Source organism: Anser brachyrhynchus, assembly GCF_964034855.1.
Source record: "Anser brachyrhynchus genome assembly, chromosome: 5".
Lineage (NCBI taxonomy): Eukaryota > Metazoa > Chordata > Aves > Anseriformes > Anatidae > Anser > Anser brachyrhynchus.
The window spans coordinates 57,731,254-57,851,859 of NC_137699.1; the positions used below are offsets into that span (position 1 = coordinate 57,731,254).

At 43.3% G+C, this 120,606-nt stretch overlaps 1 protein-coding gene and 1 long non-coding RNA gene across 4 annotated transcripts; both read right to left on the minus strand.

The window, feature by feature from the left end:
• Positions 1 to 17,471: 17,471 nt before the first annotated feature.
• JAG2 (jagged canonical Notch ligand 2) lies at positions 17,472 to 85,865 on the minus strand. Of its 3 annotated transcripts, none has more exons than XM_080593027.1 (26): positions 85,497 to 85,865; positions 84,994 to 85,317; positions 61,286 to 61,337; positions 54,516 to 54,770; positions 53,344 to 53,404; positions 42,832 to 42,962; positions 42,329 to 42,448; positions 39,954 to 40,067; positions 39,285 to 39,398; positions 38,616 to 38,729; positions 38,075 to 38,121; positions 37,622 to 37,795; positions 35,142 to 35,292; positions 34,699 to 34,863; positions 34,098 to 34,211; positions 32,658 to 32,771; positions 32,163 to 32,276; positions 31,543 to 31,659; positions 30,559 to 30,586; positions 29,472 to 29,557; positions 26,579 to 26,692; positions 26,272 to 26,387; positions 24,319 to 24,564; positions 23,754 to 23,885; positions 22,614 to 22,770; positions 17,472 to 19,749 (listed from the first exon to the last, which is right to left on the minus strand). In XM_080593027.1, the coding sequence occupies exons 1-26, from the start codon at positions 85,821 to 85,823 to the stop codon at positions 19,277 to 19,279; spliced, it is 3,960 nt and encodes a 1,319-aa protein (XP_080449153.1). In that variant the 5' UTR covers positions 85,824 to 85,865; the 3' UTR covers positions 17,472 to 19,276. The 3 variants fall into 3 exon arrangements, with proteins under 3 accessions (XP_080449153.1, XP_080449152.1, XP_080449154.1); XM_080593026.1 differs by having other exon boundaries at positions 61,283 to 61,337; positions 85,497 to 85,862; XM_080593028.1 differs by lacking the exon at positions 38,616 to 38,729 and having other exon boundaries at positions 61,283 to 61,337.
• Positions 85,866 to 96,400: 10,535 nt separating this feature from the next.
• LOC308195507 lies at positions 96,401 to 98,149 on the minus strand. Its single transcript, XR_013951563.1, has 3 exons — positions 97,764 to 98,149; positions 97,423 to 97,516; positions 96,401 to 97,094 (listed from the first exon to the last, which is right to left on the minus strand). It is a non-coding gene; the product is annotated as an uncharacterized lncRNA (long non-coding RNA).
• Between the last annotated feature and the right edge of the window lie 22,457 nt (positions 98,150 to 120,606).

Here is a 120,606-nt window from a genome sequence, read left to right on the forward strand (position 1 = left end):
AGCAGAAATATTTCCTTGTGAAAATTAGGCCCTCCAGCCAAGTGAGAATGTGTAAAAGTTGGGGAAGAAACTGTTGTCTGTCATCATTAGAGATAATAATTAGCACAGGATGTCCTGATGAGGGCCCTCTGTGGTCAAGTAAGCATGCCTGCAAGGCTTAGCTACAGACCCTTCCTTTCAGAGAGCACCCAATTACACCTAGAGACCCACTGCACCTTCAGTCGTGGCATGGCCTCCTTGCTGCTCTTCTGGCACCGGAGCTGCCTGCCTGAGCAGCGGTGGGGATCAGGAGACGAGGGAGCAGATTCCTTAGGGAAACAGAAATCGGTACCAGTGCCTGAGTGTATCGTTAATGGGTTTTATTTCCACGCACCTCTCATCTCCTGGGTCTGAGATGGCCAAATGACACGTCATTTTCTTTCCTGCTGAGCTGCAGCACTGATGTCCAACCGTTGCAGCTCAGGTGCAAATGCCCGAGGTGCTCACCAGAGAAGTTTCTCTCCAGGTGAGGCACTCTCTCCGCCTTGTGGGTTTGAAACTAGCCTGAAGAAGTTACAGCAAAGCCTCCCGGTGATCCCCTTTATTTTAAGCAAATTAACTCTTAATTGGAAAAAAAAAAAAGTGCTATTTTTTTCCGATGAACTCTCTGATTTGCACTAGAGTTCTAGCCAGTGGTACGTATTGAAATGTCTCTGAGGAGATGCTGGGGTGGCACTGAGAAGCTGTTGGAGAAGCAAACTGGCTCTCTCAATGCAAATGAACCCTCAGAGATAGCTGGGAAGTCCTTTCTTGTGGCCATTGCTACATACCATAGTCGAACAGGCCGTTATTTGCCCCTTTGTGCTGACTGTACAAGCTGCATCCACGCCCCAGGGTGATGTTATGCCCTTTGTCCAGGCTGCAGGTTAGTCACTAAAAATTAAATGAGCACAGAATCACTGAGCTTGCAAAAACAAGAGGTTCAGCTGCTGGCCAGGGACATCAGGTGAGGGGGCTGCAGGAATCCCTCCTGCTGTGGTGGCCCTGGGCATCCATGGTGGAATGGGGACGAGCTGGTGGAGCAGAGGACATCCCCCTTGCCAGAAGCATCCACTCCCCTGTAGCATCCAACTGCAAATTGCAGCTGGGCAAAGAGACGCTCTTCCTCTGTGCCCTTTTTGTCATATTTCCAGCACTGGTTCACGTCCTGCTCCCTTTTCACTCCACCTTTACACTCCCCTCTGCCCATCCCTCCAAGCTTGATGCAGTCAGGATTCTCTGCCCCACCAGGGCAGATTTTCTGGCGAAATCTCCCAGCCCAAGTCCCTGAGCCAGCCCCTGGCAGGGAACAAGGGTGCACAGGGATGTTTATTTCCCCGGGGCAGCCTTGCTTGCTGCTCTGGTTTGCTCCTGCTTGTCCGTGCGTTCCCGCCAGGGATAACAGTATTGTCTCAAGGAGCGGCAGGCATAGGTACGGGATCAGGAAACTTGTTTGGTCATGCCATGATCGCAGCAGGAGCTCTCTTATCTGCCCTTATCGCACAGTGCTGCAGCACAGCTTCCCTACCGTGGCCCTACACAAGACCCCACCAGCGCGGGGCCAGAGGCTCAGGTGCAGCTGCGCTACCCTGGCCGCTCTCTCTGCAGTGCTGCCAGCCACAGGAGGCTTCCTCAAGGCCCCCAAAAAAGTGTGGAGGGAGGGGAGAGAGCGCAAAGAGAAACCTGCCCATCGGTGCATTTGTTCTGACTTTCTCCCTGGTTGACCCCAGCCGGGGCCAGCGTCTCCCTCTCCAGCAGCATTGGTGCAAATGCTGCACCCAACCATGTCGCAAACCCCAGTAAAAGGGATTTTGGCTACCCATGAGCCTGTAAAGGGAGCATGGAGAACAGCCTATTTTAGGCAATGGCATCCAGGAGAAGCTAGTTAGCCCTAGACTTAATTGAATTAATTGCTGTGCAAGACAGAAGCATGCTGGGTTGGTTAATGCACGCCCTGCTCGGTGGTCACTCACCTACCGGTGGTCCTGGATGGCCGGGGCTCGGATGCAGCTCCTGCTCCAGAGGGGTGTCTTCAATACGAGGGAGCTGTGAAAATGCATGCACTGTGATGTGCCCCGTGCCACCCCGCTGTCCAAGTCTGTTAAGTGTTAAAAAAAAATATTTGGAGAGCCCAAAAATACAGCAGTCACAGACCTTGGAAAGCTTTGGGCCAGGTCCCATTCTGGGCATGCAGACCCTGGGCTGTTGCTGCCACAGCACCAGTGCTCTCTTCCTCACTTTTTTGTCCTGGGGGCTGCTCTGGCCAACAGCATTTTTATCAGCTCTCCCAAATCCAAGAACAAACAGAGCTTTTCCATCATACGGAGACTGCTGTGATTTATTGCAGAATAACGTACTGACAGGGGTGGAGGAATGGGATGGTGTGGGGGGGTCACCGTGTGTTGGGACAAGAGGCGTCAGCGCAGAGCCAGGGCATCGACATGGCACAGATGCAAGGTGTAAGCTTCAGCACTGCAGGCTGTTGACTTTAGGGAATTATTTGTGCTGTAGGATTTAACCCTGTGCAATCAAAATATTGCAGAGAAAGGGGCAAAGACAATCATGGAAAGGCAAGCACTGCTTGCTTGGTTTTCCCCAGTGCAGGGCAAGGAGCTTTATTAGCCAAGCAGCATCTCACAGGCTTCACCCGCATGCAGGGCAGCACCAGCACCTACAGACACTTCTTGTATATGATTTCATAATAAATCACAACAGATCTCACCCCGATGGAAACACTCTGTTTGTTCTTGGATTTAGGGGGGAGGCACGCCAGAGGCTGGAGGGGCTGGGACAGAATGTGTTTGCACATTCCCTGCCCGTGTGGGATTGAACCCCTGTCAGCCCGGTGATGGATGCACTGCTGAGCCAGTGTATCTGATCACCACAATCATTAACCAAATTGTTCAAGGGTCAGGGGTCGGGGGGCCAAACACCGCTTCTGCTCCCAGTTTTACAAGGTCCCTTTGTCGCATTGTGCACGAGCGTAAGCCCGGGGCCCACAGAGCCTGGCCAGCACGACCACGCCACTGGGGGACGTGGCGAGCAAATGACAAGAACAAGGGTGGGGAAAGAAAAGGAAAACAAAACACAGACGTGGACATTTTTCCCATGCAGATGTCTCAACGTGTTAAAAAAATAATCAGCTGCATGCTGGGATGCTCGTGGTCATCTTGAAGGGCAAACCACAGCAGAAAGAAAAGGATGTGCCCATCTCCTGGCTCTCACCGAGGCTCTTCTGCTTGCCATGCTGCTGAACCATGTTTGATGCATCACTGATGCATCTAAGAGGGGATTTAGGGACTTAAAATTTTCCTGGGGGCATCAACACATGCTTAGTGGACTGCGATCCCTGAGGAGGTATCAGGCTGCTAAAAAGAGGGAAGGAGAAATCAGCTCACTTTGGGTCAGATGGGAGGGATCAGGCTGCAACTGCAGCAGGAGGTTTGGATGGGGAGCAAAAGCTCCGGGATGAAGTTCCCAAGCAGAGATGTGCACTGCCCAGCGGCTTTGGGAAAGGCAATGGAGGAAATACAGGGGGAAAACGTGTGATATGAAGTACGTTTGCTTCAGTGACCGAAAATATTTCTGGTCATTCTTCAGTGTCACAAGAAGACATTTTTGACATAGCTTATTTAGACAGCTGCTTGCAAATATTCAGGTTGAGTCCTTTCCTGTCAGAAAAGGAACGTGAAAAAGAAAAAGAAAGTGCTGTTGTTTCAAAAAAATTGAGACTTTCTGTGGGAACATATAGCTTTCAGCCAAAAGTCACTTTGCAAGAGGCTACACTGGCGCTCTCCTGCCAAGGGCAAGATATTCTTTTGGCCTTTTCTAAGAGCCTGTATGACATTTTCGTTTTTTTCCAAAACAACTTGTCATTAATTTTTAATGCATATTCTATTACAAAGAGCACTGCAGTTTAGAAGACACCGAGACTAGAATGAGGAGCATTGATTTTACTGATGAAAAATGTTCTTCTGACTTCTAACATCCCAAGTGTTCCTTTGGAAAGAGATTTCAATTTTTTTTATTTTTTTTTCTTTTCAGTTTGGAACCAGTATCTCAAACTCAGAGAAGTTTCAAAATCACATAAATTCCCCCCAAACGAAATTCTCATCCCATGCAGCTTTACTCATTTCCCCTGCAGATCTGAGTAATGAACGAGGGAGGAGGCTCTCTGCAGAGGGGACAGCAGCCCGGGAGCCGTGCAGGCCCTGCATGAAGAGCAGATCAGATTAGAGGGGACCCAAATTCCTGGGCTGTGGAGCACTTGCTGAACAGGTTCTTTCAACCTGCATGACCAAAATTTGAGGGCTGTGGACACAGTGGTCTCTCTCCACGCCCGTCTACAGCCCCAAATGTGAGCCCAGACCCTAGGAGCAAGCCTGGGGGCACCCAAGCAGGTGCTCTCAGAAGGTCTCATTGACTCTCCAGCAGGTATCTCAGCTGGACACAGGCAGAAGGAAGAAGATTTACTAAAGAATGGCCTCATGCAGTACATTTTTTTGTAAGTTTTCCATCTTCTCAGGTGAGATCCTGCACGAAGAACCCTTTGGGTTGGTTTACTCGATGGAGGATTTACAGCTGGAGGGTGTCCCAGTCCCATTGCAGATGTGTGGGCTCCAGACACTCTGCACCTGACTCCCCATTTGGGAAAACACCTTGAGGTCACTTGGGAAATTTGGCTTCTCAGGGTTTCCAAACGGTAGCTGACTCAGAAGTCTGCAGAAGCTGCTGCCATAAACTCGGTTTGCAAGACGACCGTACACATCATCTCCGACACAAGAGCTGATTAATGCCATCTAGGCCATTGCTGGAGTGTTTGCTGAATCACTGTGCTCCTCTGCCTGAGATGGCCCTCTTTTATTATTTATCAGTCATAAGGAAGACAAGTGTCTCGTGTTTGCAAGCCATGGGCTGCACTGTGGTATTCAATTAGCATTGCAGGAGACGGCTGCATCACTTGGTCTCCTGCCCAGACCAAAAGCAACAAGTACCAAGTATTCCTTTTCTGAGGACTGAATGATTTATAGCAGGGTAGCAGAAAGGTGGGAGTAGTCCTGTGGTATGTGAGGGCTTCACATTTTGAAGGGGAATTGAGTTGAGAACCAAACAGACCCCATGCTGGGGCTCCTTTTAGTGATATTATTGTGTAGAAAGGTGGATGAAACAGTAAATTGCTCATCTCTGGACTCAGCCAGCTGTGGGCAAATGATTCTTAAATTGTCATCTGAGATGCACCACTGCACAGAGGGCAAGAAAACACTTACTTCCAGCAGAGCTAATAATTCCCAGCAAGGAATTTTTGTCTGGTGAACTTGAGCGAGGTCTTCATGAGTGGCTTGTGAATTCCTTGAAATTATTGATGGCTTGGGTTTTTCTCTGCAGGTTGTGGGTGGGGAGGTTTTTTTTGGGGGTGGATTCTGCTCATGGTAGGAACTTCAGATGAATTTTGATGGGAAATGCAAAGAAGTGGCATATGTTTCTGCCAATGTGAGATTCTGGTCCTGCTTTGCCCTGGGAGGGAAGGAGGATGGTGACCATCTGCGTTGCATGCTGCATGGAGAGGGAAGGGCGCAAACGAGGCTCTCTTTGGGTGCTGAGCTAAAGAAAGTGCTGTGGAAAGGAAACCCCTTTCTCCAGTGAGCTGCTCTGGCAAAGTCCTACCTCCTGAGCTTCTTCACTCCAGATTCAGCCCTTGGGGACAGTTCCGGAGCAGTTGTTTTGCTGTGGTTTGGGCCCTCCTAGTCAGCAAAGCACTGCAAAAAGCTCATTTTCAGCCATAGCTCTCCCCTGTGCTCGCAGCTGGGCATGGGCTCAAGGGCACTGCTGAGTGAGGGCGGGTTGAGCACTTCCGCACATGCTTTGGGGCCTAAAAAACAAGCCTGTCATGAATTGTTCAGATTTCAGATGGTGCCCCATTCTTCCATGTGGGCTTTGTGGGTGTTTTTCTCCTTTTCCTTTTTAAGGGCATTTAAAAAGCCACTGTGCTAATGACTGGAGCCTGCATTTGAGTCGGTGTGCTCCTCCAGCACATGGCACACCCCATGTCCCCGACTGCTCCTCGTAGTGCTACCACCAGCCGTGTCCCAGCTGGCCAGGGATGCAGGTCAGGAGGAATGCCAGCCCCCATCCCCATGGTGGACCAGGCCCTGAGCTCTTTCTCTGCCCCCATGCTGTGTTTTCATCACCTTTATCAAGATGTGCCATCTCTGAACACAATTTGGATATTTTGTCAGGCTTCACATCAATAGGAGGCTGTTTTTCCATCTTCTAAACGTTTTCTGATGTTGAGTACTGGGGATATACGCTACCCAGCATGGATATAAGAGACACAGCAGCAATACAAGGAGAGGGAGGAGGGGTCACCTCAGAGGCAGTTTGTTAAGAAGCTGAGTCTCTTTAATTTCAGTAAGGAGGATTGAGAGATAACTTGATTATGCCATACACATTAGTGCTAATAGGATCTTTAACATTATCAAAGGCATAAGAGGTCCAAGACTTAGGGTCAAGCCTATTTGAACCAGAAGGAAAGCACAAACCTGAGGAATGGTGGCAACCAGTTATCGTGGCAAAGAGACGCAGGTACTCCATCTCCTCGTCTGCCAAGCAATTTGAGCCCTAGTGAAACAACCTCTGGAACTCAAGTTATTGAGCTGAGTGATCAAATATCTGGGCTAATCCAGATTTAGCAATTCCTTCTGGCCATTAAAGTTATGACCCTCCTGGTTCTCACAGTCTGCCGGTGGGAAAGGGCTGAATTTGGTAAACTCGGACAAGAATGCGGTGTGCTATATTTATACAAATCAGCACAGCGTTCGCCTTGTAGGGAGCAGCCCTGTCCTGCGGGGCAGCAGTCACTCATCGAAGGGCAGCAGCAGGTCTGAGTTGGGCTGGAAGCCATCCACAGCCATCCCAGGGCAGCACCCACATTGCTGTGACCAGCTCTAATGATGGTCTGCTTCATCCTACATTAACGTAAAAGTGGCTTTCTGAACATCCAGAGACTTGTGAGCTTTATCAGCCAACCACTATAATAAAAATAAATAAATAAATAAATAAATAAAAGAGGTTAAAATGTTATGAGAAATGTCAGCTTCGTAACTCCCCAAACTTTCCTTCCAGAGTTTGGTTAGTGCAGGAGAGAGCACAATTTCCAGCTTTTGCCTTGGAGACAGTTCCACAGAAACCCCTGCCACCAGCCCTCTGTTCCCTCATGCAGTGCTGTCGGGGAAGCAGAACCCCAAAGCTGACTTGGGCACTTGTTTCTTGCAGGGCTTGTGGTCTTAACCAGGACTCCTATGAAAGGATTTTGAGCACGGACCCTTAGGTGGGGAGCAGCATGAAGCCCATCAGGAACAGCCAGAGCAGCAGCATCACTATGGCAATGGAGATAAGGAGCAACCCTCACGCCACAGCTGATGAGTGAAATGTTTTCTGGCCCTTTCAATACCTTGAAGTGTTTTCCTTCTTGACTCAAATTAGAAGTAGCACAACTTAAAAACAATTAATGTCCCCTTGGAGAAACAACAACAAAAAAAGAACCACAGTGATTTTTCCTTCTATTTTTAAGCCTTGCTTCACCACAATGGCTCCAATATTTCACTCCTGACTCAAAGGCGAAGGCAGAGTGAGCAGGATATGCTGTAGGGTATCTCTCTTGCCACACCATTCGTGTTATTCCTCAGTTCCTCTCTGCCGGGTTGATCTTGGCAGCAGATCACAGCGCTGGTGCAGCACAATGTAAACTGCAGCCATTGTTGCTCCGTCCCGCGCTCCTCATCGCTGCGACAACATTTCCCCAAACGCCTCCTGGTGAATTGTTGCCGTGCCCCGTCCCGTTTCCCACCCCCCCAAACCCATTAGGCTGTCGCAGCTCAGCTATTCATCGAGCCCCCCTCGGAGGCACCGCAATTCGGCGGTTTCCCTTTGTGGGCCGACGTTTGGCAGGGCTTTGACAAATAGCCTCGGCGACAGCGGTGAGTGACCGTGCTGCAGGGCCACCCGAATGCTTCGTGTCTCGTGCACCAAGCGGGCAGAAAAGGCTGGTGGGGAAACAGGGAGTGACCAAAATGGCTTCAAGCTGCCTTGTGCCCTCCTGTCACACCGCGAGGGCCTGGCGGCAGGCCCGGCCGAGGCACCCAGGGAGGTGATCTCCATACATATAATGTATGTACGCGTGTGTGGGCTCACTCCTTCGACAACACAGAGCCAAAGGATGTGCCAGCCGTGCTGAACCTGAGCTAAGCCACCTGGCTTCCTGTGTGTGGCTGCCGCCATGGATCAGCAGAAGGATACCCCAGCAGGCCCCGGCACACTGAGCCAGCCCTGTCCCCACAGAAGTCCCCTGGCCATGCTCAGCCAGGCCGGGCCCTGGTGGCGGTGGAGGACGCTGCCCAAGATGGGCTGGGAGCGGTGATAAAAGTGACGTCCGTGGGAGTTCGCCGCTGACTTCAGTGAAAGGGGATCAAGCCTTCTGTCACTTGGCAACCCGCTTTATCGATGTGAACTTGTATCTCTCTCTGGTGCTGTTTTTCCAAGGGCTATTCATGGTTCAAAGCTGTAGACAATGCCGCTCCTTTCTTCACTCACCGCCACCTAGTTATCTCTGGCAGAGTGTGACTCTGGAGAGAGGCAATTTGAGAGAGGAAATACACTGGTGATGGAAATAGTACGGAAGATACAGCAAGGACTTGACTTTCTTGTTTATATCTTACTTGAGATTATGTTTCCTGACTGCATCCCCAAATTCATTTGAATTGTTCTAAAAATTATGAAAGGCACAACAACAAAAAATTACACACATTGCAGAAAATCATGAATGATGCTGGTGACTTCCAAGGTGTGGAAGTAGGAAAGGGGGTCAGCGTTTGGCCCTTGGCTAAAGTATGGAATACAGGGAAAGTCCAGGAATATGGGAGAAAGAGACACCTACGTGGGAAAACTTCTATCAGCATCCCAGCTCATAGCCATTGGAAAAACCATTTTCATCTCTGCAAACTCTGAATGTCATAAAAATGCAGTGGATGGACGGACAAATATTAACATGGGAAATACTACAGATAAGATTGTGGTACGATGCACTTAGTAAGGAGAAGTGCAGGTGTGGGTGTGCTCCTCCTCCCTGGAAGTCTGCTGGGTCAGTTCACCTTTATGGCAAGGAAGTTTGGTCATCCTGGGCTTACCTGGAGTTTCCTAAATTCATGCTGGAAATTGGCTAAGAAGTTCCCAACAATTCCATCCATGGAAAAGTGAAATGAAACAAGTGCACACAAACACGTGACTTTTTTAATGGAAAGGGCTTTGCAATCCCAGGAAAACTTCTCTTGAAAGGCTGAATTTATCCTTCCATACATAAATCTGATTGTCCAATTGACCCAATTTTCTGAAAAGTGTGCACAAAGAGATCAAGTAGTATGCTTGTAATGAATAAGAAAAAAGACTGCCAAGAAAAAAAAAAGAATAGAAATAAAACAACAGGAAAGTTGTAAAAACAATAAACTTGGGAAAAAAACAAATGAAACAAATGAGATTTTCCCCCAGTTGGCTGACCTGCAACTGTTCAGGACACTGACCACAAAGTGGCACTGGGATGCCAGCTTCTCCCCTCTGCAGGTCTGGGTCTGCCTGCACGGCAGAGATAGCACCTCTGAAGAGACCCGGGCTGCCAGAATACCCAAACTGAAACTTTCTATCAACTTCAATACACCCCAGCTTGATCGCAAAGCATTTTCCTGTGTGATTTATGAGAAATAAACAGCTGCAGTTTAAATAAACGCTTGCAGGCCTCTGGCTATCCTAGCAGAAAAAAAAAAAAAAAAAAAGAAACCTCACAGCAAATATTAGCAACAGATTTTTAACAGGTGGGGGGAATTATCCTATGTATCTCAGAAAAAAACAAAGCAGGCACTCCTAAATCACCAGCACTAACTTAAACACAAACTTTTAAATACAGTGTGTGAGCAGCAAATGGTTTCTAATTGATGAAAGCTTGTAAACAAGCAGCAGCTTTCATCTGCAGCATCATGCACAGTACGCACTCTGTGCTGGGGGCTGGACCCTGCTGCCAAAGCCCAGGCCTGGGAATGGAGACATCTCCTTAACGAATCTCAGGGCAGAAGCATCCTGGAGCAAGGAAGAAAAGCAAACACGGATGCACACTTTGGAGGGTCTGAATGAGATATGGGAGCAGTGCCAAACCAAGGAGCCAGGCACGTGAGGACCCTGGGGTTTCCCACCAAGAGAACTAGAGCCATGTGGTCCAGAGGCAGCTTTGGAGCAGTCAACCTACAGGGAGAGAGTGGCTTTGTAAAACCATCTTCGAGAGACGTCATTTGCCCTGAAGCAAGAAAGCTGATGGCCCTTTCCAGCTCCTGCGTGTGGGCATCTCATCATCCTTGTCTCCCTTCATCTCCTGCTTCGGGAGAAGTCTTGCCTCAACATCCAGCCTCTATCGAGCACCGTGAAGAAGTATCTGAGGAGCAATCTGGGCAAGTGGGAGTAGCAGAAAGGAGGGAATGTGGCTGGAAACAAGCCTCTGAAAGATAGGCAGGGCCATGGTCAGGACAGAAAGGTCTGTTGCAGCAAAGCATGTAAAGTTACTGCTCAACTTGTGATGCAAGAGCAGAGGGGATAGAGCATGTCCGGAAATGTCTCAGTAGTGCAGATACAATCAGGGCTGAAACACACAGACCGTGCCAAGGAAGTAACCTTGAATGTCTGCTGGTATTTTCCTCTGGAAAGCAACAACAGGATATTACAGGGGGACAGAATTGTGGACATGCTTACCAGTGCTTACCTAGATTCACAAGTTACCTGCCCTGGAATGGAGCACAAGAGGCAGAAATGTTTATGCCCTGTTCCAGACCAGGGATCCTGAAGAGGTGGTGTCCCGTGGGGCTGTCACAGCTGGCTGGGCACCTGGACATCGGGATGGTGGCTCTCAGAGCATGAGCTCAGCGTTTGCACTGCTCCCCTTGCACCCGAGTCTGCGGTGGCTGAGCGTGAAGAGCATCTCCCTGCTCAAGAGAGTGGCTGCAGTGGCAGAGCTGTGCACACACTGAGCACCTGCCACTGGGGAAAAGCAGCCTGTCCTCATTCAGTTTTTATTTCCAGAAGTTTTCATTGCTCTCTGCTCCAATACGTAATTAATCACTCAGATAAGCTGAACCAAAAGCCAGGAAATCAAAGCAGCCCAAGTTTTGAAAACACTTTGCCCACAAACCCCCGTTTAGCACCATACCCTACAGCAGGAGAAACACAAACCCCAGCAGAATATAGCACCCGCAGCTCCCAACCCAAGTACCCAAATTTAGGCATGTAGATGGAGCAGCTTAGCTCTGAGGATTGCTGGGACCCATATAGACCACCAGAGAGTCAATGGGAGCAGCAGGTGCTTGGAAACACTGCAAATCAAAGCGCTCATTTAGGGGACTAAATATAGAGGAAAATTTAAACACCCGGGCTGGAAAATGTCGGCCATGTCGTCCCTCCGCTGCATTTCACCGCGGGACTCGCGCACGCAGGCTGCTCCCATGCGATGCCCCTAGAAGGTGCTGGGTCTCCGCTCCCACCACGGCTGCTCATTAGCAGGTTTTTATCCATGGTGACACAGTGCAAAGTAGGTTCTCCTCCCGGCTTTTCTAGAGGATATGGCTGCACTTGAGATAACCTCGCGGGTTTATCGGTACTGAAAGCGATGTCAGCGGGCTGTCAGAGCACCTCCCAGCCAAGCGTCCCTGGCGCCTCGGGGCTGCATGCAAACATTGTCCCTGTGCCACCGCGTTTGCAGCCAGGAACCCTGCAGCTGCCCTCTGGGGTGCAGGAAGACCAGGCCCTCACTGTTCAACTCGCCCAAACATTTATTTCCAGCAAGGCCTTATTCTGCCTCCCATCGAAACGCCACTCTGCCTCCCCGTTTGCTTTTTGGGAAGTGGGGATTTGATGGTGCTGCAGTGGCTGAGCTCTTCGTGTCCTACAGAGGGTTCAGCTCTTCCCCGGGGGTCTTTCAGCCAGGATATCACCTTGGCCAGAGCAAAGGCTGGCCGGCACATCTCCTGTGTAGTCTGGCTTGGTGTTTCTGCACCAAATGGTCCTTTCTCATGCCCCCTTATACCTCCTCCTAAGTAATGTACGGAGGATTTGGGACTGTAGCCCAGCCACGTAGACATATATCAATAAAGGGACCACCAAAGAGGGAAGAGCTAGATAAACCACACAGCAAAAGGAGAAATGGATGCAAACCGGACCTCAGTTTTCTAATCCATAGCGAGGTCAGTTCTGGGACTGCTTCTAACGAGGGCACAAAAGGATGGACGATCCCCCCTCACTACAACAGCTATCATATAATACTCAAAAAGATATATAGCATTGCGTTTCTGCCCAGGGCGGGGCATGGGGCGACAGCCACCCACCCCTTCTTCCTTCTCACCAAAATCGTGCATTTTGCATCTCCTACAACAGCAAACCACAAATGCAGTTGGTGCAGCACAGCGCCACGTGAATGGCGCCATTTTGGGCAGGCCTTGGTGAACGTGGGGCTGTGGACACCCCACTTTTGAGGAGTGCCTTATTGGCTGTTTAAACATTGAATGGATAAACCATTGCCATGCTGCCTTTCCAGCATGGAGATTTTCCTCTACATCTACTGTCTCGTTTTTGTGCTAATTCTACAAGTGCAAAGGACTGTAGTGACTGGCCTTGCACAAGTACTGCATCTTTGTTCAGCTGCTGGGGGCCTTTTTTGCTTTCCCACTCCATCACATGCAAGGAAGCTGGGGAAGGCTGTGTAGGTGCAAGAAGCAGAGTGAAGACAAGGAAATGCAGATTGCTTAGTAAGGGAAGTCAACAAATCGCTGAGCTCTGAAAACATCATCTGCGTTGCCAGTGGAGGCCAAAAAGTAAATAGCCCACTTGTGATTTTTAAGAAAAGATTTGCATAGAGTGGAGAACAGTGCTATCTGCTATGTCTGTTGCTGTTCAGTTTGGTCATCCCAACTCAAGTGGCAGAGCACAACTTAGAACAGCGCAGGGCTTTCACAGGACAGATGGTTGGAGATGTGGGACAGTGTCTCTTGGAGACCAAAAGGGTTGGGACTCTGAATCCCAAGAGGCAGGGAGAGATGGGTGTCTGCACTGTAAATCCCAAATGTTGTGGAGACTGTGGGGAAGGGAAAAACTGCTTTCTATATTCACAGCACCTTACTGGGGAACAAGTCCACAATAAGCAGAATTTGCTCCTAATTCACACTGCCATTGTGGAACTCACTGTTGCCACAGGATATTGTAGAGGCCTCAAGCATAGAAGGGATGAGATGATGCCATGGAGAAGAAATGACTATCAAACACCTCTGGCCCAGGAAGCTTCTAAACCACGTATTTCCAGAAGCTGGGTGGGTATGAGAAGGACTCACATTGTATTTGCTGCTTTTTTTTTTGCTTTCCCTAATCATCTTCTGCTGGCCACTGCAGGAAACGGGACACTAGACTAGGTGGACCTTTGATCTGAGCCTGTACAGCTGTTCATTGACTCTACTTCCACCCACAGATAGCGTTTTGTTAATTAGTAGGTGGGGTTACACCCATCGTTATACTTCCAGCCAGGTGGCCTAGCCTTCAAAGGGTCTTACGCATGCCGCTGCCACAGCAGTTTCCAAACCTGCTCCACAGCTCCCTGCTCAACCTTCTTTAATGCACAGCCTATCGGCACAGCAAATCTGCCGCAGGGAGAAGTCCCCTCCAACCCGAGACTCCTTCAGATGGGTGGGAGAACAGATAGGGTAGCAGCTGAGACAGATCTACAAGTTAACGAGTCTCTCCCCACCCAACAGAGCAAAAGGATTTGCATTTGGTTGGTTTTGTGGGTTTATTTTTTTTGACACAACGTTTGAAAGCAATATTTTCTCCTGGGAGCCCATAGCCAGAAAGCAGAGCGTGACTCCCTGGCTGTGGTCTTGCATCCTTACAGGATTGTCACATTTACACCAGTCACCCTCCTGCCTTGTCCAGCGCTGAAGGAAAGCTTAGTTTGGATTTCAGAAACGCTGATATTCTTTGCATCTATTTGCGGTTATAAAGAGCAATATACATGGAATATCATTAAGATGAACAAAAATATAAACCCTCCTAAACACTATTTAAGATTTCCATAACTTTTTTCCCCCACAAAGAAAATTTCAAAAGTTTTGTTGTTGTTGTTCAGATCACACTAGGGGAAAAAAAAAAAAACAGTTCCTCACTTGAATTTCTAGAGACCTGATCATTTTTCCCTCTGACTAATTGACATACATACTTCTTCCATAAAGATATTGCAAAGTATCTGTTGAGAAGGATGTGTTACACTCCGCATAGTTATAGGACCAGGTTGTTGGTATGAACCATGGGGACTTATTACTGGCTACAGGAGTCATCAAATAGCATTGTTCAGCCTTTGGAAAATTACACGCCCTGTGCAAAGCATGCTGATTCTCTGCAAATAACTTTGAATCCTTCCCCCTCACCCCCCGATTTTACTGAAAACTGCAAGTGAAAAACTTACCCATTGGACCATGAAGCTTAGCGATGCTTGTAGAAACAGACATCCTATTTAAGGATATTACTTATGTCATTTACAAGCATTTGACTGTAGGTAGATGCTTACAATCAAGTGTTTAGAGAGATTTTTTGCACTTAGTTTTAAGTCCCTGTCGTGATGAAAACAATCACTTGTAAATGTACATATATGTACAGAAATGCTGTGTGCATAAGAATGGGTGCTAGAAAAGGCATGAGCATGGAAAGTATTTAGCCTTAACTCATTCTGAAGAGAACCTTTTGTTCTTTTACTGTTTTACGTGTCTGTTCTTTATTCTAAGGCACGATAAATGAAACACAAGAGGCTATGTAGGAAGAGAGTGCTTTAAAGCACTAAACAGAATGAGTGCAAGATTCACAGAATTTTTCCAAACCAATATTCCTACCAGGAATGACCCCAATGCGAACTTTACCATTGGCTTTGCTATTTCTCCTTTCTCAACCACCATTCTCCTCCCTCATAATAAATCCAAAGATCACAGCTAGCATCCCCACATCAGGCAGCCTGGCTATCCAGGAGGGTTCACAGGTTACTGCCAAGCTACTACATGTCTGAGAACCCTTCTTCAGGCTCATCCTGTCTCTGCTGCATCCCAAGGACAATAGCCCATCAGCACCCAAAACCAATGAGACAGACTGCACCTGTAACCTCAGTGAACCAAACCCAATTCCTACACAAGTTAACTCCATACTACCCCTAGCCCCCTATCGCTAAACTACCTCACAACCGGCATTGCGACTAACACTCTCTGCAGCTTTCAAGGAAGCGACTAAAATGCCTTTCAGCTTCTAGGTTGTTCCTGAAAAGAGTATGGGGGAAGCACTGAGGTATTTTGCTATATAAGCTAACTTTCCATCCAAGCAGTTTGATCCCAAGAGGACTAATTACGTGGTCCAGCGGAGAACAAAAAATAGCCAAATGGATCAAACTCACCAAGTGTTTCAGATTAGTACCAGAGAGCATTGAAAAAGCAAAGTTAGCCTGGAAATACTCATTTATAAGCTGTTTAGAAAAATCTCAAAAGTGCCCATTTACAAATTTTCCTCATTACTTAGTTCTTGCAACAAATCTTTCAGGAGTAATGCAATGCTTAGCGCACCTGAGAATACCTGTACCAGCAGGAAGTTGAGATGCACAAGTTCAACACGTCATATAAAAAGTCAAAAAGAAACAAAGCTACAGAGTAAGGGTGTATAAAGCAGGGGGGGAAGGCATGCAATTAATGTAAGAGCCTCGCAAAAATAAAATCTGTAAAAAATCTTGGTAAACTTTCCAAGTCAGTTTACTTTTTGTTTATCCTCTTCATCATCTTATTTTATTCACTCCAGGCTACATAGCTTGTGCTGGTCACCACATGAGGGTAGCATGAAATAACTCTTGGTTTTTGGCAGGTAAACAAGCATTACTGATATTCATGCTGGTTTCACAAAGCCATATGAGAGCAAGGGTCAGGAACCTTCGTGAGGGCTGATACCATCCATCAGGGGACACATGGAGCCTTTGGTTAGAATGGTTGATGAGCCAACTGCAGGTACTGACATCAAACTGTCACCCAGTTACTTTATTTACCATTTCAATAATATACTAAAAAACAGAGCTAGCATCTTCAGGATCAGTGAGCCAGCTCGCTCCTGCACAACAGCAGCAGCCTTACTATACATATTTTGATCTATTATTTCTCCTTTTCCCTACGGCAGTAACACCCACTACATTTATCTGCATTCATGTAAAAACCTCCCGACAAGAAGCATTCTCTCAGCTATCTTAAGTACATGGTATCAAAGACTCCTCTCTGCAGGAGGTACTCACAAATACTGCAGCCTCAGTTAATCTTACAGATTGACGAGTTTCATCGCTCCCACTATTGCTAGGGAGCTAACAGCAGTCACTAGGTTTTTCCAAATTGATTTTAGAAAGTCATAGCTGAGAAAGTGTTGGTTCCTTGTCTCATCTTTGGATTTCCACAGCCCCCTGAGCCTTTCTTCAAGGACAGGAGACATATTTGAATATTTGGAGCTTGGAAATCAAAAGGTAATTCGAAAGGTAATGAAAGAATTTGGGTTTAAGAACTGACTTTGTAGCCAGGAACTTAAAAACAGCTCTCAGAACTCAGCTCTCAGAGCTTAGAAACAGCTCTCACTCATCAAGATAAAGACAAGCCAATGCCCTAAGGAAAACAAAATAGCTATGAGGACTGGGAATAAAAACTGTCTGCTAGGCTCTAGGATGCTGCTTCAGAGGTTGGTAGCTAATAGAAAAAGAAATATCAATATTTATATTCCATATCTCTTTATGTTCTTCCCAAAAGTTCACCTTTCATGTAGATTTCTGCTAAGAATCATTTAAGTCACCATAAGAAACAGGCATAGACCTACTTAATTAAAACTGGAGTATGACAAGACTAGAGCTTGAGTGGTTGCAGAATATAGAAAGGAGTTAGTTAAAAAAAAATCCGAATCACTTTGGCAAGAGTGCTTCAAGCTGTTTCATGCTTGACAGCCCTCTTATCACCCAAGGAAGCAAACTGATACCACTAGACAAGCCTCTGCTCAGCAGCTGGGAGGAGAGCCATTTCTAGAAAGGCACATGGGCAATAGCTGCCAGCAAAACCAGCAGCCGTACTTTGCAAGGGGCAGCACAGAGAGTCCCAGTTTAAGTAGTAAAGGTGTTTATGCCTCTAGACCACCTCCTACACAAAGGGCTACTTGTGTAGTAGTGGGCAAAGGACAACGCTGCCAAGTTGGCTCAGGAAATACCAACACGAACAAAGGCCACGAGCAAAGGTTAGAGGAAGTACCAGGTATTAAATCAGGACTTTCACTCCTCGTTCATTTTGCCTCATCAGATCAGAGCTTCAAGTAACCAAAGCAAACACAATGTGAAGTATCTTACACACAATGAGGGAATCATTTTATTAGATTATGGAAGACAGCAGCATTACAGTACAAAAAGATACAAGAGTAGCAGAAAAAAAGTGTTTTTGGTTTAAATACTTAGGATTATACTGGGGAACATGAGAAGGATAGTACCCTTTTCTAAACTAACTCCTAAACCAGGTTATCAAAATAAGTTTTGAATATTCAGCACAAGTAAAAAAGTTACAACAAACATCATTATAAAATGCTTTAATAAATAGTTTTTCTGAAAGTTTTTTTTAAGAACATGTCAAACAAAAATGTACTAAAACAGAAGATCCTGCAAAGCAAATCGTGTGTTCCTGTATAAAATAACTGATTTCAAAACATTCATGTTTACATTGTTCATGGGCCAGAGTTTACACTCTCAAACATCCGCTCCTCTCACTGGTAGGGTAACTAGGTGTATGTAGTGTTATGCTTCTTCAGTAATTAAAATAAATGTACAGCTTGCCCAGTTAATAGCAATAATAAAGCCTAAAAAAATGCACAAATAACCATTTCTAATGAGGTACTCCCACCTTCTTCTGAGCTTGCCAGCCTTTTTTTTTTTTCATTTAGAGCAAAAGATGAATAAAGCACAACAGAAACAAGATTGAGGAAAATATTGTTCCCTTCATTAGGCCTGTATTTAAACGCAAAAAAGTAATACCACATGTAATTAACATATTCACAAAAGAAAAAACAATGCCTCACTATGTTGGTACTGTACAGTAGATGCACCCGTTAGTGTTCTTGAGATGGGCTGAACATGGGGATAAACAAACATTTCTGGATCTATTTACATGTAAGTGGTTATGTTCCTATGTAAATACAAATGACCAACAGATTCCTAACATTGATTGTATTAACATCATTTTCTAATCTGGACATAATACCAAAAAAAATGTCTTATAAACTGCCATAAAACCTCCTTTTCTGCAACATAAATTAAAAGGAATGACATGTAAAAAAAGACCAAAATATTTAAGTTATTAAATCAAATATACAGAGTGATTCATTTAATATGTACATATTTACAAAAAAGCACTTTCACTATTAGAAAATAAACTGTGTCAGTTGGGGAACCTAGAGTTCTCACAATTTTACTATATTGATATGGCAGTCTTTGACAGTTGCTATAGAAAAAGTTTAATCTCAAGGCACTTGTCACATGCTTCAATACTGCAATTCTAAATGAATTCAACAGAAATAAAAAGGCCACTTTTAAACCACAGTTGAAAGATCTCTATAATTTTTTTTTGTTCCTATTACAAAGTGTGTAAGGCAAATTTGGAAAAAATCTTACAGAAGCTACTAACGTAACAAGTGCAGTGAGCTGCCATTAATAGAGATTCAAAGTCAAGAAAGCAGTTTAAAGTTCACAATTTCCTCAACCAGGAGGTTTTAAAGCCACCATTAAATTAGAGCAAGTAATAAAAAGAAATACATTCTGTAAACAGTGTACAGTCTTTTGTAATAAACTTTACACATATTGAAAATACAACCTCTCCTCTGCCACACAGCGAGTGTATTATAAGTAAACTTTACAAAAATAGCAACTATCAAAGATTACTCATTTTTTCATCTGACAGTCATTGAATAATTTATACAAGGCTAAAGAAACAAAATAAATTTTATTTATTATTATTTTTATTTATTTTTTTTTACGCAAAATAAAGAAACTATGAACATTTGACTCCAGATATTTTTAGTCCTTGATGCAAAGTGGAGATGTCAATTTTTCCCCTCCCCAGTAAGTGTAGGCGCAGTCTGCCTACATTCCAAATACAGATTAGTCTCTACTGCCTTCAAAGTTTGATGCATTCACATTTTTTACAGATCTGTTGTCCATTTTGCCTATTTGATGGGATTTCTTTACTGGACTGCTCTCTGATGTATCAGATGCCTTTGTTGGCAAAGGCTTTGCGAGTTTGTGAGAGAGGAATTTGTCCATTTCCTCATCTCTTTCCTCCTCTTCATCCTCCTCTTCCTCATACTCTACATACTCCTCTACTGCATCACAAGTTCTTTTTTGAGGAGATATGAAGTTTTTGCATTCATAACGAATGTCTTTGTTACTGTAAGATCTGTCTATAGGATTTCTTATGGGATTCAAAGGCGCCCACTGGTTATTGGCACCCTCTTCTCTGGGAGGACGACTTCTTTCTCTCTCTTTTCTTCTCTTCCGAGTCCACCACACACAGATGATTATACAAGTCAGCCATACAATGCTAAATACCGCACAAAGAATTGGAACCAAATAATCTAGAGGGCAAATAAAAAAAAAGTCTTGAGTTAATGGAACTAGTTGTACAGCACTGAGCAGCTGCAAGAGAAATATCCACACAACTCTAGGTTAGTCCTGGAAAGATTGTTTTTTAGAAGGAAGATGTCGTTGCTGCACAATGGTACATGTATGAATACACTAGTTTATCTAGAAAGGCTCTTTACAAAAAGAGTAAAGTTAGACTTTGCCCTGCTTAATGATGGGGAGAAAAAAACACTTCACATGAGATGTTTCTTTCCTGTCTAATGGACAAACTAGCTATACAAACAGCATCGTCTTTCTCAAGTACCCAAGCCAATTTGGCCCAGAAAACTTCAGTAATGATTCTGAAAAGAAAAAAATGTTTGTGTAGGAAGGAAGCAGACTGAAGAGTATTATCCCTCTGATTTGCTCCAGAAATTGCATTGACATTTGCATCAGGAATACACACTGTGTATCCTATCAGACAGAAGAGTGTCTTACCATCAAGTCCACCAGTATTTATGTATTACTTAGCTCTTACCTGAATGTTTTTACATATTACATATTTTAAAAAGAGTCAGGCACTTTTTACGATGGTCTACCAGTTTTACTTCAGAGTAAAATCCTTACTTTAATTTCTCCTGATAAATATGGTATACCAGAATGTTGTCATTAGATATGAGAGCATTCACTGCTCAATGAATAAGCAAAAGGAGTTGATGCAACTGCTTTTCTCCCGGTTCCCCTATTACAAATCCCATTAGTGTTGTCCAAGCCACACAGACGGATTATTCCTCCAGGAAACAATTTCCAAAGATCTACATCTGCTGGACATTTGTCTTTTTCAAGGGCTTTATTACTAGAACAGAATACCTTTTTTGCTAAGCAAAAATTCCTGCATTGTAAGTAGTAAGACATCAAGTGCTTTGCTTTTTGTAGAGACAGACAGGATGGCTCAACAACTCTGCAGACACACGCAGTCCAAACTACAAATTTCAACCTCTAATCCAAATGTAAATTGTCTGCAGTTTTGAGACAATTGCTTACAGAATAACCTGCAAGTTGCTGTACAAAAGCAGGTGACTGCTTCAATGCCATGGTCATTCATTCCAACTTTAAAATGTCTTCTGAACATATTCTAGTATGAAGGTGATGGTATGCAGGATCTGACATGCTCAAACATTTCCTTCTTGTAAAGGAAGATGAATAACCAGGAAAGTGGTTTGCCTCATGAGATTTAAAGTCATAGTTTAGCATGCTAGGGAAAGATTGTGCTCTTAGCAGTAACTGCTAGTCTCTCTCCATTTTCCATAAGCAGTCTAAACCATGAATGTGGTGGTGAGTGGGGGGAATAACTTAAGAAAAGGAGCTCTTCATATCAGCTTCAAGTAAAAAAAGATTCTTATGCAAAGAATAGCCTCCATAAGTTCAAAATGAAGATTTTATTTTTTTTTTTAAGCCAGAGGAAATCGATGAAGTATTTAAATAATCATCTCCATCTGGACACTCTAGCATCCCACAGAAATCAGTCTTAAAGACACGGTGCTTTGCACCAATGTTTTGTGGTAGGTTTACACCTGCCACACCTAATTAAAAGGTAAAAATAAAACAAACCAAAGACCATGAGAGAGCAGGCTATAGTTTACTTCTTCATGAGTCCAGTTAAAGAACTGGGGGCCACTGGTCAATACTGAGCATCCAGTGAAATGAGTCTAGAAACATCTTACAGCTAGTGCTTGAGAATAAAGTCAAAGACTTCCCACTTTCTCAGAGAATCTTTGGATTTCATTGATGCAGGAGTAAAAGTAATCCCATCCCTCTTTCCCCAGAATTTAACGCACAATCAGAACAGAGAAGCTGAAGTATGTCAGAATCACAGCTCAATTCTTTATCATCCTATGCCGTTTCTGTTCATGACAAGAACAAAGCTAGTAGCCTCCTTCAGAGGAGCTGAGGAAATAGTACATTTGCCAAGGCTTTAACAGATGAAAGGCATTCCCCTAAAGGGAAAACACAAAGGAAATGGAACCAGGCCATTTACTCATTGTTTTGACTATGGTTGGAAGATCTTCCAAAAGATTATGTTGGGGAGGTCTAAGAAAGTTGGGAGGGTCTCCAACATTTGTAATTTTTCCACTCTGAAGCCCTTTAGTGGAACTGCAGCCCACCAGGGGTCCTCCACAAAACCTTTTCCTGCCTCCCCCAGGCAGGAAAAGGACAAGGAACACAGGCACACAACACTTCAACCGTTCATTTTGACACATCTCTTAGACAGACAACACAGAGATACAGGTATCTCCAGTCACACCATACCCTCGTTAAGGGGAATGTACATTACAGTTTAAACCAGCTGTGCACTACTGAGAAACATGATGGAGAGCAAAGTTTTGTATTATCATTGTCAAGTACTGAAAGATCCTAGACATCTAACTCCTATTAAGCTAATACATAAGCACTTCAGAAAAGACTTGGTATCACACTATATCTACCCCTGTTCCCATGATGTTTTCAGTACCTCACATCTCCAGTTTCTATAGTGCAGCAGCACGAAGGTCTGAGATTTGGTTAAGGTTAATGTAATAAAGTCAGAAAGGATATGACAACAAGAACTCCTGAATCAGGTGAAAGGTATGCTTAGGATAAAAAATGGGGTTAGAAAGAGTGGCAATAGCAGGTAGGGACATAATCCATAACATGGTACCAAGTTTAACCTAGCACACAAGCACAGACTCTTGATCTTAAAGCCATTTTTCTCTTCAGTTAGCAATAGTAATTGAAGAAACAACCTGGTCTACCATTTTCCCACAGAGAAACAAGATACTGACAGCAGGGAATAGAAAATACTTGAACACACACAGGATGAGTGCATTGGGAACCTTACCTGATGATGAATTCCCAACAACTATGGTCTCTACTTTGACTTCAGTTACTGCCAACATAACAGTGCTGTTTTGCCGCTTGGTGATGGCATTTACTATTGTATTAGCAGCATTCTGTATGAGACTATTATCTTGTTCATCTCGATGTGGGACAAAAGACTAAAAGGCAGTGGAGGAAAGGTGAAAAAACAGAATTATTGCAGTCACCTAGGCAAAACATTGCAATTTTTAAATTCAACTCTCTTATTTGAGTTCTGTGGCTTGAGTTTACCTGACAGAAGTTAGAAACCTTCAAATATTCTGTAGCAACAGCATGGATGTCTTTATTTGAACTGCAGATGCAGTGTCAGGCTTGGCTGATAACATGCCCACTTGCTAATCTAGTATATCTCAAAATGCAGTTGACTTCCACGTCACTTACACCACTGAGCTAAACTTAGTTATAGTTTGAAGCACTTCAAGACGTGTGGATTATCTAGATAGAAGCCTGGACTAATAACAGTCTGCTCTATTTATACCATACAGTTTACTTCTTGCATCATGGCTCAGCATGTTCTTTACAATACTGGCAGAGACAGTCCAGCTTCTGCCTCGACAAACACTTTAATATGAAAATTCTTTATTTGGAAATTACACAACAGAGAAACATTGAGTGACTGAGCTATAAATGCCTCTAAAGCACTACTTTAGCTCAGTATGGCAACAATCACTCTCACCTACTTAACTTGCATCTTCTTCAACTTAACATTTACATGCTTATTGAACATCCTGAAGCAGCCATACTAGACGGCAAGTACCAATTTCTTTACACTGCAAAGATCAAATCCAACCACCTGCAACTATCTCCACACTGCAAAGGTCAAGAGCCCAAGATTTGATAGAGCAGGTAGGCACCTGTTCACTAATTTAGGCTGAATTAGTCCTCAGAATGACTTATCAGCAAATTGCAGTCACCTTCTGTCATTAATGAAGCTTGTAGTCCAGATATCTAGCAGTATAGGAAATTCCATGAGATCTGAAAATCATGGTACAGTCAGCCTAGGCCACAGATTGCAACATCTATATTGAAGTGAAACAACCTTAAGCAACCTCTTCTCCCCTGCTTGAACTAATGACAACATACATACACATCTCATACTTACAATAGCAACTTCCACTGCATTCTCTGTGGAGTATGACAGATCACATAATATTATCAAAGTTCTGTCCCTAGAAACAGTCCTAGTAGCTGGTAAATATCGTATTTCAGAACAGATATTTTCAGTTGTAGTGCCCTGTTAGAAGCAATGGAGATCGCATGACTTCAGTTCAAGTCAAAATTAGCACAAAAGTAAGTTTCACAGTTTTTGCAGTTACTGAGACCTGATGAAGGGGACAAATAAGGCAGGCAAGAAATGGCAGAAAAGTGAGGAACAGTTTTTCAATGAAGGCAAGAAGTTGAGCTTGTATGACTATCCTAGTACAGTCTAAGCCCATCTTGTACTGTAAGAAGTAAATCATTTCTTTGAAATTAAAAAAATATATATTCAGTAGAAACCCTAACTTTACCTTGCCCTTTAGGCAAAGCAAAATTTATAACAGAAGTCTAATAATAAAATTTGCAAGTTGATGACAGCAAGGAGTTGTGTTATAAATATTAATCTTCTATTCCCCAACATAGAAAAATCCCTACATATATTCACATACTTGATTAATAATTGTTCTCACCTGGGGGACTTTGTTTCCATTAAAAATTAAAGTAATCCTAGCACAGTCATTGTCCAAGTATCCAGAATTAGGCAGACACTTGATATTGGCAGGCAGAGGTTCAGAGGCACTGCATTCTCCCCAGTCAGTGCACGGTGGCTGAAAACATTTCATATACTTCTCCTGGCATTCTTGACCCATGGGACACTGGTTATTTGAATTATCCCAGTGTTTGTGTAACAGACAAGGTTTTTTCCCACACCACACCTAGAAATTCAGAACAAAAAAGTACTGTTACAGTTAATTGCTCTTATGCATCAAAAAAAGCTATTCGCTAAGATGGTCATGATCTACTACTGATTGCAAAAAGTACCTATTTCTATATTGCTAGTCTTAGTAGAAGATGGAGTCGCTCTTTCAGAAAGTGGACATTTTGTATTGACTAAAGAGTAAACTGAGCAAAGATTACCCAAGATACTGGTGACACTGAGGGGATTCCAGATTAATCCCACATAACTTCAAACTACACAGAAGTTCAGACTTCTTTAAGCTAGTCATCGAGGCTTTTTATATTCTAGAAATAAAAACCTCCAACAAGGTCTTGTTTCGCTTCAGTATTTATACTGAGATCTTTGCTACAGAACACTGAAGACATTAAGGAATGACAGATCATTAGAACCACTGACATTTCGACCACTCTTCCAAGAAAACAGTATGCCGGCACCCCCAAGTTACTGAGGGATAGTAAGCCTCCAAAACACCACTCCACTTCATGGTGTGCCTTCACAAAGTCTATAAAATGCTATACAGCTATTCCTTTATTAACGTATGGCTTTGTTAAAGCATCATTAACAGCAAGAAAATATTCATTCCACTACACATGAAGGAACCAAACAATATGAGTAAGTTGTAATCACTGCACCACTTCTGTTTGCCTCAAAGCTGTGTGCTGCCACCCTATACACATCCTTAGCCTCCCTCCACAACAGGAAGCATATTTCTGCAGTTGTAGTTACCATCACGTCCTGTTCCCTTTTGAAGGCATCTCAAACTTCAAACTCACAACACCATAAAGAGACTAAAAATAGTATTTTTAAATTATTAAGTGCAAGATATAGTTATTTCCTAGCCTACAGGGCATACCTACCTAATAAAGAAACATGAAGGCTGAACGGATCAGCAATATCCAGGCTTTTAAACTGATGCTTCCAATGAAACATTTGGGAGACTGCCAGGTGAGGCAGTGTCATGAGTACTATTAGCCCTCACCTCGAGCCACCCACCTAGCCTTACAACTTGTAAGCAGCACCGATCTTATTTTTCTCCAACTGTGATGTAAAGCTGCACAGGCACCACAAATCCACTAAGATATGCTATCACAGCATGGCAGAAAGGTCTGGAGCACATACACTAACGTGTTCTATCTGCATTTAGCCTAGTCATATTGCTTCTAAGTCACAACCACAAACATAGTCCATAATAAATATACAAAGATTAGAATTAGTCAATTCATAAGTCTACTAAATCTACTGAAGGACAACACAAAGGCAAAGATTGCCCGCTGAAGAAACTTTTTTTCCTCCACTTCCTTTACTCTGGAATTAAGGTTTCTCAGAATTAGGTCTAACACCATGTTTGCAAAGCTTTGGCAGAGATTTTTTTTCTAAAATCATTTCAAGGATCATTATTTCATTCCCATTCATATTTACTTTTCTGCAAAAAAAAAAAAAAAGAGTGCCTGTCTGCTTCTAGAGAGCTTGTTCTAGCAGGTAGCAGGTAGGACAATAGCTTATCATTATAAAGCCAATCCCGTAAGTGTTTTTACAGGAAGTCATTGCACACAAAAAAGGACAGTTTGTGGGTGTGCTGTGCAAGACTTTAGACAAAAAAGACTAATTTGTGCATGAAGACACACTAACTTGTGCATGAAGTACGTTCCAGCCAGAAGGATTTAAGAGAAGTCAAAATACCTACCTTGGTGCAGTCAATATGGCCATCCAAACAGTGACAGTTGTTGCATTCTTGATCCCACCTGCTGCCATGAGGAAATGTCATTCCTTTAAGCCAGCAAGGCTTTCCAATTCCAATCACTACAAAAAGAAACAGACACTTAACTCAGAGTTACTGAAGCTATACATATTTCAAACAAAAAACTTGCTGCTGTTCCTTATTCAGACTATTGCATATAAACTCTTTACCAACTACAATTGTAAATTGTACCCAATTTTTTTTTTGTGGGGGGGTGGGGGGGGGTAGAGGTTGATAGTAGATATAGAAATACCTTCTTGGCACCTAGGACCAACTCTTCCAGGGGGACAAGTGCATCGGTATCCATTGATTTCATCTATACAAGTGGCACCATATCCACAAGGGGAAGACTGGCATTCATCAATATCTAGAGAGAAAATAGGTAAAACTCAACAGCAAGAACATAAAGCATTGTAATTAAACATTTACTGAGATGTAATCTGACAATACCTGCTTTTCTAATATGCAAAAGAGTTTGGCTTCAGAATTAATCATCTTAATTGGAATTATTCTTATAGTTCCATCCTAACTGAAGCTCTGGTAACCAAAGCAGCAATCTTAGGCTGACTCATTTTACAGAGCAGAAGTGTTGGACAGCTGTAGGTGCTAATGTCTTCTCCACACTCAGCTAATGTCAGAACAGGATGTGGGACTGTAGTCCTAGTGTCTGCCATTTAGACTTCACAGAAAAGCACATGCTTTCAGGAAGTTATTGTAGTGCACGAACAATAAATTGGCTCAACAGTGTCCCCCCAAAAAATTAAAAAGGAGTTTCTTACAGCAGTACAATCTACCATGAAGAGGAAAAATAGCGTTTAGTTTGTTACAGACACGTTACAACTCTTCAGTAACTATGAAATAGCAAGTAGATTCATTTAGTACACACGTACTTAGCACAACAGCATCTCAAACAACCTTCAAAGATTCACAGGCTTAGTTACAGAAATCTAGTGAAAAAAGGCAGAATCAGAGTCATGCAGGTTGGAAAAGACCTCTAAGGTCATCTAGACCAACTTTTAATCTGGTACTGAAGTCCACTACATGCTGTTAAGTCCTAAGCCTACAGGTTTCTTGAAGATCTCCAGGGATAGTGACTCAACCATTTCCCTGGGCAGCTTGTTCCAACAATGCACAACCCTTTCAGTAAAGGAATTTCTCCTGATATCCAAACCAAACCTCCCCTGACACAACTTGAGGCCATTTCCCCTTGTCTCATCACTTGATGCTTGGGAGAAGAGCCCAACCCTCACCTTGCTATTGCCTCCTTTAAGGTAACTGTACAGCACAAGTAGCATCCCCCCCCTTCAGTCTCCTTTTCTCTAGGAGAAATAACCTCAGATCCCTCAGCCGCTTCTAAGACTTGTATCTCCTAAGATTTGCGAAACAAGAAGCACTGTCCAGATGCATAAAGTATTTGTTATTCTGGGTAAGTGAACAACACTAGTTTATGCAAAAGCCTACCAACAAAAGTAACAAACCAACCTGCCAACTTGCAAGCTACAGACAGCTGCTTTATTTTTGACCTTAACTGTTCTCTCCCAAGGCATATATCAAAGGTTTAATAGATTCATTTAGGTTGGAAAATACCCAACCATCAAGTCCAACCATCAACTAACACTACAAGTCCACCACTAAACCACATCTCTAGGCACCATGCCCACGTCTCAAGCATCTCCATGGAAGGTAACTTCACCACTTCCCTGGACAGCTTGTTCCAATGCCTAACCCCCTATTGAAAGCAAATGCCCACTCCAATCCCACAGAAAAACTATTTAAACACTAATTCTTAGCTGATACAGACTATCAGCTCATCTTCTGTGTTTACAGGACTAGAGTTAGAAAGCGATTGTAGCGTTAATAATGAGACTGTTACCTGTATAGGCAACAGAAAACAACAACAAATGAACATGAGCCAAAGAGCTTTTGGTTCTATTTTAGCTCCCTTCAGAACCATTCTATGGCAAAGTACCAGCGAAATTCAGAAATATCTAAACTACAGGGTTTGACTACTCCTTCCTCCCCTATTCAAGCTATGTTAAAAACTATCTAAACAGCTGTTAATTCTTACTGTTATCAGCATCCCATAACAGGTGTTTGTTAGAACTACTTCCTTTGTTTACAACATTCTAAACAAGGAAAAAATAGTCAGCAACCTGATTACAAATACACAGCATTTGTCTTTGACTACAAGTAGTCCTCTCTGCATTTCATGCCTGGAGAAGGACAGTTCAACATCCCTGAGTGTCTGCATGTAGATACACATACATAATTATCTGCCATCTCTGGTTCTACATCCAGAGATCACCAGCTCAAATCTACTGCCATAAGTGCTATGATCACCTTCTGACTAGAGGTGCAGCTCATTTACTACCCGCGAGAATAAGAATGGAACCTCTACCTAAAAGAACAATCTACTACTGGAGTGGCAGAACAAAGCCTAATATAGCCTCAAAGTCTGATCTACCCAAGGTAAAACTATGTAAAAATAAATATATTTAGATCAAAATAGTAGTATTCAGAAGTATTTAATTAAAAACACAAAGACACATACAGTCCTCCACAACATTTAAATGCAGTCTTCACGTCTTGTTTCCTCCTTTTTTTCAGCCTCTAGTAAAAATTGCCACGTAACAGGTTAATTTATAGCTTTGAAAGAGCCTTTATCATGTTTCTTGCAAAATGTTGTGCTCTACCACCTGTATTCACGTGCCAGCACTATGCTCCTCATATTTTGCTTTCATTTGAGATATCCCAGTGGATTTGTTTCTAATTTTTAGTTTCTAATGTTAAATGGTACACTTAATGTGTCATCTTTAATGATGAATTGCTTATCAAGAAAAACACTAAATCATAATAAACTCCTATAAAACCAACACTCCAGACCCTTCAGAAATGCCTGACAAAAAGCAGCAACTTTAAGTACAATTTAAGCCAAGTCACTTCAGTTGCATTTAATGAAATAAAGAAAGGGACAGGAACTGCCATTGTTTTCAAGGTGAGTACCAGTGCCTGACTGACCCAGTTGGCTTCTTCTTTATTTGGAATTCAGCTTACCTAATGCAAAAAGGATTTAAGGGTTCGTTCTGATTTGTGTGCTGGAATGGTACAACCTTTCAGGTCATTACTCATATAGCTACTTTACTTACTAATTCTGCAGTCAGGACCAGCAAATCCAGGTGCACATTCACATCGAAACCAATTCACACCATCAACACAGATACCTCCGTTATAACTGTAAAAAATAATAGGCATATCATTACACCAATTGTTCTCAGGCTACGTTCACAAGTCTAAAGATGAACAAAAAACACAGGTTCCTCACACTGCCTGTTCAAATACAAATTCCTATCATCTCTATTCATGGAACTTTCTCACTACTCAAAGAATTAAAGTCCCTCCTAATTCATAATACTAGTCTATACTTAAACTATTGTTTCAGTGGTCTCTAATTAAAGCTTTGTTAATTAAATCTGCTGCTGCTGTTCAGGAGAAGAACCTATTTCCGTCATTTGAAAAAGCATACTGTTAGATAAAACTGCTTCGTAAGTTACCTGTTAAACCAACAACATCTACAAAAGCATGCATGGGGAAGTATATCAACATATCTCAAGGACATAAAGCAGCCCTAAAAAGCTAATACAGAGAGCCAGAACTTCTACAATTTATTTGAAATACATTCAGTTGGGGTTATTGCAGAGGTTGACAACAGGGAAAGATAAGGTAGACGGTTTGCTTAATCCACATGTCAGTATTTTTCCTCTTAAGCTACAAACTTTTATGTTTAACACTAATATATCTATCTCCCCCCAAAATTACTATTTTAAAAACTCATTTATACAGAGTATTTGATCTGTTTTTGTATTTGTCTAAAACTATTTACTGTAAACTAACAAGTTTTGATTATTTTTCAATTCTTATTCTAAAACTCAGTTGTAGATACTTGAGATGTTATCAAGTCTGACTCATTTCACATTATAGTAAGTCACCAGTCAGTTCTGGCATGAGAACTGCACTCTGAAATACTTTGTTCATATATGAATCAACTCAAGATCATTCTGTGGTCTTTGCTGCTGTGAAGAAATAGATAAGGCACAACTGAAAACTGTTTTAAGACTTACAAAGGCTGGCTTCAATTATTTTAGGGCAGAATTGGTTCTAATCTAGAATAGAAATCCATATTACTGTGCTGTCTTATTTTCACAATAGGTATAGAACTGTAATTCTCATACTTACCATGGATGAGGGTTGCAGTCATTGGTATCTTTAAAAAAGAAAATAGACTAACATCAGACTAACATAACTCTTTTGACATTTATTTTCTAGCATACAAAATTATAATTTAAAAGACGAAAAGCAAAAAGTTTCCCTCTACACACACGCTTGCAAAAAAAGTTCAAATAGACCTAAGAGACTTAAGAAATACCTTACATTTTCTGAAAAAAAGTCAAAGTCTTACAATTTCTGTGTATTCTGATATATCAACAGCATGGACTGGTAAGTAGAATGATGGCAACGTAACAGGAATAAAACATGGTATTTGTTGCATTAGTAGTTCCTATAACTCAAACAGCCTCTAAAAGCTTTTTAGATGATTCCTATTACTTTAGCAATTCATACATATACATGCAACAGTCAGATTTCTTAAGCAAATCTTTCACATTATAAATAATTCTAAATTATTTGTTAGCATTTACACTGGTACTGTAACCTTTAAAACAGGTTATTAGGGCATACATCAGTACAACAGTAATCTCAGAGTAAACAAAGTACAAACACATCTCAGATGTGGACTTCCTTCTGTTATGCCTTGAAACAAAAAGGATGAGCTGCAAGCTTTGTTCCACCTAATTAATTCATTGTGTTGGCATATCAAAGTAATTAACAGCTATCCTCAAAGAAACTAGCCGTATATGATGGAATATGCACTATCATCTTACTTTCAACATACTTTTCATTATTAAACTTACAGAGCAAAACAATCCCCAGAGATACTTGTTCCCAAAGATTATTTTTCTCTAAGAGGCCGGATGTCACATTTTGGCAGAGTAGTGGCAAAAAGAAACATGACAAGTTCTTCATTCATTAGTCAAGCATATTTACCATGAATGATTCAGATATTTTTGGCAACTAAACACAATAAACTTGCTTTGTTTCAGTTAACAACTCTGTGCTAGACACTCCTAGTATCACAGAGCAACGAAGAAGAAAAAGCCTTACTCTGTGTGCATGTACGTCCTTCCCATCCTTCTTTGCAGATGCAAGAAAAGGAGTCTCCACTGCCAACACATGTTCCACCATTCATGCAAGGGTTTGGAATACAACTGCTGTTTTTAGCTTTGAAAACAGAAAAGGTATCTACTTAACACAACAATATATCCATCATCTGGATATATCAAGATCACCAACCTGAATAGCACTTAGGTCAGCATTACAAGACTTACAAGAAGGTCAAAAGATTCTAAGAGCAGCCATATGCACAGTAATCTCTCACCTACCTTCATGATCACAAATCAACTGCTTAACTGAATCAAGATAAATTATCTATTTTTTCCCCCCCATCTAAGGTAAGCATCCCTCAAACACTGCTAAATTCCTACTTCGGTAGTATCCCACATCAGCTGGGATACACAGCCTGCACAGGATGTGAACACTGATGGTTGCTTATGACTAGACATTTTTCTGGACGAGGGAAGAAACTACTCTGAACTTGGTCACGATCCAACTGGAAAGGCATTGACAGTCAACTAGAATATAGCTTTGCCCATTTACTAATGGATTAAGTATTATTTAATTTCTTCTCTGCTTCTGCCTTTGTCCACAGACAATTTAGAACTTACCAATGTTGCAAGTGCTTCCAATCCATTCTGGAGGACATGAACAGCGGAATGTATCTCCATCATCATAGCACGTTCCACCATTGCTACAAGTATTTGCATCACATTGGTACTCACCTACATGTTTACAATAAAAACAATTAAAAATAATTAAGTCCAGCCTAATGGAAGTTAGAAGGCCAGCTATTTTTTAATCACAAGCTTACTTTTTTTTTTAGAGGTACTTTATATTTAAATGCATCAGTACTGGAAACGCATAGTTCTACTTGCTGTATTAGAGTAAGCAAACCAAAAATAGTGGAATCTAAGGGCATCTCTTAAGACTATTCCACTATAGTTTGTGAAAGAGTAAGGTCTTTAAAAGTTCTATTTTGTTGCTGGGAAACTGGAAGAGGTAATGAAAATATGACTATTATTCCACTGAGATTGTTTTAAGTTTCAGGAACTCTAGTCTCATGCAAAGAAAGAAAACTGAAGATCAAAGTAAAGAACACTTACGTGAATGGCAAGTTTTGCCTTTCCAGTCATTCTTACATTCACAATAGAAGTCATTTACCAAATCAATGCATCGGCCACCGTTATGACATGGGTTAGGAGAACAGTCATTGAAATCTAGAAAGAGTTATTCAAATTAGCTGATCTAGCCTAGTCAGGGCCATGAGAAAGAACACAAAATGTTTCTTTATAAAGGAAATAAGCTGCATAGTATTTAGAAAAACAGCATTCCTAATTGTTAAGCAGTTATCTTTATATAAGCAAGGAAAATCTATTTTTAATAATAAACAACATGAATTACAAAACACTTTGATAACTTAAGACAAAAGTATCTTTCAGAAATCAGTAGTATGACTAAGCAGAGAGCCACCGCAGTTTCCTTTTTCCAGCAAATGTCTGTATTTTGAACTTTAGCGAACTTTCTACTATGCAACTCAGAAGTAGAAACCACAATATCCTGAAAAGAAGCCCTAGCTCAGGCCATCCACAAGACAATGCTCCCTTCTGTGTGTGTATATTTGTGTGTGTATATACACAAGTTTTAGAGATAGTGCTTTCTACTCAAGACAGAAGCTTCAATACTTAAAAACAATTATTCCAAAACAATCTTCATCTAAACCACACAAACTCTTGAAAATGATAGCTGTCAAAGGCTTCTCAGCCTTTATTTCACATCTGAATTGACGTACATCCTGTAATAAGCCTCAACGAATCCTTGTCCTCATGTTTTAGGAGGAACCTCATTCAGAGTAGATACCACATTTAGTAAAGAACCAGCTGCAGTTTCCTCTGAGTTAACCACCATGAACTTGATCTAGTACACTTCATTAACCAAAGCCCAAGAAGTCTCAGCCAAGGTAACAAGAGTAAAGGCCTGCTCCCACTTAGCCCAGAATACAAAACACTAAGTTGCTATAATATTCATCAAGTAAAAATTCAAACTTCGACAGTTCTTTTCATACCAAAGGACTAGAATGTTAAATTTGTGATTCCTCCAGTAAGGTGGAAGCGCATTATAACTTGCACAGGTTTAAAGCTAAAAAGCTTTCCAAGTTTGGAAACTGATGCATATTAATTGATTGGATAAAGGACAGACTTATGTACAGTAAGTACACTAAGAGGCAAATATACTCATAGCAATAAAAGGAATGAGTCTAACAGGTTCTCTATTCACTTTTGCTTCTCCTCAGGAGAAGCAAAGTTCTCCTCCCGAGGTACGTACTATGCCATAACCAAAGCATCAGATTATAGTTACATCAAAAGAACGGAATCTTTTGGAGCTGCTGCCATAGAATCTTGAAAATGCTTCAGCAAACAATGCTGAGTAGGTTGTCTGTTACCATAGAACTGAGAAACTACTGCAGCATTAACCATGTACTAAATATCACTAATCATTACAACAAAGCTGTGATATTAAACAGGGGAATGTGTAGCAGTACTCACTTGTGTCACACAACTCTCCTTCCCAGCCACTAGAGCAGAAACACCTAAATGAATCAACTTCATCGATGCACGTCCCACCATTCTTGCAAGGTTTCCCAAGACAATCATTGATATCTATGACAAAGAGTCAACAATTATTGCTCAAGATTGTCCTCATATACAAAAGTGAATTAGGTGAGTGATTTCTAGGTATCTAGGAAAAAAACTATTCTCCATTTTTACATACACAAGAACAGCTGCTCATAGCATCTGTTTCTGGTAAAAATTCCTAATGTGCTTTCTCTCATGTATCAAGACAAACCAGAGCGCTAAGTTCACCTGGCAAAAATAGCAAAATGTTCAATAAATACCTAGGTCATAGGTACAAACACATTTGCATTGAAATTGGACCAATATCAGTTTTCATTCACAGCAGAAAGCATGAACCACTGCAGAAGACAACTTTTACCAGAAGAAATTGAACTTGAAGCAGTACACTGGAAACAGTGCTCTGTGCAACTCTTAAAATCCTCATGTTTTACTTCATGTTGTAGAGCTTCAAAGCAGAAAAACTTTAAGGAGGTTTAGATGAAAAATTCTCTTAAAAGAAACTCCCACTTACTTTCATGACAGTATATTCCAGTAAAGCCTCTTTCACAGGCACAGGTAAAATTCCCTCCTGGCTGACTAATACACCGTCCATGAGGCCCACAAACATTAGATGAAATGAAACGGATTCCTTCTTGGGTAGTATTAGTGAAGACTTCTATTGTGCAGCTGTCTATTACTAAGAAAGAGAAGTAAACCATCAGATCATAAGAATCCATATCACTTTTTTTTTAAAAAAGGTTATCCAATGATTAAGACCAGTCAACTTTTAAAAACATAATTATGTTACTTCTCTACCCCTTTATAAGTAAGGACTGTTACAAGCACTTTCTTCTCACTCTATTTCATCAGGTCCAGGTACAATAAAAATGATTTTGTGTTATGCTATTCTCACAAATACTACTTTTTTCTGTATCACCAATACATTAAGACAGGTTTCTGGACAAGAGCAGGTACCTTTACAAGAATTGTTCTTGCAGTGGTCCTTGAGATGAGAACAATTCTTTCCATCATAGTCATCAGGGCAGGCACAATAATAATCTCCTCCCAGATCATAGCATTTAGCCCCATTCTGGCAAGGGTTAGGTTCACAGAAGTCAATATCCATCTGTAAGAGAGACCAGTTAGCAGCAGCTTCATTTCCCAGAAATAAGCAGCTTTATCTATGTTGCTAGAGACAGACGAAGCTAATTTATAAGGAACCTCAAGTTTTAACATTTATGGATTTTCTACACTGCATTCCATCCTGCAATACAGAGGGAAACTTCAGTGTTTGTTTTTTTTTTTAAACTTTAATGAATCCTATTACAAAGGGTTTCTGATTCTCCAATTAAAGATATTCCTTTGAAGGAGGCTGAATAAGCATATTCACAATAACTTAACACAGAATAAGACATTAAGAGATTGCAGTGTGACTACTCTAGATCATTATCCGTCATTTCTCTGCCCTTTACACCCACGTACTATGTGCTATAACTCAAGTTATATACCAGTGCACTTAACTTGGCTCTACAAGACTTAAAATGCACACAACCTTCTAAAAATGTATTCTCTAGAGCAATTCAATTCTCCTCCCACCTTAACTAACACGATTTGTTATTGAACCATGCAACTTTGAAGAAACCTCTGGAGATCATCTACTCCCACCTCCTGCTCAAAGAAACTCTCATTAGACTAAGTTGGCCAGGGCCTTACCCTTACAAATAATATCTATCATGCTGATTTGCATACAGAAATGCAAAGCGCATTCTGAACACTTCTGAGAATTTGCTTTTTGAATTTAACACTAAACCTAGCTTTCACAACATAACCTTTAACAGAAGCATCCTTTTAGGAAAAAAATTCTGCTTCTACATCTTAGATTGCCACAGAAGACCACCACTGGCCACACCCTGAATTAGCTTTTCAGGCTGCATTGATGATTTTGAGCCTATATTGTTATAGCAGTTTCTTTCCCCCAAACTGTTATTCTTACAGACTGTATTCCTGCCCTCAAGTCAGTCTTTTCCTCTTCACATCTCATGAGAAAGGAAAACTTTCTCAATCTTACAGAAGTCTAAACCAAGTCCAATAGCGTATTTGATCACTTTTTTTAAAACAACTCTGCAGTTGAAAAGAAAAAAATCAAGCCTAAATAAAACAGAAGGAACCCCAGTCGTCTAAGCATTAATTCAGCACAGCATGTACAATTCCAACTCCCATGGAAATTTTCAGCCAGCTATTTAGCACTCTAATATAAAACATTTAAAGCAGACTATAGAAAACAAGAGATCTGAGAATCCTTCTCAGACCTAACTATCATACTATCTTAACTATCATTTGTTTCCTTCCATTAATATAAATTTCCCCTTCCCAATGCAAGTCAGTGGCTGGTACTTTAGCATCTGGAATCAATGGTAGATATTTCCTGCAACACACATAGCAAGCAGCCAATTCTTCCTCTATTATTTGAGCAGATCTACTAAAACTTTAATTACATATTATGGTATGAACCAGCAAGGAGTAGAGATACACTTGAGATACAACCCTTACGTAGAAAATTAGCTATTTAGGTACTACATTAGGAGCTATTAGGTACTACACTAATTTTATTAAACTTGTCAGTATCTATAACCCTTTTTAATTTTCAATAAAAGGAAGACAATACAAATACTTTACAATAAACATTCTTCAGCATGTACCAGAAAACACTCCAATGTCCTCCATGAAAAATTCTGGAAGAAATCCAGCAAACTTCTAATACAATGCTTTGAGTAGATGCTGTCTTCCAACTGTAATGCTTAATTGGTTATTTAGGAAAGCCAGAATATACACACTTGGGCAATATAATTTTACATTGAGAAAAAAACTAGCATCCTCCCTAGGAAGAAGTAGATCTTCATTATCATTAAGTATTTTAATTAGGAGTTATCAACAGCACTTTAGTATTTAAGATCTGAATACTTAATCAGTAATACCACTACACCTTTCCACAACGATGTAGACCTGGAAGTTCTGAGAGCCAATACTTATGTATCTACCTGCCTGTGCCTATTCCTGCCAACAGTAATAGGATCACTTGAAAGGTGTATCAGTTATATGCTTCAGAGTTCGTAAGACAAAGGCCTAAAACATTTAGTGTAACAAGAGGACAGCTCCTGAAGATTTGAAAATTTCAAAAAGTCTTTCAAGGTTAAGGAATACTTACAGCTTTAAAACATTTAGGAGATTCAACACCTATATGCATCAATTTAAAGTTTATCAAGCTGCACCTTCAAGTTTCTTAGGTACTGTGATAGCAATGAACAACGGGCTTGCTTATTGAGAGTGTCAAGTATCACCTACATCACTCAGTAATGCCTTAGGCCTTGCATTACTCTAATTTAAACCTGGAGTTACATTTCTTTCAAGAATTCAATCCATGAAGACTACTGCAGTAGTGTCACCACTGGCCTCACCTCACAGAAGACTCCTGAGAAGCCCTGTGCACACAGGCAAGTGAACCCATTCACTAGGTCTTTGCAGCGGCCTCCATTTTGGCACGGACTGCTTTCACACTCATTTGTTTCTATCTCACAGTTTTTTCCTGTGAAACCACGAGGGCATAAGCAATGGTAACCATTCACTTCATCCTACAAGGAGGAGAAAAGAACAAAAGTGGGTAGACTTGTTTATCGATAAAACTTGCACAGAAGAATTCAAGTTGTTTCTATATTCTGAATTTGTGAACAGCAGTAGCACCACAAAACCATTTTGTTAAAATTTTGTCAGCAGAGTCCGCAAGTGAAACACTAAGCTTCTGACATATCTTACCTTTCAGCCTTGTTTAGCCCATCTATAGGTGAAACTACAGAATTCATAACTAGTCAGAACAAAATTTATTTTCAACATGGTATGTAATCAAGAGTTACCTTACAAGTCCCTCCATGTTGACATTGTCCATGACAGTCATTAATATCTAAGGATAAAATAAGCAAGGTATTAGAATTTATAAGACTAAGCCCTAAAATACAAGTCTAGAATAAAAAAGCAGAACAAATGATTTTCAAAAAAGATGTTTCAATGTAAAGCAAGGACGCTTGACATCTTAAGACAGTCTTATTTTAAAGAATTTAGAACTCTGTAATAGAAGTTAAATCAACTGGTATTAGCTAATTTCATATCTAAAGTTTCAGCTAAAAAGTATTCAAAAGTGAACATGATATTCAGAATCAGGGGTGAGTAGTCTTGCTCTAGGAAGACAATTAGAGTTACATAAATTCAGTTTCATTTAAAAAACACCTATTACATTTCTAAATCTAATGGTACTTTCAATTTACTTCACTAGAAGTTAAGAAAATCCTGACAACTATTTTTCTCTTGTATAAGTATCTATACTACCATTGATTATTAGGCCTCTTTTAAGAGAATAAAACATCCTACATACAACATAAATACTAAAGAAATACTAACTGATATGACAATTTACTCCTGTCCATCCTGGAATGCAGTCACAGTAATATCCACCAATGAGATTTTTGCAAGAGTAAGCATTAACACAGGGTTTTCCCTCACACTCATTAGCATCTGTGAAAGAAGATAAAAGAAAGAAGAGAATAAAGAACAAACCCAGAAACAGATTACCGCAGCACCAAGCAGTTTCCATGCAATCCAAGCATCAGAAGCTCATCTTAAATACACTGGTAGGGCACTAAAGCTATTTACATACCCTAGGTTTTTTATGCACACTCATCTATAATAGCACATGCATGTTATCTTACTTTTCCCTTTGCCAAAACTCAAAAAGGTAATAAGTTAGTCAGGGCAAATCCCATCCTTGCCTCCATAAGCTGACAGTCACTTTCTGCCACCATTAAGTAGGAGCTACCATCACCAATGCTGTATTTTGAGACAGAGGAGTTATTGGGCACTCTAGAAGAGCTATTATAAACAAGCTTAATCTGGGATTTTTATAGTTACAGGTTCACTTGAAATTTTTTTTTTTTTAAGACCTAAAGAGGATCTAAGATATCAATAACAGCACACATCTTCAGTGCCTACTTCAATAACAATCATATCAAATAGAGCTGCTCATTATTTAATACTCTTCAGTGGCCTTCACTACAGAAGGTAGTTACTTACCTAGCTGACATGTTGCTCCAATCCACTGTTGTGGACATATACACTCAAATGCATTAACACCGTCAATACAGGTCCCTCCTTGAGCACAAGGGTTAGATGCGCATTCATCAATATCTGTGAAGTCAGAGCATGCCTTCCATTACATGGTTTAAAATTTGGCTTAACTTGGGTTTAAGTTATTTTGCAAAGGGAATGGGGATGGTGTACAAAAGCTTGGGAAGAGACTAACAGCTCTGACCTAATTTTTTACTTGGAAGATTCTCATCTTCTTAAAGTAAGATGAGAAAAGTCTATGTCCATGTTTATATATTGTAAAATGAACCCATTTTATTTTGCTTTAGTCTAGCTAAATAATTAGAAATTGTCCTAGAACCTTTGGCAACAGAGCGTTTCTTCATATGCATCTAAAAAAATTTAGAAGTAGGTAATATGATCTGGCAATACTTTTGATAACTTGCACTTCTAAACTGCATCAAATACATATTGATTTTCATACTGCAGGTCACACAGTACCTTTAATCTTTTCAGAGTCTCCCAATGCACAGCTGTTAAACGCCAGGGAAGGCAAAAGGCTACTGCCAAATTCCATACCCGCGGAGCACGATTACTAAGCAAGCTTTATCAGCCCTTCCAACCCAAGGGGTCAGCCACCAGTAAATGCATACCCACCAATAGCACATGTTGGTCCACTCCACCCCGATGGGCAGTGACACTTGAAGCCTGATGAAATTTCATGACAAATTCCACCATTAGCGCAGGGATTAGATACACAAGCATGCTCCGCTGGGAAGAAAGAGGGAAAAAAAATATTGCTATATACTCTTCCAATATCAAATAGGGAACTTACATGTTTCAAAAGTAAAGTTTGGAGCCTTCGTCTCCCACATACAGAGAGACTAATAGATTCACAGAATGAGACTGTAACAAGATTTTACTGAAGGTGCGTCATATTTTAAGTCTTAGGAAGCCTGAGGGTAGACAGGTTACCCGTACCTCTGTATCTAGCAGCTGGAGAATTCCCCATTAATCTACTGCTTCCAGCCACATGCTTCTTTCTACCTCCAGAGTGCTTCAGCACCTTTTTTTTTTTTAAGCTTCAGTGAGACAAAACAGATATGTTGCATGCAAGTCTGAACAGTAGTAACAGTTTAAGTATCAAAGGTCTGTTTAGCTTCATTCTAATATCCTTCCTTGGAAACAGCAAAGAGAGCTACTTGCTCTCTATAGGCCATGCTGCCTGCTGTTACTCCATGCAGGGCTGCCTAACACTTGCAGAAGCTGCAGCAAGTATCAATTGAGTTGTGAAAGGACAAGTATGCCATCACTTGATACTACTTCCTCTCAGAAGCCAAAGAAAAGCTTTTGGAAAGTGAAAAGCAATCCCTTTTTAGGTGAGACTTTCTAATTTTGATAGTAGTTCTGTTTTAAAGAGGCCCTTTTTTTTTTTTAGGTGTGTTATCTAACTCAAAATGAATTTATTTTGTCTTGGCTGTTACGTACTAGTGCCTAAAACAGCTCATAATCCAATCTACTGCTAATAATTAGTCTAGAACTTGTGAAACTTATCCCCACTTTATCACCACCCCCTCATCCAGAGAGCCAAGTTTCTTCTCTACAGCTTTCAGGGCAAGCTAAGACAGTATTTCATCTATCTTAGCCAAAAATTTGCAATGTGTTCCACCAGCTGAATCAAAATTCAAGTCTTGATAGCATCATAAATATCACACAGCAGTTTATAGAAGTTCAAATAAGATCTATATCCTGAGAAATGTGAAAACCTGATGATGATAATAAAATTTAGTGAACTTAAAGCCCAAACAGGTTAAGTGGAAGAAAAATTGTGTTGTTTCCATCTACACTTGTAATTAACAATAAAATTCACATGAGAAGACTAATACCACATTTTAAAAATAAAAAATAAAGGATTTAACAATCCATTGCAGCAAAAAAAAAAAAAGTAACTGTAGAACATCCAACTGAATACTGCAAGTGGAAAAAAGACTACCCAAAATTTTTCATTCTTTTCCAAACATGAAGTCTTTGAGTAAAATTAGAAAGATAAAGTTATGGTATTGCACACTTGTCCCTTTACCCAATCAAATACAGAGAAGTCAAAGAAAAGTCTTCAAATATCAGAACAGCCTACAGCACATAAAAATGTTGGGTTTTGCATGGAACACACACAGGTGTGCATGAAAGACAATGAGCTATCCCTGTAGCATCATGAGACAGGATGCAGTTTCACACTGGCAAAATATCTGTTGGATTGTAGTCAAGAAGGCACACTTCATCAGAATTACAGTTTAAATGTGTTCTTCCATTTTGGCAGTGGGAGCAGGGAAGACACTTATCCATTCATTTAGGCTATGCTCAAGGTGACTCTATAGAAGGGCTCAAGCACATTTCCATAGTGGTTAACATCTGCATTGTTAATCAAAATGTTAGAATTCTTTTAACATGGGATTTATAATGAGGTTTCAGTTAATCAAAAATGACAGTCAACACATTCAGACAGCTAAAAATTTGGCCAAAAACCCCACCACGCCACACCATAGTTAAAACTGAAATGCGCATCACTACTACTTTCCTCAGTCTGCAACTTGCATAAGATGCAGGTTTGCAAGCAAGTCAAAAGACAGGAAAAACATAGCAGGAAGGCAAGTGACAGAGAAAAGTACACCTCTAACCCATGTTCAGAAGACCACAGATCAATTTCATGTTTGGATTAAGTGAAGAAGCCAAGGGGAAGGAAACATTCTGAGTCTTTTCTAAATCCAACGGAGACCATGGCAGAATTTGTCATTTCTAGTGGGCTTTTTTGTTTTTGAATAGCCAGACTAAGACAAGATAGAGTTGGCATACAAGTTGCATGCCCTCATATTTCACATTTCCCCCCTTGGAAATAAAGCTAATTTTTGGAAGAGACAACAGTCCCTCCACTCCACAAAAAGCACAACAATGAACATATAAGAGTACCATCAGGCTAACTAGAGTATAGCTCTGAATAAAAACTGTTTCAGAACACGTGCAATATCCGGAATTACCAATTTCGCAGTTCTTTCCAGAGTAACCATCTGGGCAAGCACAGCGATATTCATCTGGTTCAGTATTCATACAGGTTCCACCGTTCAGGCAGGGATGGTGATTTCCACAATAATTCAGATCTGGACAGAGAAAAGCATCAATTAATAGGGTGACATCGATCTCAATATTATCATTTTAGTCCCTAGTCAGGTGTACAGATGCCCTTCTAGCTTGAACATCATTCACCCATATCATCCCCATACTCTATTAGCTAGGCTATCAGTTCATCACTAACAGGGAAGGATGAGCAGAAGAGAACTGCATAAGTTAGAGAAGTCCAGATCATTCTAAGACTTTTGTCTTGAGCTTCCTATACTTACAACATTTAGGTAACATCTGTCATAAAAGAATTAGGGACAGAAACACTCAGGTTGTGGCACACCAGCAGGAAAGAAATGGTTAATGAGTTATCAGTTAATCATGCAACTTTACTTTTTTTTTTTTGTAAATTAATGTTAAGTACCTTTGTTACAGAGCAGGCCACCCCAGTTGGTTTCACAATTACACTGCCATGGTTCATTACAGCTCCCATGAGCACAGCCTGGGTAGCGGACACACTCATCACAGAACTGTCCTTGCCAACCATAATGACACCTAAGATGTAAGTTCACATGTTAAAAGTTAGCAACATGATGCTTAATTATCAGCATTACAGGTATTTAGAACACTACACTTACCACTTACACTTACTCCTCAAGAACAAAGTCAGCTGTTCAATGTGCAACAGATCTTTTAATTTCTGCCATTTAGTAGGTACGTACTAGTCCTGTTGAAAACCTTTACTGGAACTCACCTTGCTCAACCACATTACACACCATGGCAACAAACCACACCAAGCACTACGCGTGCTGAGAACCATACGTAAATCTGTGTCCTTTCACAAGGAATCCCATGTTCTGAGTCATCTCACACTGAGACAGAACTGGTGATCAGCGTATAAAGAAGGATACAACTACTTTTCAAAAGAAGACTGTAGGCTTACGGAACCACATTAGATTATGTTGTCTGTAACAGTGCCCAGAATTATGCTAACAAAGCAACTGTTTATACTACAGGGAAAGTATTAAAGGCCTAGGTCTTTAGAAAACAGAAAAAAAAAATCAGGCTTTTTTTTTCCAAGTATGTTTCACACACATTCTAACCAAACAGAAATATTAAGACTACTCTGTTGGGCTAAAAAAGTATTTCTGCCTGTTCTTATAAAAGTGTTTCTTATAAACAGTTTGAAAGCCATATTAGCAACAAAAAGATGCATAAAAACACGTTGAATGGGAGCTGGGCACAGGCATGCCAGTGGTGATATGCCTGGCAGGGAAAAAGCATTAGAAACCTTTTTTCTTAAGAATACCTCACCTTTGTAACACCACCATGCTTCAAGAACCCTTCAAGAACCATAAAAAAATAGACAAGCTCTTAAGTCTTTTGGGTATAGGAAAAGAGAAGAGGAAAAACTAAGTCTTGGTTCCCTGTGAATCGTTCCACCATTTCAGTAAGCAGTATCAATCCCCAGAGGAATAGACCGGACTATGCTGGCAGCATATTAAATTTCTACTATTTACATAGGCAGAAGGAATCCCACTGCAGATCTTTGCAAGACAATTATTTTATTGCATAAAGCTCTAGAACTACTTTGAATTCTCAGTCCTGCCATCTCCTCCTCATTCACAACCCCAGAGTTGCAGGATCCATACGGGACAGCCTCAATCGTCCATGCAGCCCAGAGGCAGCCGACTGCCTCTTTACATTAAGCTTTCAGGAGAACATGCCTGGGAAACACACATACTTTAGAAGCAGTTTTCTTCTGCTGTATTAGCAGTAAGAGGAAACAAATACTGCTCCTGCTAAATTTGATCTCTTCCTTCCTTGTCAGGGACAGAAACGTCTTTTCAGGGGCTGGTAATAAACAATTAAAAAAAGCTCTAACTCACTTTACTGGCCCCAGCCCAAATCTGCATCCATGCCAAACCTGGCACTACTGCCAGTGATTCACCATGACTATCCCAGCCTGAGCCAACTCCCCACCCACATGTAACAAGCATTTTCAAGGGCTGAAAGACTGCATCACAAAGCAGATAATCATAACAACTCCATTTGTTTTCTATATCCAATAGATAACATTTCTTTGTTTAACACTGCACTGAAGATTAGGAGTGCAAAGAAAAATACAGCCACCTTCTTCAAACTTGAGAGCATTTTAAACACCTCCTTGAATTTGCAGGTATGTTTGACTCGACATTAGAATTGGTTCAGCAGTAAAGGATTGCTGCTTTTTCATGATACTCAGCATGAAGAATATGAAGGTTACTGTTAAAGTTACCACCGAGCCCAAGGGAAATCACTTCTACAAGCTAAAGGCAGTCCAATCAAAGGAACACAATGTTTACAAGTCAAAAGGTTACTATGTGGTAAGCTGATCAGCCTTCAGTTTACAAGGAAGAATAAATTAGGATTTCCTCTTGAACAGGAAGTCTGGTCGCATCCTACATTAGCAGGTGCTAGAACAGCTTTAATTTCACTTCCTTCTAATAAGATAACATTTAATAGATCTCAGCTCACTCAAAGCAAGATGGGATCAATAAAACGAAACCAATACAAAAGTAGGCACATTGCAATATGAGGTAAAGATCAAAGTCAAAACATGGCAGAAAAAATAGAAGCAAAAAAAGGCACAGATATAGAAGTAACAATACCTATTAAAAAACAGAATTCCTTTTCAAGTAATGACCACTTGTATAAAAAAACAAAGGAAACTGCTAGCACAGCTAATGGCAGGGTGAAGTTACTTCTTCCCCATCCATCCGCCTGTCCCTCCTCCCATCCCCTAACCCATATTGAGAACAACTTGTTGGAAGCTTCTGCAATCCTAACTTTTACACATCTGAATAGATAATAAAGCCAAATTTAGAGAACTTAAAGATTCCCATTGTACAATGGACAAAGAAAATCCTTACTGGAATCAAGATTCTACTTCCTTCGTCCTTCCCCTCTGCTGACTTCATCTGCTCCAACTCCTCTCCACAACCAAACGCAAAACAAAATCAGAAATTGCTTACTTAATCTTAGACTTTGCTGTCTATTAGCAGTACAACGCAGCTACCATAAATAGACTGTTACAGTTCAGTAACTTCCTGATGGAAGGCTGAAGCACAGGCATCTGCTCCCAGACCAAAGCCTCCCTTCAGGTCAGGATTAACACGGAGTGCAGTAGGAATAAGAGAAGAGTTGCTAGTCATCTTGAAGCTGAGAACTTGCAGAAAAGATCCTGACAGTTCTACAAATGTACTTCACAGCTTCCATTTTCCTTAGGTGAACGTCTGGTGGCAACAGAAAACAAGAATTTAAGTACAAGGCTGTGGACAGGGGAGGTGACAGGAGCTAACATTAGCAAGGCTTTGAGATAACAATTCAGTCTTCAGATTAGAGAAGCTGCAACCGCACAGGAAAAAGCGGTTTTTGTTGACAATTAGATAAAGCCACAGTAATTCAACTCATAGTATATATGCTTAGTTAAAAATAAGCAAGTGGGGCTTCAAACAGCTGAATTCCAGGATAAAGAAGGATCTTCTACAGTGCTTTTAAAGCAGTAAATTTCATTATCAAGAAATCCCACAGAAGCACGTGTCACTATGCACAGTTCAATGATGCATAAGTACTTATAGGCTAAGAAAAAGAAAAATATATTTTTTCCCTTTTTTCTGGGGCTATTAAAAAGCTAAACTGGTAAAATAGGAATCCCATAAAATAGGAATTGTCCTTACAGAATTATGCTTTTTATTTGTTCTTCTGAAACAGTTATAATTAAGAAAAGAACTGATACTGGTCCTTCTTTTCCTCTGAGCACATTTGTGTTAATTATATAGTAAGAGCTAGATTAAAATTGAGCATCTCTGAATCAGATGCCACAAGGTGTTCAGAAGATTCCATACTGCTGTATGCAAACCAGCATTAACAGTATTTATGAGCAATCTGGTTTACTGGTCTAATCAGACCTACTTTTGGCAGAAGGTGGGACTAGGGGACTCCAGAGTTTTTCTGCTCTCCACAATTTCATGATAATCCTCCCGTGGCAGTTACAGCAGCGATATGGAAAGGTGAAGTGATGTACCCAGCCCCTGATAGTCCAAAAAACAGTCCATCAGCACCTTGTATGATTCACTCTTTATCCAAAAAGAAGTCTGTTAAGTACCAAGAAGCCACAGTGCTCTCAACAGCCAACTTTATTCGTTCAGCTGTTTTATACCACCTTCATGCATGGTCTGTTCTCCCGGTTCGATCACTTCTATTATTTATTTGAGAGTCCTGGACTTTCTGCATGATGTTCACTTGAAAACATGCCTATCACAGGCTTCCTCCAATCACTAATCTACTCCAGCTAGCCTTATGAAAAAGCTTGTGATACATAAGAGGATATCTAAATTCTGTTCTACACCTGGCTACAGAGCTTTGCTGGCAACTAATATGTAAGTAGACCTACACCATCAACAGCACGAAAAGAAATCAAAACTACTTCTGAAGTCTAGGTCAAAGTACATAGCCCAAAAATAATAAATCCTCAGGAGGATATCCACAAAGTGGTACAAGCCTTTAATTACCACCTTACTGGTATCTTGCATATCCTATAAACATAGGAGGAAAAATCATTGTGACGTGATTTACACGTGTGTTTTTTTTTTAAACAGGCTTTTTGCAGGGAGCTTCTCCCACACATTTTAGAATCTGTGGCCAAAAACTGAACACAGGAAAATGAAGCAAAACAGTGACATTAAGAACAGAAGCAAAACGCATCATTTGGGGTGGGGGAAAAATAACCCTCTTAAATGGAAAACCACTGAATCTTCTGATGACGTGAACAGGATGATGTTGCATAGGCCAGAACAATAGCTTTATATTAGTTATTTACTTAAAATAACTATAAGAAAGTCTGTTTAATGCTTCAATAGATAGTTGCATAGCATGGAACAAGGCGGTCTGTTAGATGATCCTATAATTCTGAGCATCCAGATTCAGTATTATAGCCAGTATGGTACTCACTAGGATTTGGTAAAGCCACAGAAATGCATTCTCCCCTTTCCTGCCTTTGAAATAGACATGATAGTCAGTTCTGTGAACAGGAAAAGATGCTCATTAGTATACTCAAATCCTTCAGTTACCTGAAAGCTCAACTACTTTTACTCTCATTCCCAGAGCTCTTATTGGACCAAAAAATGCAAGCCTCTCTCTACAAATTTGTTTCTCCTATAATAAAGCCATTGAAAGCTAACATTCTTGCTCCAATACCTTACTTAGTTTTGTGAAGATGATGGAGGGGATGGTTCAACATTGTTTACCCAGAACACATGGGGAAGGCTGCTCAGTCAACTTGCAGTAAGTGGATCTAAGGGTGTGTCTACATTTGTGCTAGTTCCTATCACGAACATGCTTTTTCAGTGAACCACCCGATCATTCCTGTTGATGGTGTGTTGGTTCACATCACAGAGCTGTTTCGGAACAAAGGAACTGGATTCCTTTCAGGTTAAGCTAAGGTAACATAAGACAGTATGCCAGGAGCAAACCTCATGTCTTCCAGCTGCAAACACGTATTCAGTCCACTGGAACAGACTAGAGCTAGTCTGAAAGCAAAACTGAAGTGGTTTTAGCATGAATATCAGGTTCTTAACAATAAAGCTTTTGATCTACTGTTCTAATTTGTCTGCACTACCTGCTACCAGATAGGTTAAGATTGTACATGTTCATATTCCCTGAGCTCACTTGCTTTCTACTGGGAAGTAGTACTCATTGGAATATATTCTGTGCCTTTCTATCCACTACCTATTTAATGCACAGTGCAGAATGTGCCTCAGGTCCTTGACCAATTAAGACAAAAATGAATCCCATACTTTGTTCCTAACTTAATATGCTTATTTTTGAAATATTTGCCAGCACCCCCAGGAAGCTTAGAGAGAGGCGTAGTACAATCATACTGGCTATGGTAACAGGCACTTACTTATATGATGAGAGCAGCAATAGTAATAATTTTACAAATCCTTTGAAACTGGAAACCAAGATAAAGTATCTTGTGTGAAAGAGGAGATGGGAGCAGATGTTCAGGTACCAAGCCGACTCCTGCAGGAATAACAGCTACCAGCTCTTTAAGGATCATAGTCAGTCCAACACTGCAGGAACTGAAAAGGTCAGATGGTGTAGCAGCTAGCACACAGCTCAAACAAGACTTCTAGTTCACTGTTGAGATCGGCTTAGGAGATTTCTCACCAATGGATATTACATTGTGGAGCCACTGTGGAAGGAAGCCACATGGTTTCAGATCTGCTCTTGACAAGTCCTGGTTAGCCAGTAACTCATCTGTGAGCATTTTCTAGGTGTTTAGAAGTGGTAGAATTTTGAATCTGAGCTAACTAGCGTAGAAGTTCACGCTCTTAACTTCCTCCCCACCTTTAGAAGCAGTTTTTTTCCCAGTCCTCTAAGATCTCTTGCTAACTCTCTACAGAGTCCTTCAATAATGACCTGCTTCAAAATCCCCCACCAGACCTCTGTAACCAAGTACAAATTTACTAGAATCCATTTTTTTCTGTAGTTTAAGCAGAGCTCCTCAATATCACTGCTAACAGCATTATCCATCCAACTGTTATGAAAACACAAACAAGAGATTAGTGATATCAGTTGGCCTCCTACTCAAAAGGAAGGGAAGACTGAAAGCCTCTAACAATTAACAAAGGATCTCCAGAACACTATTACTCCAACACCTCAGGTAGTAGTAGCAGCTCATTTCGCAACTCAGGATTTTGTCCCTGCATGTCTTGAAGGAAAACACCGAAAGATAGTTGAGCCTGTTCTGGCCCTTACAGCAACAGATTAAGTGCACACAAACACTTGGGATGAGGTCCACAGCACCTGCAGAAACCTCTGGACACAGTAACCCAACCTCACAAGCAGGGCTAAAGTTGAATACAAGGACTACAGAAGGCATGGCGTGGGTTAGGACAGCAAGCTTGAGAAATCTTACATTCGCCCTACCAAAACAAGTACCGGATTCCATATAAACTAATAAATCACCAGCATTGTAAAGCCAAAATTTTACCACAAGTAGTTCAAAAGCAATTCTACAGTAAGACAGCCTAAAGTACAGAAGTTAAACAATTAATTTGCATCAGAAGTTTTAAAAGTTGTCTGCTTGCTTTGCCCAGCTTGCACAAATTCATTTTAGAGGACTGTCAACGATCTCAGCTCTCATTCATTCCAGTTAGCCTACATGTTCTGAAGAAGCTTTTGTATCACAGTTGCATGGAAAAAGATCTGCATTTCCCAGGACAACCTAGGGCCTACCGCAGTTCCAGAGATGCAGCTGAGCACAAGCAGAGCAGTTTTTGAGATCTGACCCCTTTTTGCTTCGAAGAGACATTTGAGTATTCAAAGACAAAAAGGAAAAGGAGAGAGGCTTCAGAAAATACACCATCCCAGCAGGAATATGACAATGTAGACCAGACATGAGGCATAACTGAACGTCTGCCAAGCCCATACCACTCTGGATCACAAGGAAGTAAAAGATTAAGCTGTTAAGCAGCCTACTGACAGTTTAAGAGTGGTACCAGTCAGCAGTTTTAATCAAGGAAGGAGATTGTCAATTTGTGGTTTCTCTATGTTCACTTTGATAATTTCCTAACATGATTGAGCCTAACCCAGTTATAAGTCATTAGATAACTTCGTTCTTCTTTAGATAGTTTAATACAGCACCTAAAATGATGCAAAAACATACATAAAGCATCAATTCTTTTAGCTTGGCAGTGCTGCTTCTTAAACAGTCTTTCCTAGTACTTTGGTCTGGTGAAGTCAACCAACCAACAAGACCATTTGGTCTCCCACTGCAGGCCAAAAAGTTCACAGCTGTCAAACACTGAACCTGGAAATGGACAGAGTTCATGGCTGTTTTTTTTGTTTTAAAATGACTGCATTTTCCCATGTTTGCAAGATTCACCTAAGTTGCTTTCCTCAAGGATGTCATTTTGTTCGCTTTTCATCAAGTTACTTCTGAGCTGTCTTCAGAATAACCAAAAGCCTATCACCTAGACTCAGTGATACCACAAAATTTCCTACATCACGTTGTCTTAAAATCTACTATTTTTAATTTATTTGATGAAAATGCAAATAAATAGCCAACTTCACCATAACCTCTTCAAAACAATGGGTACCTGAACTTGTTCAACTGATGAGATCCAGTTTTAGCTAATTGCCTATCAGCTATTAGCAGTCTGCAGTCATTTAGCTATATTTAATATTTGTTTTTGCTAGAACATTTAACCCAAGAACAGCTCTAAATTACTTTGGAAAAAATCAAAGCATGGAGGGTAGAGCCTGGCTATGAGAGTTAGGCTGATGCCTCAGAGCCACCGCTTAAGTTATTTGCATGTTCATACAAGATGAAGATGGAAATCGTTTTCCATCTCTATTTATAAATGACATTGCACACTTTGGCAACAAAGGAGCTATTGGCACCAGTAGATTTCCATACATCTCACACCCATGTTTTTCTCACATTTTCATTTTCCTTCTGAATTAAAAAAAGGACATTGTTTTCACCTGTTAAATGACAGTGGCAACTGTCCAAAAACCAGGAAGGAGGAATCTAGATTATAATTCAATAGCACCAAACAGTTTTTTTTAAATAACAGCTTCCTTTGTACTGCTGGAGATAAAGGTCACATCTCTGAGCCTTGTTTATTTTTAGTTCAGAATCATTTTTCTATAGAAAGTATTATCCATTTGGGTTAGAAGTTCCGCTTTTTACATAGCCTAGTAACCACTACAAAATACAAACTAGAGATATCTGTGGGACAGAGCTCCAGCAAACAAATCACTTTTAAAGAGAGCTGAGTCTTCTGCAATAGTGGAAATACAGTGGCCATACATAGAAAAGTCAGTATTTTCCTTCAACATGCTGACCACCAGTCTATTGCTTAAGCAGACCTGTGTTAAGAAGCAAGGAAAATAAACGGTATACAAACCATCTGGACCAGTAAGTCCCTTATTCTTTCCCCCAGTACTTTTTTCAGATAATAAAATCCATCCAACAAAGTAGTGAGATTTTTGGTCAAAGTCCTTCTATAGAAGCTTCTATAAGCTTTGTTTAGCTGGACCGATTAGAAGGAGCACCTAGACCTTACACTACTAGATGCTTTTCCATGTATGTCAGTGAGACTCTGTAAGGGAAGGCTTTGCTCCTGAGACTCCTTATTCACAGACACCTTAAAAAAAGGTATCACAAGAACCCAGATCATCTTCAAGGGCTCTGTATTCCACTCGTGAAGCCTTCCTCCTCCTCTCCAACTTCTATCCTTCCTGATACAGGTGGTATCACTGAGAGAAATGAAAGTTCACAACGAAACTGCACCCCCACACCCACAACTTTTTACATTTGCTTAAGCTTGTTTGTCTTTATTCAAAGGCTCTTTGCATTTCAGAAGCAAATATTCACAGGCTCCTAAGACACTCAGTTAGGCACAGGGCCCCGAAAACCCCTACATAAAGCAGAGTTCAGCAAAGATTCAGGGTTCCTGGAAACCTCAAAAAAAAGGAGTACTTCTTACTAAGTAAAGATCACCAAGAGCAAGAAGAACCCATAATACTTAAAACCACGAGCAAAATATTTAACAATATGAAGAGATCCTAAATACCATTAAAAATAGTCTTACAAAAACAGAACCATGGTTTAGATAAATATCTGCCTTGAATAATATCTGCCTTGAATAATCTTTTTAAGGGAGATTTATCTTTTTAAGGGAGATTTTTTAGCTCTTCAGAAGTAAAACACCATACGTACAACACCAATGTACTCCGCATACTGGTATTAACACAGAATTTGCAGTCAGGTTCAAGAGCTACAACACAATCTTGCACAAATCAGCAGCATCTGACAGAAATTTCAGGTGTATATCATTTAGTATAAAGTCATTCCAATGCAATGATTTAGGATTATGTTATATTTGGGATTCTGTTATCTGCCATACCCCGCTATCAGAAACTGTCAGTTCTCCAGCAGAATGGGACTTCTTCACATCAGCTGTCACAGCTCACACACCAGCACTGCAAACAAAACTAGGCTACCTGCATCCAATTTCTGCCACTTCCCTGATGGTCAGTGTTTGCTAGTAGGAGAACGAATCAGAATTGCCTTAAACTATCAGAGCTTGACTCAATGATATTTGTCAGCTCTCAGGCGTTCTTACAGCCATTAAGTCTTACATCAACCCAAGCAAAGATTCAATATAGCTTAAAACTGACCAGAGGTAAAGTTAAGAACTTACAAAGAATCACCAATTTGCAAGCAGACCAGTCTCATTTCTTCAATACCCAGCATAAACGTAGCACCTGTTTCCCCATGACCTACTGCATTAGATGCATCTTCAACAAGGAAACAATCAACTCTTCTCTGCTATCAGAGTCTACTTAATCACAAAGTTGCACAAACATTTCAGACACCGTTCTCTCATATTCAGGGACCAAGAACATTCAATTGGGGTATAAAGTTTAGGTTGAAGCTTAGTTTGCTGCTATAACATTACTACCCAACAAAGCTTCTTTGAGAAAAAGTCTATTATATTTTGGTGATGATACACACATTGAGTGTTCTAGTACTGTGAGCATTTCCTAGTCATAACAGCCATTCTTAAAGAGCAAGTTACCCTTTTAAAAGGCAAAGAAACAGTATATCAAGATCCAAGTTCCTAAGGATTTTGGAAAAAGAAAAGGATGGTTCTCATATAATAAATGCAAGAAGCATATCTGTTCAAGTCCTATAAGCATAAAAATATAACAGCATTGCAAAACAGTATCTTACATGTGATGTCTACTTCATATCTAGTTGCATCCATGCTTTTGTACAGACTTTCAATTTTAAAGTAAGCCCTTTAAGAGTAGCAGCATACGTGGAAAACACTAGAAATATCAGTACTTAGAAGTAAAATATTCAAGCATGCAGACTTACTTGCATTCCCCAGGTGTACTGCAACCCCCATGGAGCAAATTACATCCTTGTTTACAGACAGCTGCAAATACAAAAAGTTTTAGTCTTCAGTTAGTCTGGGCAGCTAGATATCCCTTGGTATAGCGGCAATCCAGAACTGTTCAGCTAGGGCTTTTGTGGTGTAACTTACTTGTTGCTTATGCAAAGCAGATCGTCTCTGGGCATGTTCCAATACACCTAGCTTCTAGCTAGCTATTTCGTAAGACACCAACACTGCAGCTTTGTGAAAAATAACTCAAGGTATCTCACTGAAAACGTTGCTACCAAACTAAATAGGTTTGCAACAAGAGCATCTGAATTGGCATATTTATCAAATAGTTTTTTTTTTTTTAATCAATTTGATATTATGTTAGAAATCCCAAGCTTCAGAAGACATACACATTTCTTGACCTAAAGATGGTCTCCCCCTCATTAACAGCTTTTTACTAGAGAGGAAAAGAAACAAAACAAAAACAAGAAGCCCTCAACAGAAAGATGAGTATGACAAGTATTTAGCACTAATTACTCACTGAGAGACTAAATGCAAAACAAAGATTTGATAGAAGATTAGTGGTCCATTAAGAAAGATTATTATACTTGAATTTCTGTTCACATTAAGAGCTATCAAAAAGCTTTCAGCTGTGCATATATTAAATTTTAAACTTTTTCATTTGTGAAAACATTACGGGAATTTTTACAAGATTAAAAGTCTACAGTATTACTGTTACCATCATTGTTCAAAAAGCCTCATGTTTACAAACATAGTACATTTTGCTTTGTTACAAGCATGGTACATTTTGCTTTGAAGAAACATCACCTCTGAAAAGAGTTAGTTAGCATAAAGTTGTTTCAGTGTTTTTGAATTCTAAGTATGTTGTGTACCCCCAACAGCACACACTGTACCCTGCCCTGGGCTTCACTCTTCACAAAAGGATGAGTTTTTCCTGTGTTATTTTAACAACATCATCTTTCAAACTTATTTCAAGAGGAAGTAACAAGAAAAAGTTTTGCTTTGACAAAGACTTGTATTCAAAGGACAACATCTATATGAGTTAAAATATGCAACAGCACTGATACTACATGTATCAACCACTGCAAGGGTTTCTATTATATTAACAATAGAACTAAACTAAAATGAAGTAAAAAAATACTACCTTGTTTACATTCTTCTCCCATCCAACCATCCATGCAGGCTTTGTTTCCATTTTGATCACATGTGTAGTGACCGACAAAATCATCTCTAGGGCCACAAAATTTATTGCACAGAGCACTGTAGTAATTTTCATCACACTTCACTCTTATTTGTACTTCAAAATGGGCAACAGGACCATTAAACTGTAGTGTCTTCCATCGATCTTCTGGGTTGATCATGCCAGCATGCGCCACTCGTTCTATTAACAAGTCTTCACCTATTTTTTTTTTTAAAAAGGTAAATTCAACAGGTGATGATTTTGATAGCATACCAACATGTAAATTCAAATCCAAAGTATTCAACTGGTTAAGAGAAAGCCTAGTAAAGAAAATGTTAAGTGATAAAGATCTACTGTGTAACTGAATTTTCCTTTGCCTTGCAAAGTTCATTACAGGAAGGCCAATTTAAAAAAAAGTGTCCCAAAGGAAATATTAAAAAAAACTGGAACATAATCCGTAGGAAATAGCTTATTTTTCAAGGCAGCCAAACATACCACACCCACATACTGACAACCAACAGCTTTATCTTGATCTGAGACTCTTTTTGCCTCCTTTTTGTTCCTATTAAGTCACAAGATCTGCATAATCTAGTAGCTGAGATATTAGTATAAACGTTCTCTGGTGCCAGTGTCATTTTAGAAATAAAACAGTATACTGTTAATTTACTGTAAAATTGCTAAACAATAAAAGCCTACCAGAGCATTGACTATTACATACATCAACCAGCTTATTCCCGTTTCATCATTTTCTATAATGAAAGCAAGACATCTTTAACAAGCATTTCATAGAATACTTTGTCTAGCTAGTATGCTGCTTTTTTGAAGAAACATACACGTGAACCAAGGACTATCAAGGGACCGTTCTCTTTGTATCCTGCTTATCCTTATCCCCTGTGGAGCTACAGATAATTATGACCACTGCTGCAATACACTCTCACAAGCATCCTGCCTTGCCCACACAGACAGCAGCAGCACTGCTACCACCAGCCTCAGTTAGCTGAGACCACACATGCACAAAGTATTTTAGCAGTTGCATGGGACAAATGGATTCTAAAATGCAAGATTACAGAACTACCAAGCCCAAATATTGACATTTTTATGAATGTCAACTTTGTATTTATGTATTTTAATCTTGATACAAAGGCCTCAGTACTAAGAGATGAGGCAGTTATAGCACAACAAATTATACAATTGTTTGAGTAAATATTGAGAGTAAGCAAGCGCAGTAAGGGTAAGCATGGACAATGAGTGACTTCAGTGATAAGAGCTTCCAAATGAAATCTCTCAAGCTACTATTTAAATCTGGCAACACCCTACTGTAAGTTTTTCCTAGGTGATACAAACTGCAGATGGAACTCCAAGCACTATTCAGGGCAAGAAAAGGGCACAGAAAGTCCACTTGTGTACATGAATTTCATACACATTTATGACGTTACTATAATATTGCTAGCTCAGCAGTTCAGTGTCCATTTTCTTAATGAAGATTCTTTAAAAAGCACGCTAAAAAATGGAGAACCAAAAACTGTGCACAAAGACTAATAGTGAGATAGGGTCTCAACTTCAGATTATTAATGATAATAAAACAGGCCAGGCTGATAGCAAGCACTCTCATATTGAACTCTCATATTCATCAAGTGCATTTTACACACTTACTGCTCAGAAACATATCAGGCTTAGAAAATAAAGCCAAGAAAGTGACTATTTCTCACCTGGGAAGCTAGCGAGAGCACAGAAGTATCCTGTACATCTGCCACCAAAGCTGCACTACCCCCTCAGAACTCAACTAACAGTTTTTCAGTCATTCTACCGTTAAACAAAAGGTAATGAAGTAGTGGGCTCTGCTTTTGTTACATTGACATCTTTTTTCAAGCATGCTTCTACCATAAAAATCTTTCCTCTTAAAAATAAAGAACACTGAAGTAAAAGGTAAAAGCTATGTTTTAATTAAGCACTGAAAGGTTCTCCAATTAAGTCAAAGCATCTCTCTGCTTTAATATTACAAGTGGTAAAAGCCATGTATAGGCTATAATTCATGCTTGCCTGGACTAGTCTGCATAAAACATTTTATGGCTGGACAAACACATTGAAGTCTGTCTTTAACTCTCAAATTCCTATATGCAAAGTCCTCTGTCATCCAGCAGCACAAAGTCAGTAGCAGACTGAACAAGCCTGCAAGCCAGAGAAAGCTGCCTGCATGCTGTTTGCAACTCAGCAGGGTATCTAACATACCACCAGCCACCTTTAAAAGCTTCATGATTAGATTCGACATCCTTTCGTAATATGATTCTTCTATAATGATTATTGATCTAAAAGCCTTGACAAAAAGTGCCGAGTCACTGGATGGTCAAGGAATTTGACCAAAGAGCAAGTATGCATTATAAACCTATTTTCCAGCTATCAGCAACACAGGCTCATTGAAATGGCTGCAACAGCCACAGCCATACTCCCCCCAAAGGGTTTCATCAAAGTGCATCAGATGGACTGAAAAACATACCCTGCGATTAAAGGAGTGACTAATAAAAATCTTATCAAACATCTTTAAGTTAATGCAGATTCATCAAACCCAGTTAAACTGGAATAAGCATTACAGCTATTGGCAAATATACCTATACAGAACATTCCTCTTGATACGTGGGGTCAAGAAATGGGGAAATAAAAAAGGCAAAATTATTTTAATAAAAAAATTAAACTTCATCTTCACAAACTCCTCTGAAGAGAACATAGTTTCGACAGCTTTTCCTTTGGTTTGTATCAGTAGAAGGGCACAACAGCCTAAATAAGCAAGCAAAATAATTCACCCCAACCATAAAAGGCACCAGGGAAAAACAGCTCCAAGCCATCTAGTTTTAATACTACATTCATAAGTACCATAGTAAATTTTGAGAATAAAGAGATTCTGCTTTACTTCAGACTTCATAGCGAAACCAAGTAGTGGGAAACATGTTTATCAGGGTTTCTCCTTCCTCCTCCACAATGCTAAAGTGATTCTGAAGATATTCTCTCCTACATTTCACTACTGCGATGAGGCAGGTTTGCTCCCTGCATCTGGTTTACCATTAAAATTCACCTTACAACCCAACCCCACAGTACTTTTAGCCCTCACTAAGGCAATAAGCCACATAACTGAATCCAGTTATCGGTCAAAGAACAGATACAGTACTCTAGCCTCCCCTTCATACTCCTCAGAAGCAAGAGGCTTCTTTTCCTTGATGAAAGAAACCTACAAGCTTCTCTAGAAAAATCAGACATTGGTACAAGGACTTGCACAAAAGGAGGTGATGGCTCAAAGTTTCTACTTTAATTAACATTCACAAAGCATCTGATTTTTGGAAGAGGAACTCTTATCTTAAGAGTATTTAATTGCAACCTTGCTATCAGGAGCCATGAGTACACTTAATTAAGAACTTCACTCATCAACATGCTGACTTTTAGCAGAGGTCAGACATTCCCAACAAGGCACTTACAGGGCAATACAAGAGGCAATGTTGGTAGCTGTATGCAAAGAGACGAACACAGTAGCATATGTACTTTGTGCCTAAATAAACAGGAGGTACCACCTCCAGAAGTACAGTCTTCAGCATCTTTCAAGCAAAGGTTTTAAAGCTGTAAGGACAGATCAGTCTCCTACAGACTAAGATGAAAGAGGAAGGCAATCTGCATCCCAGCAGCAGACAAGTACTCAAATGGAAAGTTACTTCACGTGTGAAGATGCCAGCTTGCTTCAGAACAGCAGCACTGGGTTAAGCATTGCCCAGACCTCTGCTGTACAAGACAGCTGCCAAGTCAAGTGACTTACCTGGAAAATAGCGAGAACTGCTGTGACAGAGGACAGAAAACAGGCCCTTTACAGTGATTCAGTATCTAAGCCAGTTTCCTCTCCCCCTCCTTCACCCTCACAAAGCAAACAAGTGGTAATGCTACACTGCCACGAGCTTCACTCCCAGTCCGTAGCTTGGTGGTGTCCTGCCAATACTGCTGCACAGAGGAGGAAGGAAACACAGGAAAAGTTTGGGAATCTGTGTTTTCAAAAGCCCCTTTTAAGGTAAGTACCAGGGGATAAATATACCCTAACAGACTTGTTCTTGTGATGGGTGCTTCACAGATCTACTATAAGCACTCTTATCTTGCATTTAATGCTTGCAAGGAAGAATACAGGATACTAGTACATATACAGAGGGAAACAGAACTGTTCTAAAATCTTTTTTTGTAATAACACCTTATCAGAAGTCCAAATGGGAACAGAGGATTTGCAATCAACTTTCAGCCTTACTCATCCCCTTAAAGGGAAGTAAAACCTGACTTTGGAACCATTAATCAGTTCATAGAGAGACTGGAACTTTAAGCTTTCTCACACTGGCAACAGAAGACACAAAACCTGAGCCAGAGATTGACTCAGTGCTCAGTACATGGCAGGGAGTTCAGCTTTCCACAGATATTCCTCCCCTCTCCCCCCAGGATGCAGACATTGTCCCTTTTTTCTCTGGAAGCGATGTTGTGTCCCTTTTCTAATCCCTTAGATGTGCATTCTTACTGATCTGTCCTGTTTGGCAGTATACAGAAATACAAGGAGCAGTCCCTGCATCTTGTCAGACTCACAGGGGAAAACCTACTGGAGCATCGCCTGCCAAGACTGCTCTTGGAGAGAGAAAGAAAAAGCTAACAGATCTCTTTCATGAGATTGGTAAACAGACTACTGAAACATTTAACCTCAAGACATGTGTTTAGCTAGTCCCCTGTCAAATTATAGGCTAAAAAAGCATAACAAAACTCACATGACAAGCCTCTCTGTTTCAGATGCAATACAAGTTAAGAGCACCTCTCTGGCAGCCTACATTAAAAGGGAACTTCACCTTTCATTGGCAGTTTCTCAGGAGACCTAGACTGTAATTTGAGGCACTTGGACTGCTGTAGTTCATTGAAACCATTCTTTAAAGGAGATGGCCCACTGGAACTCCAAAAGACATTATACATTAGGTCATTTTGGGGTTCGGGGAAAAAACTGACATCAGTGGAAGTACACAGGTTTGTTAAAGCATGGTGAAGAGATCTGAAAGGCATAAAAAGGAAAAACACAAGCCTAAAGTAAATATCCCCTTATCAAGAATATTTTAAAAGTTTTAAAAGAAACCAGGCTTTGAAAGCTACAGATTTGCAAGAGGATTCAGCAGATTCAAGGACCAACATAATAAAGAACGGTCTTTTAACTTTTTAAGTTTATTGAAAAGAAATCAGCTTTTAAATGCACACATCTCATGCTTTGCAGGATAGGGTCTTCGTGCTCACTCCTTTCTACACAATCTCCTGAGCTGATAAGCTACCTAGAACGAGGGGGGAAGGAATATTCAATATTCACTGTACTAGCTGCCCCTAGGTAAATTATTCCCAAGCTGGAAGCTATTTGAACAAAGGAACTTCACGTAGTACTTTTTCAAAAAGACATTCAAATAAGATCACTAATCTGTTGCTGTGTAGGATATCTAAACTTATTCAAGATTCAGGCTTACTCTGCTCAGCACACAAGATCTCATTTGAATACCATATCCAGCTTGGGAAACCGCCATTCAAGTAGGCTGTGGACCAACGGAAGGGTTGCAGCAACATGAATTACCAAAGATCTAAAGAAAACATGCCTATTAGAAAAGATTGAAGCTGTTGGACAAGACAAAAATTGCTTAATTTTAACAGAGGGAGGACTGAGGAACAAATTACAAACTCAATTGCTTTATCACTGGACACAGACTATGTTAGGAAAAACTAAGTTAAGAAAGTCTGCCAGGAAAATCCAAGTGGGACTGGTCCCATCTTCAAGAGGACCTTCAAACTCTAACATAGCCTCAATATTATTTTAGCTTTGCCTTTTTTTGGTGAACTTGATGCATCTTGCTTTATAAGGATGGTCAGTGAAGCAGCAGAGAATAGAATGAATAGTTAGAAAATGACGATTATCTGGGGCACAAATCTTCACTATCTCAATGTCTGAACACTTATCTTCCTCTGTAACAGTCCCAGCCAAGATTAAATAGTCCATTATCAGCAACAAGTTTGATGTTCACTTAGCACTTGCAGCTATGCATTTTTTATTTTGAGAGAAGTTCATAAAACATTACCAAGGATCAGAGAGAGCTCTACTTCAGCAACAACATGGCAACCAACACCTTCAAATTATTTTAAAGTATTTAAACACTAAGCTTGCTTTTCCTTCAGATCAATAGCCATGCTCTGATAATAAGGATTAGTATTTGCAGACCAGAAACAAGGTAACTTTCAGTACTAATAAAGAAACAACTGGAGAATGAATCATACCAAGGCATCCAACTTTAATTTACAGGCAGCAAGAGTGCTTTGTTTGCCTGATCATGGAAGTTACCACAAAAGGCAGTGAAGGGTGAACAAAAGAGTATTTAAGGTGAAAATCTACAGCACAGATCACTTCCCTTATGGGGAAAAAAAGGGTTTACCATAATTTTTAAACTTTCTTAAAGAAATTACGTATTAAGATCTTCACTTGCTATGGTCCATTCTATTTCTTACCACTACTAATTTTTTGCCGTTCCTAATACAATCCCCCTCCCTACTGGGATTTGTACATACCCTTCACTTCGATTGCATCCTCCCATTACTTTGTAAAGATGGCTAATTGCACCAGCACACCATGTCCCCTTCTCCCCCTGAGATCTGTGCACATACAGCACAAAATAAGTGAAACCTGACAGTTTTACATAAATACTCACCACCTTTTGTATCATTATCCCAATCCCATGCTTCTAATACTAACGTGAACGATCTCTGAAAAGAAAAAAAAGACACCAGTTAGATAAAAAGCACTGTTATAGGCCAGACATAAACAGTGATTTGGAATAAGCAGATATTGCTGCTACACGAAAGCCAACTGAAAGCAGTTTAAATTTTCACCACTTTACTGTCATGTGAAAGCCCTTGAAGGCATCTTCTCAAAAGCATGAAATATAACAGCATTAAAAACTGTGGGGCAAAGCAGGCTAACAGCAAAACAACAACATCTTCCCCCACACACCAAGGACTGAATTATTATTTTTCTCCTCCCACTGTATTTATTTCTCAGCTTTCTTAGCCACAGAAATCCTTCTCAGAAGCAGCTCTAAAAGGTTTGAACAAAGTGAAGGGTCCTGAACTTTGGGAAATAGATACAATATTTAAGACAAGCAAATGAAGACAGAAAATAAAATCAGGGTCATCTTTTTAGAAAGTGCCCAAAACACAAGTCTATAGAACAAGCCAGTTTAGATATGTTTTTTCTAGAAAAAAAATCCACCCTCCATCCATTAAAAATTTAGACTTCTTTCTCATGAAAGGGGAGCTGTGAAGAATGGACCTGAAAAAGACACAGCAGAAACATGATTTTTAGAGAAAGCATGGTTGGTAGTAGATTTTCCACAGAGGAAAAATGAAAAGCATCATTTCAGACAATTTGATAACTGTTTCAAAAGAACACAAGCTTTACTTCACTAAAGCAAGGCTTCAGTAGTTTCCTTTGGTTTTATGACCAAATATGTAGGATAGATGTTGACATTTAAATATTAAGGTTACTTAGGGGAAAAATGCAAATGCAACTTTATGCATAGATGTGATGTTTACCTGTTTTAAGTTTAACAAAAGCAGCTGTCAAACACCTTGACTTTGAAAGTTTCCAACTCATCCAAGTTAAAATAAAGTTTCTCACATACATTCAAAACCAGTAACAAAAACAGTTATTGCACCACTATCCTAAAACCCTCTTATATACATCTTTGTGCTTAGAGGCAAGCCACACCAAAAAACTGAAACTCATTAAATACAGCAGAGCCAAAACTTCATGCGTGCTGAATTCACGGGCTAACAACCACCTATGAATTCACATGAACCTGGGGATTTTCAGTTGAGGCATGAAGAACACCCTCTTAGGAAGAGGATAATGTAAGAATTCATCTATATTTCATAGCTATTTCAGCCTCCTATATCAAGAGACGAACATTTTTACTGCGATAGTTCATTAAGTGCTTTGCACACCCATGCTTCCCACCAAGGAAGGTTGATTATAACACTGAAATCTCCCTATTTTACAACCAAAAAAAAAAATCCATGCAGCACCATTATTAGAGCTCTTTGCTAGACATCCCTCATGACTACAGCAAAGGACCAGTCTACTCAGTAAAACCATTAATAGGGTGCCTATTCTATCACTGAGTTGCATTAACATATAAACCACAAACTATGCCTTTGGAAAAAAGTTTCTTCTGAACCTTTCAGCCTCAGACATTAGGAAAAAGTGATTTACCGTGACTGGAATGCAAGGAAAATAAAACTTTAGTGGTAAATAGTCATATTACACTCAAGGAAGCTCAGCAGTGACTATACTGGACAGAGGCATACTTGTCTTCTTCCAAAGGCAGTTCCAGCTCAAAGCATAAAGATCAGTTGATAAGAAGCCACTACTTTTGAGGGATGACAACATAGCACAATTCCCTATTATATTTAAAAAAAACAAAACAGTAGTGCAGCATTTCCTCCAACTCTCCACTTCATACCCCCACCTGAACATTCAAGGAAGCAGGATCCTACCATAGTCTAAAAATACTACTTGGCACCCTTCTAAACTGTTACCTGAGAAATAAATGTAACATGAATGGTATCAGAAAGTACCATACAGTAGTGGCCCTAATGTCTTCTGGCACTTACAAGTCTGCTTATTTTAGGGACGAAATGAGAAGTGTAACCTATGCAGAATTCTGCAAACTGGTGCACGATACCAAGTTCTTTACCCACCTCCCCTGCTTTTAACAACTGATCTTGTAACCTACCCCTCAGTTTTCCTGTGCTTCACTGATTTCTATTAGAAGTACAGAACAGTGCTCAAGTGCTTCCAGATGTCCACTTACTCATTTTATATAAGGGTTGGTCTTTCCTACTGCAAATCAGCCATTGCATCTAACTGCCCACACAGGCTAAGGCAGTAACACACTATGCTGGTCAGCTATGCCTTCCCATCGTTCCACTTGAAAGCAGATCTGGATCTTCACCTAGGATGCTAGGAAGTTTTTGTGGGAAAGGGAGCTGCACGCAGCACACTGTTTCGACATGCACACACTGGAAGGTGTGAATAAAGGGGCATTCTCCTGATTTTAAGGTGCTTAAAATAAGGAGCCCTATAGCTCTGGTGACAAATCTGACCAAACAAGCTAGCATACACTCTAGAGCTGAAAGCATTCCTGTAACATCTTATAGGAACGTAGTACATTACAGAGAGTTATGACTAGCACACAACTCTTCTTCCAACATGTGGAAGACTGGGGTTTCTGGCCACACAGCCAGCCCCAGAGCCCATGCTGCTGCCTGGCAGAACACGGACAGCACTCTGCAAGCCACAGGTCCAACAGGCCAGATTCAGTCATTTGCTTTTCCCCTCCCAACTAAGGACAATCAAGAGCTATACAGCCATCTATAAGAAGCCTAAAGGGAACATATGCAATAGAGACCCAGAGTATTAAATCCTTTCACTTACTGGCACCCCATATCCCCGGTTTCACCATGTCTACCTCTGGGCTAATCAGCTCAAAATGGCGGCAGGTGGCCATTTACACATGGACAAGTACACGGACTGCAACATTTTAAGAGGTCTTACAAGGGTGCCTACAAGCCACAGATGTTGTTAAGTCACAGTAAATGGAACCAACAGACAAATGTACATTTACTTGAAAAAGCCACGTCAGCTCCAACAGTTCAGCTGTGCAACCTCCTGCTTTCTGTGATGCTTGCACAGCCACCCTCCAAAAGCACCTCACAGACTTGAGAACACATCCAGAAAAGAAGCTGATTAAAGGGCTGCTCTCCCTCTAACAGATAGTAGGATTACCAGCCCAACTTGTGATTCCTTCCTCACATCCTGCTAGGCAGCAGCTTTAAAGAACTCCTCTGCAGTAGGGTGATGGGTGGTCGTGTTCCAGTTATGGCTCCTCAACACAGGAAACAGATCCTTAACCTTCCAGTTCAAAAAACCTCTTCCCCACTAGAGTATCCGGTCTCACACTAGATCTGCTTTAATTCTTTTGAGTTTTCCACTTCATTTTAAAACACCGAAAGCATACAAAGATGCATCCATGCTACTATGTTCATTATGTGCTGCACTGAACGCTTTCCAATTACAGCTCAACTATCAAAACCATTACTGAAAACTAATACTCACATACTCATCCATGCCGTAACACTACCTTACAGCCAGAGTAAGAGCTACAGGCTGAATAAGACTAATAAGTGCCAAATAGTACTTTCAGCTTAAATAGACATACTCAGTTTATAAAAGCTCTACCATTGGCTTGCATTAGGCATATCTCTACACAGCGGATGGTCAGTCAACACAAGCTGCAAAAAACTTCCCTGTAGTACAAGATACTTGTACAAGCCAACATTTTTTTAAAATTGTGTTTCCAGAAACCAGTTAAAGAATTTGCATTAATTAGCTCTTCTCCAGAGTCTAAGGTCTACCCAAACTTAATCTGAATTCCTGACATCATCCAGCTCTTTAGAGTACCCTTAGGAACATGCTAGCTTAAAAGTTAAGTAGACTCTCTAGAGAACTTACCTAATTATAAAAGTGTTTGAGTTGAATTCCTGCATAAATTTAGCAAAAAACTGTTGTTTTCTAGTGAGTATCCTAATAATGCCCCAAACTCATGAGTATTTTATAGTATTTCATGGGTGTATTATAATATACACACACCACCACACCATCTTCTTTTCTAACTTGCATGCTACTCAGACTTGAAGCTTATGACTAACACCTCACTAATAGGACATGCACATTCCAGTCTGTTCTTACACATGAAAAAAGCTTTATGAAGTAGCATTTGTTCATTTCAACTAGTATTAGCAAAATATTTAGAAGATATTTTAGAAGTGGCCATGGCACAGATTGGAGGGGTGTGGGTAAGGCAAGGGGTGAGCACATACTGCAATGAAAGCAGTTCACCTCCTTGAATTAAAGGCAGTGTAGTATCTGTGCTTACCAAAAACCACAACACGCTGAGGCTACCGCTCAGAGAAGAACATCAGCACAGTTCTGCAGAAAAGCCGCCCAGCTTTACAGAATAACCGTTTCACAGGAGGTAACTAAATAGATATGCTAACCTGTTGGGAAAGATACAACTTAAGTCTGTTTAACTATCTTGGCAATGTTGCTTCAGTTGTGTTTTTCCTAGGACCAGTGTTGACAAAAAACAACTTCAAAGCATTATTCCACTGCTTACACTAAACAAAACACTCCCGTTACTATCCCAACGACCTCCTCTCTGGGAGGCGGGGGGACAAGACCTGTAATATTGGTTTGGCAGTGCCTTTTCATGAACTATTACTACTACCTTGACTTCTGCAAATCAACATTCAAAAGGTGTGTTTGGAAAAACAGACTTGTCAGATTTTTAATCCCAGGAAGGATGACCAGCCTTCTGACTGCACTTTCAGTCAGGTACAGAATTTATATTCTCCAACTCAAAAACTCCCCAAAACACATAAAACGTTAAGAACATGTTAAGGTTGAGCTGAAAATGAGTATTTGACATTTTCTGCATCAATTTCCACAACAAGCTGTTGTATATTAAAATATTTATTCTAAGAAAGATTCCTCAATTTCACCCAAAATTTTCTAATAGAAGCATGTTGACTGGAGTTTCTACAGATAGGCAAAAAACCCAGAAGAAACTAGAAATCTGCTGCAGATTAGAAAAAAGCATGGCTCTTAAACACAGGGCCCACATTACCACACTGTTCCACCAAGTGCTACACTGTAAACACAGGATCTCATCACCAGTCAGGGCCTTTTCCTTTCAAACCTCTCTCAAGAATAAGCAACTTAATGATAATGATGCACAAACAGGTCAAGCAACAGCCTCCTATCACTACTCACTCCAGAAGTTAAAAGTTAGACCATTAATAAATCATCACCAGTATTTCTTGCAACCAAGTCCCTAACGCCAATCAGCACGGCCAACTCCCAGATTCTTTTCTTACAGAACTCCTAGAAAAGTGAGGCAAAGACAGGTCCAGGGCTTTTTTTTTTTTTCTCCTTACTCTTTCAAGTGCCTGTCCCCCTCCTCCAAGCAGCCTGCTTGCCTGGAAAAAGATGACTTAAAGGCACACATATTCCATTTCCTTCCCCAGGAGCTCTGCAAGTCTTTACAACTTCCTCATGCACAAGCCAGAACTGCAGAGGAAGGAAGAAGTGAAGGAAGCTTCAGTGAAGGTCCAAGGCTGGTATCTCTGCCACAGATTTAAGGGCAGACAGACAGAACAAGCATGCAGGTTGATCTTGACATTATGAAGACGTAATGGAGACCTCTACACAGAAGGAGCAGGTGTTCCTCACTCACCCAGGTTGTGTTTCTCAGTGGAGGGAGGGGGAACGCAGAAGGGGGCTGCTTTTTGAAACTTCAAGGAAATTTCAGCCCCGCTTGCATGCAAGAACTTGTCTGCTGCAAGCAAAGGCTATTCCAATGCACAAAATTATAAGAGCACCCCTCCTATAAACCCTCATTTTTCATTTGAGAAGTACCATTGGCATGGTGAGTCCTAAACAAAAGCCTTCCCTTTGGAAACCAGGGCCAAACAATCCCATTTTGTCAGGAGCGTTGCGGAAGGCTGGGTTGGAGTACTGCAAACACTGGCAGCACAGACCAGAAAGCAGTTGAGCAACTTTAAGCCTTCTATTTGAGAGCAATTACTGAAGTTATACTCCTCTTGGCCAAGTCACAAAAGCAGGATGATGTTTACAAGCTTTGGAGCCTTACTGCTCTTTGAGGGGAGCAGTTTATGGGTTGCCCCACCTCACAGTCTTTAGGAAGTCTGCAAAACGTGGGGAGGTGGGGAAGGGCAAGAGGGGGTGTATTTTCTGCCATGGTTAACAGCCTGACACCTCCACCTACACGTGCTTGAACACCTCATTCCTCTCCTCCTCCAAACCAAGCAAAGTCAAAACTGGAGGGGTGTGTACATGTGTGTGCACATATGGGGGTGGCAGGGAGAAATCAAGATGTCTAGACTATTAAGACATTTCGTTGGAAAAGGAGCACAAATAAAAACAACAGGTGACTAAGTTAGAAATGGTCTCAGAGTTAATACTTAACACCCAGGTAGGGACTCACCACCTTCAGCTGAAGAAAATTACCCAGCAACTGGGTGGAAGAATCCTGCCACCAACCAGCTGCAAGCATTTATATAAATGCAAAGATATAAACAACTTCAAGGAGGAATTCAAAGGGATATTATAACATCTATTTGGCAGCATGCAGAGCTTTGTGAAACAGAAGAATATTGTGCTTCTCTCCCAAGTATATCAAAATACCAGATCGTGACGTATGTTACCAGATGATACATCTATAGGAAGATCTTCAAGTGAAGGTTTGAAGGTACTTGGATCCTGCTGCAGTGGCAGAACACAACCTCAGAGGCAGCCTTGATATATCACAGGACAGCAAACTGTTCATCTGTGCAGAAAGACTACCAGAAAAACCTACAAGGTTCTGGTAACTTAGTACCTTAGACAGAAACTCAAAGCACATCTCAGCTGATTTAACTTTGTGACAAATCTCAGACACAGTATTTCTTCCCATCACCTTAGTACTAACTTAAACCCTGAACTTCCGTAGCACCCTCCACCAGAGAACTGCTGCAGACAGAGCATCCTTCTCCTCCACTAAGTAGGAAGCATGCACCTCACTAACAATTTTCACAGTGCCAGAAGCACGTCATTAGCTTCTTATTTAGAAAAGCTGCAGGAGATCTGTCCAGCCAGTAGTCCTGCAAAGATTTGTATGAAGAAAAGCTGCTAGCTACTCGTATGTTCACAGGACACTGTAGAGGTTCTAGAAGAGCCCATTCCTATTCTAAACCAGTGCCTTTAACATTACTGCTATGCATGCAATGGTGAGTCTTGCAGAATAGAAGCTATAAAAACCAGAGACAGGAGTTATCTGTTATTCATCTCTACCCTAGTCCATCCTTCATTCCCTGAATCCACCATACACAAATCTCCTGGAGTACAGCAGAGATTAAAGTTCCACCTCTGAAATCTAAGCAGTCATTTGCGGTCACTTAAATTTGAACAAATGCCACATGATTAGCTTCCAAACCATTTATTTCCCTTATAGTTCCAGAATTAAGCAAAAATAAATCAGCGAATACTTAACTACTCAAGCACAAGTGGTCCTGCAATACCTTGCTATTGCCAAGGTTTTCCAGAAAAAAATGCACATTAATTTTTAATGCCAATTCAACCCCACTGATTAGTTTTGCTGAAACACCTCTATCTCACTGCAAGTGCCTTCTGCCTATGTCACCTCTAGATACCTCCTGTATATAAGCCTTAATATTTGTTTATAAAAACTAAATGCATCAAGAGTAACATAAAAGCAGCATAGAAAAAAACAATTTAATCTTAGGTGAATGATCAGTAACTCCCATACAAGCAATGACAGTGTTAGTCAGAACTCCTCAGCCTGGAAGAAAAGAGGACTTAAGTATGTAGCTCTGCAGACTTCTGCTACAAAAGGCCCAGGATTTGGTTAGGAATAGACTGTCCGTTTTCTTGTCAATGACAAAACAACAAGAACTGCAGGTCAAATTAAGCTAACATGAGCCAAGCTCAGAAACACAGAAATGAGACAAGATGGCACTTCATGCAAAGCCTGGCAAACTGTTACACAGGTTGCCTAGGGATGCAGCAGGTGTAAGCTTTGTGGGTCCAAGGAGAGATTGCCACAAGCACTTAGGAGAGACCAGTCACAACTAGTTGAAGATTCTTGTTTGGAAAAAAAAAAGCTTAGTAGAATTTAAAGAATTTTTTATGTATCTTTGCCCTGTCCTTATCTCCCACACGTATTTGCTTATATTCCCTGAAATCTAGTTTCAACCAGTACAGGTGTTGTTCCAAAGCAAGTATTCCACTTTTTTTTATGGTTGACATTAAAGCAAAAGACTATTAAAGCAACATTTACACTGTAAAATCTTGCAGGCCTACCGAAGTCATCAGTATCTATTCTAAGGTAATCAAAATCATGACCAAGGAATAGTTGAGGAAAAAATGACAGGAAAAAAAAAAACAGAAAACAGTTCTGAATTAGATTTACAATTACACCTCAAAACTTCTCTTTGAAAGCTATAACATCTGAGAGGTAGTAATTGAGAAATCTAATCAAGATTCTCCTTTCTGCAATACTCAAATGCCACATCATATTAGGATTATTCCAAAAGTCAAACCATGTACACAACACATCCATAACAAGCCATGTGACATGTTGCAACGCATACACCAAAATGTTATTCAGAAAAAATGATGAGCTGAGCTACAGCTACTAATAGGTAGATAGTAATATCTGGAATAAAGATTTAGAAGACTAATGGCTTCTGAAACTTCTCCTGAGGGGGCAAAAAGTAATCTAGAGAGTCTTTTAAGAGTGATTAAGTCCAGCCTGGGTGGTACAAAGCAGAACATACTGTCACCCAAGGCAAGGTAAGAGAAATGCACAAACAAAACAAGCACCTATTTATTAACTAGCTGACAATTCACAAGTGAAATACTAAGCTTACCGATTTCATAGCAATTTTTGACATAAAACTGTCAACATATGGGATAAAAACCTTGTTTTAACTACGGAAGACCCAGTATATTTCTGGGGGAAGGCCACAGTGAGAAACACAAAGACCTTCACGCAGAAGCATAACTTCAATAATTAGGCAATCAATCTTCAAACTTCAAGTATTGTATTTGCCACAGTCAAAAACAATCCCTCCTGGTTTCCACGTAACACAGACGAAGGCTCGTGCCATTTCTAGTTAGTAACTCCACAGTAACTTCACAGCGACTGAAGAAGCAGCAAGTAGCACCTACCCCTTTACAAGCTGGGCCTACCAGTCACCCAACAACCACTCTAAGCAATAACGCTGCTTTCAAAACCACCACCTGTATTTGAGTTAAGGGCACAAAAGAAAGGGTGAAGATTAAGTTATTGTGACTGGCAACAGAGCTGTGAAGGCAAGAATATCTGTGACTGTCTGGAAATACCAGCTAACTAGAGAAAAGCGTTAGAACTTTACATTTGGAAAGGAAAAAACAAGTCAGAGACCTGCTGCAGAAGTTTCCCTAACTTGAGGTGGTTCCCTCCAAGGCTCCACTACTACCGATAAAACCTACCTTCAAATAATTGAAGGAATCCGTCATTACTCAAGAACAAATTACAAGAAGATCAGTCTCTTCAGAGCAAGCCAGATTAATTGCCTAGATTTCTAAGAGTTTCCTAGATACTCTGCATGGCTGCCCTGTGTACTCCCCATAAGGGGAAACAGTACATGCATCTGTAGGCTAGGACTTTAGAGCCAGAATTTGAGCCAAAAATAAGAAAATCTTCAGTGACCTGAGGAAACACTTAAGTCAAGCGGAACAGGAGGATGGGGAAGTAGGAATTAGGACATCACAGGCCTGTCAGAGCCTTGCCTTTAAAGAAAACTTATTTCACAATTTGATTTAAACTTTTGCACACTGCCCAGTAGTGAAAAAATACCTTGAACAACAACATTTTCATCAGTACCCACAGAAAGCCTCAAGAGACTTCCAGAACTCAACACCATTCAACAGCTCAGTAAAACTGCTTTTCTTCCACATGAAGGAAGCCCACCCCACCACATGCTTTCCAACCTGCAACAAAAAGCCTAACAGATTTTCGCTTTCCTCTATTATCACCTCCAAGGTGATCCTAAGACCCACTGGGCAGAGGACTAGTGTCCCACAAAAAGCTTTGGGCATGGGGAAAAAAAATAAGTCTCAAAAAAAAAAAAAAGACCGTTTCTCCCAATTGCCATCTCTTCTATAGATGCCAGAGTACTGCAATGCTTTGCTTGTGAATAATAGCTGTGGAAGTACAATCTACACTACCAAGAAGCACATGTACAAAGTAAAATTCTCCTCAAAACAATGTATTATTGAAACCATCCTAGTTGTTTAGCTTTAATTCTGATCATCTATTGAAACAATGATGAGCACAGGGCACGAAGGAGCTGACGCAACCAGTAACTGCATACCAGGGCTCAGCAGAAGCATTAGCCATCCTCACTACTGCCACTCTGCTAGTTAATTTACTTAACACACTTACACATACTTAACCTTTGGGGAATCTGATTAAAAGTCAACCAATACAAGTGCACAATTTGCATTGGCACCTGCCACTCAAGAGAGCCCAGTGTAAACTCCCCAGATTTCGTGTCTTTTTGATGCTTCTAGAGCAGAAAAAACACAAATGAAACGTGCTCCATTGGGAATCAACCCAGAAAGCCTGCTAGAACCTCAAGTTATAGCCTTCCCTTCCATCCTACTTAGGGAGGACACAAGGTATTGATTTTAAATTGAGATTAGAAACAGATTAAACCAGAAATTACGCACCAAAGAGAATGTTTACAGCAAACGTTTCTCCACTAGTACCTGAATTTAATGGACAAAAAATAAGTCTTTGACCTGGCAGAAAAAAAAAGTATTTTTTAAATACTTTCAAACTTCACAGCTATTAAGATATAGCCCTCTGTACCACAGCCAAAGCCAGCACTGGGAGTTTCCAGAAATTCACTGAGTTAATCCAATAGCAAAGAACAGAAGGAAGTATTGATGAAATTAGAGAATGGAGAAAAAAGCCTTTTAGAAAGAGACGTGCGCAAACACAACGCATTGCAGTCAGGTATCCTCTTAACAGCATTTTATTAGATTTAAGTTGAGGCTTTCAGCCTCGCTACCACCTTTGAAGGTGGCAAACTTGATATTAACCAAGTATCCATGACCTACTCCTTCCCTAAAGTTTTGGAAGAAGTCCAAGATAAATTAAGCCACATTATATGTACACTTTCTTGTTGCATTAATGAAAACGTACCTAGATTGTCTCTTTTGAAGTGTATGCATCAACTATGAAGACCCATTAATGGTTGGTGCAAGCCTTGTTTTATGCTAATATTTAGAATTCAAAAGATGAACTAGTAATTAATACTGCTCTTCCCCTCCCCTCTGCACTCCATGTGGCATGGATATTAGTGTCCTCTGGGCACTTCAAGCCATACATCATTACAATTTCAACTTGAAGTCAAGAGGGAATTAAACTAACTATGTAATAACATACTTTAATTATTGTTCTAAACACAGAACACCTGCATGCACTCTTTTGTATTGCATATACACATACTAAGAAGGTAGACAAACACAGAAAAGATAGATATGCCCCCAAGTTCTATGTATGCAAAGTTCCTAGGAATAAAGAGCATTTTAAACTTAACCCTTTTAAATAACATTAGCTGCTGGTAGCACTGCAGTCTTCTTCATTTATGAAAAGGCAAGTGCCCACAAAACCAGTTCAAGCTAATGAGACAGGATGTCTTGCCCTAGGAAGAGGAGACGCCCATGCTCAACCTCTGTTTCATTCCTAAGGGAGCACAGAGATTAGGGCACCGTTTTTCTAAATTCTCTTCAACTCTTACCAATCCTACCCAACCAAATCCTACTAACTCTAGAGCTAGCTGTGCAGTACCAGCCACATTTGAAAGACGCACAGGCAAAGGCTTAGCTGGCCCACAGTGATGGCAACAAGTGACTGACCAAACATTCGTACAGTTCCAAACAAGATGCATGATTTTCCTCCAGCAGTACTTGCTCTGAGCTCAGATCTGAAGGATCTGAAAGGAAGAAATGTCTAGGTTTTATTGTGTAGCTGACATAGCAATACATCAGGTCACTTTAAACTTCTATTTGATTGTAGATTGCCTCACAGTGATGGAAGTTTCAGGAATTCTGGAAGACGGCATAATATGCTTGTGCTGCCCTTCATTTCAGCACCAACTGAACACCAGCTCAAATTTCAATTTCTATGCATGCTAAAAAGGCTGGCTGAGAACATGAAACACCTTGCTTTCAACACCACAGGTAGCTGCTCACCTTGCCTTACATCCTTCTCAATTATTTGCACCAGGACACTGCAGATATAACCAAAGCTCTATCCATATCCCACTGTTCTCCATATGAAAGTAGTCTGACCGGACAAGGAAGAGTTCCCTCTACAAGAGAGGGCACAAATTCTTTCAGAGATCAACACACAGGATTTGAAGAAAGGATTAAACAGGGATTCTTCACACAGACATGCACATGTAGTTACACATACATAGGAACACCAGCGTCTAATTTATAAACATGTTCCTGAAACAAATGCTTGGTTCACATTCCAGTAGCAGCACTGAATCTTCTGAACACTATCTTGTAGCTACAGAAAATCTTAATCACACACTCAGCACCAACCACTATGCTGTATTTAGTTACTATTAAAAACCATCTGCTTACAGCAGCAAATAGATACAGCATACAACAGTATAGTAAGTCTACAATTCAAGGTACCTATTTGAATATGAGGTATCCTGAAGTCCATCAATCCCACTGTAACAAAATAACACCAGAACTCCAATATCTGATCATATTTTTCAAGTTAATGTATAGTGGAGTAGATCTGATATAGCTTTATGTTATTACAGATCAGAAAAAAACAAATTAGCAGGCCTTTCGAAGGAGAGCTTTGAGCACACAGAACTTGTGAAAGCAGGCACTTGTCAATTAAGAGTGCTTCTCCATTTTTTTCCTTCTCCCCTCACCAATACAGATCTGGAAGCTATGAAAGGGAGATCATCTCAAGTCCTCAAATTTATTTCATTGTTGACCCTTAATTACTTCTCTGGGGTAGCAACGTTACAGCTTTCTTCATACAGATGAGTGTCCACAGAAAAAAGAATGAAGCAATATAAAGACAATCAAAATTAAAATACTATTTAAAGACAATATTATATTAACTATTTTAAGTTTATTTTGCTAGTTCAAACCAGGATTCATAACTCAAAAATGCATACCAGCAATTCTCGGTTTCTTTAGCAGTTTCATTTGCCACCAGTTCTTCTGCCGTTCTGTCCAGATCCCTTGGCAAGCTAAAGTTTTGCAGACTACCATGTCTTGAAAGTCCATCCCAAGGACTTGGGGACATACAAATTATCACTGACAGCAGGCTGCCACAAGTCAGACAATCTCCCGCCAGTTAAAGCTTATTTTATTTACCTTCCAGTTGCAGTGATCTGGGAGTGGATATGAACAGCTACTGATGTTCACCATGTTCTTCTCTTAAAGCCCGGTGACAGTTATGTTCCAACAGTCCACAGTTACGTAAGTCAGTGACATAGCACTTAGGAAAAAGAGGTATTTGAATTCTGGGAATTAACCTCTTAAGAACTGCCACCAGCTACGTTTGAGCAACCGTTTCACCTTTTATCTCTTAGAAAGCAAGAGGAGATGTGAAGTAACTAAAAGCCACACAACCCTGAAGTTCGCCATTAAGCTGTGGTGACATCAGAACACACTCAAGGAACACTAAGTAACTGAAAGCCAACATTTAGCATGCAAGTCTGAACATTTCAGTTTCTCTACTTCTTTCGCTTCCCCACTTTCTAATAAGAGAAATCGCTGGTCTCTGTGGATCAACCAGGGACACAACATTCAGTTCAAAGGTCTTAAATACAACGCTACAACACTTTGGGCCTATATGTAAATATACGGTTTAAGCAACAGGTTTATAAACACAGGAGGTGCTATCAACCTCTCGTTGTGTAGAACAAGAGTCATTAACAGAGGCTTGTAGATGGCTGTACTTGGTCATAACAGTCCAAGTGAACACGGTCTGACTTCTAGGCTTGGCTGATTGCACGCAGCCAGTTACAGTAAGCTCCATGACATACCGTAAGGAAAATCACATTGTTTTTAAACATAAAAGATTAGAACTATCAAAACCACAACAAAAAAGACTTTGTACAAGGTGCAAGAGCAAGGAACAGCCACTGAAATCTATAAGCAGTAGCACAGGTTACCAAAACAGTACTGTTAAAATTGTCTTCAGCCAGTAGAAAGAACAGCAAATGGTACCCAAAATTACACATCCTGTTGAACTTCTACTTCAACCTTTATTGGAGTAGATCAATAATTAAGCTTCTTATGTATTTCTCAACTTACTGCCTGCCTAAAGCACATGTCAGTCAAGCCTTCCAAGCATCAACAAGCCACGTAATTAGAACTTAAGTTCTCCAGCTAGAAGCTTGGACTTTTAACTTTAAAAACGTAGGCTGTTTTAAGATAGACATTTCAACTTTACAGTATTATAAACAGAATTACACGTACTCAGAAAAAAAGACCAAAATGATTACACTTTGTGTTTTAAGTTAACAGCCAGCTCATCCAGTATTTCACTACAATTTGCACATACTGCTTCAGGAGTACTGAAAGCTAACATTTGCTACTATTCGTAGGATACTGCATCAATATTAATACTGCCTACTCATCAAAAGCCTGGAAATGTTAAGTTTATCCAATTCCAACTTTAGATGCTTCTTTACTTAAACTGGTATGTTCAGAGTACTAGAAAGCACAGAGTAGGCTAGAGAACTAGTGGGCTACCTGGAAATAGAAGCAGCACTGCAAGAAACATTTAAGTGTAGTAATAATCAAATAACGTACTGAACAAAAAACATCAGAAGACATCCTGCTGGGAACAAGATATATACAATCAGGACTTTCAAGCCCGAAGCAGGATGTAAACAGATTGCAGTTTATGTACTAATACTCCAGTCTTATCTCAGATTTAAAAAAACTTCAGAGAATGAGCACCTGTGCATCTGTCCAAGGGGCATTTAATTGGTTACTCAAGGACTATTAGGCTGTTCCTTAGCAACCTCTGCAAGCTCTAATCAAGTAAGACTAAGATTGTCATTTAGCCTTCAAATGCCATGCCCCTTCCACCTAATATAGCATTTTAACTGCTGCTGAGGAGCACACAGTGATTTCAACCACAGATAAAATCCACGCTATGTTTTTCAGCTGAGAGTTACCAGGAGATCTTCATTTAAAATATGCTTTTAAACTTAGTCAGTATCCAAAACAGCAATCAATAAAATAAATCGTTTTTCCTCCTCTTTATACACAGCAATAGCTAACTACAATTCTCAAAAATCACCTTGGAGATAAAGTTTAGTAAATGAGCACAAGCTATAGCTCAACTACCAAGCAACGTTTTATAATGGTAAACCATTCCCCGAATATAATTACAGGAGAAGAGTTTAATATCTAAAGCAGCAGTAGACACATTTAAGGTAAATAGTAAGCATTTATCTCTCAGAGAGGTGGTATTTAAGTCTTTGGAGATGCTGAAATGCATCTATTGTGCTGCACACAAAGGATTTCTCCAAACATCATTGAACAGAACTCTAGCTACCAGAGCCAAAGGAATCTGAATAATTAGGAAAATAAGAGTAACTTAACCGTTCAGTCCTGGACCACCTTCATTGCTCTTCCTCATCAATGCACATACTATAGTTTCCATTCAAGATTACTTGTAAAGTTTTACATACAGTTTTTCCTTAGATAGTAAGCAAAGGCACCCAGTATCCATGACTGAACCAGTAAGAGCCACTTCTCCCTGGCTCAAGGTGATCCACCAGAGAGCCACTGTAAACCCTACAGCCACACGTGCTCCTTCAGCTCTCCCTGGGTGTACAGCAGAGGAAGGCAGTGGCTCCACTACACCATACTGGTGGAAGTTCAGCAGGTGCCCAACACAACCTAGCACAGATGGACCCAGTCATACACACAGGTTCGCTCCCCAGCCTTGGGGACAGCAAGGGAAGGTGCTGGGGTGGTCAGATTACACGCCGACCTGCCACTCGTATGACAGCAAAACACACCGTACAAAAGCCACCAACATGACAGCACTGCTGATGATCACCTCTAGCCAAAGGCTGACCAAGTTTAGATACCTACTAACCCAGAGCCGGAGCAGCTTTCTGGCAAGAAGCCCAACAAAGGCGTATCAGAGTGCTGCAGAGGAAGAGAATGGCAGAGTTACTGCCAAGGAGCCACAGCAACCACCTTTGAATGTCTGGATAAACATGAAGAGGCCAGAAGCAATGTCAGTATACCCTTATTCTCCACTCCTTGGACTAGCTCCTCTCCTTTCAAACCACTTTTCACAAGCTACTCCCAGCTCAGGGGATTACTAGCAGCTGGAATCAGAGTGGCCCACGGGAAAGTAAATCCATGTGCTAGCAGGAGTGGGCCTCCCTTCTCAGCCTCTTCAGTAGGCCGAGCAGCTCTGAACCACAGCAAGCAACGCAAACAGGACCCACACAGAGTTGACAAAACATCAGCCTTGTTTTCAGAAGAGAAGGGAGGGAAGGTTTTGGGCACAGAGTAATCTAAAGCTTCTGCAGATGACTAAGTGCATGATGTGATTATAGCTGCTTTATGAACTTAATAGTTTCTAAAGTATGTTCGTTGCATGTATTTCAGAGCCCACACTTGCACAAACCAACACAGAGGAAAAACAAGTGAAGGAGTCAGACTACACAGAAAGGGTAAGTTCCATTCATCTCACCTCCACAGTGACTGTGGTGGTGCTCAAAAAAAAGAGGGGCCAGAGAGCCACCAGCCTTCAGGGATACCAACAAGTGAGAAAACTCATCTACCTTACATCTGTCTTTAACACAATCCCTCCCATTCAAGAAAGACTTCGTGGCAAGTCATTAATAACAGATTAAAAATGCACTAAACCATTTTTGGCGCTTTTTACATTCAGAAAATGTAGGTGTTTCACATCATTTACAGTTTGACAGAAGCTTAATTTTTCACTGCTGCTGTGCTGGCAGCCACTGAACTCTAGCAGTATTAACTCAAATTGAGCTGGACTCGTGCAGGGAATACAGGCAGTAGCATCAGACCCAGAAGTTAGGTTTTACAATACAAGGCTTCTCGAAACCTAAACCAACAGATTTCCTTGAACTTCACTGGATCTCTCAGAAAGTCTACAACACGATGGGTCCTCAGCTCAAATAGGCCAAATATCACAAGTCCGATATAAACACATTCAACTACAGTTTCACCCCCAGCCACTTATGTTAAAGACAAACCAGATCACTTAAGATTAAAACTGCATATACTCACATCTATAGCAGACCTTTAATATAGTGTTTTTTTTTTTGTTTTTTTTTTTTGAGAAAACAGGAGTTGGAACATCTTCGAACAGCCCAAAGCCAGAGCTACAGAGCCCCCGTCATGTTGTGGGGGATGAAACATACACCATTTCTACCTCACCCTCTTCTCCACCTCACATCCTCTGGCAAAAGGTAATCCTGACTACTTTAACACCTATTCCATTTTCAGTTGGAGCTGTAATGCCCACACCAGCTGTATGCCTGGAAGAGCAGCGTTTCACCGAGAGGCTGGCCGGAGCACCTTCCGGAATAAAGATCAGAGAGCTGACAAGAGGTGTCTAAGCACAGCTCTCAGCGTCTGGGAGGGAAGGTTATTTGTCTGCAAGTTTTGAATTCAGCCTCAGTGTTTCTTATAAATAAGCAAGTGTTTATCTAAGGAAGCTTTCAATGAGTATAAATAGAAGTGTTCTTTTTTCCGATCTGGCCATCTCTGTGACATTCAAGAAACCCCCAGAACTTTAAGGCATACAGGCTTAAGCAGTAACCAGAATATCATCCTCTAGGGTGCATTTATTTCAAAGACATAAGAAATTCTAGATTCAGTAACATCAACGTATGAAAGATTAAGAGTGCAAAGAACATTTCTGCTTAAAATTAGAAGACAGATTTTCTATAGTTACATGAAACTTAAGTCTTTAGGCTTTCTATTCTGGGCAAGCTGCAAATAGTTGCTGGCACACGCAGCATGCCAATAATAAATCCCTTTTTCAAAGAGTGGTTCTGAAGTGCTCACCATTAAGGCCTTGATTCGTTTTTAGAGGTGACACCTGCAGCTGCTACTGAAGTCAACTGGAGTTGTCACTACCCAGCATTGCTACAGCCAGTCTCTAAAACACCGCCCAATTATATCTTCATTTAAGACAGAGCACTGCAAAACCTGCAAGCTATTCTTTGCATTTGCATAACCCAAACCTGAAGGGATATTGTTATATAATAAATCATCCCCTCATCACACTTATTTCCAATCAAAAAAGCTTAAGTCAAATAGGATACTGAGCAGCTGAAAGCATATGATTCCCTGACCTGCTTCTCCAAGACTGAGGAAACAGGAAATATGGATTCAGAAAGTCTGCATTTTCTGATCCACAGCATTATTTGTCCCTGGATCACATGAAGCAGATAACGGCTTTATGCTCACAAGGACTGCAGGTGCTTCTGTTAGCACAAGGAACAGTTTGCCGTGCCAGTTACCACAGCAGTCCCTGAGCCTATTGACAAGACAATCTGGCAGCGAGTAACCAAGCAGCAAGTTCAGGAGGGGGGAAAAAAAAAAAAAAGGATAGATATAAAAAAAGATTTGTGCTATCAGCACAGACTTCCATTTGGGAAAAGAGCTAGGCTACTGGCAAATAAGACATTAATAATTCATGTAATTCGTCAATACATACAGCTATCTACTACATTATTTTTCCATGCTGACTTCCTCTGTTAATGAGGGGTGATAATGCACTTGCATCCCACATCATTATACCAGATGGATTTTACATTTTGGCATAAGGTGATGCTCTCACTTCTTATTCCCTGCCCTCGATTCTTGCTTGGGACTGTGCTTGCATATGCTTATTTAAAAACAAAGTTTCAACAGAGCAAAGAGCAATTATTTAGACGCAAAGGTTGCTGAGTATCACTTTAGATACTTTACTTGTGAAATGCTGATCATTTTCATGAGAAGTGTTACATTTCTTTGGTAAACCGCATCCAAGTACCTTTTTGAGTTGTAAATGGTCTAATTTTAGCCTGCCTAATTTAAGCACATCTGTCACAATGGGTCATCATTCAAGGCGACAGAGTGCACATCTACCCTACCAGGGAGCATGGAGTAACCTAATCCAGGATGTTTTCATTATGAAGCCTCGAGATCCTGATCTTGGGTAGTGATGTCTCTGTTAAGACAGAAGGTAGACCAAGCGTAACTCTACCAGCCAAACAAAAACATACAAGCACATTTCCTACAGTCAGACTACCTAGCTCCCTGCAGGCATCAAGGATCTAGATAACATGCTTCAAGGCTAAATGCCTCCCAGGGCCTCGCTACTTCCAAAATATACACAAGTTTTCAAATTAGGATTGAAGAGTACTTGATCCAGAAGATCATACTCAAGTAGACACCATCTAAAAATGCCAAACAGAGCACTGGACCCATTAAGCAATAAAAGCTGCAAGGTCAAATATTCTTGCTTAGGTTTTGGCAGGGGAGGGGGAGCGGTTGCTTTCTAAGAAATCCGACATTTACTGCTGCAGCCAAGTTATCCTTTCAGCAGCTTTACATATTCAATGGTTCATACTCCAGTTTATGTTTTCGCTCAAGACTGAACACTTCCAGGCATTTGGATGAGACTCACATGCGGATTGCACGTGGATGAAATCCACGCAGGCTAGATATTAAATTTAGACACTTTCGTGTATTTTTACCTGAAAATTAACAGCACTTTAGAAATTTACAGCTGTTATAATCACACTCTAAATAGGAAAAACTTAATATCAGCACTTACAAAAACAACAAATGAGCTGCCTAAATTCCAGTGGGGAAGGTAGCCTTACCAGAGCAAGTTGTGAGGACCCCCTGAACCTCCCGTACCCCTTCCTCGGATAGGTGAAGGGTCCTAACTAAGCACCTGTTGAGTGTCAAGGAGAAAGAAATGAAACTGCTTTTTTTTCCAGATACTTATCTCCAAGTCCCTGAACTCTGAAGTTCACCTGTGGAGTTCAGAGCACAGAGTACTCATGCATACACGGCACTGTCAGTCACACCAGACTAGCAAGAACAGGGGGGCTGAGGGGAGATAATTATGCATATTGTTGTACATGATTTCAACATCCATGACTAGTCAGAACAATTCTTCTATATGACTAATTAACTGAAGTAATGAATGCCATACCAATATTTATGGTGCAGGAAAAGCTGTGAATTCCCTGAGGGAACGAACAGGGTGGAGAAAAAAACCACACACACACAACTCCATTTCATGCCGTCTTGAAAAGATGTATTAAAAATGGTTCCACACAATGCACCCAACAGAAAGCCTGCACCTTTAAAACATCATCTTCAGGAGCTGTCTAAGTAATCTCTCATTTATTTAACCAAAATTTAAATTTTGCTAATATCCTGTTATCGATAACTACTGCTGTTAGGTGTTTCTAACTTGGTAAAAAGGAGGCACTTGAAGGTTCGGTGTCTGAATAAATGGTGTCTGAATTTCTTGCCATAAAAAATGCTTAATAATGCATCTAAGCTGTGTAAGCGATCAGAATTTATTCTTCAAAGCTATTTGAACCCTTCTGTCTTCTTTCTTTTAAAATTACACACACTTTAATTGCATCATCTGTTTGTTCACAATCTCAAAAGAGCATTAAGCTGCAAGTTTTACAGCAGGAGGCAAAGAAAAAAATGTGAGGTAGGTGGGTGAAGACGACAGCTGTATTGTTCTAGCTGTTCCTCAACCTCTCCCACTGCCAGATTTCTGTGGATGATGTATCCCAAGGTAGCAATTTTAAGAACTTTTTGGCAATATCCCAAGCTCCTCTTGCAAATCAGAGATCAGACTAATGATATTAAAAAAAGACAGGAAATAGGAATAAGCTGGATAACCTCTGTATCAAACAGGAGAAGTCACTGAAGTCCAGCACTGCAGCTTTACAGAAGAAACACTTGTCTTTTTGAGTAAAATGCCTTACATTTTTTCCATGTATAACTAAAAAAATAAAAAAGGCAAAAAACAGATATTTAAGACAGCAGATGCATTACAGCTACTGTTAGTTTAGGACGATGTCCTATCAAATAGACATCAAGAAAACCTCCCTCAAGTGATGTGCACATTACTATATGAGCATCCTTAAGTGAAGGAGCTATCACCCAGGCGAGTTTCGTAAGAAGTTCACATATACTAATGCTGCTTTTCATCAGGGCAGGATTCTTCAGTCTTAGAAAAAAATACTTTAAGTCCTTTGGCTACTGTGCACCAAAGCTAATTTGTTTCATAAGCGAAGAACACACTTTTATGAAAAGACTACATCCATACTGCTGTCTCATTTGGGTACAAAGATCTAAGAATAATTTTGAAATTGCCCCAGAAGTTGAAACATAACCCAGGAACCCCATTTACTTTCAGAAAGTTGTTAAACTAGCATTACTGTTAAGCCTCTTCTTGCAGAGTCTATATGGCTTACGTACAATTGTGACAAAGATGCTGCATTCCCCATCAGACTGAACATCCACAATTCGAGAAAATACAACCTATAGGAGGGACTTCTTTCTTTAAGTGCCTCTGCAGAGCGCGATACGCGGACTGCTTTTAAAAGTACAACTACTCCACAGCTTATTTTTAGAATCAAGGGTGGGCAGGGAGAGTATTCAGTAAACCTTCCAGAAATCAGCCAGCCACCCACTAGACTGCAGTGGCACTGTTTAAATAAATTACAGGCTGGTTTGCAACAGCTGCAAACAGCAGAACGACAGTCAAAGACTTCAACTCCTGTAAAACGCTAGGGGCAATAATACCAGAAACAACGGCAGACATGGTATTGTAAGATAGAGACACTGGGGTAATCTACCTGCAAGAGGGAGGTCAAACGGGCCTTTCTTAGGACCCAATGAGCACAGAACAACAATATCCGGCAGCTGCAAGGTAGGAATGTGCTTATTCCAACAGCGTAAAAAAACAAAGACGGCTGGGCTTAGGGACCTGCACTGTAAGGATTATCAAACTCTCCTCTTGTTTCAAGTAGCAATACTAGAAACCAGCAAATTAGAAGTGTGACTTCAGCTGCCGCTACTTCCTCGTGCAGATAACATATAAAGTTTGAGGTGCTAATGTTACTGAAATCTCCTACTTAAAAGAGGAGTTTATGATTTCACCAAGCCCGTATTACACGGTCAACAAAGGAGAAAGAATTTTAATTTTCCCTTTGATCTTATAACTTAAGAGCAGAGTTCCAAACACCCTGTTTTCTTTATGGTATTGACTATACCTGTTAACAGCAACCTTTCTTATTCCAACAGGCCTCTGGACAAACAAAGGCAATGAAAACACTCCAACTTGGCAATGAGAACACAGAACATCTGTGCAGAGCAATTAATAGTTTGTACAGATTTATTCACCATCTAATTTGAGCAAAACCCCAACCTCTGCATAGGGGTGGTTAATGTGAGGTGCGTGAGCATCAGGGCAGAGGGTCCCTGGTAGCGCAGCAAGTTTTAAATGTCTGTAGTGGAACGGTTTCCTTTCCAGAACGAAACACAAGTGAGCAGTTTCCCCACCCGGACGGTTCCTAGCAGTAATTTTCAAGATAACGAAGATCCTGCAGGCTGCTCACCTTGACAAACCGCTGCGGGCCATCCCATTTACTGGCCACCAGGTGCCCAACACGATCTGTGGGTACCGGGGCCAGGATAACTCACCAGAATAACCCCGATATCACCGTGATAACTTATCTCCCTGCCCAGCTGGGGCACCTCACCATCAATCCCCACACCTCAGCACTCCACCACCTGCCCCACTCAGAATGGCTACAGGCAGCAGCTGTGCTGCCCCAGGGGCCACCTACGTGTCCCGGGGGGCCCTACCTACCCCCGGGGGGGTGTCCCTATCCACCTCTGAGGCAGGGGGCACACAGCCCGGACCCCCCCAGCCCTCCCACGCCGTGCCCCTCGCCCGCTCCACGCCCACGCGTGGGGCGCAGGGGGCTGAGCCCCGTGAGGAGATGGCGGGCGGGGAGAGCACCGGGACCCCACTCAGCGCTGGGGGGGGCGGCTTTCACCCTCCCCTCCTTCCCCAGCCCTCTGTACGGCGGCTGCCAGCCCCCCTCAGGGGACAGCCGCCGTGTGTCCCCCCCACACACAGGTGCCCCCCCACCACCCCGGGGCGGCGGCGGCGCCTCCCGCCCCTCCCATCCCCGCTCCAACGGCGGCCACGGGGGCGGGCGCGGCTCCACCACCACGAGCAGCGGCAGCAGCACCAGCAGTACCAGCAGCACCAGCAGTAACAGCAGCGCCCCGGGAGGGGCGGCCGCTCGCGCGCCCTTCGCGAGCCGCGGCACGCGCCCCGCGCCCCCACCTGCGCCGCCCTCCGGCGCCCCCTGCCGGGGGCAGCGCCGCGCTCCGACCCGCCTGTATTATTGCCATTATTATATCATTTTTAATTAATTTTTCGTGCTGTCCGCCCCCACCACCACCACCACACTTGCTCGGGGATCCCGTCAAGCGGTACCCGGTGCCCCCGTCCCCGCCCACTCCCCCCGGGTACGGAGCGCGTCCCGCCAACCTGCTGCCCCCGAGCCTCGCTGCGATAGCAATAAAAAAATAATTAGGATTAATTATAACGGGGGGGGAGAGGCGGCGACCTACCGGCCACGCGAACTGGAAGGGGATAACGATCCTGCCCGTCTCGGGGGTCCTGCCTTGATGGGAGTACTTGTTGCCGTTCAAATAAAAAATATTTCCACCGAGCACGGGGGTAGATCCGAATCCGTAGTTGCAGGGTCCGACGGGGGTGATCTTGGCCTGGTATTCCTTGAGGCAGACCTTCACGTAAGTGTCGCACTCGTCCCGGGTGCAGCCCTGGTTCTGGGGGCTCTTCACGCCGTCGCAGCACTCCCCGTTGAGCAACTCTCCGTTTACATTCCGCACCGAGTTAAGCTGCAGCTCGAAATAGCCCGTGGAGCGGGACACCTAAAAATAAAAATTAAAAAAAAAAAAAAAATCAAAGGGAGGGGAGACGGGCACCCGGAGGGAAGGAAGGGGGGGGGGGGGGGAAACCCTCCGAGCAGCACCGCGGTGCTGGTACACGAGGAGGAGGAGGACAAGAAGGGGGCACGGAGCCCCGGGGCGCCCCCCCCGCGCCCCCCTACCTGCACGCAGGCGGCGAGGAGCAGCGCCAGGCCGAGCGCGGGGGCCGGGGGCCGGCGGCCGGCGCCCCCCATGCCTGCAGCTCCGCGGGGCCGCCTCACAGGAGCCCGCCGAGCCCACCGGCCACGGACCGGCGGCCGCTCGCGGCATGGGCGGCGGGGGAGCCGCCCGCAGCGCGCCGGGGGGCGCAGGGCATGGGCTGCCGGCGGGGCCGCCCGGAGCGCTCCGCTGCCTCTGCCTCCGCCGCCGCCGCTCCGCTCGCCCTCTGTGCGCCTCGGCTCCGCGGACACCCAACAAGTAGGTGCCGGAGTGACAGCTTCATTACCCATTCGCCGCCGCGGCCGCCGCCTTCATATTAATGAGGGGGACGGGCCCGGCCCCGCGGCCGAGCGGGTGGGGCCAGCGCCGCTCCCGGGGCGGCTCTGAAAGGGCGGTGGGGGGCAGCCGCCCCGCCCCGCCGTACCCTGCGGCGCCGCGCCGTGCCGTGCCCTGCTCTGCCCCGCCGCCAGCGGGGGCTCCACGCGTGTGTGCGCACCCACGGGGGGCGTGCGTGCCCGGGGAGCGGCGTGCGCAGTCGTGGGGGGGGCACTTGTGTGATATATGCAGCCATAGGGGGGCACGCGTGTGGGTACGTGCACACGCAGGCGGCAAGGAGGTGTGTGTGCGCTGGAGGAGCAGCGATCAGGGTGGGAGCGCGATGTAGGGGTACGCACAAGGGGGGGGTCACCCGTGGGATGCTGTGTGCACGCTCGTGGGTGCAGCAGCTGGGAGAGCCTACAGCCACGAGGAGTGTGGGTAGGGGCAATTGGTGCGTGGAAGTGTCGTGGTGGAGGAGCACACAGGGTGGGATCGTCTACAGCTGTGGAGGAGCGCGTGGGGTGGGAGCACCTGTGGCTGCACGGAGGAGTGGGAGCAGGCACAGCCACGGAGGAGCACACGTGGTGCGTGCACCCACACTCGTGTAGAAGCCCAAAGGGCGTGCACGGCCACGCAGGAGCGCTTGTAGAGCCCCCTGTGACATGTGCGGTACGCAGAGCAGATGGCCAAGTGGTGGGATCTTGTCCTCCTCCTCCAGTGGTGGCTCAAGCAGCTAGGAGAGTAAGCGAGCAGAGATTTCTCCTTTAGTTTAAGCACCCTGTGATTTTGATCCCTGCTGACAACTATGAAAGCTATACATCCAGACAACTGCATGCTATGGATACGCTATCAAAGCCCAGATCCGCATTTAGGACCTCGCTTTTCCTTCTGTTCCTCTCCCTCCCCCCTCTCCCCATTTTAACTCCTTAGCACCGATCATCCACCGGCGCGGACAATCGGAGAACAAACAGCTCAGAAATCAAAGGGCTGTCATGTTCCCCTGCGCGGAAAACCTTTCACGGAGCCTCCCCCTGCCTTTTCAGCGCCCCGGCTGCCCCCCGTCCCTCCAGCAGCCAGCCGGCACGCTGCTCCTCTGCTATTCATGGCCAGCGTGCAGCTGCAGCTACTCTCCTAGGCTGACACAGCAGCAGCTGCTACGTGTGTGCCAGCTGGCTAGCCGCTCGCCGAAATCCTCTTGTCCGCCCCGCTCCCCTTGCTTTCCTGCTTCCCCACCTACGGACCTGCGTCTCCTTTCCCACCCACGTCTCCGCTCGCCACAAGCTGCTGCAGTTTCCTATCACCCCCCTGTCCTGAGCCTACCCCCTGGCTGTCCTTACTCACCTCGCTTGCTCTCCGAGAAGCATCCTCTACTTTCCCTCTTATCCCTCCTGAACTCAAACAGGAGCTCTCTGAAGTGGAGCAGCAAATATTGCTTCTAATTATTTTGTGTGTCCCCGCTTTGAAACTGTGCCTCCCAACACAACTGTGTTCAAGCGTTTTTCTGGTTAAGATCACCTCTTGGATAACCACCTTTGGAAGAAGGCGAGGGGAGCTGAGGGAGGACCAGTGCGCTGGTTTGATGGGATATTTTAAAGTTGCTTCGTTTTGCTAATCAGAAACTCTGCTGGGCCCTTACCATGCCCAGCTGCACCGTTTACTGGCTTGCAAATGGACAGGCAAAGTCTATTTAGTTTTAATTACTTTTTCTGGTGGCTGAAGGGAAGGAGTTTCTTAGACTCGCTTTCTGCCTAATGATTATTTTGCGATGGATGGCAGCCAAAATATTTTGCAAGACAGGTATTTTGTTTGCATGTATCATCATAAACAAACATAAAACCTCATAATCTGCGTTCAGCGTTATGCGGTCAATATGCCTCTGGAGGAAGACATATTTTTATCACCAAGCTAAGCAAATGTAATACAGAAGAAAGATGATCCAGGAGTTACAGCATATGCTCAGGCTCTACAGAGCAAAGCTCGGTTACCTGCTGTATCACAGAATTTCTTTGTTACCTTGAGCACGCTGCATGGTCTTTTTGTCCGTTGGTTGTGCCTTTGTAAGTATGCTACAGTTCTCAAAAACTATGGTGCCATTTTATTTTATTTTATTTTCTTGCAAGAACCTGACTTCAGGGGAGCAAAGAGGAGGGTGCAGCTATTTCCAGGCACTTTCTCTTTCTGCTTAGGGAAACGTTCATTTCATCCTCCTTGCTGCTGCAGCCCCATTTTCAGCCTGAACTCCTCAGCTCTCTGCTGGGGTTATTGTTATTTCCCAAGTGCCATGCGCTTCGGCAGGTATGCGAAGCTGCTTCATTATAGTTATGCACAGATAGTGATGGTTTTAAGGAAATGCAGCAAAAACATTTCTTAATATGAGAACTTTGAGCTCGTAGGTGAGGCCAGCTGCCAGATGAGAAGGTGAGCTCTGAGCCGGGCTGGGAGCCATCCCCTGTAGTGGGGCATCCCCTGTAGCAGGGCATCCCCTGCCGCCTGGCTCCTGCCCGCTGCTCCACGCAGGTCAACACATTTCGAGGCACTTTTCTTTCTCTCCCTCCCCACCAAAACGAGGGTTACCAAGATCCATCTCAAAAACTATCCATATTCTCCCACTGCTGTTCCCTCGCTTCCTTCTTCTGCCGCTCCTTCTCCTTTCTCCTGCTGATGGTCGCCACTGGGAATTAGGGGCTGTGCACAGGGGAGGAGTGGAGAAAGGGCCGAGGAAACCGGTGCCTGACTTTGACCGGGACTCGAGGCTGCCGTCAGCCCTTACTCATCCTGCACAGGGGACGCAACTGGAGAACATCAGTCCCTCTGGCAGGGGAGGGACGCGCTCGCCGCCGGTCTCGGGCAGGGTGGGGTTCCTGCATCCCGCACCTCCTCGTTCCCAGCCCTCTGGGCCAGCATTTTTGCTTTTGCACTCTGCCTGCACGCCTGCGTTAAGTTTATGCCTGTATGCAAATCCTTTGCAAGTATGCTCATTAAATCATTTGCATAAAATATCCCTGGAGTATCACAGCAGCTAGGAAGAGGCAGGGTTTGTCCACTTGCCTTAGAGACTTTCAGAGGTGTGGGGACGTAGTTTGTCAGCACACATGTGGATATGGATATAGACATATATATCGCATTTATCCAGGCCAGAATGTGTCTGCTTGGGAAAGTTAAAGGCAAGAAGATCGTTTTGGATGTTCTCCATCTGAAACTTGGCAGGGTAGGAGTTAATCCTCCCTTTCTGGCCAGAAAGGCTACAGCTGCCTGTCCTGAGAGCAAGGCATTGCAGGACAGAACCAGCTGTGAAGAATTAATTTCTCTTCCTTCTTCCTCTATGAGAAGCCGGTGTGGGCTGGGGCTAATAACACAAATGGAGAAGGCTCCCCTGGAAGAGAGCTAGAGGGTAACCAGAGGAGAAGGATTTTTCTCTCTCTCTTCTTTGTAGAACTTGGCTGGAGTAAGGTATTTTGAGCTTTGCTGTGGACTTGGCAGGGCAAAGACATGTCTTCTCCTTTGACCAAAGAGAGTCCTGATGGATTTGGATGGTTCAAGTGATGTGTTTAACAAGTGTGTACATGCATATGCGTGCTCTTCATGGAAGCAAGCAGATGAACTGCAAGGATGTTGTTTTAAGATGTCTTCCAACATAGACCTGGGGGCGGTTTCCCTTCGTGAGGATTGAGCTGTTAGTACAGTCCAAGAGAAGATGAGGTGGAGAAGGTATAAGGTGCTGCTTGCATCTGTCTTCCTTCCGGCCTCCTGCTAGGAAAGTAAAGCTACGCCTGATGGAACTTGCTCCAGGAAAGGAGCGGAGATCTTGGCGCTACCTCCTTCTGTGTCAGTGGTTGCCCGGCTCTGAGCTGGCACTGCTCTTTGGGGGCTCCAGAGCGGGAAGAAGGTGGCTTCCTAACATTTCAGCTCTGCTGCCTGGCTTGTTTACTGCTCTCGGGGCCTGGTCTTCTGCTAGCAGAAGCACGTGCTGCCTCTAGCTGGAGGAGCCAATTGGTTTTGGTTTGTAGAGCTTGGTACTAAAGGCTGACAATATTAATAAAATGAGGGAAATGTGGCAAACACAGAGTTTTTCTGAGTTCCTCCCATGTGCCAAAGCTCTGCCTTTCCCCCTTTAAGATTTGCATGGTTGTGGGGGTGTTAATGGGTCATTGGGAGAAAAAAAAAAAAAGCAGAAAGCCACCTCAGCTGATCTGCCTTCTGAGGCTTGATGCACCCCATTAGAAGTGAAGTTCTTGCTGTCCTAGTGGCTTATCATCTGTGTGGATTTTCAGGAAAGCCATTAGTTTTGAGAAGGCTTCTCAAGGGGACTGAACGGTGCTGTATCCACTCTCCACAGGCTAGCCTTCACTCTTAAAGTTCATGGTAGTCATCCTCAGAAAAAAAAGCAAGAAATCTCTACCTGTGACTTTCCTGGTGCATGAATCACAGAAAATAAGGTCAGAAGGGATATCCAGAGATTATCTAGTTTATCCCATTCCACAGGGCAGAACAAACGGTGCCTGCTTCTTGCATAACAGATGGGTATCCGACCTCTTCTTAAAAACATCCCCAGATAGAAATTCTCAGCTGAGATAACCTGTTCTAGTAGCTAACCAGCAGAAAATGTATGGTGCTGTATTGCTGCTCTTTGAACCTATTTCTTGACCAATTGCAAGGGATGTGGAGCACAGCATAGTCCCTTCCTATCTACCACTACCCTTTATGTACTTAAAGACCACTACCATGCCTCCGTCTGTTGCATCTTCTTTGTAATGAAAAAATAATATTTTGGTCTTATGAAGGTAGATCTTTTTTTTTTTTTTTTATACTCCTGATTGTTCCTGTGGACCTCCCGTGGTCTCTCTGCAATTGTTCCTCAATTTTCTTACGCCCAGTGTGCAGAACTGGACACAGAGTTCCAGTGAGATTGTAGCAGTGCTGGGTGAGGTGAGACATCACAGACCAGACAGGAGCCACTCCTAGCTATACATGCAAGCATGATGCTTGCTTTAATGTACCTTTTTTTTTTTTTTTTTAGGAGGAGGCAGAGCTTGGGGTTTTGTCTGTCTCGTTTTTGCAATGGTATTGTTGACTTCAATTCGGTTTGCCATCCACTGAGCAGTTTTGGTTTTTTTTCTTTCCCTTGGGACTTTTGAGCGTGTCTTATAGTTATGAGAATGTCCTATGAGAGTCAAAATGCCTAATAAAGGATGGGTTTATTGCATCTACTGGTTCTTGCATACCCTGCTGCCCCAGAGAAAGGAAAAATAACATCTGGGTGAGTTAACAAATCCATGTTAGCTGTTACTCACCTCCTTGTTGCTTTCCAGATGTTTATAGAGTATTTCTTTATTTGTTCCACCTCTCTCTGGGAATTCAAACCAAGTCGGCTTGAGTGTTATTCTTCAGCTTCTCCCCTTTCCAAAAAGGATTTACATCTCCCTTTTCCAGTCTTCTGACACCTTGCTGGTTCTTTGAGGTCTCAGAGTTGCTGACCACTGTGAGACTGCTTCAACAAACAGTCTAAGCATATCGTAATATGTAATCCAACTAAGTACTCTTCACTTAGTCTTTCTAGACTGAGCTCTTTCTTTGTCATCATTCAGCACTAATTGTGGTAATCATTTGGGAGTGAGTGGTCTTTTTACTAAAAGCTGAAGTAAAGCAGGTAAATACTTCCAGGGTCACATCATTCATTCCTTACCTTTTGGGTAGTTCTTCCCATGGCCTTCGTGTCACTGCTAATGTGCTTTAAGTTTTCTTGACGTCCTGTTGCATTGATTCTCTGTTTATATCTTGACTTTTCTGATTTAGTCCCTGCATCTTCAGGCTATGCCTTTACATTCATATGCAAGTGAATCTAGTTTCCATTTTCTGAATGCACTATTTCTTGTGTTAGAGGTCAATGGAGTGGTCATGATTTAAGCGTCTTGCAAAAGTTGCTTTCCCTCCTCTGCTGGGATTGTTTGAATCGATGTCCTTACCATTGTTTCTTTAAGCTGCTGCTAACTTTCCTGAACTCCCTTTTCTCCAAAACTTGTTTCTCATGATTATCAGTTCTATGAGGTTTTTGAAATATGCTTTCTGGAAGTCCATTGTATTTATTTTGCTGTTCTCCTTCCTTCCTTTCTGACGACTTGTGAACTCTGTTGTTTCATGGTCATTCTCACCCAAGCTGCATTCCTCTCGCATGTTATAAGCGGTTCATTCTCTTTGGTTAGAGTCAAATTCAATTCTCATTCTGATTTTGTATCAAGATTTTAATCTCTTCTTATTTATTCCTTATCCTCTTGTGCATTATTTCATCAGGTGATCTACTGTCCTCTTCAGCATCCCTCCAATGATTTTCGTATGAGTAATGGTATTTCCCCTAGTTTATATGCCTCTGCCCAAGTACTTGATGCTTGTATTTACCTGTTTGCTTTCGAAACCAGTCCTTGCAGATCCTAGCTGCATTAATTCAGCAGGTCAGGGCACAGAGATGCTCTTCATGCTTTGTGCATTGAATGCTAGCTCTGATCACCAGTCCTTTTTCTTGGAATATCCACCCAAGTTCAAGCAAGTCAGAACCTCCCTGGTGATACCACCTGCACAGCCATTCATTCATTTCTAAGAAAAGAGTTCTAAGTAACCGATGCCACTCATGACTGAAATAGCCAGTGCCTTATTCATGGAAGGAATTTTCCCTTCCTCCTTTCATACATGAGCTGGTCTGACCAATGCTAAGAAAACCCATCCTGGGTATCTCTGTTCTAACCAACTGCCAATGCATTGCTAATTCCCAAGGAAAATTCGTAGGGAAATTATCCAGGATGCAGTTAGAAGTTTGTCTAATTGAAACCCAATCTGAGCTCAGACTAAGACACTGACGTTAATGGTACCTTGGATAATCTGTTGACAGAGGATGGAGCCCTGACATCCCTCTCCTGCACCTGGACCACTCAGCAGAACAGGCACTGGTATTGACCTGGAGATGCTGTTGTCCTGATATGGGGAGGTGGCAGAACTCAGGAAAATGCAATGAAATATCCATGCCTGTAGAAGGAACATATCTGATGAGTCAGGAGGAGAGTAGGCATGCATCTATTTGATGAGCTGATTTAAAAAAAAAAAAAAAAAAAAAAGGATTGCAGTACATCAGACATATATACTTAAATAGAATTATGTTTCTCTTCATACATAGACGCTCCTTTCAACACATTAGCCACATGGTTGGCCTTGACCAGCTCACAGCTTGTTAAAGTTAAATGAGGGAAAGGTGGAGAGTATGGTAGCTGACAGAGGAAACAAAATATGAGGTGTACAAAGCTACCATCCCATCTTGTTGGCTGAAAGTATCCTACCAATGCCACTGTTAATGGAGTAGTGTTCATGTGTTCCTCACCTACAGGGTCCTACACAGTAATATCCTCACCCAACGTCGCCTGCTGTTTCTGACCTGAAGGACATCCCAAGGCTGGGGGAAGAGGGATTGATCTTTGTGCTCCTCTGCCTCTCAGGGACCATTGTAAAGCAACGTGCTTGAAAGTAAAGAAGTCCTAGGGGACACACAGATTTGTATGTAGTACACTGGCGATGTCCGAGGGCAAGCACCGTGCCAGTCGAGGCGCACAAAAGAAACTCTTCCGGCACAAGGGCCCAGTAATATCTTTACACAGTGACAGTGATTAAAATTAAATAATAATTTAAAAAGACCAGTAGCCATGACACTCCTACAGATGTTTTCCGGTTACTAAAATGCATTTATTTGAATTTGTTTGCATAATTTGATCTGATGCGTGTTTATGCAATCTTTCTTCTGCTTCACCGATACCTCCGGCCTCTTACACTTGGATAAATAAAACTGGATTTCTTTCTAAAAAAAACTTTTTCTTCGGAATTTTGTGTGGTTGAGGTTGTCAGAGAAGTGATCATTCGCTGCAGAGCTCTTGAACCAAAATACTTCTGCCCCCTGTCACCTGGATCTCAGCCAGTCTTTGGCCTTCCTTTCAACTGGTGCCTTCCAGTGCTTTCTGTAAGGAGGTGATGCGCAGGAACAGACCTCTCGCTTGCAGAAGACAGCTCAATTCATTTGAGAGAAGTGACTCAGAGCCAGGACCATGCTATCCATTGTGCTGGATCACAGTCACATTCACAATTCATGTTTATGCCCTGATTAACCATTCAAATAAAATTTTTATCACTCCTAGTTAAAAGCAGGCATAAATGAGAGCTTCCTCTTCAGAACAAGGGACTGTGCTCCAAAACAGAAGTCTTTCTTCCTGGAGCCAGGCAAAATAACCAAGAGGGGCGACAGATGATTCATCTGCCAGTGCTCTCCCATCAAAAACTGTAGATAAAACAAGATTACCAAGAAGAAGAGTGCTATTAAAGGAGGAAACTGCTTCTGTAATTTTGTTAAGGAACAAGAGATTATTTAAAAGCCTTTTAAAAAGTGTGTTTGTTCCGGGAGAGGAGGGGCGAGGGAGGATTTTAGAGGAAGGGAGAAGGGAGAGAGATTATTAGTCTTTCTTTCGTATAAAGATTCATGCTGCTTTCTTTGCCCTAGCCAGCAAGGGTAGCTATTTCAGGAGCTGTTGTAAGTCATTACTCCAGCCCTAATGAATAGGACACAACCTGCACCTTAGCTTTGCAGGGACGGAATGCATGAAACAACCATTGAGGGGTGTAGAGGATTTGGTGCACCATACTGCATGTAATTGCAGGTTCAGACTTTTCCAGCTCGTGTTTTTGTTCCTGGCCGTGATGATCCCTCACACATTCACACAGCAGCACTCTCACATTGTACAGTGGTGCTTTATAAACTCCCAAAGCCACCAACGAACAAGCCTCAAAGCGTGCACCTTGCTTCACTTGCTGATAGCTAGCTTTGCACTGAGCTGCTTGGTGCATGAAATAGGCAGTGAAAGAGGCTAGCAGCGCTTTCAGCAGGCTCCCCTGTATCCTAATCACCGCGAGTTATTCAGCAAAAAGGTGTTAGTGCAGTGACCCCATAGGAAGTGGTGCAGGGACCCAAATAGATATTAGTGCAGTGACCCCACAGGAAGAGGTTCAGAGACCTACAGTGCCGAATCCCAGATCTGGGAGGAGCAGGGATTTGGGTAAGCCTGCCAGGACGGATCCAGCACTGGCTGCAGACATCAGCAGGGGGCTGCTGCTGGATTTCGTCTGCCCCAGCGCGACGGGGTCCCCCGCAGAGCCCAGCTTGCACAGCTGCTCGCCAGGATCAAGGGCAGAGCGTTCGCCTGGAAAGCTGGAGATCCTATTCTGCTGCTGAAAGTGGCTTCTTCACATACCAGCTGGACGCATTGTATGGATACTGAGGGAGACATAAAGGGGATTTGCGCCCTGCAGATGCAGACCACTGGCCAGGAGTTACATGTAGCTGCTCCAAATGTGATTCTGTACAGCAAAGGCTGGGGAACCGAAGGGATCCATTAAACCAGATGCTTTAGGCATTCAGAAAGCATTTTGTGTACAGTGTCAACTCTCAGCTAGAGCTGTGCATTTTGATCAGATTTTCAAGGTCAGACAGAAACCTGACAATGATCCAGTCTGACCCCAGCTGGTTCTCCGGCTCTCGCTCAGTTTGCTGTTTGCTCTGGATCAAGGCTCCCCGGGTTTGTGCAGGAAGGGCCATGCTGGGGAGGATTTGGCCTGGGGGCCACATATCAGAGAGGAGGATATGCTGCTGAGCAGCAGAGAAGCAGCATCAGGAATGGGTATGGGTTTGTCTGTGCCTTTCCCCTGGACAAAGAGTGCTCTGGCATGGTGCAGATACCTTTTTGTTATCAGGGTGTTGAAGCTGCACTGTTATCCCAAATAAGGGGTGTGTTTTAAATGCAGAGATCTGCTGAACTGAATATTATAAAAATTTGACTTTGTATTGGGGTGGAATGGGGAATTCAGTCGAACTTCTGCAGTTCTGGACTTAAAAGAAAAACTTATATGAAGGAGCCTGGAAGTTGAAAAAGGTTCAAATAATGAATGATTCTGAATAAAAAGAGTGAATTCAAGCTGGAAAAAAAAGCTCAGGATGTGGCTTGTTTTCTGTAGTTAATCCCTTCTAAATATTTAAGGGAAAAAGAAGAGAGGGGATGGAAATGGTGCTTTGTTTAAAAATGGGATCTAGGTTCTACTAAACATTGTAGAATGTACTGTACATTTGAGTCTCAAACAGGCGCATCCCACTTGATGCAGCCTATAAGGAGCCAAAAAATGAGTATGAATTCAAAAAATGCACACCTAAGATTTGGTAGCCTCCAAATACACTTCACTTTTAGTCCTCAAAGCATGTGTTCAAAGTGTAGGTTGCACACAAGGCCTTACCTACGTGTGCATGGGTGCAGGAGACAGGACCCGCTCTTGCTTTTGAGTACAGACTGACCCCCTCTGCAGAAATACCCTGGCACATGCAGCCCCCTCACTGCTGTCCATACACAATCTCCCTCTGCAGGTGAGCAGCGTGCCCGGGGCCCCCCAAACCCTGGCTCCATCCTACATGGACCAAGACCCAAGGAGCTGGCTGTGCGCCCACCTGCAGGGCTCCGTGGGTGTATTGTGTACTTGCATTTATTTCCAGGCAAAGCATATTACACCTAGCTTCCAATGCCAAAGTTTTCCAATTATGAAAGAGCAGTAATTCACAAAGGAGCAAGTATTCCTTCAATTTCCTTTGCTTGGAAATGATACCGAGAATCTGTTCTGAATGGAGGCAGACAAAAAATGCTACATGTTAATGCACTCTCTGGGTTAGCTGTCTTTGTTAAATGAGAATGAATGCTGCTCATTTCCCATCTGGTCCTCTTTGACATTACTTCCAGAATATATTCACAGCTCTTATTTGTACAGTACAAATGGCTGGCTGTAGTACCAACTTTACCTTTTATAGGCTGCTAAAATGTGGGTGCCAGATCGCAAAATAACATTCTACTTCTAGGAAGCATCTGTGGACTTTACTTGCTCCAACAGCTTTCTTTTTTCCCTCCTCTTATTTTCTTTAAATGTAACCATATATGTGAAGTGAGTTTGTTGTCAAACCGAGTGCAAGTTGACGGTTTGACAGCCCTGGAGCCTGCAGTCCTCCTCACGCGGCGAGGATGCAGCAGGCAGATCAAGCGATGTGCTATCAGCCTTCTCATCTTTTCTGCACAGCCTCCCCCGAGGGCCGAAAGAGCAGATAGGTCCCCATCTGCAGCTGCTGCTCAGTGCCTTCACTGCCTGCTGTGCCGTGGGATTTTGCACTCTGGATCCTCTGGGTTGCCCTGAAAATACCAATGCAGCAGAAAGCGAGCAGCGCTCAGCCAGCGCCCAGTCCGGTGCTGCCCACCCGAGCTGGCTTGCTAAATCCCAAATTCCTCCTGTTCGCAAGTGTTTGTTTCTGGCGGTTTCCTTAGCAGGCTCTCGGCAGCCTCCGCCCCTGCCCTCCGATGCGTTTCAGACCTACCTGGGTAAACACAGGCTCGTGAGCCAAAACACCCGCGTTCGCCGGTGTGCAGTGACCGAGCTTTGCAGCGCCGCACGGGAATTCTCACCATAGCAACTGCCCGCGTTGTCAGAATTTGGGGCTTATTAAATAGGCTGTTTGTTTACCTCTCGGGCTGAGCGAGCGGAATAAAACCTGCGAGCTGAACAATGCCGGGCTGCCGCTGGTGTCTTCCCATGTAAAACATACAATTATTGCGTTCTGTAAGTGAAACAGATATGGAAAGTCTGCGTGGGGTAGGAGTAGAAGGAGAAGAAGATGTAGGGTGACATGCTGTTATTAATGGAAGATCAGCAAGCACATTCATCAGAAGCTGCTAGGCGGTGTTGGGGGATCAGGCAGGTCACATCTCCTCAACAGACAACCTAAATGATCACGTTCATAGAGGTCAGTTCATGGGCTTAGCAAGCAGCAAATGCATGGGGAAAAGAGAATAAAATATTGTTACCCTAGCAGGAAACAAGCAGGCATGCATGTAGACGCTTCCAACCTCCCAGTGATCAGACATATGGAAGTGGTTTTTATATCTGTCAATGCCCAAAATGCAGAGTCCTGTAACAGTGAAGAAGTGATTGCCACGAAGCTCCTCCTGTCGGCTGAGAAGCTGTCCCAGCTCCTGCCAGCCTCTGCGAAGCTGTTCTGCAAGGGGCACAGGTGACAAAGACGGGTGAGAGCAGGAAGTACGCAAGGTCAGATTTGCGATGCAAAGACCCCTTCTGCACCATACAAACTTATTGAGGCCCTAGCATAACCCCAGAAAAGGGGCACATAGCCAGAGCACACCACAAACCAGGAGAATTGAGCACCCTGAAACATGCAGCTGCACTTTCTGTCCAGCACCCAAACACACTGCCTGCTCCTGCACGTCCCCTGCAAGCCCGCAGTCCCAGTGGGGATTTTGTCCTGCTTTAGCACTGCGGGCTGCCTGTCTGCCTGCTGCCAGAGCCCCAGTGAGGTTTAGGGTTATCAGCAATGAGCAGCCCAATCCAGACAGCAGCCTGAAAAAGGAGCAAGAAGCCACAATGCACAGCCCATGCCTGGCATCCCACTGAAAGGGGCCGGGGCTTTGTTTGCCAGCACTGAGGGGATGCCTAGGATTTCATGCAGGCAGGTGCATGTAGGAAGGCAGGGTGAAGGACAGAAACGCCTCCGTGATGAACATAAACCTGGAAACTAGAGTTCTTAGCACTGCTGATTGCAAAAAGCCAAGGACTCAACAGGCTTTTATTAACTTTACCTTGAGCCACCCTCTCTCCCTTCCTTAGGCAGTAATTCCTTTTTTTTTTTTTTTCTTCCCAACCTTATCACTTGCTCATTATTCTCTTTTTTGTGCAGGTGCTAACCCTTCTTTTCACTTACCTTGTTGAAGTAATTAACAAAATTAAACTCAAGGAATTGTGGTCAAATACCCTTAGAATGGAACTGCTACTCTCTTCTGCCTGGAAACCTGCCTGTTTTCTTCAGCCATGTGAGCTTGTCTGATGAGAGGCATTACTTCGCCATACAAACCTGTCCTTGCCATTAGGAAGGGCCTGTGCTCTTGTCCCTGCTGCCCCAACACTTTCTGCATCTGTTTAATTTTAAATGCAGAATTCTCTCCTTGGGAGTGCCCTGAGCAGGAGGAGATGTTTCTGCTCCTTCTCTCTTGGCAAATGAGAGCCTCCATTATTTTTGATTCAGCATCAGTGGGAGGAGGGATGGAGAACATCTTTGTAGCCCAGCCAAGTACAGGTGCCCTCCTGGGGGATTTCCACTAGTTTGTCTCCTTGTCTTGATGCACCTGTGGTGGCACCTAGGGGGTCTGGTCTCCTCACAGCAGTGAGGAGATGCTCCAGACGGCAGCAGAGTAATGGTTTCAGCTATCAGGATCTTGGGAGGGCTAGGGAGGGCCACCACAGCTTTGTTGCCATCTCACCAGTCATGGGGCACAGCTGGGTCTCACCCAGACCCACACCTGGATGTGTGGGGCAGCATTTTGGTCCACTCAGATACCACAGCTCCTCACAACATTGGTATCCTCCAGTTCTGGGTGCTTGACTTCAAATGGCAAGGATTTCATTTTCCAAGGTGTTGGACTCGCCTTGTTCTTGCTGAAATCAGGACAAAATACAACAGCAGCTCCAAATCGGAGCCTCCAGTTTGGTCAGTGGGGATATCAGCATACCTGGAGGGAAGAGGTGATTGCTTTCCCTTTGAAAGGACAAGGATGGAGTATCATGAAGGAATGAGGATTAAGCAAATGCTCATGGTGAGCATGTAAAGGTGATCAGATTAGAGTGAGAGCTGCAGGCCGTTACATGTGGGGACAAGCAGAGTTATCTGGGGCAGCTACAGGCCATGGGGCTCTTGCTTTGTGCTGCTTGTGCCTCTCAGAGAGGTGCTGCTGTGCTTTGTTTCCAGCGGGGTTGTGGCACATTAGTTCTTCTCACTCCACCCTTCCCAGTTGTTATAACCAGGCACATTCCACCTTTCAAGGTATTTTTTGCTGACTGTTATATGATCAAGAGTATGACTCAAAATGCAGCCTTGACTACTTCAGAGTGACCATACGAAAGATCTTCAAAGCTAAAACTTCTGCAGTGTCGGACATTTGGTGGTGCTAGAAGATATGGAGATGTTAAAAGATGGTTTCCTGCCATTCGATTACACAAGGAGAGTGGCAATGGCATCTTTTGTGCCCCTCAGCCTCCTGGTGGGGACGTAATTCCACATGTACCTCAAGGACCTTTTGGTCAGCCTTGTATGGGACTTGCGAAGTCCGGGATAAAATCACGTACCTTGGAAAGTCACCACGAGTTCCCATGGACAAAAGGATGCTTAGAAAGCCTGTCTTTGCTGAAAAAGTAAGCAATGTGCGGAATCAATTACATGTGACAGGAAAAATATATATTTGTATGCGAATTTTGATGAATGAGCTAGGTAATTGGAAATGTGTTTTCTCACTGGGTTATTTATTTCTACTTTCCTCTGCCTGTGATTTCTGATGAAAGTAGAGCAGTCACAGAAAGCATGGACTTGACTGCAGAACAAGAAGAAAACCGGCCCATTTTTCTCAGTTCATGTGGAGGCCCCAACCTGAGTCTATCACTGATCTCACACCCTCCCTGGACACCAGCAGATATTTCTGGTCACTGCTTTGGAGGAACACCAGGGAGCTGCTCATGGGGACTTCTGTGCCTTTGTAGACGCAGGATTTACCCGTGGGGAGGGAAGGGCCCAGCCGGTGCGCGCAGGCCCCGGTCTCTCCCAGCCATTCCCCTCCTTCCTGCCCCTGCCCAGCCCTCCCTGACAGGGCCGGGCCGACATCTCCCACCCTGCTACAAAGGTGCTCCTGCCCACTGTGAGGCCGTGCACCCAACATTTGGGGCTGAACTGAAGCCGGATTTCAGGCACGGCTGAGCCTCACCCAGACCCGAACCCCCAAATTTACCCTGGTTCAAATACCTGGGCGCCGATTGCTACGAGTCAGACAATAATCCCTTTGTTTCCTGTTTCTGACTAGCCCCCTTTCACTGCCTCACGTTTCCAGCAAGGAACGAGACCAACTGCCAGTTCGGAGAATTATTTTTGTGGCAGAGCGTGCCTGATGGGAGAGACACCCATTGCTATCCATTTCCATTAGCAGCCTGTCAATAGAAATTAAATTACATGAATAAGGCACTATCAGTGCCAAAATCACTGCAGGAAAACATTAATTAATCCTCATTTACATTAGTCAGTGCTACCATCAAATAGACTCTTCTGTTGCTACAAAAGACATTTCCACAAATGATTGTTGCTGTCTGATAAACAGATTCACAGAGCCTCACTGACTCACTTGTTGGTAGCTCGCCATCACATTCGGGGTCTGAACGAAGCAAATGCTTTGTGGGATCCTGTTCAAAGCCCAGGTTGAACGCTGGGCCTCTGCGTCCTATTCAAGCCAACCCGGACGTCGGAGAGGTGGGGCTTCGGGCTACAAAGAAAATAAATCAGCTCCCCAATTAACTTAAAACAGTGAAAGCGAATTTATTTTTCTAAGGACTTTGTGATGTGCCTGTCACCATTATATCTAAACATCATGAAAGGTCTAATGATCTTTCAGAGGGTGCTCTACAATTGGAGGAAAACAGAGAGGGCAGATCCTTCCCTTCTTGCTCAAGAAGGAATAATTAAGAGCTAAACTCTCTCCAGAACGAACATTTAAGACATGCTCTATTTAAGTCACGTCTTTGCTTTGTGACTTTTGAGTCCTGCTGAGGTCCAGGTTTGCAAATTGCAGACCAAATTGAGCTCCTATATCTAAACATGGTGCAGTGTTTGGACTACATCCAGTGCAGTGGGAGTGACAGCAGTGTCACCATAGTGTCCTTACATCCTCAGAGGCTTCCCTGATGCTCCTTCATCACCCCGTCCATCCATTGGGTTGACACAACTGACTGCGCCACCAAACAGCATGCAGATCCATCTGTAGCTTAAGGAATGCAACCCAGGTGCCAGCAGGCCTCAGTTTCCCTCCAGGCCACCTGTAGGAAGGCAGGGGCTGCAAACTGGGGCAGGTCAGAAAGCAATCTGGAGGGGCCAGGTTCCTGATTTGGGGTTGTAGCCCTGCTCCTGGAGCCAGGGACATGAATATTGGATGCAATGACATTAATGCTGCCTCCAAGTCCTTCTGTTCTGTGGAGGGAGCACCATGACCACCCAGCTACCACCAGTCACAGGTGGTGCACGCTGTGGCAGGAGCAGTGGCAGGAGCAGTGGCAGGAGCAGTGCAGGTATCTGGAAAGCACCAGAATGTCTCTAAATCTGATCAACAGCTGTCTAGTCTCTCCTTTGCCTTTCAACCCGATAAGTTGCCGTGCGCAGCTTTACTTCACCGGGCCACCAAGGTGACCTTATGTACCAGACTGCAAATATTTTATTCTTCTACTTTGCTGCAGATTGGTCTAATGGGAGGTGGGAATGGGTGGAAATGGAGATGGTGATCACCAGCAGCTTCTGCCAGGAGATAACAGAGGCCATTAGCGGCTCTCCTTCACAGCAGATTGCTGTGTCACTGGTGCTGCTCTTCCTCCATGAACATGCATTTTGCCTGGCCCTTGCTCAGCCCGGTGCTGGAGCTGCTTGGATGCACAGAGCCACAAGCACTTATCTCAGCTGGGGACCTGCTCACTTGTGCTTGGGATCTCATTTACCCAGGTGGAAGAGTAGTACTGCTAGGGGTCTCTGCACTGAAAAGCATGATTTTGAGTGTAAGAGGGGAGAGAGAAACAACAGAAAAATCAGCCACAAATCTCTGGGTTTGGGTAGTTTTGAAATTCTATCTATGGCTTGGCTGAATAGGGCTGGCATGAATTGCTGGTTACTGTAATACATCTCTAGGTCTACTGGAAGCACCCTTCCATTTTGTTCCTTCCTTTCACAGGCCGCGTGTTCAGCCACCAGATGACTATGTGGGGATGCATTAAGCAATAAACAGCACAGTCCAGATAACAAAGCTTAGCTGGGATAAAGATAAGGCAGTATCCACTCAATCGGTGCATGCATGGGCAAAGCTGAGAGCAGGAAGAGTGAGATGCACCTCACGAACACTGTGCACGGAAGTAAAATAGACTCCAAAGCCTCCTGACATTTAAAGTGAGGAAATGGAGACATAAACAGCATTTATTTACTGATGGGTCCTGCCACAGCATGAAGTGTCATGGGAGCGCAGGGTTTGGCAGCAGGAGGAGATGCTGCCACAGGGCTTTGAAGCTCTGCTGGTCCTTCTGCAGCACGCAGACCATCGACCTCCTCCTCCATCTCTCTCTACACCCATCAATCTGTAGGGAGAGACCATTTCAGCGCATGCTCCCCTGAGGCTGACGCGTGAAACGATCTCTGCAGGAGATAATGGTGAGCAGCCCTCAATGAAAGCATGAGCTAAATCTGATTCACAGCAATTGCTTGAAATGTGTTACCCAGTCATCTGCTACCTTGTACTGCGTGCCAACACTGATATAATGAACCGCTGATCGTTCACTTAATAGCTACACTGTGGCTGAAAAGCTGGGGACTCCTACATCATGTAAATTTGCCTAGATTTCATACGCCTACTGGTGACCTCCCATCCCTTTTTAAATGGTTTAGTTCCCCTGAATAGAATGGATTTATTCTTTTTATAATTTTATTTATTTATTTGGTGAGGTAAATGAAACAAGTTAGATCCATAATATTATGATAAATTGCCTTGAAGTACCTGTGGCAGAAAATCTCAACTAAAGTAAAATAGTAGGTATTTAAGATTTTTAAATATTTGTCACTAGCTTTCCTTGCATGAACTGCCTTTTTTCCCCCCAGTAAGTCAGTCTTTACCCATTTTCCAGATGATGAACCTTTTGCTTCAGAGCCAAGGGTGAGCATGCTAGCACTATTACTCCAAGGCATTCTCACTAAGCAGGACAAATAAAATTAGCAGTAATTAGATAAAAATAATATGGCACCATGAAAGACTGATAGTGCTGAAAGCAGAGAAGAAACTGTGGATAGTCTTACCTCAGGGTTTTTAAAAAGTGGTGATTTAACAAAGCCAACTGCAATATGCGCTAAGTCATCAAAGCCAAAAATAACCTGCAAATTGCACATCACCTTAAAAAAGCTCATTTAATCAAAAACAATCTCCTTAACTAAACTTGGAGACTGGTTTCAGTCAAGACCCCATGCCATCCATCCAAGGCTTTGTTTGGCAGTCCACCAGGATGTCCCTTGCACAGTACCTGTGCCGTGGTGAATGACCAGATGTCCATGGCCCTTCTGCTCCCTGGTTTCTCCCACAGCCCAGGGCTGGGCAAACACTTCCCAGTGGCAATAGCAAAGAGAATGGCAAAAGAATTCTTCTTTTTCCATCTCTCAAAAAGAGGTAGTGCCTCCAGGTCTCTCAGAGAGTCATGCTTGGTGGACTCCTCAATGTCAGCAAACAGTTCACCTACTGCAAAGAGCAACTGTTAGAAACGGGGCAAGAAAATTGAGGTGATGAAGTAATTAAAGACATCCTTAATCCTGCTTTCTTACCTATGTAGGACTTGGTTTTCTGACTTCAGTGTTCTTCCATCATAGCTCAACACATTAAAAGGTCCTATTTACAGTTTCAAAGATAGGAACAGGCTTACCAGCCCACAAGAAATAAGAGAAAAAAAAGCTCATCCTCGGAGGCTGCAGTTTCATGGCTTGATCCTGGGATGTTTGTTCACTGACTCAGGAAAGGTAGCTTGAAAGATTTCCGAGCTTTAATGTGAGTCACACCTCCAGTTAGACACAGCAACATGGTGGGGTGAAAAGCTGGTGTAGAAAGGAGATGGAGGATTGCCAGGACGGTGAGATATCGCGTAAGTTTGGCTACACACACTTCTTATTTGTGTTGCTGTAGTCCTTGGAGGCCTAGATGTAGTTCAGCACACCATTTTACAAAGTTCTTGTTGGTTCTCCTCCTTTGTTTTACATTTGCTTTGAGATAACAGGTAATTGCATGGGAAATAGAAGCTGGGCAAGAGACCAGCCCCGAGGTTTTGCTCTCAAAGGCTACCCAGAAAAAGCAATGCATTTCCATGGATAAGTACATGCCAGGCATCCCATCAGGATTGTGTTTAATCAGTCAACAGTGATGACCCCCCTAAAAATTGCCCTTTGCCTTAGATAAGACATATCTGCTCTGATAACCTCAGTATTTGCCTTATTCAAGATATTTCCTATAACAAGTACAATGAACTACATTCTGTTTGTTTAAGCAAAATTATTTTTTGTAGGGAATGGCCAGCGCTGTAACTCAGATGCTCATGGGTGCTCTTGGATATCGGACGGTCACAGTGATGTCCTGCTTCAAACAGGACATTCCTTGAAGGGCTGTGGTGACCTGTCCCCCTCCCCTGCCTATGGGCAGCACTGCCAGCCTGGGGCAGCGAGTGCAGAGATTCAAGGATCTTCCCACCCATGGCCCCCGCGAAGCCCACCCAGATGTCTGCTACAGTCCAGCTTACCACGGAGAGGCTGAGCAAGGCTTCAGTGTTCTCAGCATCTTCTTTCAGTTTTCAAGCAAGCTTCTCCCTGGTTTTATGGTTCTTCAGTGGCTCTGCCCTAGGAGAAGGTAGTAGGAAGGGAAAGGCAGTGGGTGAGGATGCATCTGAGTCCTTGGTCTGATGGACATGGAGGTGGGCTGAAACACACATGGCTGGGAAGAACGAGGTCATGGCCCCAGCCAGGAAGCTGGTGCTCCACTTGGTCTTTCCTAACAAGTAAAACAAGAGGTTGAATGTGGGAGACATTTCTCTGCAAGCCAAGAGATGGAGAAAATGTTACGGAAGGAAAGTGGAGGAGGTAATCTACCAAAAGCAAGGCATGCTTTCACCCTCAAGAAAATTTCTGCAAAAGAATAGGCAGAGACTGTAACTTTTTCACTGTAGTTTATAACTATATCTATCTATCTACATGTGTGTATGTGTGTGTCTATGTCAAATCCCCCAGCCCAGGCATGGTATGCTGACCACTCAATTGAATCTGTGAAGAACATTATACAGACCTACAGACCCAGGAATGACAAGGATTTTACAAGGGGCATATACACACACAGGACCCTGAAGCCTAATAAGGAAACTCTTTACCATTTGTTTAAAGACTACATAATTTATGTTTTTCATCATCTCACAGAAGAGAGGAGGTTGTTTACTTTGATTTGTTGATGCAGCAATTTTAAACATACTGTATGGTATGTGGAGTCTATCTGGAAAAAAACACACCTTATTGATTGTGGTGTAACCAGGCCAAAAGCCATGGCACGTAAGGAAGAAAACCGCCTGTACATGATAAAGAGCGTACAACTCCTGCTCCTGTTATGCACCAGCACCATTTACACAATGTTTGTGATCAATGCCACCTTGCAGGAAGAATTATGGGAGAAGCAAGAGGAAAGGTTCAGAACACCCGGTTCAAAGTGTGTCACGGAGGCAGGAGGAGGGAGAGGCACCCGCTGAGTCACCAGGGGATGCAGGGCTCCCAAAAGCAGCGGGTGAGGCTCGAGCCCTCAGAGGCAGGTAGCTGCAAGACCAGAGGAACAACAGCAAGGCGATTCCACGGAAAATCTGCAGTGATAAATTGTTTGCTCTTAATATAAGCAGGTTCATAAACCAATCTGATCCCTGAAGCTTGAGAGAGACCAGATACCGGCAAGCACATTTCCAGCTGCAGAGCTGGCAGGACTCGTACCTGGGATCCTGACCCAGGTACAGCGTCACGTCGCGCTTCGACCAGGTTGGATTCATCGCGATGTCCTCATTAGGTTACCTGGCACTGTCACGCACAGCGAGGCTCCTGGGGCTAAAACGAGCTTTGGTTTTGTAATCACAGGTAGTGCTGTGCCTTGGGTGCGCACCCCATCCACCTCTCAGTCCTACAGCGAGGAGTCCAAAGCCCCTCCTTTTGCTCCAGTGTCCTTGCATCATCTGTTGTTTTCATTTGCAATACACAAGTGCGATGACGATTGTGAGTGGGGACAGCAGACCTTCAATTCTTCAAACTTTTTACAAGAAAAGAGTGCACTTTGCCTAATATGGGCTGCTCCCTGGGCTCTTTGCTTACATCTATAGTTTTAAACAGAAGGAGTGGGTTTTTGCTGGTGGCTTTTATTCCCTCCTTGCTCTCATTTGTTTTACTGTAAGAAAAATGTAGCCACATAGTCTTACTTCTTTGTGCAAAGGGTTTGCCTCCAGGTAACGGGCAAGAAGTAAAAATGTAAGTTTGATAGTGCATTTTCATAGACCTGATAAGAAAATGGCAGATATACACTGAAAAAACAGATTCTGCCTTGAGTTCCTGAGTCAAATTGAAGTAGGTGGGCTAAGAAAAAAAAAAAAAAAGAAAGAAAAAAAAAAGATCTAATTCAAACGTCTTTCTTTGTTTATAGAAACTGCTTTTTCCATCCTGAATGCTCTTAACATAAATTGTTACTTTGTTTGGTTGGTTTTTTTTTTTTGCTCGTCTTTTATGTTTATATTTTAATGCAGCTGGGAATTTATTGGCAATACCTCTTATCAGAACTTCTTGTGTTGTGTCAAAATGTTTATAGAGGCATTCTGTAGGGACAGAAAAAATAACTTCATAGTGTAGGGACGATTTGCTGTCCCAAAGCTTAACTTTTTATTAGAGGTCATGAAATCAAGATATCAGACAACAAAGTGGCTAATGGCCAGAATGGACCAGGAAAATCCTTTCCTTATCTCTTCCTCTCCTTTTCCTGCTGAGATATTTTTTTGTCAAAATGAAGTTTTAGTTCCATTGAAGCATTTTGGCATTCCTCAGGAAAACCTGAATTTCTTTTACAGAATATAGAAAGGCTTTTATATGTGAAAATTACTGTTTCTGCTAGCGAAAATGTCTAAGCAGAAATGTTTCAACCGAATTTACTAATGGTAGTGTGCTCTCTGTTCCTATCTATTAATAGGATATATTCCAGTCAGTACTTGAAATTAAATAGACAGCTATTAATACAAGGTAGTTTCAGCCTCTGAATTTTTATGTTCAGATCATTCCCTTTGAATTCTCTTTGTTCATGCAATGATCTTTATTTTCTCATTTGAGGGAGGCACTGGGTTTACCTCCAATGTCCATTTTGCACTAGAGACCTAATCAAATGCAAACAGCATCAACATGCAAACACCTTTCGGCATCTCACCTTGGTTTGGATTGTAGCAATACCCAGGTCATCATTATAAATACAGATATGACCTGCTGTGGCTCCACAGTGCATTAGGTTAAACAGCAGCAGCTCAAGCAGCACCAGGCAGCGTGAGGGAGGAGAGGCAAGTCCTCTCTTCTGGAGACTGAGAAGCCTGAAGGTGACAGCTGTGTGGCTCGGAATGGTGGCCTGGGTGCCAAAGCAGTAGGGGGTGGTGTGACACCCTGCCTGGATGCATCAGCCCAGGCCAGCAACCCATCTTGAGGCTCCTTAACTCCATCCGTGCTGAGTTTCACCCAAACCGACCCTTCCCACCCCTCCCTGCCAGAGACTCGCTCCTGCCCTGCTCCACCAACGTGGCCATCAGGGCCTGGTGAGGACAAGTGTTGGAGATCAGGTTCAGCTGTGGAGAAAGAGCACTTTTTCTTGTCTCCCTCCCTATGCTGTTTTGAGCCTCCTGGGCTGGCTCACGGCAATGCCACGCAGGCAGGTAGGTGGCAGGAGGGATGAGGTGAGGAGAGGTGCAGGGATGCCAAGGGCCTGCAGCGCTCCTAGGCAGGGCACTTCACCCACTGCATCTCGGCACAGGTGGCTGGAGCAGCTTCTGGTAAAGCAGAGCCCAACTGCCTCCAGTGGGCTCTTGATTAAGCCATTATGCCTGTGACTAATTACTTAAATATCTGCTTTGCTTCTTATGTTCTCTTAAGAGGCTCCTGCTCTCGAGCTGACTCATGAGTGAGCAGACGTTGCTGGCACAGGCGACACGTGCTCAGTTTCCACCCCTGCCCAGGCCCACAGCCCCAGTGCACCTCCTCCAGCCGTGGTGTGCGAGCTCACCCACAGCATTGGCCTTTGGGTCCCCGTCAGGTCCTAGAGGCAAGTGTGACCCACTCCTGTTTCACACCCGAGCCACATGTGGAGCCGCTTCTCCTTCACAAACTCCTTCGGACGGGCACTGTCCCACCTCCTCTTCCACAGCCACTGCGTGTCCTCTGTGGTGCTCCAGGGCCTGACACGAGACATGTTCAAGTCTGCCTGACCAGGTGGCACCAGCCTGCTGGGAGGCTCATGGACAATTCAGCGTGGACCTGTCCTCCTGCTGGTGCAGCCAAGTGGAATGAGGCTCTGAAGGAGCTCACGACACCCAAAGACCAGCTCAGGTGAAAACCAGCAATTTGATTTCTTGTTATACCTCTCAATGAGGAAGAAAGGGTTTTGCAAAGTACAAGGGAGTCTGCCATCAGAAAACAAAGCATTTCCATCCAGAAACTGCTTCATCATTTCTGTGACATGTCTAATTCTGAAGACACCTCCATTTTCAGTGTTGAGCACTGCATGGAAGGGGTTATGGTATTGGGGCTGGGGATAGGGTAGGCCTGTGAACAAATTGGTCAGCTGCAGGACAGGCAAAAGAACCAGGTTTCACTGCAGCTGTTACAGCACTGACAAATGAATCTGCCCTCTTAATCAAGTCAGCCTTTCTTAAGGAAATGACGGAAGTGGCCAAACTCACACAGTGCTGCAATGCAATAATCATTGGAGCACTTGTTTGAAAACTGCAGGTCTTGCATTATCGTAGAGCAGAATAATTTGGCAGCCTCAGCCCTGTGTATGCAGCTTGCTCCATGCACCAAGGCAAGGCAGGGGCTCCAGAGCCAAACCTCACTTTGTATTTAGGGAGAGGTCAAGGAGAAAACCGAGGAAGGAGGTTGCGTTTCCTTGAGTGAGGCATGGGTAAGGAGATCTTGGCTGCGGTGCTGTCACAGGGTGTATCCTCCGCCTTCTGGCAAAGCCCTGCCGTGGGAGAAGAGGGCAGATGACCACTTGTCATGCATGCACTTTCTTTTCGTCGTCGTTCCCTTGGTGGCCCATGTGTCTCATCCCCATGTGGCAGCTCTGTCCATCTCTGGAGAAGACAAGGACAGGTTGTGGAAGTGACAAAAGCTGCCCAAACAGATTCCTGATTGCTCCACCTGGGTGCTGGCCTTGACCTGCTGGGGCCGAAATGTGACAACCCAACTGCTTCCCATGCCGTGCTGCAGCTCAGGAGCTACAGCTGCTCCGGAGCCCCCGCCAGCAGCTTGCCAGCCTTGCTCTGCCCTCCCAGCTATCCCTGCAGCAGGGCAAAACGTCACCGCAGAGAGCTCTGCAGCTGGAAGAGCAATCGCCTGTCTGCAAGGACCTCACACCACGTTATTAACGTTTTGTGGCAAGAAAAACATCACTGGGAAAGACTTTGCTCCCCAGCGCAGGGGCACGGCTGCACTCTGCATCGGGGCTGTGCTGAGCCAGCCAGCGGATCTATACAATTTCCAGACCCGTTCCTTGCTTGTCCTTAGCCTCAGAGAGCAGATGCAGCACCACTGAGCTCATTCCTGCTTTTCCTTCCATATTAGGCAGACCCCTAAGTGTCGTGCCCTTCGCAGAGCTAACATGATCTTCAGATAGCAGCAGATGGCACTCGACGGCTTGTGTTGTGTCCGCGATGCCTCGCGCACGTTTCACCCTTCTCTGGGGCTTCAATTCCCACCCCCCCCCAGCATCACGCCCCACTGCGTCCTCCCTTGGGGTGCCACTGCTGGAGCATGTCTTGTCTCATGTTTGAAGATACCTGGCTGCTGAGTGTCGGTGAGAGGGTACCACTTGGATCAAGCTACTGATGTTGTGGAGAAATGGTCCCCCAACCTTCCCCTTCCAACCTTCCCTGTGACCAAACTGTAAGAAAGACAGCAGAGTGACTGAAAGATGACATCTATCCTTTGCTTGCCTTGGCCTCTGCTGGAGCCTCCTCCTCCTCCCTCCTGTGTCACCAGGCTGCGGTGGGGTGAGCTCATCCACTCGCAAAGGGTCAGCCCTCACCGACCCACCTGGTGGTCATGCTGCTAAATATACCGAGGGTGAGTGGCACCAGCAAGCACGTCTAATTGTTGTGCAGTAGATCTCTACAGTAGATGTCTCGTGCTGATTTACCACGGTAGTCATTTGAGAGAGGGAGCATGCACAGGGTAAAAGCCTTGGAGATGCCTTACAGGCACTTGTCTGTACCAAGTGAAACTCGTACAGAAACTCGTCCTGGGAGCAGTTGGATTTTGAGCCATTGCAAATGTTTGAAATATCTACACAACGTATTTATCTTAGCTTGTGGCTTTAGCACTTAGCGTGTTCTGCAGTCTGTAACCACGGCGCGGGGCTTCTGCCTCTGCCTGGCAGAAGAAATGGCCTGGTGATCACTTTTGTGTGATTAATGTAACCAAACAAGTGTGCGCACAAAAGGGGGCAAGGCATTGCTCATGCGACCCCGCCAACCTGGCAGTCAGTCTGGATCAGGAGCGATGATTTATTTTGTGGTGGGCAGATAGATGAAATGTGCTTTAATGCACAGAGAAGTGGCTTAACCCCAGGTATGCAAAAACAAGGGGCTGATTTCACGTGGCTGATCCCTACAAATGAGTCCATCATTTTGGCACTTGGTATAAACCAGAAGATCGGAAACAATGGGCGTGCTTGATAACAAAGAGTAGATTACATGGCTCACCTTCTTGGGCTGAAATACACCCTCTGCCTATGTGGTTCACCTTTGTTCCCCAGCTGCTTAGGGACCTATCCTTTATGCAGGACCATGGCAAAGGCCAGCAGCATAGCTCCCCGTGCTTCCTTTGCAGGCCCTGCCAGCCCCCACCATCCTCTGACTTTGCACTCCCATCTCTGAGGGCTTCTGCCCTTTCACCCATTTCTTCAGAGCCTGGGCAGAGCATCACTGCTACCTGCTGAAACTCTGTCTTCCCCAAGTTTTGGGGAACGGTGGTGGCACCCTGAGGCCTTCCTGCCTGTTGGGGAGGTTGTTTCACATCTCTGACTACACCATACATAAAGCCAACAAGGCTAACTTCAACATGTGTGCTGCACAAGGAGGAATAAACTCCGATTTGGGACAGTGCTCAGACATTCGCGCTTTCCCCTCCCATCACAGAGCAGCCTTTGCAGCTAAGGGGAGAAGGTGTGCACTTAGCTCTTAAAAATAAACAGTGTTCTCTGCTGCATTCCTGGACGTAATGTTTGCAGATCTGATATTCACTTGTGCCGCTCCGGCAAGAATTAGTTGGCTCAAATACTAAATATTTACATAGCGTGTGTCACGTGCAGACTGCGAGGAGGGAAAGCATCATTGCTCCCACTTACAGGGGAGTTAAGTGACTTGTCCATGGCTGCTCTGGAAAGACCCTAGCAGGACCTACAAGTGAGCAGAGCCCTGGGCACAGGGCCACTCTCTTGCCCAGGGATCTTGGGAGCTGCTGTTTTGGGGGAAGGAGCAATAAGGAATTCAACACGGGCAGCTGGGTAAAGCTTCGAGTGCCCCATGGAAAACCAAACCCCTGCGGGCACCGTGGCATCACAGAGACACACGGCTTAATTTCACGCGGGACGTGGTGCCAGAGCTTTTGAAGAAGCAGCAGCTGCCCCCTAACTCCAGAAATGATATGGACTTCTGAGAAAACTCGTCTCTTCCAGGCGGCGTGGCAAACAAATTGTTGCTCTTTCTGTTGACAACAAGCCATAAATTATCCTGTTATATAAAAGGGACCGGCAGCCCGAGGAGCTGTGCCCCAGCCAGATAGCAGGGGGCTTGTTTTAGCAGGGAGGGGCAAAATCCTCATGTTTAGGGGAGATGCCTCCAGTTTACCCAGGTTGCTGCCCAGCAGCCTGCTGGCTTGCTATAGGTTTCTACAGTAAAGGTCGCATAGATGACTTGAGGATAACTCACCCCCTTTGCTCCATGTCATGCGAATGGAGCTGAAAGTCTCTCAGGACTGCTCGTCTCCTGCATGTTTATTTTATTCAGTGGTATCATGTCAGTGTGTCTGCCTAAATATAGCTTCTGTGAAGAGCATTTCTAAGTTTCCTGTTACAGTTTCACTCGCAGTTACCTTACAGTAAATGGAGGAAAATCAATGTAATCTCTATTACACGCCACATCTAAATGTGCCTTGCTGGAAATTCTGCCCAGATTGATTCTCTTCTCATGGAAACCGTGCGTCCTGTCTGCCCCCCCCCCCCCCCACTTTTTTTTATTGGAATAAACCACAATTTTATCATTTAAAAACCTTCACTCTCCTTTGTCTGATGTACTGTGCAGATAAGTCTCTGGTAGGAACCGACAGCGCAGAAACCATGGAGTCCCTGGACAGAGTTGCAACTGCAAAGCCCGGATCAATTGACTCCGTGTGGCATTTGGACATGACCATTTCAGCAGCTTCTGCTGAGTAAATTGAGCAGAAGGGTCAAATTCAAGGTAATCTCTGAATAGCAATCATTACCCCAGAGCTTGCTTTTGTCCTTTACAGACTAGATGATCCCACAAGTTGCAAGAAAATGAGTGCTTTAAGAATGTATTCCCTTCATCGTGGTGTTTAAACACAGCTCTTTTACCCGTCCCTTCCAGTGACATGGATCTACAGATACACAGAAAAAATACTATTATCATATCCCTGTGGTGTCAGTGTCAGTCAGTCTCCAGTAAACAATCAGGGCTATAAAATGATCCAACAGATGTTCTGCTGGAGAGGAGTAATCCGAAATAGAAAGTCTAAAAATACACCCGCAGGGCCAAATCACACCCTCGCTTTTCTGCCAGGCTCTGCCATTTCTGGCCCACAATTGGCTCCCGGGCTCCAAGCGTAGGCAGTGCCGCAGCCACCAGCACAAGCTGGGCAGGGGTAGGACAGGGGGACATGGCCACCTGGGGCCTAGCCGTGGCCACCACAGGGACTGTCATGGTCCTAAGCCTGTGCCTCTCAGGTTTAGTGCTCTTATTATTTGCCCCTCAAATACCTCAGTAATCCAACACCAGGGGCTCTGCCAGTGCTAACAGACTTTCAGAAATGGTGCGTGTTGGTATATATATTTTAAAGACTTGGACTTGAGGTAGAATTTAATACCCAGAGGGGTGCTGTTGGTCTGTGTGATAAGCAACGTGTCAAAGTCTCAGCTGTTGTAGGTAGGGAAGTGAAGCGGGTTATGGCAGAGGAGGATCAAGGCACATGCAGCTGACACCTCTGTGTTGCTCATGGTAATCTGGGGCCGGACCTGGGGCTCCTGCACTCTTGTTGTGGGTCCCCAGTCCCTGCATACAGCAGATATTTCATCAAGAGATTTTTTCTTTTTTCCTTGCTTCTACAGCCTGAGCCAAAAGGATAGCACAGAGCCCGCAGGGGGGTTAAGAAGCAGCTCTACATAATAATGTCTATCAAAACCTGGAGACAAGTGCAGGATTGTTTTGTATTTCTTTGAAAGAAGGTGGCTCAGGGATATCTACTCTGCAGAGAAGAGTGCTGCAGGCAGGAGGACCCCAAAGGGGACCCTACAGACCAGCGACCACCAGGTCCTCAGGGGTTTGTTGCAGCAAGTGAGGAGCAGGTGACACCAGCCCTTTTGGCCTCCGGTTGTGCTGTGATCCTATCAGACCTCGTGAGCCAAACAAGATGAGGCCACGGCAGCAGCTGGCTGGGAGATTTCCAGGAAAAAGCAGCAAGCAAGCAGTCTTTACAATCCTGCCCTCACAAACCCGACACTGCTCAGATCAGGGCCTGTGAAAGGAAATGAGGGCATGGGGCAGCACAGGGCATAAAAGCTTGAAATCTGGGGTCAACACAAAGACCCCCGACCCAGCCCAGCTCTGTGACATGTCCTGAGCTGCAGGTCGCATTTCTCAGTTCTGTCAGTAGCGTTTATTTGGTTGTTGAAAGGTTGTGTCTTCTGCTTGGCCTACCACTGTGTCTTCTGCTCGGCCTACCATGGGACAGCACTGCATGGGCCTGACACAGTGCTTGAGCAGAAACAGAACCTGCACAGCCAGAAAGGAGGGACTGGATGAGAAGACGGGGGAGAAGCAGAAAAAGGTCCCGGGAGAGGGTAAAACATTCTGCTCTGATCGCCAAAGGTGAGCAGCCACCTTGTTAAGGAGCGGCGATGGTTGGGGAAGCCGCAGCAGCTTCCCTCAGTGCTGGCCTGCGGGCAAAGGAGTGCATGGAGGACGCCTACGGCTGGCACCAGAGATGTCCCTGTGCCCTGGGCTGGGCCGCCTGTCCCTCCAGCCCACTCCTTGGGCAGCAGAAATACAGATTAAGGCCTGTGGACATTCGCCCACAGGAGGTTTTCACCCTTGATCCTACCCATCTGTAAGGGTGCAAAGACAACCCCATGTCCCTTAAGCTTGGGATGAGATGGGGGCCAGAGGCTCAGCAGCTCTCTGCAGGCCTTGCTCCAGCAAGTGCTGATTTCTTGTTCCACAACTTTAGCAGACAATTTGAGGTGTTCACAGAGTCCCCACTTCCCTACTGCCTTTGCCAGGTGGTGAACACACACGTGTCAGCTCAGAGGCTGAACCACAGGATGCCATCTCTGTGTGGCCATACAGGAGCTACCAAAGCCATGGAGGTGGCTTTGCAAGGGACCTCTTCTAGAAGGCGACACCCAGAAGCGTCCCATGGCACGTCTCAACTGCCCGCACCCTCTGTCCAGCGCCTTCCTGAGGTGTACGCACACCGTGCTGATAGGGATGCTTGTCTTCCTCTGTGGAAGAAAATAATATAACCAGAGCAAGTTTCAGGGGTTGCCTGGCCTGTGTGCGTTGTTTTCTGAGATGACACACACATCTCTAATTTTTCATTGATTAATTCTTGCTCCCTGTGCTGTTGTTTTTTTTTCCAGTTTTACAGAGACTTCAGGCAGAACTCATTTACTCTAGCAAGAATGCTTATTGCTTCAGCTTCCCGACATGGGTTAAAATCAGTAATGTTAAAGTTTATTTTAAACACTTTAGTTTATCAAAGCAATTTTCTCAGCATTCCAGCCTGCTGTCAGTTTTTTCAACGTTATTTGCAATGCATTAGGTGTAGTAAAAGAGTGTTTCACAATCCCATTTGCTTTCAAAGCCCTTTCTAGCAAACCCTGCAATGAGGATATAATTCATTTGATGACCTTGGTTGAAAACAAACACAGGCCCCAAGGTGCAGCATGTGCAGAGGAGCTGATACACTCGCAGGTTTTGTTAAAACAAAGTTTTTGTGTGTCGCTGTCTTGCTGAAGCTGGCTGGCCTTGCGTACACCCAGCAGCACAGCTGTTGCTAGCTGGGAAACCAGCTATTTCTTTGGCTCATTTTGAAACCATGAAATATATTTATGCTTTCAAATAAAGCCCTCGCCTGGTAAATTGCTCTGCCCATGAGCTGATGTTTGCAAACGCATTATGCCATTATCAGCTGAATAAATGCACGTGCAAAGTTGCTCAAGTGCAGAACCTGAAAGGGATGACCAGACAGTTTTGCAGGTGGGAAGAATTTGGAGGAGGCAAGCTGGGTGAATAAATTTGATGCACAAGCTCTGCAGGTAAGTCCTGTAATGAGAGGGCAGTTGGGTTTTACATGCGTGGCATCCTCCTGTGCTGCAGACCAGCCCGAGAGGTGCAAAACAAGGTTTAGGAAGCTGATTCACAGCTGCTGCAGACTCACCGCTGCCATGGAAGTTGAAGCCGTACAGGGAGCAGGTTGTGAAATATCCCCCCACTTCTGAAAATCAGGTCAGCTCTCGGGTGCCGACTGTGGCATTAAAAGTCTAATTTTAGGCTCTTGGCTTCTGAAAGCATCCCTGTACATGCTCAGCTCCCCTGCCAAGCTTCTGCAGCCTGGAGGGGAAATTTGCATCAGGGAGGTTTTACTGTCTGCACAACGAGTTGGGAATAAGAAAATAAGATGCAGCAACACATGCAAAAGAGGCAGAATCGGTTATTTTGTTTCTCAGCAGTTTTGGGGCCAAACCCCTCCTCGCTGCAGGCTGCCGCCATGTCCTGGACCAGGGGTCCAAGTGCCAGGAGCTGCATGTGGAAACCAAACTGAAGCCCAGCCCACAGGCGGAGGGTCGGTGTGAGCAGCACGAGGTGCTGCTGGCCCTGATGTCCCATCCTCATCTGCTGCAGGCTGGGAGGGAGATGTGGGCCACAGAAAAAGAGAGGTGGGAGCAGGAAAGGATGGTGGTGGCTGCGGTGAAGGAGGGGCGGCTGCTTGCCACCCTGCATCCCGGCTTTCACATACAGAACTGATACTCTGAGCTGACCCCCGGGTTATCTGAGGATGCAGATTAGCTAAGTACTTGTTTGCAAAGGACAGTTCTTTTACAGTGGTGTGAGTTATCTGAGATGCAGGCTATATGCATGAAAATACAATACTTTGAGCTCCTCAATTCAAAGCACTGTGATGTGATAGTGAGATACATATTATAGGGTCTTAAATCATGTCTACAGCACTGATTACAAATCCCATAGTCCTGCCTCAGCATGCACCAGGATCAGGGCCAGACCTGGAAAAGATTCTTTGGAGATGGACAATTCAAGTGCTCCAAATTCCTGCTCAGACTCTGGGAGAGGCTTTTGCTTAGGTGCTACCTTCATTTTCCCTCTACAAGCCTTCCAGCTTAGAGGAAACCTGTGTCACTGGCAGAGGAGGATCTGCAGATGTCTGGGACACGGCGGTGATATCCAGCCACCACCATCCCTGCATTTGCCCTCGCCAAGGGACTTCTGCCTCTCCAGTGATTGTGGAGGCTCAGCCTGGAGCTCAGCTACCTCCTGGGATGATCTTCAGAGGACATGATTTTTAATATTATCATTATATATAAATGGCCGTATTACTTTGCCATAAGCTCTGCTCTTTTGTGTTGCTTCTGGGGTGAAATCCATGGGGTGTTTGAGGCAACTGCTCCAAGAGGATCCAGAGAGAGGAGGTAAGGAAGGTGCTGTAGGCAACAGAACCGATCCATGGAGAGAAGTTAAGCAGCCCTGCTGAGCCCTCCCATGGGGACACCAACACAGACCCACACACGGGGATTGCTTTCAGCAGCTGTGTTTTCAGAGATACATTTCTAATAGAGAGCAAAGCACTCAAATTTGAACATAGTTATTTTCCCCAAGCGTCTCTGAGAAAACCCAAAATGTCTGAGGCTCAATACTGCTAAAGACACTCTCTTTTTTAAACAAGCCTTTCTTGAAGAAGCCTCAGTTGGTGTGCTGAAGATGAATATAGACTGGGAAGCTAATTAGTTTGCAACCCACAGCTACGAATATCAAACACGGGGAGAAGGTAGTTGTTTCACCCAAATCTGCAGCTCTAAAGAGGAAATAATGGACATGCATTGCAACCAAGGATTACTAGGGTAGCCTCGAGCCAGGGTTGCTGATAAGCAGTGGGGTTTTAGGGCAGGAAGACAACATCTCGCTGCAGGCAGTCACTGACAGATGCTGGAGACGCTTTCCTGACCAGAAAAAGGTCCTGGGGGGAGCTCAGAGACAGGTGTGATCCTGGAGGGAGGAAAGAGAATTTCTCTGCACGTTTCCCTCCCCATACCCTTGTTCTGCTCTGCTCCATGGTCAGAAGTCCTGGAAATCCTGCGCGTGCTCCTTTTCCTCAACAGCAGATCTTGTGTTCAGTGTTGACAGTTCCTTGTAAGCCGGACACGTAGCTTCAGGATCCGTGCCAAAACAATCAAGTCAGAGAAAAATGATGCTATCTTCCCGTGTGGTGTACGTCAGCACAGCTCCTTTTCTGTCCACAACGCATCTGTATTTACTTCCATCCAAACCGGTTTGGCCCCAAGGCTACAGATAGAGCTGTAGCATTTCCAGCAGGACAGTGAGCAGCTGAAAAGTTCCCTGGAGCTCTCCTGCTTTCAGAGGAGGCCTCATGCTGGGGGGAGGCCTCAGATTTCAAAAAAAAAAAAACAACAACTCACAAAACCTAGAAGGATTAGGCCACCATCTTTCATCACTGCCATGTGGGACACCCAGACCTTTATTGGTGGTAGCTGGAGAAGGATCATCAGTCCAGATGGGCAGCAATGCGACCAAGGTTCCTAAAGTCATCTCCTGATGATAACACCAGAGTCACAGAGCAACGGAACCGCTCCTGCCGGTGTTACTTGGTTGTTTTAGCACACCGACAGCTGAGACTTTTGTGCCGAAGGACCTGGAGAAGATACTGCTGCCTGAGGGCCTCGTAACCTGCAGGCAGAGCAGCAGAGCAAGGCCAGGGGAGCCTCTGAGGGACAGCGATGGGCTGAGGGGGACCCAGAGTCCTGTGGCACCAAGCGCTCCCCTCACGGCCCTGCCCGCGAGGCCTGGTCTGCTGGCACCTGCAGCCCTCTCCTGTGGGGCTTTCCACCAGCACTGAAAATCAGCTGTATGATAGATTCAGCATAAAAAAACCATCAGCTTCACCGGGTACCCACACACAGCTTACTGAGGAAAGCTCCATCCTGAAAAAGAGCCTTTTAAACGCAGCTTGGTTTAACCCTGGCTCGTGTAGAGTGCAGCGGCAAAGCCCCCGCTGACGGCTGCGAGCAAAATGAGAGCTTTTGGCTCCTGCGTCTATAATTAGACTGAGCAGAAGGCAAAATATTCCATTATGACAACTTCGGAGTTGAAAGAAATAGGTCTTAGCAGATGTTATAAACAAATTAATTCGACTCAGTTTAGTCCCCTCTGCCGTTCGAGTCCTTTGTTCCTTGATTTAAAGTGTCAAATACAGCGCTCGTGCTGCACGCATGACAAAAGCCAGGACAGACACATAAATCTGCAAATAGAAAATACATCCAGTATCCCTGTAGGTCTGTTGGTTTTGTCTATCATCCTTTAGCCTTGAGGACCTTGGCTTTTACCCAGGGCTGCTGTTCTACAAAGAAAAACTCCATTTTCAAAGCTTTAACAGCTTGCAAGTGAAATGATTGCCTTTGATGCCGAGATCTCCCAGGATTACGGTGCTGTATTAGGTTGTACCGAATAAGCAGATTGAGCTTTGTCAATTTAAATTCCCAGTCTCCGAATTTTAGGGGGGGAGGGAGATGCTTCCTCTGCCCCATCGCGTGCAGGGCCTGCTCTTGAGCCTGCTGCCGAGCTGTGCTACACCTCCTGGCACCCCGGGGGCGAGTGACTGGGCTGGGTGGTCCCGTGCCATAAATCACAGCCGCTGCGGCCGCTCTCCGGCATCCCATCCCGCTTAAAATGATGTCCCTTGTAAAAGGCTCATTTGTGAGATGCTTTGGGGAGGGAATCAGGCCCGCGCACCCAGAGCTGGGTGCTGAGTCCCTCCCTGTCCACATGGCAAAGTCCTCGAGGCTGGGGCTTTCCTTGGAGGACTGGAAAGCCCAAGCCCATAAAGTGTGTTAAATGCAAACGGCTTGGAAATGAGCTCAGCTGAAAAGCAACAAGCAAATAAATTAGTAAAGGATCTCTCCCGAGGCCACGTGCTCTTTCTGAAAAGTTGAGCTTAGGTTTAAAGGACTTTGGCTCCTTTAGAGGTCTTGCAGAGGTCTGTGGCTCGTCTGACTTCCAGGTTTAGACTGAGACATCATTCAGCCCTTTTAATAATTAAAAGGCATTTGAGTCTTCTTAGTCCAAAGGAGAAGATAAGCAGCTTTCTGAGTACTAAAACTCCGGCTGGCTTTATAAGGGGCATTAGTGCAATAGTCTTTCTGTGTTCAGTAACAGGAATATTAGTGTACAGACAGGCTTAGAGAAATAATCTAATATTTTATTGTTCAGCATTTACATTTCTTCAAACACCCA

Excerpts from the sequence above, each read along its gene's own strand:
- JAG2 (XM_080593026.1), bottom strand. The coding sequence starts at position 85,823 with ATGGGTAATGAAGCTGTCACTCCGGCACCTACTTGTTGGGTGTCCGCG. Across the intron at positions 42,963-53,343 it reads AGTACACCTGGGGAATGCAA|GTGTCATTATGGTTGGCAAG; the intron begins GTAAGTCTGCAT and ends CTTACATCTTAG. Across the intron at positions 40,068-42,328 it reads TGGAAAGAACTGCGAAATTG|CGGAGCATGCTTGTGTATCT; the intron begins GTAATTCCGGAT and ends CTTTCTTCCCAG.